Consider the following 138,677-nt stretch of genomic DNA (forward strand, 5'->3'; position numbering starts at 1 on the left):
AGTGCATAATATGCAATGCATCATAATTTTATGTCTTATTCCCACTGGACAGTTCATTCCTTCCTATAGCTCGAGTGGCCAAAAAGTGCTGCCAATATGATCTCCCTCCCACATTCATCAGGTCTGTGTTGAATTTTCCAACAAACTTTTAACAGAATGAGCCTGGTGGCACTGAGGCTTATCTCTTTCAAGCGGATGGTAGTAACACTACAAATACTACAAGTAAAACCCAACTGTCAGTCTACTACACAACTGCAGGTTATGTGTGTTAACGTCAAATAGAAATACAAAGAGTTCTGTTCTAACATACCCCACCACTGGGGTGAATTGTAACAGCAGCTGGGGATAGATGTAACAATGAGAGGTGGTTTGCTGATTTTAAGACTCGCACTATCCAAAATGATCAATTTAAAGTGTGTGTGTGGACTGTGTTCCTGAATGTGCCACATAAGGGTTCAATCACTGTCACAGTTGTGAGAAATGTAGATGGCTGCCCCTTGCAGCGAGGGGTGACTTTGTGGGCCCAGAGGTGACACTGTACACACTTGACCCACACTTATTTTTGCCTCGAGTTTGGAAAGTGTTCTGTGTGTACAATGCAGAAATGATCATCATTTTAATGACCTGTCACAACGGGCCCCACCCCAAGCATCCATTACATAGCTAACTTCTTTAGCATGTGGGCCTGAAGGCAGCATGAATTCAAAGCATCAAATTAAAGTCATCATGAAATTGAAATCAGAGTGCTATTTGTTTCTGCGCATTGTCTTCTCAGACTGTTGCTGAATGAGCTGTGCGGAATATTTTGGTGAGGAAGAACAAAGATTGTGGTGATAAACATCTTGGAAGAGACACCGACCAACCATACGGTTGTTAGCAAGTTTATTAATGAATCGGCTTTGGTGCTCTGCTGAAAGTTTAAGACCTATTGACAGGTGGGTGTCATGATATGATCTGTACAAACTGGTTAGTTCTAGCTTAAGTAAGTGCCCATCATATTTTGGTTGATTTCCATGATTTAAAATACAAATACAATATATGTAAAATATAAAATACATTTTTTTTTTTATTGTTAAACAGGTGTACAATATGACTGTGGATGTGATCCAAAATGCTTAAAATGCATTTTTTTTTTCATTTCAGCTCAACTTTAAACTAGAGAAACTACTAAATTAGATTATGTAAATCATACCATTGTATCTAAAATTTAATGAACACGAAGAAAAAAATAACCATGATTAAATTTCTTTTACTTTCTTACCTGAGAATGAACTTTTTTGGTTGTAAAAGCCACAACATTGCTCACAGAGACATGCCACTTCTTCTGTGAGCTCAAAAAGGAAATGTTCATGACACCACTATGGCATTTTTCTAACTGGTCAGACTGACAGTGCTAAAATACAACTAACATAGTGTTACAAAACTTCCCAGTCTCCCCCATTTAAGCTGAAAATGTATCATATGTAACTTGGAATAACTGACTTAAACAGCTGAGAAACATTTTATTTCTGACTGCCGTTCACTCTGCTGCCCACAAGATGGCAGTTGAAGACGACATTTTCCCTTCACTGAGGCTCAGAGGCTGCTTGGTAGGCCTACATGAACATCAGACTCTTAAAGACACTCAATTACTGTCAAAGTTGATGTTGCAAATGGACAGCAAATAAACAAACACAAACTTTCCAGCTGAGTGATATTATTATACAGCGAAACCTGTTCTAGTTCAAGGTACGAACTGTTTATATACCTCACTTTTAACTATAAGAAAAGGGTTTTCACAAATAACTATTTCTATCAGTTTTGGTCTTGATATGACGATTTCAAAGCTCAATTTAAAATCCTATTTTCTAAAATAATACCAAAAAGAAACAAAAAAGTCTTTTCAAGTAGAAATCCATAGCAATCAAGTTCTTGTTATAGAAAATTATTATTTTTTGAGTCTTCTTGTTGACTTTAAATCGAGTGATGTTCTTGAATGTTCCTCGTCTGAAAAACACTAGATTATATCCTGTTTGCATCGGTGCACATACTGCAGGCCCACATCTGCATATGAACATGGACACACGCCAACACGCAAACAAACAGACGCACACACATGCCCTCACACTCATACGCACAAACACACTGTGTACAAACCAAAAGTGAGTTCTCACAGACAGGAAATGATGTCAGTTCTTGTCTCCAAGGAGATGGAGGCAGTTGCTAAGATACTGTGACACTAGGATTTTTCTCTCTATTTTCTCTCCCTCTCTCTCTCTGTCTCTCTAACACACAAACGCACACACACACACACACACACAGGGATGTCACCATGAATAACTCGAAACTCTCCCTTGTATCTCTCTTATTCTCTTGCACAGATGGCAATGAGCACCAATCCAACTTTTTTCTGTTACATTTTCTAAAAATAACCGCCGAAAAATATCACTTTGTTCACAATCCCAATTGGACGCTTGGGGCCATTAAACGAATCACTAATGCTCCTCAACCCGAATCTAACATCAACGCTACTGCTTCAAAAAATTATCCACATTCTTAATCTTCGCTTTGAACTGCGTGCAATTACTCCACCACCCACTTTCTTCCAAAGCGGTGAGGCCTGTAGCTAGCATCCCGAAACGATGGAGGGAAGTGATGGATGTGTATCAGCACCCCCTCCAAAGCTTCTTCACAGTGTGAGCTGCACCTCTCTAGTGCTATCAGCATGCCACATATGTCTTGGCACTAGCATGTTGCTGCCAAATCCTCCTCGCCCTCCCCCTTCTCCTCCCCTGTGGCTCCTAACACAGCATTAAGAGTTTATGGGGTTTGGGTTGTATTGGAAATGCCATGCACTCGTCTTCTGGATAGTAGGATTAGCTCCCTCCGCTGTATTTTCTACTCCGAGAGCCTTCCTGTACTGATGACACAAGCAATACAGCGATGAGTGTTTGTTCATTTACTGTGCACAAATGCATGTCCCTCTCCCTCTCCCTCCCTCCACTCCATCGCTCCCACACACACACGCTCAAGGGTGCCTGCACACACACACACACACACACACACACACACAAGCGTACCATACATGCATAAGGGGGATATCAGATTCAATGTGCAATGACACAGTGAGGACATAGAGTGGAAAAAGAGGGGGAAGGAAGGAAGGAGAGGGTGGGTTTGGCATGGGCGGCGTGGAATCATTTTAAATGGCGCGGGGGTTGGAAGGCAAAAAGATGTACAGAGAGGAGAGGAGAGGAGACGACGACGACGAGAGTGGCAGCAAAAAAGGCGGCCAGGGTCGCGGCGGCGACAGACTGGATGTGGGCTAAGATTTCAGCATGAGTGATAGGGAATGAGGGAAGAGGGAGAAAGAGGGAAAGGAGGAATATCCTCTGCACCACTGTGTGACTGGAAATTTAATAGAGGGAGCGAGATAGAGGGAGAAAGAGAGGGAAGGGGAGAGAGGTAGATGGGTGGGAGGGAGAGAGGCAGAGGAGGGGGAGGGGAGAGGAAGAGAGAGGCAAAAGGCACAGAGACCTCATTGCTGTGCAGCTTTCAGCAAAAGCTAGTGGTCGTGAACAATGCTCACTACGGCATTCACGGAGAGGGGAGGAGGAGGAGGGGAGGAGGAGCGAGGGATGGAGGGAGAGTATATATCTCGGGGGTCTTTCTGAAGCATAACTGGCCTTCTCTGTCCTCTGACCTTTAGTGTGAGCTGAGACAGAGCAAAGATGCACCAAGATTTATTTTTCCCTACAAACGATCCTTTGGTTGTGGATGCAAAGCTACAAAGGGTGCTGCTCTTCCTCTTCTTCTGCACAATTTTTGACCTGGAATAAAGGCTGCCCACCTTGTGAAGAGGATGATGATGATGCGAGCTAAAGCACTTGACACATGTAGACACACATGACACAGATCAATACGGGGAGGCCACTTAGAGAGAAAGACTGACATCGCCTTACTGGCTAAAGCATCTTTATTGGCTAATAACTTGCTGACATTCTTTTCAATTTACTAATTAAAACATGCAGCAGCCCACTAGTAGCACACTAAACCCACTTAAAATGCACACGTAATGCTTCATATGCATATTTTCAGTGTTCAGAATAAGGCCGGGCAATATATCAATATTATATTGATATTGTGATATGAGACTAGATAACGTCTTAGATTTTGGAAATCATTACATCATGATAAGTGCTGTCTTTTCCTGGTTTTAAAGGTTGCATTACAATAAAGTGTAATTTTCTGAACTGTTGTAGCTGTTCTATTATTTGCCTCTATCTGCTTCACCATTATATCCACATTACTGATGATTATGTATGAAAAATTTCATTGTGTTAATAAAATAGAATAGGATTATTTAAAATGGGGCCATATGACATACTTATCAATAGTTAGTGTATTAGCGTAAGTAGATGGCAGTGGGCACGGAGGAGCAGAGAGGAGCACCAGCACAGGAACTAAAGAATGAACTGCAGTGGACCAGGCTGACAACAATCAACAATCACATCAATCTGTGATTGTGTAATACGTATACAACCAAGTTTATTTGTTGTAAACAAATATGGGAGACATGTATCAAAGTTTAAAAGATCTAACACGGACAACCCTGTTTTATGCTCAAACAGAAAGTAATACCCCCATCCCAGGTCTCCCCTATTGTTGCGATATTGATAAATGATATTAATATAAAATATTGTGATTTTGTCCACATCACTGAGCCCTACTGCTGGGTAATTTAATCAACAGAAATGCATAATATTCTATAAGATCATCATTTGTTTGCACTGTTATTTTTGAGAAAATGTGATATGTCAAGATATGTATTGTGTATCACAGTATAACCTGAAAATATGGAGATATTATGTCTATGCCATATCACCCAGTCTAGTTCAGAGGTATCTTAAAGGGAAAATTCACCACTTTTTTATGTGAATGTCCAGACAGTGTTGAGGATAAATGTAGTCAGTTGAAGCAATGAATTCCTCAGTTTGTGCTGTATTGACCAAGAAGGCTGACGTCTCCTGTCTACATGTACACATGAGCTTCTGATGCCTTAACTTATAGCTATTATTCTGTTGGCCAAAACATAGTGTTAGCTGGCAAAAATATTCATCTATCATACCCCTGGTTACCCTGAGGTTGAGACTAGAAATCCAAGCTGAAGCAGCCTGTAGTTCTTCCTTAACACCAGTGACATCACTATGACACCACTGGATGCAGGAAGCAGGAGAACTCAGCTTTCTTTGTCTGTCTGTATAGCACCCTGAGGAAATCATCGTCACATAAAAATATCTTTAAATATATCTTTCATATTCTATCACAAATAACAGTGTAAACAATGAGAACAGGATTCTCAGAAGTGACCAGTTTAGGGAACATCTGGGTTGAATCAAAGACACACACATGCATACGCACATGCACACATATACACAGATGAGACTTTATAAAAAGAGGCCACGCATCTTTGCTCTAGCTTTCTATTTGTCAGATAAACTGCTCCTCTTATGCACTAAGTTCCTGTCTGTCTCATCTCTCAACTGCCACCACATAATTTGCGTCACAAAAAAAAGGAGTTTGTATGGAAAACCAGATGTCGGCTCACTGCACCGGGACAGGACAATATTGTCACACTGGCCAAAACAAAACAAGGTAGGAGATCTTTATCGCTCTAATTTGATATCTGTGCAGTTTGCCTAGTCCTTAGTGGCCTAAGTACTGTCTAAATGTCAAAATAAACTTTGAAGTTATCTGCAGACTGATTAGGAGTCAAAAAGGCACTTGTGTGTTTGAGTAATTGCATGAGACTTAAAACTGGTTAACTTTTAGTCCGAGTCACAGAACCTCTCTGTAGTGGACTCTCAGGGGAAGAGTCCAAGGCACAGAGCCTCCAAGCATATAGGACAGGCCTAGAAGTGAGGTAAAGAGACTCCCGACCTGAGGGTTTCTTTAAATTGACCCAAAAGAAGCCTTGCAAGAATAAGCAAGGGACTGCAGAAAGAGGGCTCAAAGAGTGAGCTTAAGGGGTTTGTCAGTGCAACTTGTTCACTTAAATTAGGTCTAAAACCGGCTAGTTAGCTCTTCCATGAGCTCAGAAAGGCTACTAAAAGGTAGAAAGGCTTATCTAAAGATCTAAATGTGAAGCAATTCACTGGATAAGGAGTGACACACCAAATAATGCAGGATAAAAGTGCAGCAAAGCAGTTTCCCTGTATTAGGATACAGAATCTGAAAGTACTTGTATGAGAGATTGGGTTAAATAATTACAATACTATTAATGTCGACAAACAGGCATAATATAGAAGCAACTGATAAATCTAAACACACTACAAAATGCTAGAAAAGTGAAAAAGGCAAACTAGTCTGAACAAAACTTGCAAAAAGCAGTGTATGAACCAGGTTGAAAACACGTCTATAAGCACTCAATAAAGTCACACTAACAAAAGTAAAAGTGAGCAAAGTGAAGTAAAAGTACTCAAAGAATCACAAATAGGCTAAAATACAAAAGAAATTTGAAGCGACAAAATTTACTTAAAATTTTGTAAAACAACAGCAATAATTAGAAAATAAGAGTGAAAGCATAAGTGTGAATGATACTGGCTGAGTTACTGAGTCGTGTATCTGTGCAAAGTACTGTTTATTGCTGTACATTGATATATACTGCTGAAAGTGCTGTGTAATATTATATAATATATACCTGTATATATTTTTTCCTGGTGAGTGTGTGTGTGTGTGAAGCTGTGGTGTTGGCGAGACGCCAAAGTCTGACTGACTCTGAGTGCTGAGGAGAGAAAAGAAAGGCGTTTTTCGAAGTCCACAAGCTAAATATCTTGGTAGAAATATATCACAATACAGATACTGATGTTTGAATGTTCCTTCTAGTGTCAAAGTGAATGATTTCAGCTGTTGACGGTTGCCATACGCTGTTATGTTGATTGTGAAATTGTGACACTCTCTGAACTGAAGTACTGAGTAAACTGAAGTTGATCTTTGGTGTTACTGAAGTTTAAGTTCTAAAAGAGTCTGTATGACACTATGTGTAAGTTGAATAATGTCCATCGGAGTAGTAAATTGCTGACGAAGTACATGTTGGAGTGTGCTGATGTTTGTGTTCAACGTAACTGTATTCTGAGACAGACCAGCTGCAAGGGAATGGTTGATTTGTCTAAGACCGGTGTGTAGTGTTGTCTAAACTAGAAATGAGTAACTTGGGATTGTGCAGATGACTTTTACCACGTTCACCATCAACACAGACTGAACATCCACATGAAAAGTGCAGAATTTCCCCTTTAAGGTTTGGATTTCATAGTGCGCAAACCTCACAGGACTGCAGAGTGTTTGCTCTCTGAATCTGGATGCTGATAGCAAATAATAGTGTTGGTGGTGGCTTCCTTATGTACAGCTTTAAATCCACCTCTGAGAACTGCTTTGAGTAGAAAAAAACTCATATGCAAAGACTGCAGAAAACAGAGCTCATTAGTTTGCTAGATTTAATCTTAGCTGGCCATTACTAAAACGCATGTGCTAGCTCTGCACATTCATTATGAATATGGACATTAGTAGGCCTACGAAACTCTTTAAGACTCAACAGAGCAGAAATGTTTCTTATAGCACACCTTTTGGACTGTTGTTTCAACAGTAAACAGGTGTCTGTCTGAAAACTAACTTAAAATGCTTGAAATTTCCCAGAAATGAGAAAAATACACTGACTTAATTTATTCTGCTTTTCAGTCAGTGCTGCTGAGTCATATTAATAAATATGACTACATACTCATTACATGCATAGATCTTACGTATGCTGCACCGGGGATCTTAAACCAAACCTGCAGACTAAAATCAACCCAACAGATAAATGAATCTTGCAGCATTCAGCACTAGATGTGGAGATTAAACGTTTAAATCATCTAAAGAGCGCAGGTACATCCATAAGTAGCTCCTTCATCTATTCTTCTAATGCTGCCTTAGTGGGATTCAGGCTGAAACATACGGAATGTGCGTAAAGAGCCGCTTATGCTGGACGCAAAATGCTCTGCCCACCGGGCGCCGTCGCGTTTGCTGCCTGCGTTCCTCTCCAAGGATGATAAGGCGCATGGATGCACTCGTCCCAGACCTCGCTCCTAAATGTGATAATACTAACATCATTTTCTCCAACGACCCCTTAATCTGATCTCTGTGTTTTTTCCCCCTCTCCTCCGTGTGTATGTGTGTGGATTGTGTTCATCTTTAACCTGCCATCACTGTAGCCCCCCGCGTTGCGTTGGCGCTGCGGAATAGCCTACAAGAAGAACAAGAGCCAGCTCACAGCCGTGGAAACAAGCGAATCAATTTAGGGGGAGAAGAAGGAAAAGGAGAGATTGGAAAAACCTGACGATCGGGAGAAAAGGGGGACGAAGGGGAGAGAAAACATCGACCTCACGCCGCAGACGCCTGAAACATTAAGGTACGTGTAAATTTGGATGTACAGGTAGAAGGGACTGAAATGGCCGGCGTAATTATTGCATTTGTTACCTAATCTGCATGGATGGTGAAGCTACTCACAGGATGATGAAGATTGAATGATAAAGCGTGCAAATATTGCACAGATGCACAATAATTTAAGTGAATAATTAATATCAGCAAAAGATACAGTCGATGTCAGTTGAATTAAAGCTGTTGTGTTAAAATAACACGGTTCCTTATGTAAGCCTGTGCGTTTCACATGTCCTCACATTTTATTTAACAAGAAGAAAAAAAAATACAGAGCCTATATGGATTATTTTTGGGTGCAGTCATGTTGTCATTACCCTGAAGAGAGAATGGATGCAAGCCATTTTGTAATGCAGCATGTGCAGAATTAGGCCTATTCAGAATTTCAATTGCGTTCCCGAGAAGGTGCGCCGTAGTGAGCGCAGCTGCATAGATGAATAAGGCCATTCTGTTGAATTGTAGGAGATATTATGCTAGAGGCTATATGATGAGGGGAGATTGCAGATTAGAGGTTGCCACTGCAGGAGAAATTGTCAGATTATGCCTTTTTTTTTTTTTTTTTTTGCTTTTTTTCATGACTTTATATGAGAAAAATATAAAACTACAATTGTCATCAGTTGAAAGTTGAGAAAATATTTGGCATAAACCTACATTTTCTCTCCCTAAATCTCTGCTTGTGGTGAAATGCGTCCCATCCTACCCTGATTCCCACGTCCTGAATCAATCTAGTGTTGTCATAGTTACAGCAGATGATGTTGGCCCTGCTGCACCTGTGTCGCTTTGTGTTCATCTCTGGGCCATCTGTAAATACATGAGGTCTAATTGGGGCCTTGTGTAGGCACACACAGGAAACAATCCCACAGCCCAAAGAGCACCTCAGTGTTTATTGAAAACAACGCCACGATTTTTGCCTCTTCATAAACCTTAATGACTCTGTTGTGGAGAGAAGGGGCATTGATACAATCAGGCGCTTACGATGATGTGATTGGTTTGTAGCAATTGGTCAGCAGCTTGCAGCTAATTTGTCTTTTCACGACTGAGCGCTTTCTCAGGCCTGATCGAATAATCAATATCTACATGGTTGCAATCTGCTCTTGACATGGAAAAACGGCTGAGATCAAGACAGAAGAAATACCTGAGTGAAATTGGTTAGAAAAAATGCATTGCAGCCGGTGTTTGAACCGTTTCATAAACCCTAAAGAAAACACATTTTGCACAAGGATGAGAGCTGAAGGCCGCTGGCGAAGGAATTGGCCCTCAGATGAGTCAAGGTGTAATATTCTAGAAGAAAAAAAGAGCATCGTCGGTGTACGCTGTTGTTCTTGTGCTCTCATGTGGTGGAGAACTTGAAGATGGGAGGTCAAGGCAACAGGCGTCCTGCTCTCAGATTCAAGGTCTCTCCCTTAATACAATTTCTCCCTGTGTGGTGTTTTACATTGGTTGTCTCTCCCTAATGACTTTTGCCACCTTAGTGCAAAGATGAAATATAGCTTGATGCCATTTTGACAAGAAAAAGATATACCAAACAATTTATCTTTACAGCTGCCAGAGGACTTTGTCTGTTTGGAAATGCATCTTTCCTGTAACAATGCAATAAGGACTGTAACTAATAATTATTTTCGTTATTGATCAATTTGTGGATCATTTTCTCAGATAATCTATTAGCTGTTTGGTCCAGAACATGTCAGGAAATGGTGGAAAAAGACAAAAGTGATGTCCTCATTTGTCTTGTTTTGTCCACAACCCAAATACATTAAGTTTACTGTACAAAAAAAAAAAAAAAAAAGCTGAAATCAGACAGATTGGACATTTCTTTCTAAAATTAAAAACTCAGAACAATGAAGTGATTATCAAAATAGTTAGTGATTCATTTAATAGTTGACAATTAGTGAATTAATTGACCAATTGTTGCAGCAGAAGTACTTTAAAAGGGCATTCTGCATTTTTGCTATCTTTTTAGACCCATATTTTGTTGAATACAACTGAGCTTGAGCATGTATTACATTTGTGGAGAACAAACTTTTCCATTACCTATATTTGCATTTCAAAAATTGTGACAGTAGCAAGAGAAATCCTCCTGATTCTTCAAATCATATTCACCTACTAATAATTTCAAGTTAGCCCCCATCCATAAGAAAAAGGAACCCTAAAAGTGTTCATATATATTTATATAAGTTACAGTGTATGAAATGCTGTGTGAAATACTGGTATCTATTATTTGACCAGTTGCATATTTATGATGCTGTGTTTTGATGCTTTCATGAATCATTTTCTGTTGAGTTAAACACTGTAACTATCAAACCACCAATCTGGATCAGACACAATTCTGACGTCTGGGACCGACAATGAATTTTTCAGTCAGATTATTGAAATGCATAATTACCTGCTGGATGGGGATGAGAAAGATATAGCAATGTAAAGAACACCATAATGAGGAGTGCTGCAAAGGGCCTGCATACAATAACATTTAGCATTTGTATTCAGAAATCTACATTTTCCTATTAGAGATGCATAATGTGTTGTTGTTATTTCGCTGTGGCAGTTACAGTTGGGATGGTAGTGGATATGGATGTGTGAATATCTGTGTATATGTGTGTGTGTGTTAGGGAGAGGGAGTCTGTGGGATGTGCAGAGCATCTGAAAAAGTCTATTTTTAGCATGCACTCCCTCATGAGCTTTCTTAATAGCTGCTTTAAGAGTTCTCAGAGCTATGTTTTTAATAAAGACTGATGTTGACCTAATCCTCAGACCTTGTAGATACTAAGATTCATGGCAAATTTGTTCCCTCTGTTGTGATATCGAAGGCCAAGGTTCAACTATGGGCTTTCTCAGGTTTCCCCGCAACATATATTTTCATATACAGAACTGGATTTTCAATATTTAGTGTTTGTTCCTCTACATAAAGGTATCTACTGACTGAAAGACTGTTTTATTTTTACTGTTAGATTTTTAACGTCAACTGCTGCAATAGGAATAAACATTAAGCTTTAAGTCAAATATTTGTTAATTTAGCCCATAAAGGTGCTGCTGATCGGGTTTGAACAGCAAATGTTCATCAAGCTCAGCTAAACACAGTAATGTGGAATAGGGCACTGGACAGTAAAAACACAAGATGGTGAGTGAGCAGGTTGCCACAGCAACGGTGTTTCTAGGAGCGCATGCATCGTCGCTGCATAGGAGAGGAGATGCTAAGGACTGCCATGAAACCTTTTAAAAAATAACACATTTATTAGACAGTAAACATATGTGGAATATGTATTCAACAATGATCTTGTATAAAATATCCATAATTGCAACACAGTGCTCATACAAGTGACAAGAAACAAAGATCTTGCTTGTTTTCAACAGACAGCACAGGCTTGTGACTGCTAGAGTCATAGTGTCGAGCATAACGTGCTTGAGAAAACAATGAACACTTTCTATTTGGTCTAATCATTACAAGAGAAACAGCCCAACCTTTTCTAAATTTAGTGAGTCTGCTGATGCTTGCAGTCATTTCTGCTTCAGGAAGTGACAATCTCTTAACCAAAGGCAAACAAATACACATTTATGCATACTAAAGCGATAAAAACACCATCTTTTTTTTCTTTGCTCGTAATATTGTCGTCATTTTCATATTTGGTTCATCAACTTTAGTGGCTGGGGATCTTGTCTGAGTGTGCGTTGCTTATTGTACACAGCATGTGCAATGCAGTAAAATTTCAGGAGTCAATAATCATTCCTTCGTATCTTAATTGCTAAATTACTGCTGCTGCCTCATGATGGACTGCATGAATCTCTGCATTAACCTGAGGTCTAGATGAATCCACTAGCAGTTGCAAACCTTGCATCCTTTTAAATGTGATATTCTACTCCTGTATGTGACAAGAAGCGTACCAGTATCATAAAGTGGATGTCGAGACCGTCATCCTAATGGGTCTGCTGCAGCATTTGTGACCCAGCTTGACGTTTTAGAATTTTGTGGCCATTTCAGACCATGACCCAGATGTTAAGTTCAACCTATGAAGAAAATGGCAGCTGACTCACCAGTTAGACTACAGGCCACAATTTGAGAGCCACCTCTTTAGAAAAGAAAGCCCTGACCCAGCTTGCCACACACTCTGGTGACCATGCGCTGTAATACATTATTTTGAGATGTAAATGCAGTCCTTGGAATTTATGCATGTATGTGCTTGGGTAATATCTTAAAACTACTGCACTGTGCACTTACTTGACCTCCTTCCTCTGTCTCTTTTTCTCTTTCTTCCCCCTACAGTGAGACGCCTCTACAGAGACGACAATTTCAAGAGCAAATCCTCCCTCAAATTTGATTTCTGTTCTAATAATTGTCATGGGAACAAAAAATACAGTGTTCCCCTAAAAGGATATGTTGAAAAGAACAAGGTGTTTGATAGGCAAAGAAGCTTGAGCAAAGTATAATAAGAGCCTATTAATGATAAACAGAGCGTTTAACATATCATTACACTTTATCCGCTCATTTTTTAAAGTGACTACTTAAAGGAGAAGAAACAGAATCAGAGCAGACAACATGAACATCAAGATAAGCACTTAAATTCCCCTGTTTGGAGGTGACTTATCAACATCATAGCAATAGGGGTGGGTCATGACTCAGTTGCCATGCGTGTTGTCATGGTGACCAGCCCCTGTACCCCTTCCCCCCTCCTCTGGTTGGTCCAGCTTTTGTTGTGGTTTCACAACCATGGACCTCAGCTGACAGAGGCAGCACCCCCCTGCCCCACCCTCTGTACCTGCTCCAATCAAGCGAGCCGTGTCATCTGTACGAGGAAGAGTTTAGATCAAGTCCCAGACAGTATTTCAGAGAACACAAGATACCTCAATCTACAAGAGAACACAATTCAGGTAAATATGGTTTCAACAGAACATACATACAGACTGAATTAACATATTTCGACAGCAGTAATTCTGATGTTGCTACAACATGCCTCCATGTTTTTGTTTCCACACCAGGTGATCAAGTCTGACACATTTAAGCACCTGCGGCATTTGGAAATCCTCCAGCTCTCCAAGAACCACATCCGGCAAATCGAGGTGGGAGCTTTCAATGGCCTTCCCAACCTCAACACACTGGAGCTTTTTGACAACCGTCTCACGGTGGTGCCGTCGCAAGCCTTCGAGTACCTCAGCAAGCTAAGGGAACTATGGCTTCGAAACAACCCCATCGAGACACTGCCGGCATTTGCCTTTCATCGTGTTCCCTCTTTACGCCGTCTTGATCTAGGGGAACTCAGGAAGCTGGATTTCATCTCAGAGGCAGCCTTCGAAGGTCTGGTCAACTTGCGCTTCTTGAATCTTGGCATGTGCGGCTTGAAAGACATCCCTAACCTCACCCCGCTGGTGCGACTAGAGGAGTTGGAGCTGTCGGGGAACCAGCTGGGGATAGTCAGGCCTGGATCTTTCCAGGGCCTGGTGTCACTTCGCAAGCTGTGGCTAATGCACTCCAGAGTGTCAGTTATTGAACGCAATGCTTTCGATGACCTCAAAAACTTGGAGGAGCTCAACCTCTCCCACAATTCCCTGCATTCTCTGCCCCATGACCTCTTCACCCCTTTGCACCAGTTGGAGAGGGTACATCTCAACCACAACCCTTGGGTGTGCAACTGTGATGTACTGTGGCTGAGCTGGTGGCTGAAAGAAACAGTTCCCAGCAACACCACATGTTGTGCTCGCTGCCATGCGCCCCCAGGTCTAAAGGGAAAGTACATTGGGGAACTAGACCAGAGCCACTTTACCTGCTATGCCCCGGTGATTGTTGAGCCACCCACTGACCTCAATGTCACCGAGGGCATGGCTGCGGAGCTGAAATGTCGCACTGGAACCTCGATGACCTCTGTGAATTGGTTCACTCCAAATGGCACGCTGATGACCCACGGATCATACCGCGTTAGGATCTCAGTGCTTCATGACGGAACACTGAACTTCACGAATGTGACCGTGCAAGACACTGGACAGTACACTTGCATGGTAACCAATTCTGCTGGAAACACCACCGCAACCGCCGTGCTCAATGTGTCCGCTTCAGACAACAGCAACAGCTACAGCTATTTCACCACTGTCACTGTGGAAACAGTCGAGACAGTGAGAGGAGATGAGGAGAACTCGGCAAGACAGTATATTAACGAGACCTTCATAGATTTTCCTAATCCTACTGTTCAGAAAGGGGTGATAGAGGGCCGACCTGACATCACTATATCGCCTTCTCTCTCCTCTCTTTCCTCACTGTCTCCACGAGCCAACAGAGCAACTGAAAATGCAGTTACTGTGTCCATAATGGATGTAACTAACATTCCCGGCTTGGATGATGTAATGAAAACAACCAAGATCATCATTGGTTGCTTTGTGGCCATTACTTTTATGGCAGCTGTAATGTTGGTGGTCTTCTATAAGCTGCGGAAGCAACACCAGCTACACAAGCACCACGGCCCTGCCAGAGCCATCGAGATTGTCAATGTAGAAGATGAGATCGGAGCCGGGGCCGGGAGTGGCATCTCAGGGGGGTCGACTATGAATTCTGGCACTGGGGGAGAAGGAACCCTAAGGATACATCATCCAGAGATAGTCAACCTTCCCAATATTGGCCGTACAGACACCCTCAACCATTACTACAAGACCCATCATTTCAACAACAACGTGATGGGTCTTAGTATTGGCTCCGAAGGGATGGGGCCAGGAGGGATCCTCAACAACAAGAACCAGCAAGGCCAGGATATCCCAATCTCCTGTACTTCGGTCCCAATCTCTACATCTAATTTGCTCTCCTCATCAGGCAATGGCACCAACACCAACCCCAGCTCTATGTCCCCACCGCTGCCGATGTCGCTCCCCATGCCTACCATGGGCTTACATGGATCGATCAAGGGTTTCATGGGCCAAAACCAGAATCCCCAAATGGAGCCTCTTCTCTTCAAGGGGAGCTCGAAGGAAAACGTCCAAGAGACTCAGATCTAAAAACAAAAACGAGAGTATAGAGGGAGAGTGAGCAAGAGTCGGAGACAGAGAGGGGATTGATGTTGGGTTTATGCGCGGAATGATTAGACACTAGAGTGCATTGACATTACACCAGGAGAGAGGATAGACTGACACGGCAATACACAAACACATAGACTTATCCGTGACAGTGTACTGAGCCAAGGATTACCACAATGGGCCACTTGTGTTTGTAGTAACGATCATGGCCATGGAGATCAAGGAATGGACATTGCTACAATGTAAATCTGTGCCAAAGCAAATGTTTTTTGCAGTTTCTACAAGCTGTGTTCTCATAGAGAAAAACTAGCCTTTCAGAGTAATCAGTCCCCAAGTTGTTGTTGGCCAGCAGAGATGAAAGACATGCATAGCACTCACCACACTGAAGATCGGAGATATTACAGAACAAAATCCAAGAGACATTTTTCTTCCACACAAAACACAAGCCACACTCTCTCTCGAGTGACTCAATAGACTCCCTCAAGGTGACAATTATGTAGGCATAAATAGATGGACAAAAAGGTACAGTGCAGTACAAACTACTGTGAAAAATCCACAAATTATATAAATATATTTTCATTTAAATATGTATCATTGCAGACTCCGATGCAGAGATATTTTGGGGTGGATGTATAAGCTGGTATAGTTTGTTTCTTTGTGAATAATCAGGGGCGGTGTTAGTGGAGGTTGGTTATGATACATGTTTTAAGTTTGGCTACTTCTCAGAAACATAAGGGCTCAATTGCAACACTCATTGTGAATCTTTGAATTGGCTTTGTGACATAAAGTCCATTTAGGTTGTAGAACAGTAAACGCAGATCTCTGTTTGACAAACTTTTTTCTGTTGCTTCAGTAATAATCATTACAAACTTTTGTGTTCTGAGAGTGTATTATGTATTTTGTAAAAGCCAGCTACTTGGTATTTGAATCGACAATTCTGATACTTAAATGCCAGCATCAAATAATGGTAAAACGATGTTCCACAAACACGGAAAGGTGATCCAATGCAGAGACCTGTATGGGTAAAAATAAAGTGTTGACAATGTGTTATTTGAATCAGATCAGTAGCCAGATATTTGCTTTTAGACAGGAATTTGATATGACCTCCTTGCTCATGGTTACCATAATCATGCCATAAAATGCTGTCATAAGGATGATTAAACATCTGACTGCAACAGCATTCAAGAAGGGATTAAACATCCATCTTTGGATGATTGGAATGAATGGAAATGTACAGTATATTAATAATAATAATGTCTGGTTGTATGACAATTGTAAGATCCACATTTTTACAGTGTAACTTTCATATGTTAAATGCCATTTACGCTTCTTGCGTTTCAACTATGTATTTCTTTATTTTTGTTAGTTTGATATAATGTGTACAGTTGTCTAGCCATGTATCATTACGTGTGAAATAAATCAATCATATATTGGGTTGTGGCTGGTCAATATGGCAACCACATAAGTAAAGAGTGAGACATTATGCAGGCCTCTGTGCTAAACCTGGATTGAATGTATGGTTTGTGGTTTAGCCATTAGTCATCCTGTTAATGATAGGTGCCATCTGCTCTATTAACATGCTCAGACGGGCTTTTAGTCACTCTCCTATACAGTACATGCTGCACAGACACTGCTTGTTTTGCAAAAATGAGTGTTTTTAACAGAACGAGATAATCTTATTCTTTAACAAAGGCACTTTATTCCTCACTATGCTTCACTGTAAAAACGAAAAAGTTGAGAAAACTCAAAAATTCAAGGCAACTGACTCTTAAGTTTTGAAAAAGTTTTACCAACTAATAATGTTTTGTTGTAATAATTTCCGTCTCCTCTTTGAATAAACTTGAATCTTTGAGTTTTAGAAACCCCCAAAAATTGTATTTCAAACACTATTGAGTTAACTCATTGAGCTGAAAGTGAATAGTGGTTAATAATTTAATATTTTCGATTGTAACCATTTCATTTTCGCACAGCTCACTGTGAACGATTCTGAAATACAAATTTTTGTTTCTAGAAATTCAAAGAGTCATCAAAAACTAAAAAATCTAATGAAGGCCGGTGCCTTGAAATTATGCGTTTTCTCAGGTAAAAACTATTAGCGTTCTCCCATGATGATTCTTTTGTGCTAGTCTGAAAATGGTTTGAAATTGAAGAAAAACATACACTGAAGAAATTACCTTTTTTGGGTAAAAGACTATTTATCAAGCAAGAACCCAAAATGTTTGTTGCAATTGAGCACAAACTGGACATACAACCAGTTATTCCTGATAAATGTACCTGAGATAGTATTATGAAGGCATATCAACAAGGTTGTCAACTGTAATGCAGCTCTGTATGTGATTTTTGCTGGGTTTATTTTGTTGCATATATATATATCTATATATATATATATATATAGGAGCTGTTTTATGTGAGTGATGATGGTTTTTCTTATCAGCAACGAGCCCACACACATCAGATGAAAAGAGAACACTGAGACTGGGTTACACCAACAAAGATGAATTTAATTACAGATGAGTTCTAATCAGAGTTTAGATTATTATTATTATTACAAACCAATTTCAGTTTAGTAGATCCAAGTTTACTGATTTAAACCAAAAGTAAGTGCAGCTTAATCAACATGGAGATTCTTGCTTACCCAAATTAAAATAAATATTAAAGGGACGGGAAACATTACATTTTGGCTGCTCTGAATTCCTTCAAAAAGCATTACGTTGTTTGCTAGTGACCTAAAAAATCAACAATATGTTACATTGTTTGCTAGCAAGCTAAAAAGTTAGTTAAGCTTGTCAGAGATGCTCTAATTTGTCCTCTGATGAGAAAAACTTGTTTGCCTAATTATCAGCTGAGGTGAAATTTATTTTTTTTTCCTCAATCCTAAAGAAGGTAGCCATCTTAAAAGTTAAAACCTCCTCAAATGTAAATTTTAAATTTATACTTTTACTGGATCACATTTCGACTTGGAGTTTAAAGATAAAATTTAATCTAGGTTTAGAGGACAAAGAGGTTTAAAGAGAGGTTTACATTTAATGTTTGTTGGTGCAGATTAAACCACTTATCTAATCGTGTTTAAAAATGAATCCTTGTTGGTGCAACCCAGCCCGAGAGACAGTAATAATGGTGATGATAATATGAATGATAATATCAGACAAAACCCACCCAGATTGTACTGTCACAGAGGTTAATCCATGAAAGGAACATCTCCGACATCAATGCCCATCACGTTCGTCCCGTTAAATGCTAAACATCTAAGCCATCTTTTAAAACGTGTCTGGTTATATCTACAACGCCATATGCAAACTGATCGATCAAACTCAGGTTGTCTAAATTGCAGCCATGTTTTTTCTCAACTTGGTGTTTTCTGGTCGTGAATCTCATTCCAAAACATAGTAAATGTAAATGTGTAGACAGATCTAGTGGGCAGGGTTCAACCGTAGCCCCACAGAGACACAAATAGAATATAAATGAAGGCTAAAGAGACAACATATGGCCGCTCCCTTCATGTGCTACATTCGGTGGCTCTGCCGTTGGATTTCAAAGAGCATACTAGATACCTCCTTGTGTGCTGCGCGTGAGGGTGCGTTCCTGCATGTTAACTGTGGAACAAACCTTACCTTTACACCGCTGTAGCAGTGTTTTATTGTGATGGTGACTCACCTAATCAGTGCAGAAATGTTCCTTTCATGCTGTATCTCTGGACACCTGCAACACGCACAGTTTATCATCATTATTATTAACATTTAGAGGAAATGCAGAAGGGCTTTGTTGCATCTTAGTATAGTGGCTGCCATTGTACATACAGAACTTGATGCGGTTTAAAAGGAGCCTTAATGTTAACAAATGTGTGACCCCTTTTAATGAAGCTCACAAGCTTGAGACTGGAGTCTGAATATGTGCAACTGTACCTCACTGTATTATATTATGGTGGTGAATTGATGCAGCTTGGCTACAGATGGAGTACTGGCATATGTATATCCTCTGCACCATCCGTTTGCTTACAATGGATGCTTCAGCCCAGATGACATTTCTTGGTTTGTCGGAAGCAAAACTCCTTAATGAAATGGATTATCATATCTGAGACACCAAATTGCAAGACAAGAAAATGGACTGACCTTTTGGTCCTTTAAAGGTAAGCGGTTCTGTTTGATAAAATAATATAAAAATAAGCTGGGTCTGTTTTGAAAGCTTTTTAAAAAGAGGAAAGAGAACAGTGTTAAGCTCTAGAAAAATTTAGATCTCTTTAATACAAAATAATGATTGAAAAAATGTCATTTTGTGTTGTTTTTTTTTTTTTTTCCTTTTTTATTTTGCAGTTGTTGGTTGTACCTCGGTATGTGATATTATCAATTTGGGTCTTTATGTATTGTCATTAAATGTAATTTTTTTCACGCGTTCATCCAGGTACACAGTGTGGCAGAAGAGTATTTCTTCAATTATAGCAAGATCAACATGTGCTGTACTTGCACTTCAATGACTGTCATACAATGACTGAGAGGTATATTATTTCACTGTTTGCTACTTCTGTGACTTCGATTTTACGCCCGCTGTAAGGAGTTATTCTGCTATTAGAGACATATACCACTTTCATTCTTTGTTGTGATTTCATCCTACAGAGCACCACGACTAACTAAATGAGAAATGAGTTAACAAGTTTAACATGATGATGTTTCAAATAAGTTATTGCGTGAAATTTTATAAAACAAAATGAAAAAAGTCTGAACAATAATTGTGTTTACACTGTTTTTTGTTACTTCTTTTTTTTTTCCTTTGGCTTTACTTTTGCAAATTGCACATGGGGAAGTTAGCCTTGAAATGTTGCCAGAAAGGGATTTCTAACATGTGGTTAACCGTCTGTTTGGCCCAAACGATGATCTTTTGTAAACCTAACCAAGTGGATTTGTTGCCTAAACCTAACCAAAGTATTATAGAAAAGAGAAAGAAAAACAAACAAATAAAAAAAAAAAACCTGAACGAACAAACCAAAAAAAAACAATTGAAGATAAGAAGTCAATTAAGTCACCAATAAGCTTCACATGGGAGTTGAATATCAGTCTCCTGGGTAGAAGTCCTACACTTCAGCCTGGTCCAGATGTGGATTTGGTCATGCTTTATACTATGTGATGTGACTTCTTAAAGCCTTTCTTTCACAAAAACAATTTCTGGCCAACAACTTTCTGACAGACAGATTGTTAAATCTGGATTGTTAAAATGGCAGACAAGCCCTTTTCTGAGTTTTTGGCAGAAAGTCCAGTGCATGAAAATAAGGATGTCCTGCACCTGGGCCACAGAGATAAGGTGTTCTGGGCAATTCTGAGACAACAGAGAAACTTATCATCAAAATAATGTTGAAGAAAATTTCCAAATATGCGTTATTTGGAAAAGCCAGCCACATTTTAAGAATATTAACAGTCCTACAGTGAATGTAAATGTCTCCTAGCTCATGATCACTAATGTAGGTAACTGTTTTGACTGTACTTGTCTTAAGGAAAGGTTAATGACCAGCAGTTTCAGAGAAAATTAAATTTGGGACAATGGTTGTAAAGTCAGGGATGGTTGAAAGTAGAATTCAGGTCAGTTGTGGGGAAAAAGTGGAAAAAAGTTATTCTTCGTTGTTCCCTTCAATCGGGAGACAGGAAACAGACTTTCAAAATAAGGCTATGGTCGAAGCCCTTGTACTCCTGCTATGTGCACAATTGTAGTAGCTGGTAGCTTGTTATATACAGTAAAGGTCCACACAAATGTTACAGTATTACAGCAAATGTAGCTGCACAGAATTTTAAAAAGTGCCAGCTGATAACAAACTCAACCAGTTGAACAAGTTACAGACACTTTAAATACAGAAAACAGATTTCTTGAATTGTAAATATCTGTAATCATTAAAAATGATTATTTGACTGTATTAAAGAACACAAACTTCTACAGTAAAATTGTATTGTAATGCCAGAGGTGGGCTCCTAATTTTAATTTTAATCTGTTAGCCTTTGCTGATTGAAATCCTAATAATAAATTAGTTGACTAATTGATTAAGAGGGGTGGCTGTAAAAGAACAGTCATATTAATCTAACAAATTCAACACAGCACTATTACGTCCTGTAATCACTACGGCATGGCGACCGCCTTAATAAATCAAATGGCCCATCATATTACATTAGCATAATTGTACATTAACCCACACTGCCATTTTTTATTACTAGCATATGTTGTGAATTTAAAGAAATCAGAGAAATAGTTAAAGAGAAAAGGAAACACAAACAAATCAGGTCTTTTAGTGAATAATTAGACGTTTTCCATGCAAGGCAGGTGTAAAAGCAACCCAGTGAATATGGGTTATGTTGCTTACATCTGCGGATGAGGTGGATTAACTAATTTTTATGCTGAATAAGAATGTGCAGGATGCTGGGGCTTCATCAGGACATTATTTTGACAAGTTCTTATCTTGAAAGCATTGACAAAATTTAGTTTGATTTATGGTGTTGTACACTGAAAAAAAGAGAACTGTTAACAAATTTATTATGTTTTTTTTTCAATCAAGGTAATGAGTTTAATTAATACAACTGCTTTCAAAATGATTTGAAACAATTTATTTGTGCTACTAACTGAAGTAAATTTTTAAAGTTGGTTACCAAATATTTTTCAGGTGGCTATACACCGATAAAAGAAAATTGTTCATAAATGATTTTTTTCAGACCAATTTAACAACTTACATTAACACAACTGCTTTGAAAATTATTTGAAACAACTTAATTTGTCTGTGTCTTACAAAGCTTTCAAAGTTTTTTTCGTCCTAAGATTCTCTTTGCTCCAGTGTAATCTGCTCTTCAGCTCATCTGCATGTTCCAGATTTGATATTTTTAAACTTAATGTCGAACCCCGCGCTGAGGTGAAACTGTATGGACTATCACAGATGTCCGCCGCGCAGCACAAGTCCAACCCGCGTTACAAAACAACAACCTCAAGGGATTCATGCAATAACAAATGCATCAGCCATGAACCATGACAGTGAATTTGAATTATATGTTTAGATAAAATGTTTGGGCATGGAGAGATTGTACTTGGAAATGTCTGAGGGGCACTCTATGCAAAGTCATTTTCTTGAATGTAATTGTGCCTGGCTTGTGCTCTGGTCTCTAGAGATCTCAGTCTCCCATGAGACTTCTTGGACATAATCTTAAAGGCCTGCACACTGGAATCGCAATAGAAGAGACAACTGCAGTACATTGTGGCTACATGGTAGTATTTTCTGAAGGCTGTAACCGAAAGCAAAGCAAAGATATCAAACCAAATGTTCTGTAGCACCTGGAGGTGACTAATTTCGAAGCAGATTATTAATATCTGTGTTCTGCAGCTTCTTTGCTGTTTCTTAGCTTGTGTTAGTAGTGAGCAAACATATAATGAATGCGCAGAGAAGGCTTGAATTTGCCTTTTTTCTTGCTATGTTTGAAAAGGGTAACGCTCATATGAAGTGGGGGCTGTGAAGTGAGCAAAGAGTGTGTGTGCAGCAGAAAAGAATACATTAATATGCACTAAAGATGAAAGAGAAATGCTCAAATGCAAATACATTTAGAGCATTCTGTGATCTTGGCATGAATATAATGTGACGGAGTCGGGTCATTTTGAATTAGAAAAGGTAGGATTTCAAAATGACAGTTGCAGCTCTTGCGGCATAAAGCAAACATATACCACAGGAGGCATTTTTATCAACATAAATCCCCTCTTGTAATTCAAAACTACGTATTGTATTAAATATAACATTCTCCCTGTACGGCGCATTGACGTCTCCCTTTGCACGCTTATGCTGCAGTCATTTTCTAGAAATCCACAGTGTCTGCACTATCCTCCCCTTTTCCCTATGCTGTCTTTTCCCTTCAAATTCAATAACCTCCCAGCTGTGTGTTTCTCCAGGGATTCCCCGGCTCCCCTGGCCCACAGACAGACTGCAGAGTCTGTGGGGAACCTGACACAACATAAACTCCACTGTGAAGCAGAGGTGTCAGAGTCTGTGGGCTGCATCTCTGCTGATCGAGGCACCATGAAAATACGAGAGCCTTTCATTTCTCCACACTTTAAAGGCGACAGCGAAACAACACATGTGTTCAACACGAGCGTGGTGTGTTCGATATATGGTTATGTGGGCTGTAGTCATAGCAAAAAAAAAACTAAGTATAGATTCTGTGGCCTATTTAAGCATTGTTTATATGAGAATGGACTACACGGAACCGTTAGCAGGCTTAGCTCGAACTGAGAATCCAATGTATTATGGAAAGTATGAGGAGAAGATCACAGTGACCCAGTTGGACTTATTTTGTGTAAGATGGATAAAAAGAAAGCCAGAATCCTTTTGATTTAAAGTCTGCTCTTTGTTTAAAGATTCAGTTTTTGACTGTTATTACATGAAACGATGTTGGTGAATTATGAGCTTACTACTGCTGTTCTCAGAGGGCTTTCTCATACTGTACTGAACATACTTTGCTTTTGTTTCGGTCTATATTTAGATTCCCCTCTCTATTCTCCCAGTATCATTAAGACTGAGCCATGCAGTAGAGCCTTTGACTTGGGAATATTGTTTCTTTCCGCACCCAAAGATCTATTAATTAATAATCCACAGAGAGAAAGAGGATACACAAACATACTTCAGGGAGGCTATATTGGTAGACATGTATCATGTGTACTTTGCAAGCACTCAGGAGCTCTTGTAACACCAGACACTTCTTAACCTCTTCTGGGGATAAAACACTCAACCTGACCAACAAGGCATGTCACCCGGAAAAAGATCCGTTTGTTTCTCTTTCGGCTAAATGTAGCTGAAGTGGCGTGGAATAGAGCTGCTGCTGTATATGTGTGTATAGGCTCGGTTTGACGATGAATTGTCAGGTATTCATGCCCATTTTGTCATGCCCAAGAGCTAATATTTTTATTTATTCATGTATGCATTTATGTATAAGTCAATCTGACATAAGGAATTACATTTTCACCCCTAAAGGGATAGTTCAGATTATCTGAAATAGGGTTGCATGAGGTTCGTATCGATAGTCACTGCATTATCTACACTAGATGGTGGTCAGCACATCTCAGGTTGGAGAAGCAGAGAAAACTACCAGCACGGAAGTTAAGAAATGTACTGCAATGGACAGGGTCAGCAACAAAATGTATTTTAGGCTCTTCAAAAAGGTCCACCTAATAATACCCTATATTTAGAATATTTTCACAGCTTAACTTTGCTTTCAGACAGCCTTTTCTGACGATAAACCACTGTTATACAAGCCAAATATTGCTCCATCCAAACCAACCAAACTCCATAGATAAAATCAGTAATTTTAGTTCGCAGAGCTAAGAGGGAGTTGCTGGTCTACTGCTGGCTTGATTGGTTAGTTTGTTTGTGTTACTTTGTGACTTTGGTGTTCTAAAAGGCTAGTTTGGAGTCACAGAAGTCACAAAATAACACAAACAAACTAACAGATGGAGGCAGTGGTAGACCAGAAACTCCTGTCTTCTGCAAGGTAAAATGGTGATTCCGCCCATGGAGTTTGGTTAGTTTGGAGAAGGTGATATTTGACTGATATAATGGCTGTTTCCCATCAGAAAAGGCTGTCTGACTGCAAAGTAAAGCAGTGAAAATATTCCAAATTGTCACTAAATTTCAATCACACTGATATGGATTTGTTTTAGGTGGACCTTTTTAAAGTGGCTAAAATACGTTTTGTTGCTGACCTCGTCCAGAGCAGTTCATTGCTTAGCTTATGTGCTTGTGAGCCGCTCTGCCTCTATAAACTGGGAGTATGCCAACTGCCATCTATTGTAGGTAATACACTGACTATCGATTAGTACCTCATACAACCTATTATCCCTTTAAAGTTCATTCAAAATGTTAATTTTGCTGAAATTAGTCTGATTTTTTCACACACCCTAATTTGCTGTAGTGGGTCAGAGATGAAAATATCTCTCTTGATGTTGAATCCAAATGAAAATCTCTGAAATGCTCTTAAAAACAGAGCACAATGGACTACTTTACAATGCTCTTTAATCGTATTATATGTTACCAGAAATAACAGAAAAGAAAGGGCTTTGTTCATAAATATCTCACGAACACTCTTTGTTACATGGTAGGCCTATGCTGGAAGACGTGATTTAGAGTAATTGCTTTCCTATGAATATTTTGTTTCCAGAATACATTATGAACAGACACTTCCTGTTTAATTACTGGAGGAAGGTATACGAGCAAATTGTTCCCCAGTGCATGCACTCCCACACACAAACACACTTTCCAGGCGCTGTGTTGATGTTGTTGTTAGATTATTACACTTACTTGAGTATTGATTTACCATAACTGCAGATAGGGGTTAATGTTGCGACATGTTTAGCTTTTTATTGCTCTCTGAATTAAACAGTGACTATTACTTACCCTGCAGATGCTTCAGTAATTTCAACATATTCAGCTCTGGTGTTAATTGTTAAAGGAATAGTTCATCATTTTGAAAAAAAATATATTGATTTGCTGTCTTGCTGAGAGTAAGATGAGCAGATTTATAATACTCTCATGTCTGCACAATACATATGAAGCTACAGCCATCAGCCGGTTAGCTTAGCTTAGCACGAGGGCTTGAAACAGGGAGAAAAAGCAAACCCAGTTCTGTCTAAAGGTGACAAAATCAACCCACTAGCACCTCTAAAACTCACTGAGTAGCAACAAACTACACTGTCACATTTATGGCATACATGGTGTTGTAACGTACTTTTTTCGTAAGGTATTTCCTACTATTTCCCCCAGTTTTTAGTTTAGGGCCGCCCACACCAAGAACTATAACTGTAACAATAAAAAAAATATAGTTCTAAGGTCATTGTAACTTAAATGTATGGTGGAGTCAACCACAGACTAGAATTAGAATTAAATTATTTGTAGTTATAGTTGTAGCTCTCTGTGTAGACAGCCCTTTAGCTAACTGAACCAGCTAATGGCCGTAGCTTCATAGTTTACTATACAGGTATGAGAGTGCCAGCAAGTGAAAAAAGCACCTGGTTATAAATAAATTGCTCAAAGTACAAGTTACTCAACATTTCAGTATTTTTTTTAGGGTGCAGACTACTACAATTATTAAAGTAACATTAATATTGAAGATGGCATGAGCCTATTTTAGGTTAACTGTTCTCCGAAGCGCATCAATTTAAGCACAACAGAAGCTGTGCATGAAACATGAAAAGTGAACATAGCTAACATTACCTAGATAACAACATTTTCACCTACAGTATGTGCAGCTTACTTCAGTGAGGTTGCAGAGGTTGGAAGAGGAGAGTTAAAAGTAGATTAGTGGCTCAAAAAAAAAAAAAAAAAAAAAAAAAACTCAAGTAAAGAGTAAAAGTAGTAGATCCTTGATTTAAAAAATAATTTTTTTTACACATGTGGGTTATACCCACCCCAGGAAATATGCATATTTCCTAAAATATTAAACTAATAACTCACTCTGGATATTGGATAACAACATCTGCTAGAGTAACTTGTATGATAAATAAAGTTTTTATATGTGATATTGACCTACTGCTTAATGAAGTATTAGATGAGCGCTCAGGGCTGAATTCAGAGGAAAATCCTTGCTAATAACAAAAAGCAAAAGGGTCAATTTCCTGTTATTTTTTTTCACCCTTAATCATATTTTCCTTTACGGATGGGAAAATAAGGCTTTGTGACAATATGTCTCAAAATTATTAAACAAAACTGCCCTGACACTGTCTGTAAACATTGTTTTGATTTTGCTCTACCCAGGAAGAAATCACTGTATTTCACTGGACACAGAAGAAGAAAAAGGACCGACACGGAGATTCCCTGCATGGATAACACAACGATATATGAACAAACTCATGAGACTGTTTCTCACATCCTCTTCCTCCCATCTTGCTTATTCTCCTTTTGTCCTGAAGAAGGACATTTTTGTCCCATGGGGAATAACAATATTGACGTCAAGAGATGAGTTATTGATTGAGAGGAGAGGACAGTGAGACAGTTGACGTACAGCAGACTACATTCCTGGTACCAAGCGTCTTAAGCATTCATACATGTATGTGGCATGTATGAAGGAAATTTCATTTCAGTCCGTGCTGATACGAATCTATTGAGTTTTGTACAAGCAGACATATACGAGTAGTGAGGAGGATGTGGGCGCTCGTCTCCTCTGCAGGCCACTTGAGCTTTGCTGCTCACTACAAATCTTTACATGTTGGGAAATTGATGCAACGCTGCTTTGTTCTAACGCCTTACGATATATATGCAGAGATAATGAGATTGCGTTCTGTCTTGATTGAATGGGATGATGACATCGATATGAAATAGCGCTGGTCTTCCCATGGCTTCAGTGTGTATTCCTCATAGATGCATCTTCTTGTCTAGTGGGTCATTTGACCTGCACTGGTTTGTGCTGATTGAATCATTGGAAAATATGCTTGTTTTCCAATGATTCAATCCATCCAAAGCGCATAAGCTGCTCAGCCCCAAACTAAATAGTTCTAAATAGAGCTACACCAGGTCTGAGTCTGTGCCCAGTTACATAAACCACCTTTAGTTTCAAACTACAGATGAAACTCTATGAAAAATTTACAATTATAGTGACCAAAATGATCAGTTATCAATATTATCACAGTATTGTTAAAATGTGCTGAAAAGGTTCAGACAGTAATGATACACACACTGAAATCATTTCACCGGCTTTTATATTCAAACCTCTTGAACGGCATTTGAAACAATAATATTGATTGTCTGGAACGTCATCCCAGTTTATTGTGGAATTGATTATTGTTTCATCCCATTTAAATTTGTCCCTTAAGCTAAATATTTCCCTAAGCTCAAGGAAGCACTTAAAAGTGTTGCATAAAGCCTTTTATGTTGTTTTCTTGCCTGTTGTGTTCAGACTAGGCCTCCACTGCAGTTACTGTCATAATACAGTGCATGTGCACTTCAGTTACCATGGTTACACTTTATTCACATCACTCTTTAATGTAACTAGAAAACATTGTTGACAGTCATTAGCTAGTGTAACAAACACAATTAGTTAGCCTGTGTTAGCTAAAAATGGACAGCAAAGAACACAAGAAGAAATAGCAAGCAAAAAAAATGAGACAAACGTCAAACAGGAGTTAACAAAAACTAGTGAGTTTCAATGAAACAACATAGCTCATGTAAATATGATTCAGTTGCTGCGTCCAATATTTCATACTTACATGCTAATGAGTATGATGACAACAACAACATGTTGATAATGCTTGAATATGAATCTAAGTAAAGCTACACTTTGCTAGGCGGAATAAAGTTCTGAAAAGTAGTGAATTGTTGGCACGCCCTACCATGGTTATGACATATAAACATACTACTGCTTATTAACACAAAAATATGTTGACAATAGTACACTTTTTGGGTATGTAGTGTATAGTATGTGATTCAGATGTAGCTAGGGTTATATAATGTTTGGTTCGTGAGCTACAGAGTTTCTAGTGCGTCTCTAACAGGTTGCTACATAGCACTCAGAGGGACCAATGGATTTTCTTTCTCCCTAAAAATGCTTCTTGGTATCTGTCCTCTATTTTAATCACCATGAATTCAGCCATATGTTCCATGAATTATTTTACTTATGAGTCCCTTAAAATTTTCTGAGGAAAATGGTTACCAAGGATCTTCTATAGCAACACATAAGGGAGTATCTAAGAAGATAAGGGCAAACACCAGAGATTATTTTTCCCTAACAACATTCTGAGGAAAACCTAATGGTGATTTTATGCACGGTCTGTGTCTTTTTATTCCTAAATCGTGCTCAAGAAAGGACAGGAACTGGCTCTGCAGAGTTGGTCAATGTCACAGAGAAAAGAAAAAAAAAGAAGTCAAACGGCTGAGCGGAGACATGTCTCATGTATCATTTTGAGGAAAATATCAATGACCATAGCAACATACAGAGCAAATAGATTCCCACTGGCAATTATGCAAATGTGGATGTGACATGTGAGTGTGCGCCCAGCGTGATGCGACGAGAGGGGAATTCACCACCACCAACACTTTGGCTGCTCTGCCGCCGCCGCTGCTGCTGCTGCTACCATTAGCATTAGCATTGTTCACACATCCCCTCATCTCAGGCCGCTTCCACACCCCTCCCCCTCCCACCACCACCACGTCTCCATCCTCCCCTCCTCCTCTTCCTCCTCCTCCTCCTCCCTGCCTGCCTGCGTCCTCTCTTTCCTGTTCTCGCTGCGGTGTTGCTATAGCAACGGAGAAATGTGGGAATACCTCCGTCCTTCAGAGCGAGAGAGAGAGAGAGAGAGAGAGGCAGGCAGAGAGGAAGAGGGAGAGGATGGGAGACAGACAGAGAGTGAAGGAGTAGACAGAAGAAGAAGAGACAAGAGGAGAGGAGAGGAGAAGAGAAGAGGAGCGAAGGAAGCGTGGAAATGACTGTTAATTAAAAGACAGCAAGCGAGTGGCTGTGACTCACTGCCTGAATGGACACCATTGCCTGTCACTTAGCCCCCTGACTCCAAGCGTTTGTCCCCCTCCTCCACCCTCCACTCCCTTAAAAGCTCCCCTCCCATTGATATTCCGTCTCTGTGATGATGAAGAAGACACCTCTGACTGGGGGCGTGGGTGCCAGTGTGGGTGGGTGGGGGTGGGTTCGACTGAGATGGCACGGTGGTGTCGCACAGCCATGGCGTAGCTTCACGCTGGGGCCCTACGCACGCCATTTGTTTGACGATCCATGTGTTCTGGATGTCTCCATTTGTAGTGAGGCTGCAGTTTCCATGACAACGCCCGGACTAAAATAGCACCCCGCTTTCCTCCCTCTCTCCCCTCTCTCTCTGTATCCTCCGCTCACAATACACTCATAACTGTTCATTCCTGATCTTGGGCCTCGTTCTATCAGCCTGAGATGTCCCATACTGCTCATCTCCATTCATCATATGGATTGAAACACATGACCCCCCCCCCCCCCCCATACCCCTCCTCCACTCTTTCCTCCATCACCATCATCATCACTTTCACACACACACACACACATACACGCGCGCACACGCACTCACGTACACGCACATCACTTCTCCTCCCACCTCTTATCTCCCATTTTCAGTCTCTCGGTCGCCCTGCAACAGATTCTGTCAACATGCATCAACCTCTGCGTTGCCATGACAACGGTCTTGAAAATCACTGCAATTATTTCAACAAAGACAAAAACACTACAGCCACTTGGGAGAGAGAGGAGAGAGAGAGGGAAAAGGATGGCATGTGTGTGTGTGTGTGTGTGTCTGTGGTGTGTGTGTGTGTGTGTGTGTGTGTGTCTGTGTGGTGTGTGTGTGTGTGTGTGTGTTGAGTGACTGTAGAAGAGGCAGAGATGCAGTCGAGAGTTGTGAGTCTGTGCATGCGTGTTTAGTGACCCTTCACTGAACTGGTGTGTATCAACAGTAGAGTTTTCTGCAGCACATGTGCATATGTTGGGGTGTGTGTGGGTGTGTGTACAGTATCTGTGCGTGTGCGTGTCTGTGTGTGTGTGTGTGTGTCTTGGGCTCATGTGGTGAAACTCCTTTCTTTTCCTTCACTCAGACCCTTGAGTGTGCATATATTTTTGTGTAGATCAGTGCAGGTGGATTCACTGACCCATTTGTACAGGTGTGTGGTTGTTCAAAGCCAAAGTGTACCAGCTACAGTACCACATATATGTGTGTGTGTGTGTGTGCATGCACGTGTGTGTGTGTGTGAGAGAGACAGTGAGAGGATTACTGTACAGTGCTGTGAGATAGAGAGAGAGAATACAACAGATGGACAGAGAGAGATCTACACAGTGGTGAAGAGTAACTAAACATATTTACTGAAGTACTGAGGTCTACTTTATATTTTAATACTTTATTACACTACATTTATGGTGTGGTCAATTTGAACTTGGAAATCCTGAGTTCCCACTTCAAAATTTCATGTGGAAGGTCCCCTGAAGTCGTATTTCCTGCTCAGAAAGTTGGGAGGAGCTCCAAACCAACCCCCAACCTCAAAATCCAAGATGGCTGCACTGCACATAAAAAGTAGTGAGTCTTTTGTGTGTCATTGAGTGAATTGTACACATTGCACTGTCCATATTATGTGGTGTTTGTATGCAGAAAATATTGCTTAATATGTTGTTTTTCCAGTGTTTTACTGGAATGCGAATGTCATTCTCAGCTCCAACTTCTGACCTCTGAGGGAAAAATAATGCACCAATAATAGTGAACACCATGTAGAGGTTGTTTTTTTTTTTTAATTAGTTCCAGCTAACACTGAAAATGCATGAGTATATTTCAAATGTAGAAAGTTTGCATCATAAATATTCTGGAGTCCAATTTGCATTTAATAATACTGTATAGTAGTGTACTTCTTCTTAAAGCATAAGGCTGGTGATGCTATAGAGTTTTGTTATTGTAAACAAGTCCCATGAAGAGACCGAAACTGTGGTTCTCAGCCCCATGTCCGTTAGTTCCTAATGAAGATGTAACTCTTTAGAAACTGGTCACAAATATATAGTTTTATTTTTTTTTAAAAACTCAATTGGACTTGGGCGGTGCTGGTTTTGGCTCGTCCGTTCCCCAGCAAATAACGGTGGCCCGCCTTTTCACAGTCTTCCTCATACTACAACTCAACAGATCACCAAATTATATAAAAAAAAAACATTTTAAGCAAGAAAAAAAGGCAATCTGGCAAAAGAATCTTGGTCTGTATTTGATCAACACTGCCTAATTATACAGATTTTTATTTTTCAGACCCAGAAGCTCTGCTCACTTATTCTACTATCTGTACTCTTTACGTATTTTATTAGTATTTTTCTTTCTTCTGTCTTGTGCTGTTTGAGGTTTGTGTTGTTGGGTTTTCTATACATTTATCTGTGGTTTTGTGTCGTTAAAAAAGGCTCAATAATTCCCTAAAACGTCTGGCCTCTTAAGTTTCTACCAAACACTTCTCAAACAGGAGAAAATTGTGGGTTGTTGGGGACTATTGTACACAAGTGAGTATTTACAGCAGCAACAGACATGCGTGTGGGATTTATTCAAAATAAACTACAGTGTCCATGATTATTGTAATATGGTGGTTTAATTATGTGTTTGTGATGTCAATGATGGATATTTATGGCACAGAGGACTAAGCCATATCAGACAAAACATGGGATTTGTTGACAGTAAGAAAATTATAGCATAACACCAGACATATCCATGTTTTTACACGGTGGTATTGTCGCTTTAACTTTATTCAGTAAAACTGAATACTTCCACTGCTTGTTCCCCATATAAGCTGCCAATTCTTTCCAACCCGAATTCTGTTTGTGTGTGTGTGTGCCTGCAGGTGTGGGACCATATTGTGTGCTCGTCTTTTTCAGATCAACACCAATTAAGTCTTAACATAATGATTAGAACATTTATGTTACACTGACGAGCCACCACTGTGAATGCTGCACTGTGTTTGTACAATAGATCCTATCTCGCACTTATCAAATATGATGTCAATGCTGTATAGCTCTAAATCTTCACACCCACTAATCCCATTGTATCCCATAAAGCTGCTTTGATACTAACAGATACTTACATGTGTGTCGAGTCAGGGAAAACACTCCAGGCCCTGTAATTTTGGGGCCAAACCCACGGCGGATGACATAGCAAGTTATAATGAATGTTTGTGGCCCTGGGCCAGTGTGTAAGTGTGTATGTGTGTGTTTGTGCACGTAGGAGTACAATTTGAGAAGCCAGGTGGCTGCATCTTAACTTAGCCCATTTCTTTGTCGTATTGTTGCTCTAAAGCCAGACAGTCTTCAGGAAGATCCTGCACTGTAAAAATGAACTATTTGTTTTGATTTAAAAGGGTTAGTGTCCGGGCTGCCTTAAAATCTTAAGTAGATCAAAAGACAAGTTGAGGTTAATGATTCAAAATATTTTTTTTCTAATTGAGAAAACATGTTCGATAAGCTTAAGATATTAAGTTGAACCAAAAACTCTTCTGTCACACTGCACTGTAAAAACATCATGCAGGAATTTTGTGGAATCAACTAATCTCTTCTAATTAACTTAACCCAAATATACACATTGCATTTATCCAGAACTTATAAACATGAGTTCCTCTAACTTGAAGTCTTTTGACTTAAAATTGATGAGTTGAATGAATGTATAATGTACAGAGTTCAACTACATTATTTTACCTCAACATGTCTGTTTTAATTCAGTCGACTTAAAATTTTAAGGCAGACCACAAGCTTAAAAGTTAAAACAAAGTGTATTTTTTTATAGTCCATGATGAACATTACAAACGATCTGATTTCATTTTAATTTTTTGCAGTTTTTAATTATCGTGAAAGCAAACAACCTGACTTATCTTACAGTATTACACAAACACACGGCATGTTTTTAAGTTCTAAAATGTTTTGAAAATAAATATTAGAAATTTTAAGTTTAATAAACATGAATAAACAAAACTTGTATTAGTTGATTCCACTCAATTCTTGTATATTTTTTTTTTTACAGTGTATTTGACAGTGGCTTTAAAGTGGAGTTATCCACACTGAGGGGCCACACATGTATTCTTGAGTTCAAAGTCGACTCAAATATGTCTGACAGGAGTGGGAGAGGAGGGGGGGTCTTGTCACCGCACAGCAGGGGATTGGCAGAGACAGTGATTTGAACTCCAGTCGGCGATGAAGTAGATTGGGACCAGAAATCCCTGGGGAGAGAGAGAGAGAGAGACACGAGGTCAGGTAGGAGGGCTATAAAAGCAGTCGCTCTCTTTACTGGAACATGCTCTTAATGTCAATCTGGGTATGGCTGAAGATTTGGGATGCAGAGCAGCCTGCCTCTGTCTGTAACTTGTTTGACTGAAGCTGCAGAATGTGTGAACAAATATGCTGAGGTAAGTGCATGTGTTCCTGCTAAGTGTTTCCTGACAGGGCATTTTGTTGTACATGTACTCCACTGTATGTGACACTGCTTCCATGTATTCTTAATGAATGTTTAAATCAAGTTGACTGGACTACAGGGTTATAGTATTTTAAAAAAACATGACCAAACATAAATATTTAATGTCATATGACTGATCTAAGAGACACATTTTACATGACCTTTGCTTGACTGTATCCTGCTTCTAATGGTGTTTGATAATTCAAATTTGAACACATTTTTCCCTTATGTACACAGGCGAGCTCTGTGAAGGAAGCAGAGATCGACAAGCCAGAAAGATGTGGAAGTTGCAGAAAAGTTTTGGCTGTTTATTCCTTCTCTGTTGCATCGGTCTGACTGAGTGCCGGGTGCTCAAGTTTGTTGTAGCTGTAAGTCTACCTTTTTGTTACCTTCCTGTGTAGCTCTTTTTGTTTGCTCTTTTCACATCAAGTACAATTAAAATGAATGCCGAATCTTTGCCTAATAAGTAAGTGTCTGTTTATGAGTCGTAAGAAATCATTAATAATCTTTTAGAGGGAGTAGATATCAGTTAAATTGAGTAATATGTTAATGGAGGCTGGCAGACAGAAGTCAGGCCGTCACTGAACTCAAACTCCAGCGTGTGTACTTTCAGAGCAGTGGGTTTTCATTTTCGCTTTACATTGACGGACAACTGATAGTTACCAACAACTGATCAACTTAGTCGAGGACTTGCTGTCACTAGTTGTTGTCAAATTATGATGTTGCGTTCGTCTTGCACTCCTGCAGCCTGCCTGAGCTTCCCTGAGTCTGGAGAGGAGGGTGGAGGGAAACGACGTGCTCCAAACATAAATCATATATTAAATTGGATTTCAACGTCTTTAATATAACATTTATGGATCCAACTCACTATCTGGACTGCTGTAATCATTTTTGGACACACAGTTGCTTTAAGAAATTCAGAGCATTTATTACAATATAAATACACTTTGTGAAGGCAATGGACTCACAGTCATGCACACGTCTCATTTACACACATAGTTTCAGTTTTTAGTTAGTGTAACCATAATTACTGCACACATTTTTTTTCTTAAGTTAAGTTTTCTTATTAAGCTGTACAGTGTACTGTCTACAGTATATTTTAGTAGAAATATTTCCACAGCATTATTATGCACTTGCAGAATTAGGTTATTGGTAAATACATTATTATCTCGTTGTCCTTCACAGCACTTTAGATTTAATCTCATTTATATATTTTCATGTGCAATATTTATAGCCTCATCATGTCCCCTTGACTTTATGTTAATTAGTTCCTACCTGACATTGTCTTGTGAGGACAGGTGAGAGTGTAAGAGTAGAGTGACGTGTGCAAACAGTAGAGGGAGAAATATGCTGTGAGCCGTGACGCTGGTTGGTACTGTCCTCCCGTTGCGGTGTTGATTAAAAGAAGAATAAAAGTAGCTCATTATTCACTGCCCGGAAAAACTGGAAAACGGTACAAAACCAAGAAAAGAGGGTTAAAATAGTGTTAGTTAATCACCTTGCTTGTGCACAAGATGAATAACGATGGCATTCAAACATTGCGTTGAGATTTCGTGTTACGCTGTCCTCCGAAGGTGTAATCACATACAAGATATTTGTAAAACGTCACCGTCCCGATTTATTTGTTGAACGCTAGAGTTTTAACATCATCTGGAAGCCACTTTAGATCACATAAGAGTGACATTACTGTACATTGCTGCTGATTACACTGCACTTTTCTGCTCAGTGAGCATTATTATGTTTACACATTTGTGTCACAGAGGATTACTTTGAGCCTAAACTCCAACAGTGTCAAGCATATCTCTCCCAGACACTACTGCTTTGTTCATAAACCTCTTTGCATATCTTCTCTTTTACACCGTACTTCAGCGATAGAATAAAAGACTATTGAGGGATTTAAGTGAAAATCATAAATGTTTTCCCTGTGATATGAACATTTTTTTTTTTTTCGGTGCCTTAACTGCCCCATATATTACAATAGTGTGTTTGCCACAGCCACAGATGACCTACAATATATAATAATATGTTTGTTGTATATACTACATACTGTAGCTTGACAGTAACCATTTTTCGCCAAGTAAGGGTTAGATTTATTACTCGCTACTTAGCAATTCAACTGCATTAACTGTCATCAGTGTTTGTTATATGTATTTTTATTTTATTTTATTTTGAGTGCATATGCATGAGACTTTGATAATCGCTTTGAGTAATTTTTTTTTTAAATGTCCAAATTCTCTGATTTCAGCTTTTCAAATGTAAGTGTGACAGTATGTCTTCTATGGCAGGAAACTGAATGTTTTTGGGTTGTGGACAAAAACACATTTCTGGATGTCATCTTGGGCTTTGGGAAACACTGATCAACATTTTCACATTATTATGGACCAACCAACTGACTGAGAAAATTATCAACAGATGAATCGATAATGAAAATAGTCGTTAGTTGCAGCCCTAGTTTAGATGTATTGTGATTCAACTTTTTATTCTATTCTAGTTGATTTAATGTTGGTTTGGTTCATTTTAGCTCGTGTTCAACCGAGGAAAACAAACAGTGAGTACACTAAAAGCAAATAATGAGTAAGGGCAAACATGTTGACTTCACTTTGTGGTTTGCTTCTTGAGGTTTAACAGGAGTGAATCATATGTGTCCATAATCCAGTTTAATAAACCTGTGTGTCATGTCACGGCTCAGAAAGTGAGTTCTCGGGTTAATAATACGAATGCAGCAGCTACACTGTTTGTGTCATTAAAATGACTCCTCTGTGTCTCAAATCCAGACTGAACTGTCCAAGATCACACGTTTCTATTTCTGACTTCTGTCTCAGGGTGGATTTTTTTTTTCCCTTAAGTGCAGAGTGTAATGGCTGGCACAGCAGCATGGTGTCTGAATCTATGTGACATAATGTGTTATGACTTTTAAGGTGTTCCGACATGGTGATCGATCTCCAATCGAGTCGTATCCCAGAGATCCTCATGGGGAAGAAGTGTGGGCTCAGGGCTTCGGACAGCTGACTGAGGTACTGGCTGTTACTGTGCATGTGTGTGTGTGTGTGTGTGTGTGTGTGTGTGTATGAGTGTGTATGAGTGTGTGTCACCACTATTATTTTGTCAAGCAGGATTTGGCCAACAGGGTCGTATGGGTCTGGAGTACAGTGGCCCTGAGGTGCAAAACACAACATCATTGGACAAAACAGAATAACAAAATAATAACAAACAAAAACACAACAACAAAACAAGGACATGTTTTGTTTTTGTGTTTTGTGAAACTGTTAACAATAATAATTCTGTTGTGTCCAGTTAGACTTTCAGAATAAAGCTTGGTGAAACTTTTTCACCATGGAAACAACAACTTGCAGTTTGGTCAGGTTTCGGAAAAAGATGAAGATTTGGGTAACATGTTATGTCACGCAAATTAAGCTACATGACTTAAATGTTAAATATTTAAATTCTGCCACTAGGCGTCTTCTCTGATGAAGTCGTGTGGGATCATGGGAGTATCTTCACTTTTAAACTACCACCACAGCGTCTGACATGACTCAGGCAGAAATTTTGTTTTATTTCCATCACATTTAAAAAAACTCAATTGCATAATCTCAAGCCATACAACTATCAAATCATTAACAAAAATCAAATCAAGATAAAAATGTCACCTTCCCCAGCTTTCTTGCTCATTCTCCGACATATCAGACATATCCCGTGTTTTCCCGTGCTAGCCGGCAGCACACCATTACCTTGAACAAACTACATAGGGCTACTGATCAAGCAGACTTTTTAGTCCAATGTTGTTGTGTTTTGCACCTCAGGGCAACTGTACTGGAGCTCATCCAAGCATGAACTGGGGTGACACACTTACTTGTTTATGATCTAAAAAATGTAATTAACAAAAATAATAAAAATAAAACTTGACATTGACTTGCAAAAGGATGCACAGAGAGTATGAAGCTATAAGTCTAAGCACCATCTGTCTCTATACAGGATAGATGTAATGGCTTGAAAATCACAGTGTATTTCATGACCTGTGTAACATAAAATCACATTTTAATGAACTTAAGTCTTGATATGGAAGAAAAGCTTGTTGCAGACTTTTAATTAAATTCCTTCCCACTGTGACATTGTTCTGCTCTCAGGCAATTAGCCAGTTTACAGTGAATAAACTTATTATTTCTGGCTCGAGGAGGCCCTGTAGACGGGGTGAAATTTGTTATTTTATGTAAATGTGTTGAATTTGACCTTAAATCTGCCAAATCTCCAGCAAAAGGTCAGATTCGACAAAACTGAACAGCGCTGGCAATTTTCCTTTCAGCTGGGCATGAAACAACAGTTTGAGCTGGGCAGGTTCCTAAGGAGGCGTTATGGAAACTTTCTCAGCGAGGACTACAACAACAGAGAGGTTGGTGTATTTATGTATGCATGTTAAGTATGTGCATGCAGAGGTGGCAAAAATACACACATTGTTTACTCAAGAGGCACAGATACTTGTTTTAAATAAAAGAAGGTAAGAGTAGAAGTACTTATTCAACTTCTTTACTCAAGTAGAAGTGAAAAAAAGTACAGGATCTGAAATGTATAAGTAAATAGTGGCTCTCTGAAGGACATTTCTAACAGATGTTTCTGTGCAAATTTAGCTGAACATCAGCTTTTCTCCACGGTTGTGTCTCCTGCTCTATCTGTTTTGTCTTGTTACATGTTTTTCATTTTACGTCTTTCGCGCCATTTTCACCTTAATACAACTTATGTTATTTTTGTCCAGTTATGTTTTTTCTTTGTTTTTGTCTCGTTACATCTTAAGTCTAGTTAAGTCATTTACAGTTTTTCATCTTATGTCTTTTACGTCATTTTTGTCTTGTTACATTCTTCCCTTTTTTTTTTGTCCTATGTCTTCTACCTCATTTTTAATCTTGTGACATCTTTTACATCATTTTCTTCTTACTACATTTTGTTATGGCTTGTTATGTATTTTACGTCATTTTCCTTTTATCTTGCTATGTCATTTTGGTCTTGTTACGTCGTTGTGGTCGTGTTATTTCTGTTGTTATGCACGGATGGATACACCAGTGAAAGGTCTTTTCTATGTGTTACTGTCCCATCTATTTAAGTTTAAATCAGTCTTGATGTTTCAAAGGCAACGTCCAATGATACAAAATAAAAATAATCAATAATTCCCCTTAAATGCATTAAAACTAAAGCAACAACGATTTGAAAATATAAGGAGTAGAAAGTACAGCTATTTGCATTAAAAAGTAGGGAGTATAAGTAAAAACAATAATACTCAAGTGAAATATGAATACCTTAAGACTCTGCTTAAGTACAGTAACAAAGTATTTGTACTTAGTTACTTCCCACCTCTGTGGGTGTGAATTATCTGTTTACTATCTGATGTCCCCGTGAGCTTGTGCGTGCTTCAGTGCCACCTAATGCTAATAATGCGATGCATTTCTTCGCTCCAACATGTGAAATCAAGCTCATGTGTGGCCAGCCACCATCTGTAATGGCCGTAACAACATACACTAAGTTAATGAGCATGACTCATATTGGTGATATCACTGCCATGGCCTTGTAATATGCTGGAACATGTGGGGTAATCTCGCCCATGGGCTCCATGTACAGTACAGTTGGCAGCGTGCATGTATGTTCAGGCTGCCCCTGGGCTGCATGCTCAGCATACTGTCATAATGAAGAAAAGATTTCCTTTTCTTGCCTCTGTTTTCTTCACTGTCTTCCTTTTTTTCTCCTCTCTGTCTCTTTATCTTTCAGTCCTCTTCTCCCTCCCTTAAATAACACGCAATTACCTCAAAAATAACAACTCTTCTCAGTACCTGTCATTGGTGATTTGTCGCCCAAGTCTCAGTCAACTTGCACCGTACCTTTCCCTGCGCTGCCATGTCTGTTTTAATTTGACAAAAGGAGGAGGGGGGAAAAAAGAAGCGTTCTCGGCATCACAGGAACATCCAACCTTATCAGCGTGATTTACTGTGTGCAAAAACCTGACACGGGGTGACAGAGAGATATAGACGAGCGAAGGCTGATGTCAGAAGAGATCACAGTAAGAGGGATCTTTTTCCCCTCCTCCCCCTCTCGTCCATTTGGATCTCTTCTGACTCCCCTCCTCTTCATGTTAAGGGAATACCTCAGTTGACTTGGGATAAATACATCTCACTCATGATACACTGCTACTTTGCTGAGCTGCATTTATTTTGAATCTGTATTAAACAAAAATAGAAACAGAAGTATATGCAGTAGTTCCACTTTGCAAATGCAATTCTTTTGAGTTTCCAAGTGCATTTCCACTTTCTCTAAAAAGCAAAGGGGTGGGGGGGTAATATGTATGATAAGTGATCATAATAACAATAATGGTTTTGTTAAGTTCTCCCCTATCTCTCTATGCTCAGTGGTCTGAACTGTGTAAGTCACTTTTGTCTGGTGAAAACAAGTGCTGTAGTGCTGGGCCAGTCACTATGTGTAGCGTATGTCTCTGGCAAACACTTCATCACAGGTTAATTAATGAAGTTACCGAGTAAATGACATGTGCTGATCATGCCTTTACATCAAAGTGAATCAGAAAAGAGTCTTGGTCATGTCTAAGTGTATGTGTAACTATGACAATTTGCTGTTTTGCTTTGTCAGTTACGATCCTAAATGAAGAGTCTTTGTACTTTGGACTGTTGGTTGGACAGAAGAAGTTATTTGAAGACATCACTTTGGACTCTGGGAAATTGTAATGAGTGTTATTTTGTAGGCTAAATGATTAAAATGATCATGAAAATAATCAGCAGATTATAAGATAATGAAAATAATTGTTAGCTGCAGCCCTAACCAGCACACTGTAAGAATAGACGATTTGTTTTAACTTAAAAAAAAGTTTGTGTCCGGACTGCCTTAAATTTGGCTAAATTTGAAAAGACAAGTTGTGACAATTTTAAAATGATTCAAAACAAATAAAACTTAACGTTAAGGTAATGAGAATTTTTTTTTTGATTCCTCTAAATTCCTGTGTGATTTATTTATTTATTATTTTTTACAGTGCATTTGCTGCATTTTAACACCATGTTCCCAACAGATATATGTGCGGAGCACTGACTATGACCGCACTCTGATGAGTGCCCAGGCCTGCCTTGCTGGGATGTTCCCCCCAACCAGACGCCCGCCTCCCATCATGCCCCAGTTACTGTGGCGGCCTATTCCCGTGCACACCATCCCCAGGGCCCAGGACAAGGTGGGCTGCAGAGCCACATAAATATTTTCTCTCGCACAGCAGTAGCCATACACAGCTGAATCGAAACTTGTACAAGTTAATTTGAGTCTGTCTCTGTAGCTCCATGTTGCCGTCTGTGTTCACCTCTGCTCTGAACCTGGCGTGCTGAAATTCCCCACTGTTTTCAAGTGTGAAATGAACATATAATTGTGCCCAGAAGACTTGCAGTACCTGCAGTAAATGCGCATTATTTCCACTGATGTTTTGCTGTTGTTTTTTTTTCGATTTCTCAAGCTGTTGAAGTCTCCAGGCAAAGACTGTCCAAGGTTCAGAGCACTGATGACGGAGACCTTTGAGAGTCAGCCCTACCAGAGGTTCCTCAGGGCTCACCAGGTAAGACATACCACAGAAGAAGACAGAAGACACTGTGTTGTCAGTCATCCTCAGCATCTGTTCAATGATGTGAACATTCTATCACACTTCAGTTTGTGTTAAACATCACTTTTCCATGAGTCATGTGCCTGTTAAGCACTAAAAACTTGTTTGTAACTCTGTTGTTTGTTTGTTTTTTTTACCATCAGAATTATATAATCAAAACTGCTGTGAATAATACTCTTCCTCACCTCTGCTGCTTCTTTTCTGCTTGTCCAGGCCTCAGTTTGTAAATTAACAAACGCTGTGAAATGCACATTTCGGTGGAGGGTGAAATATATACTTCACAGTTGCTGGTGCCAATGTTATCAGCACCTCCAGTGGACGTGTTAGTTATGCTGTAGACATCATGTCCTCTCAGTGATTTTTCTCAGGCACGGTGACTCCAGTGCCTAGAAAAAGCTGCACAGTGCAATTTCTCTCACATTCTCAGAGACGCTAATTAACGGTTGGATTGAATTAGATTAAGAATTACAATGAAAATGTTTTAATTAAACTGAGTCCCATGTGCTGCCTATTAAGGTGGTGTTTCAGTTGAGGACAGGGCCTCCTGCATTGAATTTTAACACCCTCTGCTGGATGCACAGCACCTGCAAGTTGGATGGAAGAACCAAAATGGTGCCGTGTTTCACTGTGTTCTCTGACCACAGGTTGAATTTACAACAATCACTGAGTCAATAAACAAAACTAATCAATAAAATTAACCGACTAATGTCTGCAATTCTGTATACACTGAAACTAGTGAGGAGTTGTTTTAACAGTCCATCTGCAACAACAACCAAAAAAAGTTACACAGAAAAAATAGTCAATCAACTATTATTTCTCTTTGAGTGTTTTCTTTTAATGGTACTTTAAAAAAAAAAAAAAAGCAATAGTGTCTCCACAAAATTTTAACTGTTTTCAACTTTTGAGGAGAATCCAATGTGGAAGAATAACCACACAGAAATAGTCAATCTTGTTGCTGATGGTCTTGTTTGCTTATTTAAGTCATATAGAGGCCTCAGTAAGAAATTAAGAAAGTGTCATAACCAATTAAAAATTAATTGTAGAAGAACTGTAAAGCTTGTACTTGTGATGGAGTATTTTTGGATATTTGTCTTGATACTTTTACACGAGTAAAGGATCAGAACATTTCTCCCACCAGTGGTTGAATCTAATGTCTAATGTGAATCTAATTTACTCTTTCCTTCACATTGCAGCACTTTGTGGAGAGACTTTCCAACCACACCGGCTACCCCGTCTCCAAACTGGTTGGCAAAAAAATATGGAAGGTCTATGACACTCTTACCTGTCAGGTACACTTGACAATTCACAGTAAACACATACATGCAAACACGCTGTGAAGCTTGTACGCTACCTTTTTTCTGCAGTTTACAAATCCTTCGATTACTGACAGAAACAGCAGCTGCAGAGCAGTGAGGGAAATGAGAGGGGCTCTGTTTTCTCCAACACATCTGCAGAGACGTGTGGAGGGGGCTGGAGCGCGGGGAAATCATTTTTATACATACAGTAAGACATGAATAGGACAACATATTGAAATGATAATTAAAGCATTATGAGATGGGTGGATTCTAGGCCAGGTTGAATACGCTCATTCACACTTGCAAAATGAGCATCTGTTATCTTCAGCCCGGCGCTAAAAATAGCCCGGATAACAGAAACGATGAAATACAGCCATTTAAACCCCTTTTGTTGCGATTCATGTGTTGTGTAATGTGATTATTAGCGTGATGCGGGGTAATGAATACTATTTTCTTGTGCAGAGGATCCATAACTTGACTCTCCCACGCTGGGCCACCCAAGACGTTCTGGACACCCTGAAGAGAGTGGCATCGTTCGAGGTCATGTACAGCATCCTCAGTCACAAGAGAAAAGAGAAGGCCAGGCTCTCGGGAGGTGAGGCTTCACATTAGAGGCAATTAATTTAAAGCACTGTAGTGAGAGAAATGTTATTAGAGTAAAAAAGCTCAGTGTTTCTACTGTTGTGACTGCTGGCGAAGGCTTTGTTTACGCCTCAGACAGTGTAAAGTGTCGGGTCGGGCTTTCCCAAAAGCATATTAGCACATATGAGCTAATGGGACAAAGATGATTACAGCAGTGCTAAGACAAGATACTCAATAAGGTCAAACGGATTGTGTTGGTGTCTGGGAAAATTTCATTTGCACTGTTGACACTGACGTGTTAATTTACCAGGGGTCCTGCTGAATGCCATCCTGAGGAATTTCTCCAGGGCTGTAGAGCAAGGGAGCACTCTCAAATTCATTATGTACTCAGCTGTAAGTTCAACGCCCGGGCACACACACACACACACATTTGTAATCTATTGTGCAAACCGCTTGTTTCACATCTTCTCACCTCATTGTGTATTACCGCTGCGATGTTTGTTTCTCATTCCAGCATGACTCGACACTCATCACCCTCCAGGCGGCTCTGGACGTGTACAACGGCCTTCTTCCCCCATACGCTGCCTGTCAGCTCTTTGAGTTCTACCAGGAGTATGATGGGTAATGACGTCCACCCTTCTCTTTGCATTTTTAATTGCACTATCTAGGTCAGATGGCCACAACACACCCACATTTTGAATAATTGCATTCAACCATTGAAGTACATTTTCTGTTTTCAATTTGATGGAAATCTGGCAGCCGTCCAGCACTGCAATGGCCAAATTAGCACATGATACAAACCAATTTACATAACGCTTACCCACAACTGTGTGTCATCTCATTGTGTTAATCCCAATGAATCCACAGTTCCTATTCTCTGGAGCTGTATTACCGCAATGACTCCTGGCGGGACCCCCACCCCAACCCGGTGCCGGGATGCAACGGGTTGAACCCATGCCCTTTGTCCGTGTTCAGTGAGTTGGCGCACGACGTGATGGCAGAGGACTGGGAGGCCGAATGCGGGTTTAGGACAAAATGGTCAAGTACAGGTGAAGAAGTAGATGTTTATTTATATTTTCTCATCCATGCACTGACTTCTCTTTGCTGTAACACTTTTATAAAAACCATTACTAATAAATAAAGTAAAAGTTATAATAGTAGATATTTTATTTTCAACAATCATTCAAATAATATTTAATGCTTTATAATCAATTTATTAAGCAGGTGATCCTAAGTCCCACCCCTTTTTGAGCTGTGATCCAATAACAGTTGAACAAGTTTGGTACCTTGGTCAGCCTCGTCTCTTCCTGTGTATTCACATCTTATATTTGCTAATGGTAGATAAAAGCTAGCAACGTTTGATGTAGATTAGCCAGCTAGTTAGCTAGCATTTTCCTCACATTAACTGTGAAACTTATTATAATTGCTTTTAGTCCCTGAGCAACATCTTTTGACCATCTTCATAATGTAGATTTCTTTCTGAACCTGGCACATAGCATACATATGAACAGGAACAGTAAAGGAGAGAAAGAAAGAAAAAGTAAAGGAGAAACTTGACTGAGGTACCATGGTTGCTCAGCACATATATATATATATATATATATATATATATATATATATATATATATATATATATATATATATATATATATATATTTTTTTTTTTTTTTTTTTTTTTTTTTTTTTTGCCACCCCTTGAAGACTCCATACCACCCTTCTGGCACCACATTAATGTTTGTCTAGGTCCTCCGCTGTAAATATGCAGCGTCCAGGTAGACTTTTAAAATACAGGCACAAAAACTACTTGGGAAGGTTTAGCAAAAGATCATGCTTTGGGTTAAAATAAGTATGGTGGTCACCTAACTCATTGTAACATTGACTATATAATTGCCATTCAAACCATGTTTCTATATGGTTAACTAGCTAATTAACCATATGAAAGTCATTATAAAATGACATAAATTATGGGATTACTAACTAGTAAACATAATAAATTATTTATTGTTTGTTAACAGTGAAACAACTATAAATCAATGTTAAATTAACTACCAATTTACCATATTTTAATGATGGTTATTATCAAGTGTTACCCTATTAGCTTCTATTTTAGCTCATATTCTGGCATTGTTGAGGTTTCACTGCAATATGTTTATTCCTGTATTCACGTTGGGGAGCAGAGTGGGGATTTTCAGCACAGACTGTCTGATTTAAAAATATCAACTCTTTTGGAAATCTTCCAAATGCTCCACATTCACATGTACCTAAACAGGACTGTTTGTCTCCCACAGGTGTTGTAACAGCTCTTGCAGTGACTGTGGGCCTCCTGGCAGTGGCACTGTTGTTCAGCATAGGAGCGGCAATCCACAGAAGGAGAGCACATTACTCCAGGGAGGTGTAGTGCAGCAGGCGACAGTCACGCATGTGCCAAAAATACAGAAAGGTGCTTCTCAGCTGTGGAAACAGCTCTAATAATAATGCTGTGCCATGTATTTTCATATTTTAGTGTGGAGGGTCTGTGAGCTCTTATGTGGCTTAAGGAATATACAACATGTACATGAGAAGTTATTTTAACAGGGAAATAAATTATATTCAAAACACACACACAGAGTTACTAATAGCAGGCAAGACTAAACTTTATTTGATTCATTTTTGACACAGTGTGTACTCTACATTCACTGTTCATTCACTGTTTGGTTCATAAAATCATTTCACATTCGTTGCTGTTCGGTTTCTCACTTCTTTTCGGCATCTGTGGCAACTGTGGGACAACAGGACAGATGATGAGTGTTAGGTTTTGTTGAAACAAGCTCAAATGTAATGGCAAGCAGTGTGTTGTAATATATTTAGGCAAGGATCTTTTTTCATATCTCCATCCAAACAGTTTAGTTCTGTGCAGCTGTCACAGTAAACACAATGAGCGTTTAGCTAGAGTGTGTATCACATAATCAGAATAGTTGCACTTTATTTTACAGTACACCAATAAGACATAACAAGCCATACTTTGTATTGAATTAGACAAAATATGTAAATATGTGCTTTATCAGACTGCATTAGGCCCTTTTTGAGACCCTTATGAGACTTAATCAGAGTGTAATTAGCAACACATTACAATAGAACTTTTCATCTAATTTGACACAAACTACGTCTTGCTATGTCTTGTAGTCAAATGACCTCTTCCTCCTCCCCTCTGTTCGTACCTCTGACGTCCAGCTTGCACTCCACCTCGTCCTGGCCCAGTTCATTGACAGCCATGCAGGAGTATTTGCCACCGTCGAAGGTGCTTGGCTTGCGAATGTTGAGTGTCAGAACTCCCTGGTTGTTCTGCATCAAGTACTTGGGATCCTCACCAATGATCATCCTGTTCTTCATCCAGATAATCTTAGGCTACAATGTGGAAAATTCCAATTAATAAATAATAGGATGTAACTATACAAAAAAAAAAAAAAAACTCAAAGAAAAATAAAATCCATGATACAAAGCTTATTGCAATATTAAAAAACAAAATATTAGAAAAATATGAAAAAAGAAACCTGTCCTTCACTATATAGTAAATCTGATGAGTCCAACATTTTTTTCAACAAGCTAATGAATGCTTCAGTTAGAGTAAAATAAAATTAATAATATAGAATAATTAACCTAAGAATATTACAATAGCTATTGTCACAGTCTTTTATTTTTGCCATCATATTGTGATATTCAATATATTGTTACATCCCTAATATATAATGCAATAAATTAGATAAAGTAGTTTTTTCTTTTTGTGCATAGTTTTGTCCTTATCAGGTTGCTGCTACACATGACTTTTGATAAGAGAGGCTGCTGTGGGTAGGTCTGCATACAAGTCCTTGATTATGACAACTGGCGGCCTCCTCCAGTGAATCACGCTCCACAGGCTACTTTAACATGCATGTTTACCCTGGGGAAGCCTCTGACGGCGCAGCTGATGGCAGTGCTGTAACCGGCCACAACAGATCTGTCAACCAGGGGCTGAGTAAACTTGGGCACGCAGTTCACGTCCTTCTCCTTGTATGGGTTTTGTTTGCACACAAGGCCTATGGAAAAGTGTGGGAGGGCAGGCGAACTTAGTCAACCCCCATAAATCAGAGCAGAAATGTGACACATCTTACGCGAACTGCAAAACACAATTGCACGCACACATACTGTACCGCACACACACACGTGCGCACACCTGTCTTGGCGATGACGGCCGTGTTCTTGCTGGCACGCGGCTCCTCACTTAGGCCGCAGAGGTTTTCACTGTAGACGCGGAACATGTACTCGTTGCCCATGATCAGATCTGAAGCTGTGCAGTTTGTCCGTCTGTTGTGCTCGTAAACGGTGAACCATTCCTGGAAAGAGAACATGGGTGATATTACATAAAAACACAAAGATCACAGGTTGAGGATAATCCTGCATTCATTTGGTGTCTAAATAATCGGAAAAATTAGTTCCTGACTGAGAAAATTCACTTCAGTCTGAGGCACGCCTTGCCGAATTGTTGTCTATAGATACATATACGGTGAATAGTGGTGTACAGATGGGCCCCAAATCATCATAAAACATCCACATGCCACCCATCCGAGCATATTATTTTCTGTAATTTAAAGACTTGCACCTGCACAAGTGTAAACTTTCCAGGTGATTTTTTTTTTATTGTGTGTTGTATTGATGTACGAGTGTTTTCTTTAATAATGTAATTAATAGATTTGAAAAGCTGCTTTCAGTTTTGCTTCTCTGACAGCAGTAATGTCGCTGCAGAAAAACAGAGGAGACGCTGCAGAGGACACAGAATTACATAATCAAAGAAGTTATGTTGCTGTCTCGTGCGTAAATATGCACACAGCATTTCTCTCTCTCTCTCTCTCTGGGAGACGCACCCTTTTTCTCACTCGCTATTACGAAAGTGTTCATTTCTGTGACCCAACCCACCTGATCTGGGGACTAACCACAGTGTCCACAGTTGTAAATGCAGCCTGCGCATCATTAATGCAGACACACAGTGGATGGAAGTAAATATTTGGTTGATACTTTTTATTATTTCATGTATTTCATATTAATTTCTTCCTGACATGTAATTTGCAATATGTATTAGGTTGTAACTGCTGTCTGTGACCTACAGTAGATTAATGAGGGTTAGGGTTACAAAAACAACCCTTTCCTACTGTATTCTTTGTAGCAGCCATGTTGTTTCCACAATATGACTTAAAAGCTCATGAACACACTGAAGTCGGAAGAACAACTTCCCAACTCAGGACACTGGACCATCCAAGTAGCATGTGAATGCAGCATAAGCCGAGCGTCTGCATCAAACTCTGGCTGGAGGTAATCTCCGCATTATCAGACCCTAATTGGACATTTTGGCAGGTTACTGTTGGGATGATCGAGATTTGACATGTCACTCCTCCTTCCTCTCAAACCTTTGTCTTCATGTCAGCTTTCTGGATGGTGTATCCGGTAATCTCACAGTTGCCATCATCCCTGGGGGGCTCCCACTCCAGTGCTGCATTGAAGCCCCAGACGTCTGTCACCTTCACGTTCATAGGAGGTCCAGGCCGTTCTGAATGGATTAAACGTCAGATGTTCAGCACATATCAGCTGTTACACTGAGATGCATTTCAGATAATGATTCCTTAAACGGATAGTTTTCACTGACGCTGACAGATAAAGAAGTGACACTGCAGCAAAAGTAGAGGTGGATGTTTTCCTCACCAACAACCCTGATTTCAATGGTGGCTCTGTCCTCCATGTTCTCAATCTGCAGCACCAGTTCATATTTTCCTGAGTGCTCTCTCTCTGCTGCGCGGATGAAGAGGATGCTGTCCACATTTGAGTTACGGACATTGACCATTTTGGGGTCAAGGGGTTGACCATCCTTGTACCAGGTTGCGACAGGGCGTGGCTTACCCTGTAAGACACAAAAACAATCCATTGTTCGGGATAATAGAGATTTGCTCCTCATATATCTTTTTTGAAAGATGTGACCTTTATTCCAACAGAATGATTGATGGCACAAAATGTAAAGATTTATTTTCTTTCAAAGGGGTAGATGGAGACTTCTAATGTATTGGCTGACAAAATACAGTACTTAACAGGCATGATCCTAAATAGAAACATAACCATTCATCATAAACCCTTTTCTTTAGAGCTGTCAGAATGTTTTTCACTAAAGCAAAGTGGGTCATCAAAGGACAAGCTCACAATGAATAATGTTTAAAAGTAAAAAGTAAAGAGAAACTGTCAAAATCAATGCAGCAGAATCAGAGAATCATCTTTTCTATTAAATGCAAAAGGCTTTATACAACTTGTTCACACTTTCAGTCGTGCTCCCCAGCACCTGTAAGCAGACTTAGATGTGTAAAAGTGATGCAGTTCCCCCTTAAAAAATATAATGCCTATATTTTTTATACGGTCTTACAGTGCCCCAAAATCCCCAAACGTTCTTCCAGCTCACTGATTTGAGACTTAAGACAATTCACAGCAGAGTTACAAAACTATTTTAACCATAATGGTGCACTCTGGGTTTCTTGCAAGTGTTGGACATTTTGCTGCCCCCCAACTTTATTTTTCTCTGCAGTTTCCCACTGGTCTTTAATATTATATTATATCTTTTAGTACACATTAACACAGCTATTCAAAACCTTGCTGAGGTTTGTTTCTAACCTGGAAGGGGATGACCAGGTTGATCTTTTCTCCTACTTTCCTGATGTACTTTGTTCTCAGCTCGCGAGGCAGGCGAATCTTGGGATATTCTGAAGCAGGAAAAGACATCTTATTAAAATCCTGTAATACACTATGGTAGTACTGAAGGGATAGTAGATTGCAGTTGGCATGCCTGCAGTTTGGAGCAGACAGGGGCACCAGCATGGAAACTTAGCAATGTACTTATTTTAGCCACTTAAAAAATGTCTCTCTAAGTGTATGTTATATTTAGTTCATTAATCACTAATTACTTATTTAGTATTTAGTTCATTTCACCACTTTACCTTGCTGTCAGACAGCCTTTTCTGATGAGAAACTGCCGTTATACGAGCCGAAAGTCACTCTCCAATCCAACTGTCGCATCGATTGATTAGTTTACTCATGACTTCTGTGTTTTAAAAGGCTAATTTGAATTCACCAAAGTCACAAACGAACAGTTCAAGGCAGTGGTACACCAGCAACTCCCATGTTCTGCGAGGTAAAAGTATTGTTTTCACCTATGGAGTTTGGTTGGTTTGGAGAGAGCCATACTTGGCTTATATAAGGGCAGTTTCCCATTGGAGAAAGCTGTCTGACAGTAAAGTAAAGTAGTGAGAATATTCTACAAGCAGCAAGCACTTAAACTGATATTGATTTTTAAGGTGGACCTCTAGCTTAGCTTCCATGTTGATGCTCCTGTCCACAGTGGAGAAGTGGAGCATCTTCTGACTATGGATAAGTACCTCACACAACCCATCTTCAAATAATTGACTGAAGAAGCTCAGAGCCAAACCTGACTGACTCACCCATGATCTCACGGATGGTGACAGGCTGTGTCAGTGTCGCAGGAAGACTGCGTCCAGCGATGTTTACTGCCACCACCCTGAAGTTGATCTTCTCTCCCACGGGGAGGCCACGCACCGTATATCCCTGCCTCTCACAAAGGTCCTGGTTTGCCACCACCCACTCAGTGTCTGAAATAAAAGAGAATTACACGCAGTAAATCACAGTGAGCAGGATTAGAAGCTTACTTGTTATGTTTTTCCTTTCTTATTACATGCTTTCATTGTGTGACATGGATTCTCTTACTGGGTGTATGACCTGTGTCACTTAAGCTGTTGAATAAATGTCCTTAAGATTAATTGTCCATGAATGTTCAAATTATTATACTGCAAACAAAATGTTTGGTCTCATCACCTCCGTCCTTGCAGTATTCAATAACATATCCATCCAGGCCTCCAGCTCCGATCCTCTCTGGAGCGAGCCACTTCAGGGTGCATGTGTTGTCTGTCACATCATGCACTGTCAGACGTGTTGGTTCGCTGGTCGGGGCTGAGGGTGACAGAAAGAGAGATTTAAGATGGATGAAGATGGGTGAGTCACACAGGGAGGAACAGGAGGCAGCTGAGAAAAATGGCGTAAACATGGCTGTGCTACGTACCAATGGGCATGAAGGGTTTGGAGTTGAGGCTTGGCTGAGACATGCCGATGCTGTTGACAGCAAACACCCTCATCTCATACAGAACACCTTCAATCATCCTCTTAGCCTCATATGTGGTCGAGTCATAGACATCAAAGTTGAGCTTCGTCCATCTGGAGGAGCCTTTCTTCTTCCTCTCCATGAGGTAACCTGACGGTGGACAACAGAGAAAGTGTAAACGTGGGCCTTAAGACATAACACACAGAAAAACCCTAGAAATTAAATTAATATCCCATATGTCCAGTAGAGATGTACAGAGAGACTGTATCTGTGCCCTAAAAGCATCAAACTGATTTAATACTGACATATAATTAATAATGAAATTTAATTCCTCATCCTCATACTGTAATTCTTACCTCTCTCTCTTTCTTTTTTATTTTTAAACTAAGTTTTACGAACTGTCTGAACTCCACCACCACTGCTCGTTGCCTGCAACTGCAGAGTATAGCAACCTCTTTTTTAATAATGTGTGGTAAATAAAATGACTTTTGACTGGAGGTTTTTGGGTGGTTGAAAATTAAATGGTTGCCAATGAAATTTAATAAATTATTAACCATTATTCAAATTCACAATTCAGTTTAACTTTTACTTTTTTTTTTTTTTTTTAATTCTTTCTACAAAGAAAAGTAAATCATCGTAACAAAATATCATAGGTCAGCAAAACTCAAGAATTTAGTGAAGATAGTTGCCTTGAAATTATAAGTTTTCTCAAGTTTTTTTTTTAACAATGTACAGGCTAAGCTTAATTTTGATGTAAGATAGTCATGTTTGAAAGAAATCAAGCCAGTAATATGAATCATGTGAATTGTGGCATATTTCCAAAATAAAAATGAAAAACTTCAAGAAGAAAAAATATTGATTCCATCACATTATTTCTGCTTTCCCGAGTAACATATTCAGGTGCGCCTCTAATGCCCAGCTCATTAAATATGAAGTGGTGCAGAAAAAATCCATCCTTTACCTTTGAGTGGTGCACCGCCATCAAATTTGGGAGCCTCCCAAACGATGGTGGCGCAGTCCTCTCCCACTGATGTGCATTTGACATGCTCAGGGGGATCAGGCACGTCTAAAACAGATCACAGTTTTAAAAGGCTGAAATATTAAAATACAGCAGATATAATATTCTAAAACTGGTGAATTGTAAACTATGACATGGGCACCTTCTGACATTATATGAAGATCTTCACTCACCCACAATCTTGATAAATAGCACAGCCTTATCCTCTCCAGCAGGGTTGGTGACACAGATGGTGTAGTTGCCCTCATCATCCCTCTCTGCCCCCTCAATGACGAAGCAGCTCAGGTCCTTCCTGGACTCCACTCTTACACGCCCTTCAGTGTTGGAAACTGGCTAATAAACAGAATATTGCAGCACATAAGCACAACGAAGGGTAACTTTTCACTAGTACTTAAAATTACCACAGTAAATAACAAATAATAATGAGATGTAATTCACAGTTATATCAGCTGGGCCAAGCAGAACTAACTAAATTTGTCAGTGGCTGACAAAGACCAACATTTATTTAAACAATGCCATTTAATATGGCACTAAAATATTATAGTTGTACATTTTCTTCAGCCAGGGCTCTGGAAAGACTGTTTGGGGTGGAAAGGTGAAAATTACAAGAGGACACCTCTACCATGAGCAAAGTTAGCCCTCTGGCTAACCAGAGAGGCTTCGGGGAATATCATAGGGGCACTTGGGCCAATCTGAGGGGCATTTATGGCCCATCTGAGATGACCAGAGGGTGACTTTTGCAGCCCTTTGGCTTACCAGTGGTCGCTTTGCAGCTAAAGCTCCATTCTTATGTGACACTGGGGCAAAATAAAAAGTCTGGAGCTGTGCCATCAGGGCACAAATGTATCCTGTTTCCAAAAAAGAGCACTTTCTGACCAAAAACATCAGGAACTCTCTTTCCTTGCACTCCTGTGCCCCTAACTGTCTGTGAGCACAAATGCTCTCGTTGGTTGGGTCAAATCTCAACAGAACAGCATTTTTTTATGGTGAGGTAGCATTTAAATGAAGCCCAGGGAAAAGAGGGAGAGGAGATAGTGAGCCCTGAAATCAGTACAAAAAAACAGGTTAGCTAGATAGCCAGCTGACCTTCCAAGATCACAGACCCTTGACATTTGGCCTCCTGTCATATTCAAGTTGGTTGTTAAGTCAGTTTAATGATGTCCTCTGGATGACTCGCCACTGATAAATGTTAATATCTGCTATGTACACTGTCATGACAACCTATGACTGTTCTCAAAACCACTTTTAAAGGTCTCAGTCTCATCTCAGAATCCACCTCTGTCTGTTACTCTGTCTCATCTTGGTCTCAGGCCAAGAGGATTTTATTTCAAGACCAGTCAAGCCCATAATTGAAGGGACATCATTACACTGCCTGTGCATTGTCTGACTTATTTGTTAACATCATTAGTATGATTGGATGTAAAACTCCTTGGTTCAAATGCAACCTTCTAATTTGAATTTTATTGTTACTCTTACTTGCCGTCACCCCTACACATGCAATCCAAGAAAGTGAATATGGGAGAGAAGAGATGTCAGACACATCTTCTGGTAAGACGTTCTAAATTCTACAATGATCTTACAGAAATGACATCAAACTTCTATAAGCATTGAGAAAGGAAGCATAAGAAAGGCAAACTAAGTGTAAGGGTGCCTTGGTCTTGACCTGGTCACTCTGGTCTCACTCATGACTTTGGCTCGGTTTAGGTGATCTTGGCTACAACACTGTGTATTTAGCGCCCTGTGGTGTACTGTACAGTGGCCGATGTCACGTCCTTACTTGATCTCCTTTTGACCAAACAACAGTGGGTGCTGGCTCGCCTGTGATCTCCACATCCAGACGGAGTTTGTTGCCTGCCACCACAATGATGGTATTTTGGGAGACCATGTTTCCAGTGGTGTCCAGATGGATCTTTGGAGGATCTGATTAATGTACATCATACAAAGAGAGAATGTGTGGAAGTGGGTTTGAGATACACACACACAAGATGAAAAAGAATTATTTATGAACTGAGGTTATTGAAGGCTGCCTACCTTGTCTGGGCACATAGTCGATCTTAATTTCTGTTTTGAGAGAAAACAAAAGATTATGCAGGCTGCTGGCGATTGATGCATCTGTATGATAGCACCTTTGTAATCATTCTGTTTATCTCACCCAAGAAGTTGAGTTTGGCAGAAAGTGACAGAGCGTATCCATCAGGAACAAATGTGTAGTCTCCAGCATCCTCTGGCTTCACATCATCGATAATCAGCCGATGAAACCTGAAACAAGCAACAGAGAAGATGTGATACAGGAAATACATCTGCCTCATGAAGTAAAGATAATGTTTAGATCCTCAGGTATGACAAATATCTTACAACTGTTTTTGAATCTATTCTTTTAGCCCTGTACCTTCCAACGTGAGTCATTTTGATGCGGCTGCTTGGCTGGACCTCCACTCCGTCTTTGTACCACTTTCCTGTGACCTTGTCATCAGACACCTCACATTTGAACATAGCCTGATCGGTGGCCTTCACCGTCAGATCAGCAATGTCCTGCAACACCTCCAGTTGTTTTTCTGAAGAGGACATTGGAAACCACAGGAGAACAGTTCAGGCACGAGGGAGAAAGAGTGTGTGAAGGTAGGGGCGGAGAGGGGATAAGGTTCATGATCGCAATGTCTTGACACCCGCTGCCATGAGCTGTTAGTTTGTTTGTAAAGAAAGGCATTAAGCCCTTGGGCCAGTGCTTAAATTCAGCCGCATCTTCTGCACTGAACAGCTTACATTTAAATGACAGAAAACACAGACTAAATATAGAAAATCTTATAAAATAGTCTGTAGGCTGATGAAAACACATTGATTACATTCTCTCTCAAACAAACTAACCTAATGATTCATGAACCCCACAATGACTCAAAAGTGAATTGAAAACTAAACTGTAGTAAATTATTTCCCAGTGGTACCTTCCACCTCCAGCTCTCCTTTGGTGTGCCCTCCATTTGTCCAAGCATGGTACATTCCAATATCATCCAGCGTAGCCTCCTGGATGATGAGGGTGTGTTTCTTTCCATCCTTCTTGAAGCGATACTTGGAATCTTTGTCTTTATGAAGCTCTATATCCTCAAAGTACCTTGAAAAGAATATCAAATGAGCACATCCCTTTGAAACACATCACCGCTAAATGTTTAATACAAAACAGTAACAGAGAGCCTGAAGTCTGATGAAAATTTATAGCAGATACTGTAATATTTACACCATTCAGTGACTGCTGGAAAATATGAATGGACTTTTTATTCATCAATGGCAAATTGTAAAGATAAAGTCTGTGCTTGGTGTGATACAAAGATTTGACCTTGAAATCAGATATCACCCATGCAAATCTTAATGTCTCATTTGCAATGTATTGATTACTGATAATACATGCTAACCAATATCAATTTATTTGTCCTTTCAACCTTTATTTATACAAGCAAAGCTTCACAGCAAAAAAGAGGCAAAGAAATGGTTGTGTCATTGAGTGTGTCAGTTAGCTAGCTAGGTAGCAAGCATTTTGCTTATAATAGCTAATAAAAGACATGAATTTATGTTGCTTTCATGGGTGGCCCAGCAATTTCAAAACTTGTTTTTCTTTTCAACATAGATGAGCCTACCATATAGCATACTTAAGTACAAAAATATGGACAAGGAGAAAGTTGACGGACTGAAAAAGGGCAGAACTTAGGAAGGGTAAGTTGTATACGTCCCTGCTTTGCCTCTACAGTCATGGCCTAAAACTGTAAAGCCCCAAGCTTGATTGAGACTGTGTTGCTAAAATATCGATATACTGACCACATGACGTGGGCGCCCTCCTCTGACACCTCAATCTCAAACTCCACTCTCTCTCCAACAACAACGTGATAGTCATCCATCAGCTTGGTGATGGTCACAGGGGGCTCTGGGCAGAGTGGAGAAGAATGTTTTGGCATGTCATGAAGCTTACAAATTCACATTAACCATGCCAGACTTTGACCTCAGATATTCTGTCAAAAAAAAAAAAAAAAAAGATGCCACACCTTTGACAAACACCTCTGTGAAACACTTGTCATCGCCAACCACACACTCGTATGCGGCGTCATCAGCCAGGGACGTCTTATTGATGGTAAGCGTTCTGACATTCCCGTTCGCCTCCATGACATACCTTAAAAAGTGACAAACAGATTGAATGTTTAACAGAGTGCTGAAGTATTCGTTTATCAAGCTGATGACATGGTTTGCAACAAACGTCTTAAAATAATGATAAAAAACCTCCACGTTTAATTTTTCAGTTTGCAAAGACTGTTTTTTTTTGTCTGATAGACCCAGTTTATGCATTTCAATGTTCCCTTGAGCCATAGGTTTTTCTTAAATTAACTTAGGAATTTGAGGTGTTTATCCACACGCAGGGGGTATCTGCATTAGTTTACATGAGGCATAAGATGTCTTGGCAGGGCGACTTGCTTAACCCTCTGGGAGGCTCCTTATGACCAGCTAAAAATAAAATGTGTTGATGGCAGCATCATTTCCGAGTATGACTTTGTGGCACAGATAATTTTAGCTCGATATTTTTGAGACACTGCCCATCAAGTCCATCTAAGCTTGATGATTAATATGATACAGCTTAACACTACTGTCTAATTAAACAAAAGTCTTAGCAGGGTGAAAAAAGACCCTAAAACAGTCTATGTTAACTGAGGATAATTGGTGTAAGGGCGCATGTGTTTGTGCTTTTAAGCATGTACTTGGCTGAGGGTTTGATCTCCTGGCCGTTCTTCAACCATTTGACCTGGACGTCTGGATCAACCACCTCACACCTCAGGACGATCTTCTTGCCTTTTTCCACTGAGTAGCAAGATTCAAGCCTCTTCAGGAAAGCTGTGTTTGCAGGCAGAAAAGAAAAATTAAGAAATAACAACCCAACAGCTCACGAAAACCGTTCTTCTCTTATTTTCTGTGCCCTTCCTCTTGCCTATTTCTCCCCTCCTGAGGTGAAATCTCACCTCCTAAGTCATGTCTGTCATACTTCCATACTCCTCTACTTCTTTCTCTGTCGCTTGACCCGACTTACCCTCGCTGTGCTTGGGCTCGACCACCTTCATCTTTTTCAGACGTTTCAGCATACCCCTCAGGTCAGTGATGCCATACTGAAAGGCGATTTTCTCATACTCGCTGGGATGGGCATTCTTAAGCAATTCCCACACATCTATGTCTGGTTCCTCCTTTTCAGGCCTCTTCTTCCTGTGAGTCAAGGAAAATGGATATGCATGTAATTGGAGTGGAGAAGCAAAATGTGTGCTTGATAATTTTGCTAACTAAATAACGCTGAGTTTCTCACTTCTTAGTGGCTTTCAGCAGAGCACTGAAATCCAGATCTCCCTCGTCCTCTCCAGCATCCCTGTATTTATGGAAACAGACATACAGTTAAGATACGGTAAGATAAGATAAGATGAGGTAAGATAAAGTAAGGTAAAGTAAAATAAGTCAAGGTAAGGTTAAGGTAAGATGAGGTATGGTAGGTAATGTAAAGTAAGGTGGGGTAAAATAAAGTAGGGTAAGGTAAAGTTAGTCAAGGTAGGGTAAAGTAAGGTGAGGTAAGGTAGGTTAAGGTATGGTAAGGTAAGGTAAGATAAGGTGAGTAAGAAAAGGTAAGGCAAGGCAAAATGGGTCCAGTTAAGGCAAGGACAGGTAGGATTCCTGTCTGACATGCAAAAAGGTCACTGATGAAAGTCCTGTAATGTTCACATATTTTAAGCATTTTGAACAAAAGGGTGTCAGTGATGAAAAAAAAAATGCTGTATAGAGTTAGTGCCAAAGCAAAATGAACATTCGTGAACATCCCGTATTTTCACAGAAGTTATTGCATCTAGCTAGCAACAGCTAGCAGGAAACACACTGCTACCTTGAATAAATAATGGATTTCTCTTTCTTTGTTGGAAACATTTGGGATAATGTAAGTACACAACTTATACTTACCTACAATATATAACATATGTATAGAAATGACATTAATTTAAGAACACAAATCAGTGTCTGCTTCCATAAATTTTGGCCCTAGGACAAATGTAGGTATAAAGTATACAATGTAAGCAAGATCAGGCATATCGTCTGACACAGCATACGATTAAATTTACTGCACTGTCATATACCACCTGTGCTGAGAGACACATTCACACATATCCACATGCACTGGAAAACATTATATATAAATAGTCAATGTATGCGTTTTCCCTCTTGTGTTTTTGCACACACGCACATAGCCCACTGAGACAGGCTGAAACGCAAACCTCAGTGCACTTACGCTCTCTTGAAGGTGGACAAAATGTCTGCGTGCTCTTCTTGTTGTGCAGCTGTAAGAAGAGAAGTTGCAGAGAAGGCACATTAGGGCTGGATCAGATCAAAACATCAGCATGTATGGAATCTGTGGCAGTCTCAACAAGGCCAGAGTCAGTTTTCACTCACCCTCAACAGAGATCTCGAAGGTACAGCTGTCGCACTTGTCTTTTGCCGTCACCTCACACCTGTAGCCCCCAGCATCTCCAGCGACCACTTTGATGATCTTCATCTCATAGGTATAGATCTTGGGGAGAAAATATTACTTAATTATTTCTTCATTTTTGAAAGAAAAGCATCAGATCATGTGTCTCTGTCGAACACACACCTTTGTGTTTCTGTCATAAGTTTCTTTAAACTGCATGTGTTTTCCAGCCTTGCTGCCAAGGTCCAGCCACTTGCCCTTCAGCCATTTCATAGTGGGTTTTCTTGTCAGGGTGGTCGAGTCCACCTTGGCTATAAAAGTGACATCCGTTCCTGCCATCCAAAGACAACAATATAACATTATGTAATAAGGTTACACATTATGGATTGCAATGATTTCCAGTCTGTATTGAGAACCACTCTTTCATCCATTTGCATTTCTTACCTGTAACCGCGACTACACTTTCTGGTGGCTTCTCCACAAAGAGCCCAGTGAGCTCAGTTGTTCCAGCATCTGAAAAGAAGGAGAAAAGAATTAGTTCACTTACAATTCTGATTCTGAAATCAGTTTTGGATGGATTCAGTTAAGACGAGCACTGACGTAAAAATTATACATTGGCAACGTCCACAGTGTGCAACAAACCGAAGTGCAAAGGAGAAAGGAAACAGTGAAATGCTCAAAAATATTCAGAATCACATCTGCACACACAGACTGTGTACATACAGTGGCTATGAAACAAACACTAGATAAACCAGCAGCATTTGGCTTCATTGGCTAAAGAAAAGTAGACAAAGTATGACACATAAACAATTTCTGCAAACATGTGCAACACACTGACATAAAAAAAAACGCTGCATTTATTTTCTTTGCTGTAGCTGTGCTGTAAGTTATTGTTACCAAATATTCAATCATATCACAAGCCAGCATTTTATTAAAACTATATCAGAACTACATATATCAAAACCAGTTCTATCATTGCAGGGTTTGTTTCTCTCTAAGAAATGTATTCATTGTCTTGCTTGCTTATCACAAATGTGAAGGCTTTTTTTGACTAATGGCTTTAGAAGTAAAAAAGTCTTGATCCAAATGTATTTCTAAAAATTTCTGCAACATCATTTTAATATGGTAATTTATGATGATGTTCTGTCAGAGATGTTCTGATGCCACTTTTAAAGTTCAAAATGGTCCAAAAATCACATTTTGTATATTTATTTACAAAAATGTTTACAGCAAAGTCATCTCAAGTGATCTGGCCGGTACAACTCAGCTCACGACACATAGAAGGACAACAGAGCAATAGAGTGCTGCAGGAATGACATTTTTGCACCTTTGGTTCCCTCGTCTCAAAGTCAATGGATTTTTGAATTTTTGGTTGGATGCCTGAAACGAGGTCCATGAATTACCCAAACTTAAAGAGATTTTCACGTTCTGTTCTCTGACATAAAATACATAAATACCCCATTCCTGAATTTCGAGCCTTTTACGTGTCTTAAAAAAAAGCTGTTGATAACAAGTGGCTAAATGTTTGTACTATGTGTTTAAAAAGAGGTTTATGCATCAAAAATCATAAAAGTGGTGTTCAATTTTAAAGATTAATTTGCTGAACAAAAGTTTGCCACACAGCTTATCTTCTGCACTAATCTAAACTCCAGTGGATAAGTCCTACTGGCTTTTTCTGGAAGGAACCAGAGTCATGCTAACTTTTGGGCAACAAAAAGACGTCATCCCTGCCGCACTTTATGTGGATGCTTCACGTATTCAGGCAAGCAAAGGTTCCAGTGATACATAATCGCTTCGAGTATCAATAACAAATTATAAGGTCCAGAATGTGATAATGAACTCTGACTGTGCTAAGTATACAACTTCCAGCAAGTGCACCTGCTGACCTCCATACATCAGCACTTTCTAACCATATCAAATATATAACATTCAGGGTGCAAATCGGTAAACAATGCATACTTGGTAAAATTAGTAACTAAATAAAGTCATACTATATAGTGCAAATCTCTGCTTGATTTTATGTATTGAAAAACATCTCTCAGTTTATATCTGGCCCTAACAAATCCAATCATTTCATTAACACACTATATACAGCCAACTGCTCAGAAATATGACACCTTCATTTAACACATAACAACACATATGATGCATACATCTACATTTCAAAACATCACATTTGCATGCAGTACACAGTCACAGTCCTGCACTGTGCCTTCATCTCGCCCTTACCCTCCTCCTCAGGGTTTGCCCCAGCTGGGAAAAACAAATATCCCCGTTTAACATATGGAAGTATAACTATTTGCTGTTATACTGTGCCATAAGTCAGTGTAAACCCACGAGGTAAAACAAACCAACAGCAATTACAGAATGATTATTCTGTAGAATTATTACATTGACACACCACACAGTGAAAGGCAAACACAATTATACACGTGAAGGTAAGATCATGACTGTTATCGATCAAAACGGAAAGTAATCAAATGCGTTGATTACTGCACATTAGATTCCCATTGAAATTACCTTGATGACTTCATTTGGACTGATACTGCGAAGCTACTTGTCACAAAGGAAGCAATTACTTTACCCCATACAGAGCGTGTGTGCCGCAAGCCGCCTATACAAATCACTGAAGTGACTTAAAAGACATTCTGTTTATTGAGATATAATAAATTGTATAAAAATTCACACTATGACTAATACAACTTTGGGCAAACTGTACATGTATGTTTTTATAACGTTCAAAATGTTTCCATGACAGGAATTTCTTTTTTTTAAGATATTGGCAGCAGGTTCCTTCTAACATTCATTAGCAATACTGGTGCAAGTGCCCCAAAACAGCCTGCAGTTGGCCAAGTGATGATAATCCCCCCACACACTCTATACCCCCATGGGTAAGGCTTTAAACAGCCTTGGTATGATAAGCACTTCCCACACAGATATTCCACTCTAATAGACACACTGGCGGCAAACTCAGTGTGGTGCAATTCCCACTCTGGAGTCAGAACAGGGGATCAAACAAATGGTAGACATGAAAAATCAAACTAAAATCAATGGCCACTGTATATAAAGTAAAAAAGTCCTCCTACGCAGTGCTCATACAGAATGAGTCTTTGTGACTCCTGCACAGAAAATTAAATTCACAAACTCTACTGTATGTAAACACCAGGAGACACTGTTTGAACTTTTTTTTTTCATTTTGTGCGTTTGGAATCATCACAAACACTTTTAGGTTTCTGAGACATCTTTTCTTGTCTGACCCTACAGCTTCTTTCCAAAGTTCAGAAAGAACAGTTCACTGAATAAGCCATTAGGCATGAAAAATCATGTTGTCTTTTGTGCTCCTTTTCTGCCCTTATGCCTAAAATCTCTCTCCTCTCCAATAGTGTTAGTAAAGCACAGTTTCATAAAGCTATGGTAAACGGCAGATCAGTCTTTGCACAAGCCTGCTCTCACAGCTAAAATTGGATATGGATAGCCTGTCATCTAAAGTAGGTTGAGTTCTGTCCAAAGAAAAGCACATCTCCTCAGGTTTCCCTCTGAACTTTACTCAGCTGCTCCCTTTGGATTAAGCCTAGCTTGCTAGCAATGCCACTAACCAGCTAAAACGTTGAGTTGTAAATCACTTCACGATGTAAAATGATCATTTGGTAAAGGTAGCTTGTTTATGTGCACAACATGATGGATGCTCAAGCAATATGGTGCTCCCGTCATACCCTCGTCATGCTTTGTCTCTTCTTTCTGCTTTATTGTGCCACAGCTTCAGCTCTGGAACATTCCCCCACATTCAGTGATGGACATTCAATAACAGGAAACAGGAAAAAGCTTGTGTTGCATCCATTCCCCAAGGAATTTATGGAGATAACATCCAGGTCAGTAACTAAACATAACATTTAATGACCTCACCCTGGCTGCTTGACCCCTCACTTTCCTCAGCAGGCCATATTTAAGGGCAAAGTTTCAGCTCTGCCGCCAACCTCCCCAAGATAGTAACCTCGTTGTGGGGACACAAAGCAGCCATGCCACCTTTGGAGAGGTCTGATGCAACCCTCCTCTCCTCTTCATGCCCCAGAGCCCATCATAAACGTCTTGCCACACTGACCAGCTTGCCTTAAAAGGAAGCAGCCACAATGACCAAATTGTCCATCCTCCTGGCCTATCGGGTTATTGGCCTTTTTCTGCCAAATTGGCTCTTGCTCTTGAACTGGTTTTGTTCAAGATTCTTTGGACTTTGGTGCTACAGTGAACTAGCCCACATTTCCACCATTTTTGAGCAAAACCACTGTCATCAACACGAGGCGCTGCACAATACTAAGACACCAGTGGAATGTGACATGCCCACTTTGATTTCCTAGGAAAACCTGCTATTTTTTGCGTCCAGTTGGTAACCAACTTTTCAGGTTCGGAAACTGTTTCCTTTTGTGGAAATGTTCTTGGGTCAATATTAGGTGCTTGAACTGGAATGGAAAGTTCCATGTTGGTGGAAACACGTTCACCACACACTGTCAAGTCACCATAACAGAGTCGCCTAACAGAGCTGAGGAAAGCAACATGCTTCCCCTCAACATGTAACAAAATGCACTCCACAGAAGATTACAGACTTCTCAGTTGCCACTACCACCTGTGGTCGAGCCTCACCCGGGTGTCCAAGTGGGAAAAGGAGAAGATTGTTAACGTCAGTGTCTTCCTTCAGGCGCAGCAGGTACAGGACATTTCATGTATATTTGAAGGGCACCACAAGCCTTCAGTTCCCTGAAGTCTTGACACATCCATGACCCTTCTCCATCCAATCTACTCCTAATCAGTCCAGATAGAGTCCAACGCCATCGCTGTGGGAGTGGTGCCCCTGGATGACCGTGGCAGACAGGGACAGCTTTGTAATGTGAGTAACAGCTCTCGTATTTCACTTGTAAAACCTGAGTTGTGGTTCAACCCCAACATTTTTCACATTGAATCACACTGCATGGCGGTGATAGACAACCACGGCTTAGTTTGTGGACCATCGACAGGCCTTTGGCTCTCAGATAGAGGATGAGACATGGCCCAGTGTAGAGAACTGCTGTTCGGAGGAACTGAGTTTGATGTGCTGACTATGATATCTTGGATGACTTCACTGCTTGAGCTCTCCTTGCAGTTTCCTAATACAGCAGAATGTCAAGTTGATGAGTTACTATAAAAGTGTCATCACATCAGATGACACTTGGTATTTTAGCAGCAACAGCTGCCATTGTTCTACGAGGGCTATAACACATGAAACACAGCTGTGTTTCCACTCTCATTGTTTAAATTGCCAGAAGGACAGAGGCAAAAGAGAACTGGTATCATAGGTCACAGATTGGACGGGCAGCACTGTTCACGTGGAAAAAACAAATTCTGAATTGCTGAAAGAACATAACCAGTGTAAGAGGTCTCTGGCAGTATCAGTAGATACCAACGGTAGAGGATGTGTCAGGTGAATGAGACAAGGATAGTATCAAGCAGTAAACTGCAAGAGGAGACCACTTTAGTTTAGCTCTTTGTTTTCTTTAACACTGGTGACTTGTAGGCCTGAGGTGTGACTTATTCTGAGGGTAGCTACCAGATAAGTTGTAAAAAGCTCCAAGCTCTGTGGGGGATTTTTAGCAGAGATTTTCATGGGATCTGTAAGATATGACTGCTGAAGCAAGCAGAGCTACCCTGCATACTTATATTACATATTGGATCTTGCTGGCAGCTCTGTGGCATATCACAGCAGAGAAAGATTTGTTTTGTAGCTTGATGAACCAATACTATAAGACCACTGATCATCTGAATGCTACTTTAGTAACAGTGAGTCAACAATAACATAAAATGTAAAAGTGCACATGTAGGATTTTGCAAAAGAACAGTTTCTAGACTCATATATACTCATGCCTTTCTACCTGTACTTTCTTACTTTTCCATTATTTTGTTGTGTTTGACACATTTATGGGCATTGGCCTCTCTGTAGAGTCAATAATCTGAAATTTAAAGCCTGGGTCTTGACATTATCGCCTGTAACAATTTTGTAAGACCGGCTGTACACACCTGATGGTGAAACCTAACAGATGTAAACATCGGGGTCATTTTTATGTTTTTAACTAGGCTTCATCTTGAGTCTGGGTGAGGATGGTGTGCAGCACTTACTGGAAGCATTTTTGTCTTCTATGAAGTTGAAGGGAAAAGTATCCTGGACAAGAGCCACACTGTATGCAAATTGTGTCTAACTAAACTAATTATGGGTCATTAGATATGTACTATGTTTTAAAATAGCAAGTAGTCACATAATTAGAAATTAAAAATTTGGATGCATTGCCAATCGTTCTGTAAACACATCATAGCCCTCTAAACCTGAATCGGAATTGAATTGATCTTGAGGTCATGGGGCTGAACCATGCACTCACTTTCTGCTGCAAAACAATTGGAAAATCACATTTTCTTTCTCTGATTCACTGCTTTGTTCTTGCTAACTCTCTAGCTCACTCATTGAGCCACAGAAGAGGCACCAACTTTGAAAGGTGTGTTTGCAAACTGCAACTGAAATTTCCTGCATAGTATGTCTTTAAAGGTTCCCAATGGAGAAAAGTAAAAAAAAAAAAAAAAAAGTAAAAGGACATTTGAAACAGTAGCAAGTTCAGTCCAAACTGAAGTAGTCACAATAATTTCAAATAATAAAATTAACCCAGCTACACTTAACACTTCATATTATATTATGTGACATCTTGACTAGCACATAATACCAACACTCCAATCCAACTTTTTGAGGGGCAAAACTAAATTATCGACAGACACGTCAGTATAAACGTTGCTCTTTTCTTACCATCCCAATCAGCTTCTGAATCTGCTGCAGACAAGGAAGCAAACTTGACTGAAAAAAGCAGCTTGGAAGCAAATGCTCATTGTTGCACAAGAAATGGCGTACAGTTGCGACAGAGACTGTAAAACAACCGAAGCTCCATGCACCATCGCATCTGATAAATATCCACCAAAATCCAATTCACCAAACCAATTCAACTTGCTTTCACAAGCTGAAGTATTTTTTTCTACATGTTTAGCGTAACTGCATGCGGATAAATTCATACATAAATAAAAAGAACACATAAAAATACATTCAACATTTATAATACAAACATATAGAAAACAACACATAACTACAGTTTTGTACTGTTCATAGAAATACAACAGTAAACTCCAAACTGACTATGTTGTGCGAACTATAAAACCAAACCATTGTTAAATTCACACACAGTAACATATACTATGCAGTATATGTATATATCAGTCCAGTGATGAAAAGCCAGTGATGAACAACAACAAGGCATTCAACATGAAATGTATAATCCTGTTATCCGTGTCACAGCAGCATTAACCACTAGGACATTTATTATTTTCTTTTAAATCAAAGACATTCATGTATATATTAAGCATATCAATCCAAGTATTTTCGGGATGCACAAAAATACATAACCAAACGTTATACAGGACACCTACGACCAACCTGAAAGATCACTGAAAATAAAATTCATATGAGTCATGCAGATAGTGGAGGTCTCACACAGTGTGGCACATGTATGCACTCATATGTGAATACATTAGAGGGATTATATCGACCAACACGATTCAATGTACAGGATTCTGCCTTACCTCCATCTGCAGGGGGTGCATCTAAAAAATGAATGGAAATTAGCTTTAGTCCCACAATATATTATATTATATTTGACACTAAGGGGTGCCTACCATTTGCTTCTGGTTGTGGGTTAGCTGGGCAAATAAAAATCACAGTTCAAACATAATTGAAAGGAAGGAAAGATAACGAGACCTGGACAACACTGAATTTGGGATTATTGCAAATAGGGCTGAGTGATATGGACAAAATTAAAAATATCACAATATTTTTGACCAAATACCTCAATATCAATATTTAACAATATTGAAACAATATTCTAGAGATGGCTACAAAATGGGCTTTTTAAAAAAAATAATTATCAGTAACATGGCTATAATACTTAAGAAGATAAAGGCAAATGATAGAACAGCGACAACCGTCTGCTAAGTTCAGAAGCCTTTAAAATTGGGGGAAAAAACAACACTTATACCACATGACAATATCACAATATCCAAAATCTAAGACGATATCTATTCACATATCGTGATATCCATATTTATTGATATATCACCCAGCCCTTATTGTGAAAAAAAAAAATCTCCAGACAAATTAAACCAAAACACATCAACAGAGGAAAGTTGCAGATATCTGCTCACACTTCACATGCCTGTAGTGGAATATAAACCAACAGAGTTCACAGATGTGGAAAATACATCCAGTTGCAGTCAGACAGTGAACATAAACATCCACACAGACTTGTCTGTTTCATACATATGAATCATTTCAATGCAAAAAGTTCCAACATGCAAAATCAACTAATGGAAACAAGAACAGTGACTCCAACTGGACGGGTCACCAGGAGATGAAAACAAAACAGGATGAAAACATGGATCTCATGATGCTGCATGAAATCACTTCATCACACACAATACTTAGACGTAAAATCTGCTACCAGACACACAGACGAAGTTTCAGCTAAAACATGTGAGGCATGCTGTAGGCTAGCTATGAAATGCAAACACGCTGAATCAAAGTGGCATAATAAATTGCATTATCCCCCTTCAGCAGCTTCATGTTGTCTCACATTATGTGATTGACTTATGGGCCTATCTTCTTGACTCAGTAATTGCTCAACTTATTATCTATAGTGAAACCACTTGTTCTGTATTATTCAGATAATTACCCTGACTGATTAGGTTAAATGCATTTTTCAACACTCAAACCCACTCCATGTCACATATTAACACAGTGTGAATGCACAGAATCACTCAAAGTCACAGAAAAGGAGAAAAGAAAATGGAAATCATCGTCCCTCACCCTCTTCAGCTGGCTCTGCTGGGGCTAAAACGAGGAGATTTTTGTTAGACACACCAAATGAAAAGTAATGTCATGGTAACCGAATTAGAAAACACATATTTGAAACTCCACAGCAGTGGGTATGACATGACCACGCTCAAACAGTGAGATCAACCTGAAAGATCTCTGAAAATGAAATCCATAAGAGTCATGCAGATCCGGTAATTCTCACACAGTGTGGCACATGTGTGCACTCATGTGAATTCATTATATGGATTATACAGACGGACATATGATCAATGTACAGGGTTCTGCCTTACCTCCATCTGCTGGGGGGGCATCTAAGGAAAATTAATTAAAATTAGCTTGAGTCCTAATATATACTGCAATTGTTTGTTATATTTATTTAGCCATAATTGAAGAAGCTGAGGTGAAATTTAATTGAAAGAGTGTATTATTCCCTGACACTAAGAGGTGCCTACCATTTTCTTCTGGCTGTGGTTGAGCTGGGCAAATAAAAATCATGGTTAAGTTACTGAAAACAGAAATCTCATGAAATTGCAAATAGGGCTGGGCAATATGGATGAAATAAAGTATAAGAAAATTTTGTCGCAACATCGATATTTATCGATATTACAACATTGTTTAGCTATCAGTGCTTCTTGATGAATAATTATCAGGAATGTGGATGTAATGACTACGTGGCTAAAGGCAAACACTATCCACAACAGTCTGCTAAGTTCAGAATTATAAAATAACATTGTTTTACTGTAACACAGCCTTTAAAACCAGGAGGAGACAACTCTTACGCCATATTATCCATATATCCAAAATCCAAGACAATATTGAGTCATATATCATCAAATTGTTCTTTATCAATATATTGCCCAGCTCTAATCAGAAAGACAAAACATCTCTGGACAAACTCAACCAAAACAGAGAAACAGAGAAAAGTTGCAGATGTCTGCTCACACTTCACATGCCTGTGGTGAAATGAAACCCAGCAGAATTCACAGGTGCGGAAAATGCATCCAATCACACCTAGTCGGTGTATATTTAAATCCACACAGATGGCTTGTCCCGTCTCTTTCATACATATGGATCATTTCTTTACAATGCAAAAGTCCAACATGCTAAACAACTCAAAACCAACTAATGGAAACAAATACACTGATCCCCACTGGATGGGTCATCAACAGACGACAACAAAACAGGAAGAAAACATGGATCACATGATGCTGCATGAAATCACTTTGTTGATTTCTGACAGTAGATTGGTACATACAGTGTATTAAGGATATAAAATCTGCTACCACACAAGGGCTGCCCTATAATAAGCTAAGCTAAGCTCTAAATTGGTTTCTCTTGTGACACAGTCACTGGCTCACTGCTGCTAACTGTGCTGTAGCTTCCATTAGACTTCTCAAGACTGACTAGTTTGACAACAGGGAATACAGTACTGAGGTGATTTAACATTACATGGGCTTCAACCAGGACTCTGACTCCAGGTAGAATGAAGACATGGTGGATTCAGACGGGGACAGGAAGCATAAAGTGGTCGAAGAACGACTTTGAGTTAATTTGTAACTACACATCACCAATTGTGTTGATTAAGCCACAAATATTTATTTTCGGAAAGTTACAAAAAGTTTACAAAATGTTCAAGCTTCTCGCTGACTGTTCTGATAGTGCTTATGCTGTTAGCATTTAGCAGGCAGCTCGCTTCTTGCCACAAAAATATACATTAAAATAATTTAATTCATAACATAATAGAGTGATGACTTGTCTACTTATGGCTTGTTCTGATGACTGTATTTGCGGCAGGCCACTACCACATACACAGACGTAAATTCAACACTCGATTCAACTCAAACCCACTCCATGTCACACATTACCACAGTGTGAATACACTTCAACACTCAAAGTCACAAAAGAGAGAGAAAACAAAATCAAAACCATCGTCCCTCACCCTCTTCAGTTGGCTCTTCTGGGGCTAAAATTAGTGGATTTTTGTTAGACATAGTGAATGAAAAGTTACACCATGGTGCCCCATTAGGAAAAATGTATTTGAAACTCTAGAACAGCAGGTATGACATGGCCACATTCAAAACAGTCAGATCAACCTGAAAGATCTCTGAAAATGAAATCCATAAGAGTCATGCAGATCTGGTAATTCTCACACGGTGTGGCACATGTATGCACTCATGTGAATTCATTATATGGATTATACAGACGGACATATGATCAATGTACAGGATTCTGCCTTACCTCCATCTGCTGGGGGGGCATCTAAGGAAAATTAATTAAAATTAGCTAGAGATTAAATATATATATATAATATCTGTATCATCTGTATCTGCTCAACTAACAAAATTATCTCTGTACCTGTATTTGGATAGACGACTGGATCTATTGTATTTTCTAACCTAATAGTCATTGGCAGTGCAATTGTTGCTGTCAAAGCATCAAGTTGATTTATCATTGACTTATAATTAATTATGAAACATTTTTCCACATCCTCATACTGTATTTCCCCACAGATAAATTTAAAATATCTGAGGGTGGCACTTGTACGCTCATATATGAATACATGTGATATATTACATAGACAGCGTATATATATATATATTTCAGCGTACAGGATTCTGCCTTACCTTCGGTAACTGGGGGAGCATCTAAAGAAAATGAATGAAAATTAGCTTAAGTTCTCATTTATACTGCGTTTAGACACACTATTTAGTCATAATTGAGAAAGCTGAAGAGAAATTTCATAGTGTGTATTATTCCCTTATATGAAGAGGCACCTGCCACTATTTTCTGTCTGAATATTAGAATATAGAACATTAAACCTATATATTAATATTATAATATATAATAATATTTTTCTGTCAAAATGATTTACTTGTACTTAGGTAAAAGTAAAAAGTGGTCCTCGTTACTCTGTTACATTTAGGAAGTTATATTTTCCTGAATAATAACAAGCACTTTTGGATAGAAGAAATATCTGTTTTTGTATTATTTGTATTTTCCTGAATAACATATTCAGATGTGGGTACATCCCGAATAGTGAGACTAACCTGAAAGATCTTTGAATATAAAGTGCTTAAGAGTCATGCAGCTATAGTAATTTTCACACAGTGTGGGACATGTACACTCATATGTGAATATATTAGATGGATTACATAGACGGACATATTTCACTGTATAGGATTCTGCCTTACCTCCATCTGCAGGGGGTGCATCTAAGGAAAATGAATGAAAATTAGCTTAAATCCCCATATAATTAAAACCATGGAAATTATTAACAGTAAGTTAATAAAAAGTGTGAATTATTCCCTGACACTAAATGGTGCCTACCATTTACTTCCGGCTGCAGTTTGGCTGGGCAAATAAAAATCATTGTTAAAACAGAGGGATGATGAAACCTGAATAACATTATATTTGAGAATATCGCAGAGACAGATATCTGCTCAATCCACACATGCCTGCAGTGAACTGTAAACCAAAGGTCGTTGTGAGAAACAGACTTCACAGATGTGGAAAATGCATCCAGTTGCAGTCAGTCAGAGTAGATTAAAACACACACAGTCGGCCTGAATTGCCTGTTTCATACATATGGATATTATATATTATATAATGCATATTTCTCTGCAATGCAAAAGTCCAACATGCTGACGACTCAAAATCAACCGAAGGAAACAGGAACAGACTCCCATTGGACGGGTCATCAACGGACGACAAAAAAACAGGAAGAAAACATGGATCACATGATGCTGCATGAAATCACGTCAATGATTACTGACATCAGATTGTTACACACAGTACACTGAGGATATAAAATCTGATACTACACACACAAATGTAAAATCAGCTAACATATGTGACACATGCACTAACAATAAAGTGCCATGAAAATTTCCCCTTTACTAAGACAACTTGTTCTGCATCATCCAGATAGTTACCCTGATTGATTAGTGCATTTTTAAACACTCAGTTCAACTCAGACCCATTCCATGTCACATATTAAACACAGCTTGAATGCACTGAAACAGTGTCACAAGTCACAAAAAAAAAAAGAAAAGAAAAAGAAATTCATTGTCCCTCACCCTCTTCAGTTGGCTCCTCTGGGGCTAAAATTAGTGGATTTTTTGTTAGACATACCAAATGAAAATTCATAGCATGTTAGCCCCATTAGGAAGTACATATTTGACACACAACAGCTGAGCTAATAGATTTTATCAGTGTGTAACACATAAAACCCAGACCAGTGTCACATGACCACACTCAAATATGGCTTGTAAAAAACCAAAGCGTTCTTCACATTGTGCCGTCTGTGTCGTTACATAATTTAAAGACAGCTGAATTAACAGCTTCAGTAATCTAACAAAGCAAAATACAACGGGTTCTGAGTGAAAATACCTGGAGATAAAAAATATAAAACACACACAGAGCATGTTGGCATGCATGAATAAAATAAAGATGTGGTAACTCTTTATCTGAAGAGGTTTTCATAAGACTGTTATTACATTTTCATAACCATGTTAATACACCTGTCATGAACATGAAGGAATCTTTATAAATATTTATGACTGGTGTGTCATTTTGTCAATGATGTCATTTTTATTGTATGAATTTTAAAATGACATTGCTTGAGATTTCTTTGTTGTGGCAATTTGACATAACTCAAGCCAACAATGTCTCCTTTATGACAACTTAATATTAATCAAGCCAGCAATGTCTTTGTTATGACAACTTGACATTGTCAGACTTAAAGAAATGCCTGTATGTTTTAACATGACATTAAACTGTCATATGTAGTTGCTTGTGGCCATCGTGATACTATTATAAGTGTGTCATGAATATTTTCTTGTAGCAAAGATGTCATTAGATTTTATTACACTGTCATATGTTTTTATATTGGTGTCATAAATAATTCCCCGTATAATTTACTTGTTGCTAAAGTAGGCTAACGGCCGTCTGCTGTTCTGTAGCTGACGTTAGCTAGTTAGCTTGGTTAGCCGTGGAGCTAGCCACCTAATTAGCCCTAATTCAGCCCTGGGGTGCCAGGAGCCAAACCCCACAAGAAAACCACCTCGGTACTGCATTCCTTGTCATTAACCGGTTGTCATTACAAAGACGTCTCAAACAATGTCAGCTTTGCATTAAAAATGACGTATGTGATGGAACGACACTTATTGACATGGTTATGACAGTGTAATGACAGTCATATGCACACCCCGTCAAAAATAAAGTGCTACAAAAAATGCCGTCCTGATAAAAAATAAAGTTCATGAATAAGGAATTGGAGCATGCTGGTGACACACCCTCACAGGTCTGAGCCTGCGTTTGCTTGACACAGGCAGTTGACATGATACGTGAGTAAAAGTGAAAATGTGTGAGCTATAATCGAGTGACTGTGTGATAATGTAAGGCACACAAAAGGTCAGCAGGAAAATGCTGTGGAGCAGCTGACTTACCCCCCTCCTTCGCTGGTTTCGCTGAGAAACAAACAGAAGGAGGAGATGATTAGAAACATGCGTCACATACTTTATATTAATGCCATATAATTCACTGTTTATGTTCAACGTGGTGTGAAGTATCCCTTATATCTGAAATGATTTTCAGAACCATATTTTGTCTTTTAATCACTTCTAGTTTATGATATCCAACTGGATGTTTGACTGAAGCTTAATGATTTACTGGAGGAGTATTTCAGGAATGTTTAGAGAATATCAGATTTTATGGTGAAGCGAATAATCTTGGACCATAAAACCAAAAATCGTACCTACCAGGTAAGAGGATACATTTTACGAAATGGCCACCGTTTAAATTTCTATCAAGTTGCGTAATCTCTGGCGCAAATCTTTGAAAATGACACCAATTAAAATTTACTACACCATCTTTCAATACTGGCAGGCAAGATGCGTTCCTTTGGTCCAAATTCAGCTTCAGAGGATGACAGACAGTCAATTTCTTTTAAGTGGGGAGCTAGTGGGTGTTAATTGTTGAGACCTATATCTGCTAAAAGGAAATTCTCAACTGAAATAGAGACAGATAATATACCCCAACTCCTCAAATGACTGTCTGGGGTTCACTGCTGTAGTTGGTAAAGGCCAGGGACGGTGTCTTATGACCTTACTGATGTCGTGCCACGTTCTCTTAAGTTGAACACGTTTCCTTGAATAGGCGGACAAACTTGACCTTGCTCTTGAGTTGAGCGCAGTTTCTCTGAGCAGTCAAATGAACTTGACCTTGCTTGCTTTCCTGTTCACCCGGTGTTTGCTATAAACTTCCAGGTTAAAAAGGTGAAATTATGTTGTCTTCACTTGTCACGGAGAAATTATTTTGTCTCTTTGTTCTGTCAAAATGCTTCCAAATGCAGCAGTGTAGACAGACTGGGATGCAAACAGGTGGCAGTATCTTATTAGTATTGTATTTAATGCTACAACTGCATCTGTATATAACTACGTCTCTCCCATATGGCTTCTTACATAACAGTTACAATATGTCTCTGAGCTCAATGTAGCAAAAAAGGAAGTAAGCCTTGTTTTATATTGTTAGTACAAAAAGAGAACATTTGCAAGTTGTACACACAACACAAGACTTTGGTGTAAATACTTCATCCACCCTGTGAGAGCACCTGCACTGAGCGTAAATCTGCAGCAGCATCTGCTAAGTCAATCCACTTGGGGTGAGAATCTTGATCATCTTCAACAAGTTTGCGATAAAGCGGGGTAATGAACTTCAGAACAGCTGTTCCTCACAGTTTAAATGTTCCCCTCAGAGACTGTCTGTGGTTTCAGATTTTGGGCAAAGCTGTCACAGTTGTGGTAGATAAAATAATTAGAAGCTACGCTTGCTGGATATATTTTTTTTGTTTGTATTCTTAGGCAAGATATCTGTCTTTTATTTTCTTCCTTATTTTTTGTTTCTAACAGTGTAGGTAAACATGTTTTTATCCAGTGGTGGAATGTAACGAAAAACATTTATTCAATCATTAGTTAAATTAAACAGTGAAATCATGCTTTTACATGAATGATAATAGTATAAAATTCAAATATTCAATTTCTGCATTGAGCCATTTAATGTTAATGCTTTAAGTACATTTTTGATTATACTTTTACTTAAGTAACATTTTTAATTCAGCTTGTTTACGGAGTATGTTTACAGTTTGGTATTAGTACTTTTATTTGAAGCAGCTGCAACAGACTTTTTTTGCTGTGTTGTGAGGCCTCTGTGGACAAAAGTAGTAGTCTTTTGTTAAGATAAATTACCTTTCTTCTTTAAATAAACTTCAGTCTTTGAGTTTTAGAACCCCCAGTCACAGTGAGCTGTGAACCTGATGTGACATAATAGGTCGCCATTTAAAATATGAAATTATTATCCATTATTCACTTTCACTTCAATGGGTTTACCCAACAATTTTTAAAATACAAATTGTTTTGGGTTTCTATAAGTAAAAGATTCAAGTTTATCTAAAAAGCAAAAGAAATTATTTCAACAAAACATAATTAGTTTGTAAAACCATTTCAAAACTTGTTCTTGAGTTAATCTCAAAACTAAAAAATCTATTGAAGTAAAGTTGGCTTGAAATTTCTATGAGTTTTCTGATGGTTGCTAGGTGATATAAAGGCATCTGCATTAAACTGAGACGGTTTCATAACTCGGTAAAAACTCCTTGTAGTAAGGGTAGGATCTGAACGCTTCCTCCATCACTGTGTTTATCTTTGTTTTCAGGTTTATTTCTGGAAGGATTATGAGTAATCAATATGTATTGGTTTTGGTTTTCCGTGGTCACTTCAGGCACTTTGGGTCTTGACCCCACCGTTTGTTTACCTCTCCATGTTTACCGTTGTCTGACAGCCTGATTTACAATGTGTGTAGTGACCCAGACATAAATAAAGAGATTAGGTAGCCTGGCTTTGTCAAACCTCTGATGACCTCTGGGTGTCTCGACGTTTATGAAGACGCCTCTGCAACAAATGCAATTTGATACATGCTGATTTGCATCTGCATTAAATAAACATGTATATAAGTGTCAGTCATCTACGTCTATTAAGTGACAGTGATTTGCAGTTTGTTGTTTTAATCAGTGCGGAGTTTCTGCCACACAGGTTTCAGTTTCAAGAGGAAAACTTAATGTTAACCAACTATTAAAACCTGTCAATCAATGTGTGAGTCAGGTCTCTATCATAGCTTTGATCTTTGATGATGGGGGCATCGCTTTACACATTTTATGCCTTTATGAGTGATTCTGTTATTATTCCAGGCAAGATGAATCATTTCATCATTTCATGTCACAGTGTTTGTATCCCGAAGAAGATAAACAGCATGAGAGAAACTTCACAGAGCACTTTTGGTTGGGCTTGCCCTCATAGTGTTTCATCAGGCCACAATGATGAAAGAAACTCCGACCATGAATCATACCGTCGCTTTCAACCACAGAGCAGGAAACTCCTGTGATTGATTGACTACATTTGGACCTGCATCACATCGAGGAGGGAGTGTCACACCTGCTGACCATTATGGAACTTTCTAGACTAAAGTGAGGGATTACATAATGATTTATCTCAGCTGGGACGTTACAGCAAAACCTGATACACTTGGGCGTCTGAGAGTAAATGGACTTATGAGGAAGTGGAATAGGTCAGGGGTTATTGCGGAGTATTTTTAGCTGATAGCTGAGGGTGGGCTCTGACTGCTCAGTGAGGCAGCACAGAGAGCGTTTCAACCAATCCTGGTACCAGAAATAATTGGAAAATAAGTAGTGTTGCACTGTAAGTTAAGGGTGGAAACGTCGCCTCTTCTGCTTCATAGGATTGTAGCAAGAAGAGGTGTATGAAAACATGTTTTCCTTCAAATATCACATTGAGCATTTCTGAGAAACATTAGGTAGAGTTACATATTAAGTGGCAGGTTATCTGACCCTCGTCCTCAAAGATTAGCGGTTGAGTTTGGCTTGGAATGACAGACTGTAGGGTGGTGCAGACATACAGTAAGCGAAGTGGAATCGTATCAGTTTCCCAAGGATAAACTCTGTGGCTGTATATGGTGAATAAAAGTAGCTCCTGGTTATAAAAATAAAAGATTAGCTCGGATCTGTAAAAAGATTAGCCCAGGGATAGACGCAGCAAAAAACTGAATCAACTAGTAGAATTAGAAGCAATGTGCCGACAAGTCCAGCAAAGCCCATTACATTCAGTACCGCTGTAGGAATGAGATGACGAAAAGCTCAACGCTCTTCCCACAATCTTGGCCTGTAAAACTCAGGCTGCTCTGACTGACTCATCTGCTATGACAGTCTCTTCGGTTTCTGTCAGATCAGTGATTTAGAGCCACACAGGGTCTAAGTGGAGGATGGATGGTTCCACAAAGGTGAAGGACAACAGACGGCTATTTATGAGAAAGTAGCATCCACCCAAGGATGCCAAATACCCGTTTTAAGGGAAAAAAAATGTATTCTTTACTTTTTATTCTAATCTTTTTGTTAGTTATATTGCATTTCTGCTCTATGATTATGAGTTTCAGGGTCAGGGTTGATGCAACTGTTTACATTAGCCTACAGATGTTGGCTTTTAATCACCAAGAATCATAAAATGTTCTTTTTTTAACCACTGTGCCTGAAGCATGTCAGTTATGGTAGCTAACATGAAACATAAGCAGGATCTCCATACAGCACAGACATACAGTAGCACACATATAGAGGCAGCAGCGTGACCCATGAACCTATGAACTTGCTGTACTTTACCACTACTTTTGGGAAGCTTTCCCATTTAGTCAACAGGATTACACTCTCTGGGCTGATGTCAATAACATACTGACCCCAATGACATCATAGCAGCTGGTTATGTGATCAATTATGGCCTTCGAAATTTTCTTTATGGACAGTCAAAACAAGGAGGCAAAATGTGTTAATCAGCTGTAAATTAAACTGTTTTGCAGCAGTAAGCAGCTTTATCACAACTATAAATTAACAATTTTGGATATTTTACATCATACTGTAAAGTATTTGGGGTATTCTGGTTCATTAGCATTTAAATATCAATATTGTGACTTAATGTTATCTTGAGCAGTGGATTTTTTTTATAAAATCTAATTTAACATCTTGGCATTTTGTTCTGTCTATTTGTGCTTTTGTCATGCTGTTTACAAATGTTACCTCTGCTCCCACAAGAACGAGTAATTGTGTGAAACTGTGTAAAAATATAATACTCTACTTTGCAGGTTACTTGCCCATTTCAGTTACAGTGAGCAATGAGGTCATCTAATATTTTTGTTTTCCTCAGCTGGGCTGCAAAACCTTTGCAGTAAACAGCTACTGAGAGTCACACGGGGTTCAATCACCCAGACTGAACATTAAACTTATCTACATTGATCTCGACCAGATTTTGTCATGTTTGTATCTTAAATACAAATGTCATAAAAGCAGGCTTCCCCAGATGTATTCACTCTCCTCTTCAGACCAAATAATATGTTTTCATCATCCTAATTCCTTTTTTTTAATCACACACTATACATAATATAAGTGTATTATATAATGAATCAATCTTATACATTCACAAAAATACAATGATTCTTGAAAAATATCATAAAAGGGCATTGTATGCAATCATCCTATTCATTCCAACAACATCCTCAGAAATAAAGTTGTATATATCTACTGCAGAAAACCTCCAACCAAACCAGGCAACCCAAATTCAATCATCAACATTGCCACTGAAAACCCAAGTCTCCAGACTAATTACAATGAATTATGCTTTCACAAAAAAGTATCTGCATACCTGCAGGGACTGGCTCAGGCATGGTTATTCCTGTGTCTTCTCTTTGCTGCTGGAAGACTGGGGGCTTGTGGTGCTTATTCCTTTTATTTCTCCCCTCTCTGTTATTCAAAGCTCTCCTGGCACTCGAGTCACCCACACCCTCCAGTGAGCGGGGAGCGCAGGAGAGACTGACGACACCCTTAAGGAGTTCAAGAAGAGAGGCACTCAAGAGTGAGAGCGTGATAAGGTGGAGAGACAAGGGGGTGAGGTGGCGCTGAAAGGAGTCTTACACATTTATGATGAGATTAATGGACTGACTAAACCTGTTGAGCTCTTTAATGTTCGCTGGATAATTCAGAATACACTGAGATGACCAACAACTGACCTGTTTTTTGATACTTTATCTAACGCCTTGTGATGTCAGACTAATCTGTCCATCATCGCCTCTTATAAACCGCATTAAGAACTGGATCAACGCAGATTTGCAAATAATTTTTTGTACACATCACTTGATATCAGATGTACTGGACTGGCTGCAGAAGTGAAATTGTGGGCACGGCAACTGAGTATTACCAGGTTTATATAGTATACCGTCTGTTATTGATGCCTGACACAACAAATTGAACAGATTGATCTGATCAGACATTTGGCAGATGTAAATAAACACTGCATATTATTTGCATCCATTATATCATTAGGGAAATCATTAAACTGATGTGACAAGGACATTGTATGTTTTTCAGACTGCATTCAGAGTATAAATGTGTGGGACACTGGATGGCACAGGTAGAAGATTTGTTTAGATCTGCTACTCAGAGGAATAGTTTGATATTTTTTGAAATTCACTTATTTGCTTGACAGCACTCTGATGTCTGTAAGCTAAATACCAAGTTACAGCCTGCAACCATTAGCTTAGCTTAGCATAAGGACTAAAAGCAGGGGGAAACAGCTTTCTAGCCTGTTCCAAAAGCTGACAAAACCTGCCTACAGGCACCTTTATGTAGCCTTGTGGAAAATACAGTGTTCTTACTAAAGGCACTAGATGGCACTGTGCCCCAAACTGAGAAATGCACCTGAGGAAATAACATGAGAAGAAGCAGTACAGAAAGAGCTAGCAGGAAATGGAGCGCCTTTCCATGTGAGCGATTCAACTGCTTTCTTCTGGGGGATTTGCCATTTTCCAAACGCGTTAATATTAGTGAAGCCCAGATCAACTGGACGCAGATCGGCATTTATACAAAATATGTGATGGAGAGATCAAGATCAATGCTTTCTTGTCACCAGTTGTGCAAACTGATGATAACAAAAAAAAACATCAGCCAATTCTTAGCTGATTTGGTGTCATAGTTGGATGCTAATTTGCTAATCAAAAGGAGCGCTTCACTGTCAACATGATTTCTTTGTCAGTTTCTCACCCTGTGTTGCCTTGTGTTACCTCAATGTGAACGTAGAATGAATCCACAAATCCACACTTGTTGAAGTGGATGGTGCTCCAAGTCACATTATCTACGCATATGCTCAGTACTTCCAAAAAAACCTGTTAATTAAATCTTTTCTGGCAAAAAGCCCTGGAGGCAGACTAGTACTACACCTCTACACTGTCCCCTCTTGTGCATGCAAAGAGAGAACATATTGTATAGCATACAGTTATACCAGCTGCTATGACAAAATAAAAAATAATCTGTGGTTTACAGACAGCTGGCAGTTGGAATGCGCACCAAAATATGACTGGGTCATCCCTGGTAAATATCCTCAAATGTTAGTTCTGTACAAAACGATAAAAAAATATATATATATACTGCTGCAGATAGTGACTGGGTTGATGTAATTACAGTTTTTATCCACATGCACTGAGCATTGTGTGAGTAGATTGTACACATACTCTTTTGAAAAAAAAATGTACATGAATCAATATTCTCATCAAACTCTCAGAAAGAAAGAAAAACTTTTGATTCCTTTTTTCAAAATTAATTTAAGTAAAAGTAGTAGTAATAGTAGTAATACAATAGTGCAAAACCACGCTGCTCAAAATTGTAAAAGTACTGTAGTTGTAACTAAATTAGCAAAAGTAAATGTATTTCCTATGGGGACAAAAGGCCCCTGTGAGTGTTACATTCTTACAGTATTTATGTTGTCATTTGATTAATGCATTAACTCTGAAGTAGCATTTTACAGTTGGTCAAGCTGGAACTAATTTTAACTTCATTACTTAATGTTTTGTAATTTAATCTGTAAAAAAGGAAACATGAGTTTGAGTTGAGAGCATAAGTTCTGAATGTAACATAAGAAGCAACTCATAACTTTTAACTCTCAAATTGATTTATTGGAGTAAACTGTGATTAGTTGTTCTTTATTTAAATGTAAAGTACAACAAAATTGTGACAAAGTATAGAATTTGGGTAAATTAGACCACCTAGCTTTTCTCAAATGCAGCTCTAATACTTTGAAGGTACTATTTGTAGCACAAATACAGTTGAAAGCTAGACTTACTGTACATGGCCAGCTGGCCACAGCCTGTAACTGTGTACTTTTATAATGTTTCCCTACGCAGCAGTATCTGCGTCTTGGTTCCTGGCATCTCACAGTGAAGATTCAACTGTTGGGCACGTCTTCATTACCTGTCGTCATCCGCTCTGTCAAATGTGCACACGTCAGCAGGAGCTGCTGTGGAGACATGTCCCCTGCTGCTGGGGTCAAAGTGTGAATCTGTGAAAGGAGCAGGCATGTCAGTCTACAGGGACCTCCAGACGGGTGTAACTATAGCTGAAGTGGCTGGAATGTCTCTAGGAAAACTAGAATTACCACCTTATGGCTGTTTGCCTTTGCCAAGCAGTTAAGTTGCAGTTTACATCCATGTCTGTCCAGACTTAGAAGCAACTTAAAGTGTAGCTTTAAGCGTTTTTGCACAAAAGTGTGATGACCATTGGGATATAAAATTTCATTTTATCTTGTAAGACAGTGATTTTTTTTCTCATGATTAGCATATGAATTCTTGATTTATGGCCAAAAAACAAACATTTGACCACCAAAATCTAATCAGTTCCTTCGAGTCCAAGTGGACTGTTCTAACAAATCTGAAGAAATTCACTCAAGGTGATCTTGAGATAGTTTCTTGGGAAATATATGGAATTTGAAAATTTATATCATAACATGCCTGTGTGTGAAAGTGGAGCTAGAGCAAAGATTTGATTAGCTAAGCATAAAACTTTGAAAGCAGCTTGTCTGGGTATCTTCAACATTAAAAGAGAGCTAGTGAGGCGTTGTTAGGTGTATTTTTGGACTTTGGGCAGAGCCAGACTGGGTAATCCCTATGCTCGCAGGGTACTATGTTTCTCTGTTCGAGATAAGTGCTCTCCCAGGAACCTAGGAACATAGGAGCCCGAGAATACAGGGCTCTGGGAACATATAACCCTGAGAACTTAGGACCCTGAGAGCACAGGTTTCTGGGAACATAAGACCTTGGGAACAGAGGGCCCTGGAAACATAGGACACTGAGAACACAGGGCTCAGGGGACATAGGACCCTGAGGACACCAGACCCTGGGAACTTTGGACCCTGGCAGCACAGGACCCTTTGAACATAGGAATTTAGGAACTTGAAAGCTTGGAAACAACAGGCATTGAGAACATAAGAACCTGGGAATATAGGACCCTGAGAGCATAGGATGCTGAGAACACAGTACCCTGGGAACATATGACAACAAGAACATAGATACACTCCCCGGCCAGGCATGCAATCTCCCCCTGCTCCCAGTTTCTTTTTACACTAAGCTAGGCTAATGGCCTGTTGGCTCTAGCTTCATATTCAGTGTACTAACATGAGGGTGGTATTCATCTACTCATCCGTCTCTCAGAAAGAAAGTTATTAAGTGCTAATCCAAAAATGTTGACCATTTTTTTTCCAACCCGTTACTGTCCATTATAAAGTGCAAGAATAAAGACTCTTGAAATATGACCATATATAGGACATTCATGAGCCAGTATAGTTGAGTGGTTTAATTTTTACAGTGATAGTAACAGAGCAGTGAAGTGGGGAACAGTAAACCACAAGTAGTGAGAGTAATTTAAAATAGCCCTGATGCAGAAAATGGAATCACAAAGGAAGTTTAATGCATGGTAATGAGTGTGTGCATCCGCATGCACATTATGTTGTGCGCATGGGTGTGTTCGGGTAAAGAAAGAGAGACAGATGGGGGAGGGCAGTGTGTATATTAAGTTTCTCGGAGAATCCGAGAAAAAGAAAAGTTAAATAGCGATGAGATGAGGATCCACTGGCAACATGAAAATAACTCCTCCCCAGTCAGCATCCTGTGTATGTAATGTGATTAGTCAGTGATTAGTCTAGAATCTGTGAAGATACGCTTTAATGGAGTGTATGCGAGAACAAATTTAAATTGAATTTAACAGAAAATTTGCTTTGCACGGAAAGGATTCCAGCTGATGGGGTATTTTCAAAAGAAGTGCTGAAATGTCCGTTTTGGGCCTGTTACATTTAACGGCTCAAAAACTGACAAAACCCAGGAGACGGTGGCAGAGGTACAGTATTAGGAGCCTGGGGATCCTCACTTACATTGCTTCTCATTAGTCCTGTTTAGTTTTCTTCAGTATCTTATCATATGGTTTTATCATGGACATTTTAAGCGACAGATTTTGGAGCTTAGAGTTTCTCTTTTTATCTTCTGTCTCTCCCTTGGGTTGTGTATATTCCTTCACTTCTGTTACATTCATGACGGCCACAACAAATATGTAGGCAGACATTTTATTAACTTTGCAGTCGATTCTGGTGTTTCCTATCCTAGTATCCTCCGGGCAGAGACTTGACTGTGTTGTTGGTGACTTTGTGTCATTGTGCAATATATTTTAGAAGTTTACAGCCTTGCTTCCGAGCCCACTCCACAATCTGATAAGGGAATTGAATTGGAGGGCAACTATAAATATCTGGGGACTTTTACTGATAGCAAACTTCAGTGGCAGTCGCAGAGATAATTTGCAGGGAGAGTACAGCAGTTTTTGTTTTCCCTACACAGAAAATGAAATCTTTTAACATCTGCTAAAATTATGACCTTGTTTGAGCAGATTTAACTGCCTTAGCTGTGTGTACTGCAGTTGTTGTGAGTAACCCCAGTATGGGTACTGCTCTAAGCTACACACAAATAACTGAAATCCGCGAGAGTCATGTGCTGAAAGACGAACATCTTTTTTGACTTGCAGAGGAACTGATACTCCCTGGCTGCTCCTTCACACTGGATAAACTTCATAGCAGAGGGACCACGGTCTTATTTATTCCATCTGCAATTAGACAGCTTAATTTAAACATGAAATTCAGCAGCAGTGTTTGCCTGTATACTGCAACAGCCTGGTAATTTACACTAAAGACTGACCAATTATTGCACTGTCTGGTGGGCAATATAGGTATATTTGGCTGATTTGTGTATTATAGCACTTTCCAAGTAAGTGTTTTCTGTCTATTTTTATTGGCTGTATTATTTGTTTATTGTATGATTTCTCTTGTACATGCAAATGCTTTATTGCAAACCATATTTCCCTGATGGCACAACAACAATCCCTAGAATTAGTGAGCTATATTGGTGTAATGTCTAAATTAAAAGTATTTATAATGAACACCCTGTCATGACTCAAGAAAGATTCCCCCACATCCACATTTGATAAAAATTTAATTAGATTTTCTACTTGACTAATAATTTTTTTTTTTTACAGTCATCTGGAATTTAAGTGTTCATATTATTTAAAATGACACTCGATTTTCTCTTTCAGCTGAATATTATTTGAGTTTTTCCTCTTGACTAACCACCTGCTTTGGTCAGACCTGTACTTTGGTCATCTAATAAAACAATTCAGCAGTAAGACAAGTGTGCAAGGGTTCTTCTCATTGTTTTTAAGTTTCACCTTCCTCTTATAGGTGCAGAGATTTTTTTCAAAGGTCAGACTTGTGTTGCAAGTTTTTCATAATGAGAACAATTTCTGGATTTCTTAGCATGGCTGAGGGAAAAGAAACCATTTTGTTCTCATGAATAAATGAATATGATAATAAATAAATGCGCAAGATAAATCCTATAATATACGTGCCTAAAAAGTTGAAGCGATTCAATGTCAAAGCAAAAAAAGGAAACCACATTTATTGGCTGTGGTCCTCAGTACATTTAACCTTAATATATGACACCATGGCTCCATCTTGTGGACATAAGAAGAAGTTCAATTTAAATTACTGGAGACAAATTTTACTTTACTCAACAACTCTGCTCAGGTTGATGTGCTCATTGTCTCTCTAAAATAATCATAATTAATCTGAACTGCACATTATATTGGATAGTTAAAGGATTCATTCCTGTCAAACAGGTAACTTTATGCACTTTAGATAATGGTGTCCACCAAATGACACACTCGCACACACTCGCATAAAAGTGCAACATGGCAGTCTCTCTGGAAGAGGACCACGGATGTATTAAAAGAGCTTAACACTGGATCCAAAGATGGTGCTATTTAGTACATTTAGAATTGCTTATCTGATGCCTACACCCAAAAAATATTTCTAGCTTCTGGGTTCGCTTCCTGGGGTACGCGGCCCACTAAATTTGCGCAGCAGTGTTTCACCCGCAGATTTTTAAATTGCTTTTCTTGGCTTGAGGAAAGTTTTCTAAAACCTCCATGAATCAAAAACTCATAACAGAGTCATAATTGATCTTGTTTGTAGTTCGGGGTGTCCTGACAACAGTTTTAGAGACTTTCTCATCTATAATGGTGGTCTGAGATGAAAATTTTGGGCTGTAGGGTAGTTTTTCACTGTAATATCACAAGTGTCCACTTGGCAAAATTGGAAGCAAACCTAAAAGGGATGGTTTGGATTTTGTGGTTGTATGAGGTACTGATCAATAGTCAGGGTGTTACCTACAGTAGATGCAGGAGTAGAACAGTATATTTACATGTAGAGGCTGTCGGCATACCCCCAGAGAAGCAGCTGGAGTACCAGCTGTAGGAGCAATGTATTGCTGTGGACAGGGTCAGCAGTGGCCTAAAAAAAATCAATATCAATTTAAGTGTACGCTACGCTTAGAATACTTTCACTGCTTTACTGTGCTGTCAGACAGCTTTTTCTGACGGGAAACCTGCCTCAATCGATCAGTTTGTTTGTGTTGTAGTGTGACTTTGGTGTTTTAAAGGGTTAGTGCATGAACCTGTATCATCTGCTATTGCAGTGGTTCCCAAACTTTCACGAGTTATCGTAGCTAATACATAGTAAGCAGAAGGTCATTGGTGTCAGTGTTAGCAGGAGGAATAATGGATAATGGATTGTGTATATTGCATTTTAAGTTTCCACAGGGGCACCCAGTGTTTTAGTGGAACTAAAGCCAATGCAGCAAACTAGACTGACTGACACCATACTGTGAGTACCCCTTTATATTATATATACTATATGTATATATAGCATTGCAGGGTAGTTAGACAGCTGTAGGCAGAAGGATGAGGAGGCCTCTCTGTACTTGTAAATCACATATAATTTTCTGTAAACATGCCCTCTCTTTCCTCTATAAACAGACAAATTGGGGCACAATTACAGCTTACACCCATATCTACTTCTTTTGCCTCCCTAGAACAACTTCTCAGCCAATTACCCACTACAGTTGACACCTCTCTCAATAAAACCAGTGGCAAACAATACACATAAACATAAGTTTTAACACAGTATATACCCAATGTTACAATATATTTTGTCATTATGTACAGGATTGGACCAAACTGTTTTGGGGTTGTGGGTGAAAATGGTATCCAAACATCTTTATAGCTAAATTGGGTACATTTACATTTGTCTGACTGAAAAACTACACTTAGCTCACTCCCTTTTATTTTATTTTGTTTGAATAACGTTGTTAACTTTCTACCGTTTATTGTGATGTCAAAGGCTTCATAAGTGACGTCTGTGTTTCTCCTCCAAAACACTCAGTGACCACATATTTACTTCATATGATTTGTTCCTTTGGGTACACTTTGGTAAGGATGCTATGCCATCTTTGACCACTGATGTTACCATTCAAAGTAAACTACGCAACCCAGGGGGCGCTGTTTCATGCATTTGATTAATCTCCATACATACTAGGGAAGTCATGACTGCAACAACAAAATAAGAAATATATGTTGTCACATTAAGAAATACAGTTAAAAAAATTAAATAAATTAAAATTACAGTGATTTTCAATGGTGAGGGACTTGCCTGGTTATTGAGAGAAAGCAGCAACACTGTATTTCAGGGGAGTCACAGGCTTGTTGAAACAACCTGTTGTCATACTTATAAGCATCAGTGGGGGGAGACAAAGATTACATTAGATCCTCTCAACCAGAGGACAACAAACTGTCACAAAAGCTGCTCTCAAGGAATTGCAGTTTTTTTTAACAATAAGCAAGCAAGCGAACAAACAGACAAAGACAAGTTTTTGCTGTTTTGCTGACACGCTGAAAATGACCTTCGTCACTCAGTCTATGAACTGTATGTTGGCTGTTATTTTCAACATGCATGTTGATCAAATTAATGTGGTCTCCATTGGGAAAATGTTAGCAAACAACATTTCAGTGGATAGACTTTCACACTGCCCAGACGCCTTGTGAAAGTTTGCCCCAAAGTGCTGGAATGGAGGCTCCGACAGATTATGGATAGTATTATCAGGAGGAACAATGCAGATTTCATCCTGGCCGTAGAATAGTGGACCAACTCTTTACCCCAGCAGGGTCACTAGGGGGTCATCTGTTTTGTGGACTTGGAAGGCTTAAGGCTTTAGATTGTGTCCCCCGAGGGATCCTGTTAGGGGTACTGTAGGACTATGGGGTACCTGGGCAGCTGACAAAGTGTGAGCTGTCTCCATATTCAGTAGGTGAAGACAATAGAGTGGAAGTGCTGAAGTACTACTGGGTCTGATTATCACATATCACATACTTATTCTTCTTGTAAAGGGGTCATTGCACAGACATGGTCTCAGTAAAAAAGTAAATACAATGCAAGTCTTCTTCAAAAACAATCCAAGGCACACTATCTGATTTTTTTTTTATTTAACATGGCAAAGTACCATATAATGAAGATGGCCAATGTGTTGCGACCGACTCTTGTCTTCGTCAGGGTCAGTCAGCAGTCATTCACAGACTGATGCTGTGTTACAATAACTAGTTCAGGTGCCAGGCATGGTCCAATATGCAGCCTGTGAGTCTGATGCAGTTTTACAACATACAACTTTTTTTTTTTTATGCTTTGTTCCACACGTTTTGCCCTCTGCATTTTTAACTTTGAGGGGCACAGAACCCAAAGCTCCCCATAGATGGCGTCGCTTCCCTTCTGTCCTCCGCACCGTTCAGCTGAGTTCATACTGATCTGTTCACCTGTTCACTCACATGCCTCCTAGCTGTGGGTGTTTCTCTTCCCCCCTCTCTCTAGCTCTCTTTCCTTCCAGCTTTCTTTCCTTCTTTGTGCAGCCTGTCCCCTTACAGGTCTCCATGGCGGGGAGGAGGTCACATGGCTCAGGTTCCACTTGGAGACACCTAAAGTTGTTCACTGTTGTCCTGGATCAGCATTCTTCACATATATTTTATATCTATATCCTGCAGAAATTTTCTCATCAAATTTTTTATGTACTGTGATGAAAAACTAGAAATAATATGTTCTTTATTAGAGAGTAAACAAACATAGCTATGCACCAGATAGTACACCAGTAAGATGTACTTTGCATCAAATTAGACAAAAATGAAAAGAAAATTTTTATTAGATGGTATGAGACGCTTTTGGGACTGTCTTAGAGGGTAATTAAGGACACATTGTAACAGAACTGTGTTATATCCCACTGTTAAAAGCTCTACTGCTATAATTTTTGTCTTTACTTGGTAAATCTGGCTCATATTATTTTTAAATGGGGTAATAGCAGATATGGGATTTCACTTTAGTTTATAGTACAGTTCTGCTGCAATATGGCCCTAATTGCCATTTAAGAAAGTCTAATAACGGCCTAATAAAGGGTCTAATGCTGTCTAATAAAGAACATATTATTTCCAGCTTTCATCTAATTTGATACAATATATGTGCGATGAGGTTTTCTTTGTCCGAATCGAGGGTCAAAGTACAGATGGTGTCATACGCTGTACTGAATGTAAAGGCAAATTGTGATTTGTGGTTTTGGGCTAAATAAGTAAAATTTGACCTGACTTGATGCTAATATGATAAAAAAAAAAAAAAAATCAGTGAATTTAAAATTCAGTTTAGTGGTGCATCTCCTGTCTTATATTCTGTCAAGCCCTATTTGTGTGCTCACATGTGAGCTTGTTTATTGCTTCCCAGGATCTGCTTTCATGTCACCAGGCTAATCCTCAGCCCCCCTCCTCACCGTTAACAGGGGTAGGTGAAGAATGAAAGGTCCAGAGCAGCTGAAGGTATGGTACAGTATGATTGCTTCACATGACAGTGATGGATTAATGCTCCTATATGCTGTAAGCTTGTATTTATAAAACATGACTTATCACCTTGAGGATAACACAAAGCAGTGCCTTGTTTGCCCTCTCTTAAAAATGTTTCGCATGAATCGATCAATATGAAGCTCATTTACTCTCTTTTCTCAAAAATAGTAGCAGAATGAATTAATGAACATATTCCTGCTTTTTCACCTGATGTTTTCTCCTTTTACCCTTCCTCCCTGAAAGTTGACCCAAAGCAATAATGAAGCAATAATGTTACTCTGCAGTGTATATCATTACAATATCTCAGCCCTGTTGCTAAATTCAATATGAAATTGTGACCATTTCAATTTACCTCTTCAGTGAACATGCTTCTTTCTTCTCTGTTATTTCCTGAGTGGTGTTGATCATTTCTTCATGGAGCTAAGCTCTGACTCTGGGGAAACGGAAAGTGATTAGTTGTTGTGTCACAGTGTATTCTCCCTCAGACAGTGTTCTTTAGAGTGGTGGTGACAGGGGGACTTATCATAAGGCAAAAGTCAACAATTTCCTTAGGCCTCAACCAACCAAGGGCCCCATAAAATGCAAGGTCTGACATTAAGGTTTTTTCCTACTTGCCCTGTGGGGCAAGTACCTCTCAAATCTACTTGCCCATTCTAAATTCCCACTTGCCCTGCCTAAGAGGTTCTTTTTCTGACTGTGTTGTGTATACTTTTGCTCACAACATATGTCTAACTAAAATCTATTGCCTACTGACTGTATAAAACACTACACAACACTTCTTTGTTCAGAGAGCAGAATTTATTAGCTACATTATAGCCAACAAAGAAGGGATAAAACAGATAAACCTTAGCCCTATTGAACATGAACAATATTATTTATGTTCATTATTTGTCATTAATGTGCTGTTGAGGATCCTGTTTGTCTTTTTTATAGCTTGTTTTTATTTTGTTTGCATTATTTTAACATGTTCAATAAACTTCAAACTCAACTCAAGAATATATTTAACTGTGAGTTTGATCAGTGCAGTCGGATCAGTCAAATATTTAAGTGCTATTTCACAGTAATTAAACAGTACCGGTTACTAGGGTTGGGCAGTTGGACGAATATATCGTCTGTCGATGATGGGCTGAATCCATCGCCAATTGCTTTTTTTGGCCAATTTTTAGGGCGATATTTGTCATTTTATTCTGCTAATGTAAAGTCTGCAGAGTGACAGCTTGTATAATGACAGCGGCACAGTTCACACCCACTCAGTCGACCATGAGCGACGAGTGAGAGGAAAACAACCTGCAGAGTCAGACTCTTTACTGTTTTTGTGCAGTGAATTAAGGATTTATTTTGACCAAGTCACAGTTTGTGATTGTTGGATGAGTGGACTGACGGTTTTGGTGAGTTCTACATGTTCTTCTGTCGAGTTTGAATTAAGTGTGTTTTCTGAGGAGTCAACGAGCCAATTAAAGTTGTCTCAGTTTGGTAAAAGAAAGAAACTTGAATTCAGAATGTCTTGAATTTCTGGACAGTTTGTGAGTTTATTTTGCACAGATCTTACTGCACATCTGCAGAAATCATTCAAGGAGCCAGTGTTAACAAATGGCTCAGCATGTTGTACAAACTGCTGAAAAATGAAGTGATGCTTCCCCAGCGGTGCTGGAAAAAGGAGGTAGCAGGACAATACTAAAAAGACAATACCCACCAGCCACAGCCTGTTCCTCCTGCTGCCTTCTGCTTAAGGTAATTCACACTGTTTTGGGTTTTTTTTTTTAACTCAAAATGATATTCACTGAATGACAGCAAAGCTTAATGATGTATTTTATTGAAAGGAAATCACACAAAATCATATTTTTGATCTACAAAGATCAAAATATATCTGTCTATGTATGGCACCAGAATATACAGTACACAATACTACAAAATATATATACAACACAGCTAAACTATATTTAATATTCAGCTTTGACTAAATGAGTACATGATATACAAAGACTTAAACAAAGAGCAGCTTCTTGATAAATATGTTTGTATACACAGAGATAGACCTGCATTATCTCAGTTTGTTGTGTATTTTAAAAGGAATTTTAATGGAAATGTGAGAAAATGGAAATGGAAATCACACACGCTTTACTTTACTCCTCTGGTTTAACTAAGAAGCATGATGACTTTTGTCCAACCCAGAACCCTGGCAACATCCTGCCCTTAAAGGAACTCTTAATCTGCTGCAGCAGTCTGATCTCCTGCCTGCCTTCGTCCCCCTCTCCCTCCTTCACGTCTTCTACCGCGTAAAAGTTGATCACACCAGCTGGATGGTCAATGTACACTCCGATGGTGCTGTACTGGGGGATATCCCAGATTTCTGTGCTAATGCCATTGAACCACAACTGGTAGTGGGACCCACCCCACCCGAGACCCCAGGACTGTTCGTTCTCTCCCAGCCCGCAAGGTCCGTCGCTTCCTCTTCTCCCCGCCCCTTCATAAGTGACCCCGACCACCACCCACCCTGAATATTTCACTTCCCAGTATGCTCGGAAGCCCAAGACGCCTTCTTTACAAAGAACCTTAAAGGGAAAAGAAGAAGAGAAATTAGTTGAACACAGGAAAACATATTTCACATGTAGACATAAAATACTCAGGATGACTAAAAATAGACACAAAACAAGCACAAAGTGACTACAAATTAAGGCAAAATGCTAACAGACACAAAACGACCACAAAAAGAAACAAGATACCTATAAAATACACACAAAATAACTACTTAGAGACACAAGATGAATAGAAGTAGATGCAAAATGACCAAAAAGTGACACACAATGACCACATAGAGACACAAAACAACCTTAAATAAATGCAGAATAAAACGTACCTGCGGGACATGCTCATATCTCTCTGGTCTGTCCAGGACGGGACAAGTGATATCATCAGTGAAGCGCGACACCTTGGATCCACCGTCTGTGATCCACAGCATCTTATTGGCTGTCTTGTCATCCAGGGAAAGGTTGATCCAGTCTGTGTTACAGTCAGAAAGAAAAATTACATATTATATTATAAGTGGGGAGTGAGGATAAAAAAAATTTGCTTCACAGGATCTGCTTCGCCATCTGCAAATTTAAAAGACTGTTCTTACATTTTAGAAGATCAGCTCTGCATGTGGGCTCGGGGATGTTGGGCTCATAGTCTGGGATTTTTTCTGAGTGAAGAAAAAGTCACAAGATTATACAGTAACAAGCAAAACCAGAGGCACTAAAAATAAATTTAAACATTTTAAGAGATACTGTAAGCCCTCAGTGTATGCACAGTTACACTGTACACTTTCCATGGTTTACTATAAATTCTTACCTTTTGGTGTAGCCTCATCTTTAGATTTTATCCCTGTGAAAATAAAAAAAAACATGGGTACCAGTTAGTATGCACTTATCAAATACTTTGGTTTTAATTTCATACAAAAATATACAAAGAAAACTGTTCACAAAGTTAAGCACTCAACTCCAATCGCTCTAAAAAAAAGAAAATAAAGAAAATCTAGAGAGACTGATACTTATCCAGTTGTATGCATTCTGGTTCAGCAAAGAACTGATAAACTTTCCATGCCACTAATCTGTTGTCTGCTGAAGACGAGAGTGGGAGTCTACTCACCAGGTCTGCCAGCTGCAGGCAAGATTCTCTTATTGGGAGCCCTGGTTGGCATCTTGATCACTTCTTGCCGTATTGAGGTTTCCTGAATGTGGCCGTCTGTCAGCAGTGTACTGCTGCGATGATGCAAACCGCTTCTTTATATAACCCCCCAGGAAAGGGGGTATTAAAGGTTTTGGGGCCCCTTGAGGCTCCCTAAAGAGAAATTTTGGTAAGGTATGTAGAGATAATGATCTCACTAATGGGCGTGCCACGCAGCCTGCCAAACCAGGACACTGAGGTCAGTACCAACACCTGACCCGTTGACCCACATTTATCCGAGTGGATCTGGATTTGCTTTTACAAATATCCTGTCATCTCTTTGTAATCAAGCACACATCTTGGAAATAGATAGCTGCTCAGGAATGCGGCCATCCTGTACAGAACAGAGAGGTTACGAGGGGCAAGAGTGGAAGAACAGAGCTTAACAGGACATTTAGAAATGGTAATAGTGAGACGAGGAACCTGGTTCAGTGGAGCTGATCTCTGTAATTCAGTGCACTTTTAAAGAAGAGCACTCAGTCCTTTAAAAGCAGCTTCTTTAAAGTACCTGGTTGTCCATCTTATGTCCTTTAATGTTTTTGTGGGAGATTCTGAATTCTTAATGTCTATGTGACACTATAGGACTGAGATGCTTCTATCAAATCTGTTCTGTGGATATAACGTGTGCTTGTAAAAGTGAATCAATCAAACCATCAGTGTTCATTTTCTCACATTAAACATACAGTAGTACAGAAAGTTCTGCCACTTTCCTCACTGTTAAACAACAATCATAGTTAAAGAAAATCTATCTGATATGAGAGATGAAAATCATGGATGAGGTGCATTCAGTTTTATTCACATTACGTTTTGACATGGTTTGCCAACGTCTATCTTCGCTCTCCAACATACCTAACATATCCTGTATTTTTACTAGGTACTTAGTACTAAGGATATACAATGTGCTAGAGTTGCTAGTTAGCAAGTGTTTTGCTCTGTAGCAAAACTAAATAGCTAGTTAGTGCTAGTGCTAGTTAGCTAGTTGATGCAAATACAATGTAATTTTAATGTAAAAAGCTAGCTATCTACATAGCTAATCTACATCAATTGTCAACCAGCTAGTTAGCTAGTGTTTGCCAGCATTAGCTGACGTGAAGATGTGACTCTATATATACACACATTGGTTTTACAGGTTGCCCATATTTTAACCGTCCTCAAAATTTGTTTTTCTTCCTAACATAGATAAGCCGAGCAAATAGCACATCTAAGTTCAGCAGGAAAGGAGAAAAGATTGTGGTTTCACTGGCTGAGCTGTAATTGGAGCACAGACAAAAGGGGTGGGACGTAGGAGGGGTCAATGGGTACAGAACATCGGTAGCTACTTTTTGTGTGAAAAGCAAAAAGATAGGTCAAATATAATGCAAGCTATTTAGACTCTCTGAAAGGTTAAAAACTGAAGTCATGACCTTGAACATCCAGAGCAGCCGGTGAACAGGGTCACAGCTCAGTCTTTGGGCAGAGATCATTTGTCTGTCAGCAGTGTTTTGAGCTCGGTGCCTCTGGTTTCTGTTTGTCCTTTGAGCGGAGAATTACACATGCGAACCATTACTCATTTATTGAATAAATCCCACTGGGCAGTCTGGGACAGTTCTGACACTATAGTTCCTGGTATAAGCAGTAGTATTTAGCATGTTGGTTGCGCTGTAATCAGTGTCCCAGTCACTCATATGTTTGGCCCGGCAGGAACACATGGACACAAGGACAAGACAGCCTTGACTTGAGGTTTGGCCATTTGCCTAAACACTAAACACCACAGACATGTGGGCTGGCAGTGGAGAGCATATCAGGAGATAGGGTTTACGATCAGCGACATGCTTTTTGTTTTAACCTATGGCATGAGCATTAAGGCATTTGATTGTAAATGGCTGATGTGATAATGCAGGTCAAGAGCGCAGCTAAGCCTGGTACTGTATGATGAACCGAGTACCCTCCCATCAAGTGACCTGCGGTCGTTGCAGTATTTAGGTTACTGGGTTGTATTTATATATACTCTATGTGTATATGGATTTTTTTTATATACCTGTGGGGTATGATTACCAGATGAAAGGCAAACTCTGCATAAGAAATTAAAGACCTATCTTTTTAATCTGACTTTTAATTTGAGTTATGGTTTCACCTTAGTTTTAAGCTTTAGTCATTGGCTTTTACATTGTTTTTATGCCTGGTTTCTTTAACTTGATTCTGTAGACTTTTATTCGTTGATCTTTAATTTTTTATAGTTTTATTGTAGTAATGTCTACTCTTGTAAATTTTTATTTTACATTTTTTGTTTGTTTCTTGTCTGTGCTCTTTTGATTTTGCTATATGAAGCACTTAGGGCTGCATGTATGTATAAAAAGTGCTATATAAATAAAGCTGGGTTGAGAGTTATTTAACAGCATGTATGTAATTGATCTATTAATGTTTTAAGATGTCAGTTTCCTGTTTGTACAATGCTTTTTCATCATTAAGTCCAATTACTTCAATTGTGTAGATGTTTATTTTATGGCAAAAATTAATTTAGAAATTGAAATTAAGATAATATATTCTTTTTATCAAGATATATAAAAAGTATTTGAAATAATAAGTATAAAGTATTGAATGAGATCACTTAAGTTAAAAAAAAAACAATTTTAAATGTTTGTTTTGTATTGTTTATTTTAATGATCAAAGTTCACCTTATAACAGAACTTCATATGTACTTGATTTAATCTGAAGATATTTATGGAGCTTTGCCAACAAAAACTTGATATATTATTTAGATTGTTAAGGGATGATTCAGATTAAATTTTTATAGTTGTTTCTTTTGATTTTAGATTTTTGAGAACTGGGTAACAGAAATATTAATTCTTAATCATTTTGCACCCATAATTCCTCTAAAATAAATAATATGTTGACTTTTTACACCTTTGAATTCATTTTTTTTTAATATGTTATACATGTGCATCTGTTACATCCTGAGTGTGTAGCTTGTGGTGCACGATCACAATTAAAATAATATAAAATTCCTCTAAATATGAACTATACTTAAAAATGTTAAAAAAAAAAGGACACTGAAAAGAGCATATAGGCTTCAGGGTAAGGATAAGTTAGTCTCCAGGATTAATGTGAGTCAATGTAATGTCCTCTGAAGTGATGGGAACATAACTGTGTGTGTGTGTGTGTGTGTGTGTTTGCATACACCACTGACCTCAATGCATCAGTGTTGTCACTGTGCAATGTGATGAGGTCAGTGGTGGTGATGCAGAGAGTGGTGGGCGGGGTTAACTGTGTATAGGGGGTGTCCTACTCACATTGAAGCATCCATCGAACCTTTTTAAGGAAAAACATACATACACGGCTCCAGTTACCAGCCTCTTGCCTCTCCCACCCTTCCTATTGGAAAGTTTTATCGCACGCTCGTGTCCACCTCTGTCCCGTCACCTCTGTCCTGCATTAAAGGTATATAAGAGAGGTATTAAGCTGTCAAACAGTAGAGACAACTGAGACTGATTACACTCAGAGAGAACAGTGACATCAGGCTGAGACAAGCTCAAGATGCCCACCACCACCAGAATCATTTCTGACACCAGGAGGTCGGATAAAGGTGAACTTTATTTTCTGCATTTCACATAATTAATTACTCATTTTTCCTGCTAAATCTTATATTTATGGACACATCCATCTCATGTTTTTGGGAATATTTCAGGCTACATCCACTTTTCTGTTAAATTAAACCCTTATATTGCATCATTTAATGCATCTAATACAGAAATAATTATCAGCAATGCTTTAAATGCACTGATTTAATAACCCTGTCTGTGTCTGCAGCAGTTTTATTATCCTCTGAGGCAGATCTTGAGTGAATGGGTCACTAGAGTTTATGTCTGTGTGGAAAGAGCAATATTTCACTGGCTGATTTCACACTTGTCGTTATGAGGGGCTTATAATGGCTTTATTGCCCGTGAGCGAGGGTCTGCAAGTGTCAACATCATCTGCATTAAAAAAGATTTAACATGCAGCACATATTAAACACGCTGTATGTAAAGTATAATGCCAGTCTTGAAAATGGCTGACATTGAGCAGGATTGTAGCTGGGGTATAATCCAGTCTGAACTTACTGATGTCAGCCTTTATTGACTGTGTTATCATGACAACAAGCAAAACACTCATATGGACCCAGAACATCGCTTGCAGAGGACTAGATTGCACTTATTGTTGTTTAAAATAAATCTCCAGTATATCCAGCATCTTGCCTATAATGAGGAGGACATTGTAGCATTAATAACAAAATGTACCTTCTCACACACTTGAATGTAACAATAGATGCAGTGAGGAGTTTATCGCCCTTAATCAAAAACATTCATTCAAATCCTGTCACAATCTGACTAACAAGCCCCGTACAGAATGCCACAGTGCGGTTTAGGTTGCTTTAAAGCTTAAATGTTTTGTGTGGTGTTGGGTTGTAATGAGAGCAGACAAAGCGGTTATTTTCATCACCTCGTGCTAAATCCAGACAGGTGGCTTAGCATTCTCCTTCACCCTCCAGTCAACGCAGAGATAAACATCAGCTCATTTGGACGTGTCACGCATGCCGCGCGGCGTAAAAATAACCGTTAAGTTTGAAAAATGTTGATAATGATGACAAGTAGATTTAAATGCGCTGGCAGCCTCACCTTGAACTCATTGTCTCAAAGTGTACAGCAACATTCAAAACATGCAATGTTGTGCTTTAATTAATTTTCTTAAAATTCATGCATTTTTTCTTTCTTGCCAAGGTAAACCTCATTAATATTCTGAAATGATGCTAATGTAAGAATGATTAATAGTTTATTCTGAGGGTGACGCTGCTTGCTGATATAAATAAAACACATTACTTATGTTGACATCTTAATGCTGAGGAGATTAAGTGTCTCTTCTTCTTGACCTCCGGACTTAACAAAAAAAAACTGGAGACTGAATGCTTCCACATGATACCAATGTATTAGTTACGCAATTAGCATTAGTGATAATTAGTCTGTTGTGTAACTCTAATTTATCAGTTTTACTTCAAGGAAACTTATAATACAATACTGCCACTTGTAATCAAGCTCACATTATTAAGTTTAGGGATGAAAAACAAGTGTTGCAATCCATTATCATCACCTCAACTCTGTGCTCATTTTTGGTCCTAATAACTGCTATGTAAGTTGTGCATATTTGTTTTAGCGAACAGGAACGATACAGGTTTTTATGCATGTGTTCATCCAAAAGCCATGTTGTGACTGTAAAGGTAATATGTAGAATAAAGTCTAAGAAACATAAGATTTGAGTCTGCAACTTCAAATTTTAATTGCTTGGAAAGTATTTTAACTATATTTAGCAACCTAAAATGACACACTAAGGTATAAAAATTACTTTTCCTAAAACCATACTATTAGGTTGTTAATAACCAGTATTTTTACTTCAGGGTAAAGCAAGCAGTTCAGTTGGAAAACTGGAAACTTTTATGTTGGCTTAAGCTGTGTTAATATAAATTGTTGATTTAAAATCATGCAGATAATAAACTACGTTGGACTTAAAACAAGTATGAACTTGATTTGAAAACACTTAATTCATTTGTCTGTCACCAATTTAAGTAATTTCTTAAGTTGGTCCAACAACATTGCAAAAAAATTGAGAAGACTCATAACTGTCTGCTCTATATATTTTAGTTTTGAATCAAACTCAACCTTGTGTGTTTTGAAATGAACTTAAAAAAAAAATCCCAATGTATACCCTTTTGTTGAGATACTTTACTTTTTTCTAAGGGAAAAAAAGTAAATTATTATTATTAATTAACTATTATTTTTTCCAGTATGCAGTTGCATGTGATTTTAAATGCAATTTGTCTCTTATTTTGCATGACTTTGCCTACCTCTACTGGTTGTTATTTCTCTCAGTAAAATGTTGGATCTTTGGTCCTAAACCCATCTGATTTGAGGAATCATGTCACTCCTCTTATTCGATAAACTTCTCTGAGCTTCACGCCGTGCTCTAGTGTGACCGAAGCCGTCCCGGCAGCATGTGAGGTGTCTTGATCATTCCAACCACCTGGCATGAATCAACCACTGGCTCCACAAAGCATGCAGCTGCTTATGTGATGATCTGACTGGGGCAGATGGTTTTCTAAGTATACACCGATTTGTGGAGGTTCTCTTCATCACCCATTGAGACACACCTGACACATGCTGTTGACTATAGCATGTCTAACAGCTGAGTGGGTTGGTTTCTCTGGTGAAATTAAATATTTGTTTTTGTTTATTTCTTTGTAGCACAAAAAGCAAAAACTGGAAACACGCTCACAGGTAAGACGCATGGTCACAATACACCATGAACAATTCAGAACTTACAAAAATTAGTTCTTCTATGTCAAAGTCTTTTGACTTGAAATGTTTAGGTGAATGAATGTACTGTACAGAGTTCCCAGCATGCTTTGTTTAAGAATTAAAGCTCTCCTGGGACTCTTCTTTTTATATTTGAAGAAAACACACATAATGAAAAGTCTGTACACTTTAGAAAGAAATACTTAAGAAATACTATGTCCAACAGTAGCAGCTCTAACAGTGTACAGGCTGATTTAAACAGGTTTGTCTACAGTTCCCCTGGCCTTGTCTGATATTTAACTGTTGTTGTTTTGTCACTCACCCCTCAGAGAAAACTCCAGCCTACGAGCCAAATATCCCTGAACCACAATGCAGAGCTGATCTCATCAAATGTAAGATTCTTCTTCTTTTGCCTGTGTTAAATCATGAAATGACCATGATGTAATCAGAGATTGAGGAACCATGCAAAGTTGAAATACTGGATTCTCTGACATCAACATCACAGCTGTTGTGTCCTCCTTTGAATTTACATTTCGGTGCGGAGTGTCTGTTTTGCTTTGCCTGTTTCATGTTCATTAGAGTTAAAAATCAATGCAGAATGTTTGCCGACTGAGTTAGTGTCTGTTTATGAGTCCTAAGAAATCATTAATAATCTTTAAGAAGGAGCAGATGTTTATAACAGTCATACTGAACAATATGTTAATGGAGTCTAGTAGGGACTGGTAGAATATTAGGCTTTTGTTTTCAGGATAATGGGCTTAGCTTTGCATTGACAGACAACTGACAGTTATAAACAGCTGATCAGCTTATAGTGTAGGACTCATCAGCCTGCAAGCGACTTGTCTGACCTTCAAGTCCGGGGAAGAGGAGGAAACAACTCGCCTCAGTCATAGATTATATATTAAATAGGGCTTCAGCCTGTTTGAAGGTTGACATCATCTGTGGTTCCAATTTGCTGTTTGGACTGCAGTACTCATTTTTGAACACCGGGGTCTTACATATTGCGCCTTTAAATCATAATTTCTTTTGGTTCTTACAGACTGGTTCAACCTTTCCCTTGATGACAAAACAGCCAATAAGTTGCTTTGGATCACAGAGGGCGGGGCGAAGGTGGCCCGTATGACTGATAATATCACCTGTCCCGTGTTGGACAGACCAGAGCGATATGAGTATTCTCCACAGGTACAGTATGAGGATGTACTTAAAATGTGTTTTCTCAAGTGCCATAAAAATGTCATCACCATGCCACAGCCGGCGGAGTTTAATGTGATTGTAAAACACAGGCAACAGTATTATGAACCGGAGGGCTGTCCCCCATGTGTTTATTTAAAACCTGAGCCAACTGGTTCGGCTTTGCACACCGGAGAAAGCATGGCTGCTCTCAATTCCACGCACTGGCAGCTACAGTAAATCACAGGCTATGTTACTGTAAGTTAGATTACCTCTAAATTATGCTGTCATTCTCACCCACGTTCCAAAAGGTTCTTTGCAAAGAAGGCATCCTGGGCTTCCGGGGCTACTGGGAGGTGGAGTTTTCGGGATGGGTTGTGGTTGGAGTGGCATACGAAAATGCTGGGAGGAGGAACTGTGACGGACCCTGCGGCCTGGGAGAGAACGAGGAGTCCTGGGGTCTCGGCTGGAGTGGCTCCAGCTATCACGCCTGGCACAAAAGCCAGAATGTAGAGATCCTGGACATTCCCAAGTGCTCCACAATTGGTATTTACCTCGACCAGCCTGCTGGTATCCTGAATTTCTACGCTGTGGAGGAGATGAAGGTGGGAGAAGAAAGCAAAATAGGAATGGAGGTTAAACTTGTGCAGCAGGTTAGGAGCTCCTTTAAGGAGAAAATGATACCAGGTTTCTGGGTTGGGCCACAGTCACACTGTCTGATCACAAAGAAAGACGAGTAAAGACGAGTCAATATTACATTTTCACATCTAAGAGTCTGTACTGCTACTGTGGCAGCTTGAAGTGACACCAAGTCACATTTGTCCTCTGCGTCATTGGAATATTTAGCACAACATAAACACATAACATCATAATTAAAACATGAGTGCAAATAAAATATAATTCATATCTGTGGCAGATATATAGTACATAGATCAGTACATTTCAGTAGAGGGAATAAAGTGCAATCAGGTTGGTTTTGGGCTTCACTGAACACACTGGACCACACAAGGTTTATACTGATATATATATATATATATTTATATTTGTATGTATTTATATTCCTCCGTTGTTTTTGTTTGTTAAAAATGTAGGCTATAGGGTTACCTAGTTTGTTTTCAATGTATGAAGAATGTTAAAGATGCAAAAGTTTGAATAAATAATAAAACACTGAGTAAGATTTTGTCCTTGTTTGTTGATACAAATATTAACATGACAGCAAAAGTATGAAAAATAGTGGTGCACATGTGCTGAATGAACTTACTGTAATTAGTTGACTTTAAAAACACAAATAGAGTAAAGAGGTGTTTTTTGGCCTACTGTGGTCAGTAAGCTCACATTTCCTTAAGGTTGGCTCGTAGGATTACTAAAGTGGTAACACCTTATTTAAAGGCAAGTGCGTGAAACTGTTATGACATTGTCACAACCATGTCATGACACCTGTCATTAACATTAATGACTTTTGATGAATGTTTATGACTTTTCTCCTTTAATGTCATTAGGCCAGTTATGTAATTTTTAGTGCAAGGTTGACATTGTTTAGATGTCTTTGTTATGACAACTTGACATTATCATACTTAAAACTTAATGACATCTTTATGGAAGTCCAAAATGGACTGTCTTACTTGGGGTCAAGTAAAATATTCATGACACTTCATAATGGTCTCATGACAGCCAGTGTCAAAAATCAAGCCCCAATGAGAGTATAATGGCAAGTTAAAACATGAAGCTAAACAGTTTCTTAAAATTTGATAATTAAGATAACAAAGTATTTGCAATGATAGTGTTCTGGTTACCGGTAAGCTGTCATGAGAAAAACATCTCAAACAATGTCATCTTTGCATGAACATAATTGACTGAATGACTCTTAATGGCAACATAAACATTGATAAAGTCTCCTTCATATTCATGTATTTACAGTCATTACATTCTTAGGCAGTACCCCTCAAAAAAATGACCCATACAATAATACATACATTATAATATTGTAACTGACAAAAACAAGCAAACACACAAACAGATAAACCCCACTTTTGCACACACTTTGCGTTATAGAATCCAAACCAACTTATTATTTATTTCTTATTCAGTATTCCTGTGTTCTGGCACATAAGTTGTCAGAGGAATTATGTTATGAATTATGTAGTTTTTTTTTTCTGTTTTTTTAACTTGAAGGAAAATGCAACAGATGCTGCAGTAAAAGGGATCCTTTTTTTATTTATTAAAACATCAATGCTCTTGACGCAAGGCTCAGTTATCTCAGAGTCTAAGGAGGTGTTGGAATTAAAAATAGATGTATTATGTGGGACATAGATTGTCATCTGTCACCTAGTTTAATATATTTTGTCTCATTTGACTGAGATGTCTCTGTTTACGTGTTTCTGCTTCCGCCTGTAGCACTCGTGTTGACATTACTGACAAGACCCATTTCTGAGTCTTACTTTCGGTCATATCTGGAACCATCTTCTTGCTTTTCTGAACACACTCCTTAAGTTGCAGGGGTGTCAGATGCCTCCTCACTTACATCCATATGTCAAAGTCAAGTGCGTACACCCCCTCGACCTCCTGCTGAGAACCTGTTCCACTGACCTCAACACCTCTATCAGACACTCCTGAAACCCCCTGCCTCATCTTCACTGAGGGTATAAAAGTCAAGTGGGAGACGAACACTTTGTACTTTTTCTTTGGGTGAATCGAAGAATTGTGAAGCGTCTGGACGTGGATTATTAGTGCAACAGCCTCAAGATGCCAACTAGGCCGAATTCTGCAATAATCCTCACTGAGACCAACAAACCAGGTACAACAAGTTTGTTAAATCATTCTATTCATGTTATTTATTCATATTCTATTGATTTAATTGCATTGTAACAAATATTATTATTATTATGCATAAGCATCTTCTCAAATGAATCAATTGTTTATCTGCTGACACTGATGTGTTGCTAACCAGAGTGTTTAATACAAACAAGCTCCTCTGCTTGTTTAACTGCATAGACTTCAAGAAAGATGACTTTATGTTTACAGTTTGATGCTGAACTGACACATATTGCAAAAGCACCCACACATAAACTTGAGTTGTACGCCATTTAAGATCTTTAATTCCAGCATATGCTGTCCCTTTTAATGGAATTAGTTTTGACTGTTTCCATAATACAGAAATGAAAAACTGAAGTATGAAAGAGTAACCTACTAATGATTGCAAAATGATGGTACAAGCTTTTCAGAATATGACACTTTTGTCAAACTCCCCATAAATTTATAACATGGGAAATGTTTGACATGATGCAATTCTAAAAATAGACATGTCATTGTGTCACTTCTTGACATGAGGGCTTTTGGCATTACTCACAATTGGTGTCAAAAGTTTCTGAATAACTTTTAGATTCCATATTCGTTGAAAAATGCCATCAGAATGCTAAAATTTCTCATTATGTATCATGTGTCAAGTCAGGATTGTTAGAGGGTTGTGTCACGTGTTTGTGAAACTGGAAACATGATTCACATCCTTGATCTTAACGTTTGACCTCAAACTTTTTAGGGAAGAAAGTTAAATCCATCAAGAATGAGAAGACAAATGCAGGTAATGGACACAATGCATCTGACTAGTCATGCTCTTTACTTGTATATAGTGAGTATGAGTTTTTATCTAAGCCAGTTTTCTCTCCTTGCAGAAAAAGTTCCTGTTTATGTGCCGAACATCCCAGAGCCAACAAACAGGGCTGAGCTCATGAAGTGTACGGACAGATTCTTGTTATTTTGAAATACTTACATTTTCTGCAGTATTTTCAAGGGATTTGTTGCAAAACTGTCTTGTTACTACTATTTTTTGTTTGATTTTCTCATATAGATTGGATGAATTTTACTTTGGATGATAAGACTGCTAACAAGATGCTGTGGATTTCTGACGGAGGGTCGAAGGTGTGTCGTAGAACTGAGGAGATTTGTCCTGTCCTGGATAGACCAGAGAGATATGAGTACTCTCCACAGGTAAGTCAGATATAAATAACACAAATACACATGCAGGCTATCTGGGAAATAAACATTCATTCCTCTTCCTTTTTTTTTCCTTTTTCCAAAGGTGGTGTGTAAAGAGGGCATTTGGAATATGAGGGCCTACTGGGAGGTTGAGTACTCAGGCTGGGCGGTAATTGGAGCCACCTATGAAAGAGCAGGACGGAGGGCGAATTCAGGGCCGAGCGGTCTGGGAGAAAACGAAGAGTCCTGGGGTCTGTGTTGGGCAGGAACGCGTTACCAGATCTGGTACAACGGTACAAACAAAGATATAAACGATGTCCCATTTTGCTCCCAAATTGGAGTTTACATCGACCAGCCTGCAGGGATTATTAACTTTTATATTGTGAGTGGGGAGGGGCCAGAGAGGGAGGTTAAACTGCTGCATAAAATTAAGACGACTCTCGACAATAAGATTCTTCCAGGTATCTGGATGGGAATTCAGTCCTCATGTACAATACTGAAGAGATCGGAATGAACTGCTAAAGATAAAACTGATCAAATGTGTGTTGATGATGCTGCAGTCGGGTTTCAACACTTCAGGTGTTAACTGTGGCTAATGTTTTATTTATGTTTCCTGTAATTCTTATTTAATACCTAAAAATGTCTTTAATCACTGTTAATCAAAAATGCATCTGTTCTACTCTGTTTGTGAAAGTAGTTAAAAGAAAGACATTTATAGTTGTTCAACTTAACATCAATTTTTGATAAATATTTTTTCAGTTTTTGTGTACTTGTTTGATACTCCTTTATTGTATACTGTATGTGTGGCTCTATAACATGAGATTGGATAGAATGTGATATTTATGAATGTTGAGTGTCTTGTGACTTTATTGTATCTGAAATAAAAAATGTATTACTTTAAATAAATGCTCTTACACAACCAAAATATTCTTCTCCTTTGTCATGTTTATAATTTATGACTGCAACTCTGACAGAACTCTGACCGTGTTATAACGATGAAAGCAACAAAATCGCTGCGCATTTTTACCAGATGACCATTTAAAATAAAATAAGCACATGGCCTAAAATATGGCTTCTCATTTTTCTGTCTAATGGGTGCGGTACTTTGTGTGTTCCTAAGATATGGTTGCACACACAGTGTAAAGTGCCCACAGCATCGATCCTCCGCTAGACTTTGCTGAGTGAAGAAGGAGTGAGAATCGCACCCCTCTGGGTTGGAGGGGCTCACTTTGATATGTGAGAGGCTCCGGCTTGAAGATCACTTTCCTCCACTGACAGGTGGGCCTCAACTCCTGCCGCCTTCACACCTAAAGCACAAGCTTTACAGGAACTAAAAGTGGGGCACGCTGACAAACAGAATATTAACACTCCTGCAGGCCCAGTGCATCATGCAGCCTCATTTAACAAGCACGTGTGTGGCGACACGCACAAGTGATGCCAGTATTTCATACACTATAACTGCTGTACAGTACATAGTGTACAATGAAGGTCACATGTGGGTGAGACAGCTAGGGAAAAGTTATCAAACAATATAAAGACATATTAACCCTTAGGTGCACAGGCCATTACTACCTACACTCTTTCTTACAGTATGAGGGTAAAGAATTATTCATATTAGCATAAAAGTATCCATAATCTATACCATTAATTAGTGGTTTTGGTTAAAGCAGCTTCTAATCAATATGTTTACGACAGTGCATCAAATGAAGTGATCAAATGAAGTGAAAACAATGTGACAGTGTGATGAAGCTACAGAGAATTATCACCTGAATCTACAATTCCCCTCAGCTTCACAGAGCTTTATAGCAAGTTTCGGGTCACTGTTTTGCTGTGAGACCCTTCACTTTATTGTTGGTTCACTCTGATAGAGACAATATCATAACGGCAGTTTTTAAAAACTCGCTGTTCTACCTGCTCAACACCAAATGGTAGACAGACAGAGTTAGTGCCTAGTAAGTGAACGTAAGGGAGCATTTAGCAGCTAAACAGCAAAATATTTCCCTCAGGAGTTGGCGGAGACCAAAAACAGAGCTAAAACAGAGTGAATAAACTGACTCACCATGTGAAACTGCTATGATATCATCTTCACTGGGACACAAAACACAGGAACAATGGGGGATACTGAAGGGATGGTGCTCTTGATTCTCAGTGTTTGTCACAGTAAGCAGACAAACTTTGCAGCAAGATAAAAGACAAAAACAGGAAGGTTTGGGAAATCCTAGATAAGAGCACAGAAAACCACTCATTGGTCTGCAATGTTTTATTAAATGGCTAATCACACTTGAACCCTCAACCAAAATACTACCAAAGAAGGGCAAATATGTATATAGCATGCTTATGTGTGCATTCACGTGTGCTTGCATTCACACACACAATCACTTGATCTCCATGGCTTAAAGATAAGGAAAGGGACTAAGTCACACCAATGGAAGAAGGAACTCAAGTTCATGTTCTGCTGCGAGGCTCTATGACAAGCTATGAAAGAATGTGTGGCTAAATTATAGGCTAACCTCCACCAATGAAAAATGAACTCTGCTGAGTTCAGTGATGCCTCCCACAAGTGTCTATGACAAGTGGTTCATAACATAACAGATGAGTTATGAAATGGGCGAGGCTAGTGTGTGTGTCAGGGAGGGGCATACATCACTTTTGAAAAAGAAAATGTACAATGATGCCTTCCACAACTAACAGTCTAAAACAGTTTATTAGTCTGGTCAGTTACAGTAATCCATTTAAAAGTAATGTGCCTTTTTGTAAATAGGCCCCGCCCACTGCCACACCACCTTTTGTCATCTGACATTAACAGTTTATCAGCTGTCCTTTGGCTCATGACCAACCTTTCCACAAAACCTTGTGCGAGTCTGTGAATCCGTTTGGATGTGATGCACCTTTTCGCAACACATCACTCCCATTACCTCATCCTCTTTTACCTGATGGCATAAACACAACCATACACACACTTGACCTCCATACCAAGTTTCATGCCAACCAACACGCTGAACTACCGACTGATGGAGCGTCCTGCAGAGCTGCTGGTTGCAGCTAAAAAGAACCAGGTATGAGGTACTATCCACAACTGTTGCCAATGGAGAACCAAAAAAAATGAGCTGAATTGAGCGGAGTAATATTTCTTTTCTGTTTCTTTTCCAAAGTGAAAAATATAAACTAAAACTATAAACTATATAAAATGTCTTCAATAATAATTTATGCAAGTGCTGATGCAAATCACAGTTGAGATGTGGTCCAGCACTCTATATACTTGACAAAGTAGATCTGGAGAAAAGATCCCTAAATTTACACATGAAATGTGTGTGGGTCATTTGTACACCACTCTTTGAAAATTGGGGAAATAATACAACTTAACAAATAGAGCTGAATGATTTTAAAAAATATATATAATTGTGATTATTTTGACTGATATTGCAATTGCGATATGATTTGCAATATTAGAGATAATGATCTTTTTTACATCATTATTCTTAATTTAATTGAAAAGCATATTAAAATCACTATGGTGTGATTTCTTTGCAGGAATCTGTACCAGATGAAGAGTTTTTTTTTTTTTAAGTCTGTAGAATCTGATATATAGGATAGGGCATCTCCGCCATCATTCATTCATTTAAAAGTTTGTTGCCTTTAACAATTATTGCTCCTCCTGCTATTTGAAAATTGTATTAAGCCATCCTGTAATTTTGATAAAATTTTGAATAATTGCACAGCTCTAGTAACAAGCCTAATTTTCATAAAAAGTAAATGAGGTAAATAAAAATTTGAATCGGAGTAAATTAAAACATGATCTTTGGGGATTTTAAAAAAAAAAACATCTGGGATGTTAGAATATATTTGTCCTTTTTGACTCACTTATGCATGTAAGGGTTCAAAAAGCAACACGTGCCATGTGCATCATTTCCCAATGAGATACTTGTTAAATGCTTTTACACAGCAGATAGCCACTGTCACACCTCATAAACGGTTATGGAACACTTCATAAATTCAAGAATAATACATAAACAAATATGCATCACTAACAACAAACCAAAGATTTGGTTACCTAACTGCATGTATATATAACTTGTAAAGCACACGTAAGTGTGATTTATGCAGTGTTTCCACTGATGCTTATGACTGAGAATTTACAGTCAGTATAAGCTGTACAGTTAAACCTATGTGACGGGTACAAACATCCATCGCAGACCAAAGAAAACACAACTGGAGACCCTGATCCAAGAATAATCACACCCAGCGCGTCAGCGGCCTACATGTTTGTATGTGGATGTGATGTATCTGGACAAGCTTATGCGAGGCATGTGAGTGAGTGGTAACTCTAAGCTTGTGCCATGGGCAAAGTAGTATAAGCTATATAAGTGACACATATAGCATGACATACAGGCTGGAGGGGAGAGTGTCCCACATTTCATGCTGTCATGTGCATTGCTTTGCACACAGTCTGAGAACAAGTGAATAAAAACTTTAAATGTCTTACAGCAAATAAAGCAAAACAAAGTAAAAACCCCGATTCTAAAAAGCAGGGGATGCTGCGTTTAAGTGTACATAAAAACCTATCAATAAATAAATCAATGATTTGAAAATACTCTCTGACCAGTATTCAACTGAATACAATACCAAAACAAGATATTTAATGTTCAAGATAAACTTTTTTATTCTATATACACTCATTCTGAACTTCATATTTGAAATGTGGTTCAAAAAAGTCAGGACAGGAGCAACAAACGACTGGGAAAGTCTGACAAGAAAACAGATTGATTGGTAACAGCTGACAGCATCATGATTGGGTCTTAAAGGGGCGTCCTTGAAGGCCTCAGTCCTTCACAAACATGAACTGGGCAAAGTTCACCACTTTTTGAAAAACTGCAAGGAATTTATTTTACCATCTAAAATCCTTAATATGATTAAAGTATTCAGAGAATCAGGAAAAATCTCCACACGTAAGGGTCAAGGTTGAAAACAACATTGTTTGCCCAGTTATCAGAGCTGTCTTCAAAAGGCAGCATCTGTGATGGTATGGAAGTGTGGTACTGCCTGTGGCATCGTGAGTAACATCTGTGAAGGCCCCATTAATGCTGAAGGGTACATACAGTGTTTGGACATATGCTGCCATCCAGATGTCTTCTTCAGAGACGTCCCTGCTTATTTCAGCAAAACAATACCAAGATACATTTTGTATGTATTACAACAGCATGGTTTCATAGTAAAAAATTCAGGTATTAGACTGGCCTGCCTGCAGTCCAGACCTGTGGTGTTTTATGAAGCGCAACATACGAAACTGGAGACCGTGGACTGTTTATTACCTGAAGTTGTATACCAACAATACCAGCAATTGTCCCCAGTTCCCTGATATTTACTGGATTTTGTTTCACTTGCAAGGATCATGCCACAACAATATTCAGAGGGCTAAGATATTGATCATGAATGAATGAATGTAAAGGTGAGGGACGAAGGTGGGAGGAGGATGTCATCAGCTAGGCTCATCTACTTTGTGCCTTTGAATATAGGTCAGGTTTGACCTGTATTTGTTAATTATTGCATTATGTTTTTATTTACATTTTTCCCAACTTTTTAGGAGTTGGTCTTTCTGATGGACTCACATTTGACTGTGAAAGAAATGATGTGTCAGATGTTTTTTTTTATTTTTTTAAACAGCATTAAAAGATTAAGATTATTCCTCTGTCGTCCTCATGTCAGTGTCCACACGTCTTCATTTGAACACTTGCGCAGTAGCTTGATAAGTTGTGTTCAGTAGCTGGTTCTAAATTACATCCACTCAGTGTGCTTCCATGATTTTATTCCCATCTGGTCCAACACCACCCTATCGATGATACACATCACTCATTTATTCCGGCACTATTGGTCCCAGCAGATTTACTGTCATGTAGCTACTGGCCTGCACTCAAACTGTCTACAGCCTGTGGCCTGGAGGGAGCATCAGTTTCATGTTCTCTCTTTCTCTGCCTGTGTGTATATATGTACAGAAGACACGCGCACACACACACACACACACCGCACACACACGTTCTGCGGTCTGTCCTGGACATGATTACAGATAGCAATCTAGGACATGTGATGCTCTTATAGTCTGTACAGTACGTGACACTTGGATAGTGGGTCAAGGTCTGTTTGTGGTTTACTGTTTTTGCTTTTTGACACCTCCACTTATAGTTTAAAACTGGTTGTCTTGAAAGGCGAGAACCACATTTACATTAACAGCTGATTAAATCATTGCATTAGGTGACATGATTGGATTCGGCCAGCTTTATTCAAACAGTAGCCAGTACTACTCTGAAATAGTTCTTAGTTTTTGGACAAAATGTTACACAGCAAACCTTCAAATATGAAACCAAATTTAACAAAATGGGAAATTCTGCTAAACTCATCCTCTTCTCTATGCGCCACTTTATGGAGCCGGCATATGACTGAGGGTTGTACAAGAAAAACCATGAATTTCCCATATGATTTGTGATTGGTGGCATAATAGAGTACCAGATATTATCAGTCAAATCACTTTACACCACCGTACTATCAAATAAGACTTGATCCATTTTTCCTAAAACCTTGTTTTCTCCTCAACCACTATTTTTCATTGGTGTTTTTTCCATCTCACTTCCACATTAAACTGCTGACCTGTCCACTTTAATTGCTAACTTTAGCCAACAGTAAAAGCACTGGTGACAGAACGTAATTCATGCCACACTTGTGAGGTGGTACTAAAGTTACCATGAAACCTGCAGCTTTCTACAAGTTGTCATTCCTAACCTGGCAGACGCTTGTTAGTGGGTCACAGTTGAAGTGACAACTAAATGCAAAAAACAAACTGCTCACTACTAATATATATTTTTGGTGCCATTTAGTCAAATTTTATTGGAGAGAAGACAGACATCTCATCTCCAAACCTCAACAATTCACACCAAGACTATCTAGATGATTAAAAATCACACCACAGACTACAGATACAACTAATGATTATTTTCATTATCCATGAATTCAATTACTTTCTTGATTAATCAATTAGTTGTTTGGTCCATAAAATGTCATAAAATGTTTTTTAAAAAAAGATCATTGTCCTTCAATGCCAAAGATGATGTCCTCAAATTATTTATTTATTTAAATGTCTTCTTCTGTACATAACTCAAAGGTATTTAGTTCTGGTTTAAGAAACCAGAAAATATTCACATTCAAGAAGCTGAAATCAGAGAATTTTGACATTTTTTTAACTTAAAAAAGTAATTTAAAAATGTCAGATCTAGTAATTGACTGATTAATTGATTAATTGTTGCAGTTCTACAGACCAGAGAGAAAATATTTGTTTTTTATTTTAAGCAGATCTGAAGTTTTCAACCACAGCAAACTTGTCCTTTTAAGTTGTTCCTCACCTGTGAAAAACCATGTTTGTTCAATTCTTCCTTACTGAAGACAACAGCGCCACCTTCTGTGAACAGTGATGCATTACAAACCACACATGTTGGCCTCTGAACATATTCTACTCTAACATATCATGATATTTTAGATGTTGTATTGTCCTGTTCTATCATAAAGCTTTACTGGGTGTTTTAGCAAAATTCAATATGTAATAACTATTTATTTATCTTTATTTATCAATTATTTGTCAATCTATTTATTTGAATCACTTTTGTAAAACTGTCAGAAGATGCTGTATGTGATGTACAAAATTATTCAACAGCTCCACCTGCTGGATTCTTGCTGTTTGTACACAACAAAAGGCAAATTATTCCATACAGTATGGACTGTCTGTATGCTGAGCAGATTTGATTAACTCTGTATGTAATAATCTTCCATTATGTTGCATTTGGAACACAATGAAAAAAAATAATAATACAGTAAATGAAAATGTTACTACAGGATGTATGGACCTACAGATCAGAGTAATGTACTGTTTCCAGTAATGATGCATTTCCTGAATGTTAAAATTAAATATTTTAGATATTATGATTTTCTATAGTATAACATTGCATTTGCATGCATGCAAACACGTATGTTTCATGGTGCTACAAAATAACCATATCTATATCAAAATAGTTACACGACATAACTTTCAACTACTTTAATATCCTACTTGTGATTTATTGATCCCTGCTATAGACTGAAGATTAAAAGATTAAAAAATTACTATTTGGAAAATGCCTGAACACTTAGAATAAAATTAGTAGCAAGTTATCTTAATATGACTTGTTTTGGACTTGAAACTCAAAGTTTAGGACTTGGGACTTGACTTGAGACTTGTCTGTCTTCAGTTGGGATTCGAGTGCAAAGACTTGAGACTGACTTGTGACTTGCAAAACAACAACTTTGGCCCACCTCTGCCAGTTACCCCTTTTACCTAGAGCTACAACAATGTCACACAACAATGCCAAGACTGTACTAGTAACAGCATCTTGTTTTATTTAGTTTGGGCTATAAATGATACCTACCTAGCCAGCTAACTAGCTAGGAAAGCTTTGATTATTAGTCTATGTGGCATTACAGCGCTTACCTTCACAATGTTGTGACTCCCCAGAGATATTCCTCAGAAAAAAACTTAAACTCTGTGAAGACTAAAAAGACGAGTTTTTCTTCCCTTAGCTAGTCAGCACAACGCTGGCCAGCAGTTGGCAAACAAGCTAGTAGAGCATGTGATTGGCTGAATTTTGAGGGGTAAGGCGACATTTTGAAACAATAGTGAAATTTATGAATAGCATGTCATAATATATTGGTATTGTATTGGTTCATTTAAAGCTTTAACATCATATGATTAGGCCTATTTATTTTGACATCTCGTATGCCTTTATTTAGGCCTCCTATATTACAGGTAAATGTTATAGTTTATCTATATTTTTGTGTATGTGTGATCAATTTTTAATCAACATAATGAAAAAACAAAGTTGCTGATCACTAAGCATGAAGAAAACACTGAAGAAAAAGATCACAATGAAGACGAAAACAAGAAAAACAAAGGCCAAGTGTAAATGACAAACAACATAGGCACAAAGCAGCGTACAATAATGAGTCCTCAGTAAGAACAGCCACAAGGACGACAGATATATCAAACAATGCGACATAGGCTGACTATGTTGTACCCTGGCACCAGTTAACTGTCTTTTCAAGAACCACATTTCCCATGAGCCTTGAGACCACTGTTCCTGCCTCATGAATGAGAGTGAGCGCCCCACAGGTTGTTTAGTGTGTAACAGGAGATGACAAGTAGCCATGCAGCTGTCAGTCAACAGGGCTGATTGTGTGGTATGCTAAAAGGAGGGGGACATCGTAAATATCTGGAGGCAGACTGATTCGTCCCCTGTGAGAGCTGGACACCCTGAACATCTGAGGTCACGACCTTCCTGGTCAAAACCAAATGGCCTGGACATGTGAGATACTAATTATAAGATGGCATGATTACTATTCGCATGTTGAGCAATTGTTTGAGTGTTTTGAGGCAGCAGTATTTTGAACAACAGCATTTCTAGACGCATTAATTAATTTAAATACAATGCCACCGCCAGCCAGCCAGCCAGGCCTCTAGGCTGCTTTCCTGTGAGAGTAATTTTAGACTTGACTTTTCTCCTATCTCCTTGCTCTTATCATAGCTCTTAAAATGCCTTTGATATCTTTCTCTTGTACAGCAAAAATGCCAGCTCTCCTGAGGCATCTTTCGTGGCCCGCCGCTGCTGAGTATCAGCTTTCACTTTTCCTTTGAGTGCTTCTCTTTCTGTCTAGGTTTTTGATATTATTCATGGCTAGAAATGCTCCTGCTCTCCTCACCTTAAAGCACTGCACACCTGCTTTCTTACAGCTGGATTAGTGAAGCGCTATGTCTCTCGTGTGCTGCATGTGAGTCAAGTGTGTTAGAGGTACTTCAGTTTCTATCTTGAGAATATTTGAAGAAGAACTCCACAAGATGCTGACTCAGTGCAGCAGAAAACCTAAATAAGAGCCCACCATCTGGGAGAATGCTTTTGCCTATTTGTGGAAGTCTAGACTGACTAATTATAAGATAATGGGATTCTGTCTGATATTCTAATGCTTAGAGATCTTGACTACAGATTTGTGTGTCATTTAGGTCTGTTAAAGATTCTTCCGTTTAATTTAGAATTTCTAAACTCATAATACTATGGCCCCACCTGGCCACCAATGGGTTGCCAGGTGGGGCTACAGCCACCTTTATACAGTTGCTGCCCCCCTCGCAAGTTGCATGCATGCACAATATGCATAATATGCTTCTATCTGATATTTTATGGGGATACCCAGATGGATCACAAACTGCTGTCAGACGATATTTAGAAAGAATAGGCACCTGAAGTATAAATGGCCAGTGTGGCTATTTAAATCCAAACCATGATCTTTTCCTAAACCTAACCAAACTGTGACTGTTTGTCATTGTCACATGATAACTAGCCAGGAGGAGCACTTTGCCCAAGTTGCTAACTAGTTTGTGTCAATGGAAAGTTAATTAACAACCACCCTTTCATTTTAAGTTTTAAATATTACTCTACTATAACCCTGTTTCTGATAACCGTCTCTCATGCCTCTCATATTTGTATGCTATGTGAGCGCCATAGCTAGCCAGTTAGTTTGTCAGTAGTAGTGGAAGCACAAAGCCTCGTTTTGATCCGCTCCTGTTCGCCCAGTTAAAGTTACTGCATTCTGCTGCTAATACAAACTCAACACTTTCGGAAAATGGAAACTGTATCAAAATCACAATATGACCTACTGCATTTTTAAAATCATAAGAGGTTTAATATTTGTTAAAGGTAAAATGTGTGTCATTGTGTGTGTGTGTCATACCATTTTTAAATTAAATATTTTTGTGTTGTAGAAATGTCCTGGCCTACACATCCTGTCTTAAAGACTTAAGACTTTTTTTATATTCCTGCAAAATTCACACCATAATCACATTAATATGTTTTTCAAAACATGAAAATGACAATGTTAAAATCATCACTCCCTCAGATACTGCAAATCATATCGCATTTGCAATATCAGTCAAAATACTCACAACTAGACTTTTTTTTTTTTCAAAATTGATTTTCAGTGGCCCCATTTGTCCACTTTTATGAAAAGTATCTGGGTGCGCCGCTGTATCTATACGTTCTGTTTGTCAGTTTACAAGTGCAACAAAAGCTTTAAGCCTTTTGCACACAGATGTCAGAGCAAACCCCTCATACTCTGAATGTTTAGGCCTTTATTTGGGGAGACTGGCATCCAGATCTGTAATCGTCATGAAGCTGGATCCAAATAGTTGTGAACTGATATTCAAATAATGTAAAGGGCAGAGAAGAAGAAGAATGGGAGAACAGCTGTTTTTTTTTTTTTTTGTAAATTCCTAGGTCACAAACCCACACTCAGCAAAAGACAGAGAGGCTGTCAAGGGCAGGGTGAGAGGGAGGGACACTGTGAAAGAAGAAGGAGAAGAGGAGGGGAGGAAGAAAGAAGGGGCTCACAGAGAGTGCACTGTTACAGACCGAGTGTTAACAGCCAGCGTAGGTAGATCACCGGACAAACAGCGCTGCTGCAAGTCAGGACGGAGGCAAGGAGTGAGAAACAGAGAGGGAGATTCACACGTACGAGGAGAGAAGAGGAGGATAGCAGGAGTGTGTTTGGGCAACAGGAGCTGGTGGTAGCCAGGAAGAGGGCAGCCAAGCCTGAGGAGATGCTGTGAGGAAACGTGCCAAGTGATGGAGCTTGAAGCAGCCAGCAGGCGGGCACAATTAGTCAGGTACAGCAATACGGCATTTATTATGATTAATGTCTCAAGTAATTCTGACCAGTATTTAAACAGCTAAAAAAATGTTACAGATAGATATCTCAGTGCATTTCATTTTTTTTAAAGATAAATCTTTATTAATATGGCAAGTTTACAGTCATTATCAGTAAAACTGAACAAAAAGACTACTGTTGCTCAAGGTTACAGGATTGTGAGGCAGTAATGTGATGTCTTATCTGTGGCTGAACTATTACAGGCCCGATGGGGGACTTTTTCTCAGCTTTTCCAAGCTGTGACGTCCCAGCCATATTTACCCAGCAATTTTTATGCCTCGTATAGCCCGACTTTGCAGTGTAAAGCCATGTGAAATATGCTACTGTGGACAATCATGCAGTACCTTGATTAGTCTTCTCAGGCAATCAAATGAGCCTTGCCTTACTTAAATGCCTTACGTCACTACTTTAGTTACCAAGGTCAAACGTATAGTGATGATTTTGTTGACGTTCAGAGACGCGAGAATGTGGGAGACATGCAAATGTTTTTGTTGATGGAGACGGAGGATATTTTCCGGGCCTATGTATTCAACATGCTCTGTGTCCAACTTCACATGATGCCCCAGAGTTCTTGGGCACCACAAAGCGCACTCTGTGTGGTACACAAACCCACCGTTTGTCCTCCCCTCCATCCCTCTTTAGCATTTTAAGTTGTCTCCTCCCCGAGCAAGTGACCCCCGCTGATTAAGGAGGAGATTTTCCAAATATTTCACAACACCCACGTAACCCCCAGCGGCTAAGAGGCTGTTAGTTTCTGTTCTCATCTCTCACAAAGACTTGATTGTTTTTTCTCATCTACTCTGTGTCTCACTTGTGGAGGATTGTGTTTGTGACTGCAGCAGCTAAACCACGTCGAACCTCTGGGTTCACCCACGAGTGCTTGCGGTGGCTGAGAGTAAGATGTTTCTCATGAATTTTTATCTTCAAGTTCTGTTGCTGTTTCATCAAGGTCAACAGTATGTGTGCAGTTTACATGAGCTGTAAAATGAAGCTTTCCTAAGGCAGCTACAGCTGATGTAACTTATAGGGGCTGAGAAGCAGCTTCAAAAACAAAACAAGAATTGTTTTTAGTGGTCAAGTGAATTTGTAAATGAAGTGATTACATCATTAAACAAGATGGTATGTTATGTTCTGTTGAAAAAAGTTTTCATACTGGTGCATATCAGACAACATATGCTATATTTTGACATAAATACAATTTCGCATAAAGTAGAAGTTTAAGGAATAATGTATGCTGTGATTCATAATGAAAATTTTACTATATAAAGTACTATAAGCCATAATTTGAGACATAAAAATAAGGAATTTAAGAAGATAGACAAGATCAATCATCTTTTGCACAGATTTCTTTGTTAGGACCTGGCTATGCAATAAAAAATAAAAACAAATGTCACGTAAAATATACGTGGTGTGGATGTAAGAAAATATCAATACACTTGAGTATCGCAATATTATGTTTTGTTAAACTGCATCAATTCTCGAAAAAACTGTAGTAGGCAGTGCTGCAATCTGTCTTCAGACATTTGACTCTTCCACTATAACATAACTACATAAACTGAGACAGGAAGAAGTAAACACATATCTTTACTTTTTTTATACCATGACAGTTTTCCTGCAATTAGATTTTTAAAAATCACATATATCGCCTTGCTTACAGTATCACAATATATCACAATATATTGAATCGCAGCCCCCTGTATCATGTTGCGTATTGTACCGCCAAATTCTTGTCAAGACACAGTCCTACTATGTGGCATAAAATAATAAAATAATTTGTAGTAATACAATAAGTATAAAAATGTGATTTAAAATTGAATAACAGAGAAGAAATGTCCATAAATAGATAGTAGTACTTGAATTAATTATATGTCAACACCGGGTTGTCCAGTAGATGCAGGTGTGTGAAACACGCGACCATGTGACCTGATGTACAGAATCAAATATGCTGATGAAACCTTGTGGTCATGGGCCTGAAGAGACAGCATGACTACAGAAAAACACACACCTGTGACACAGTGACCCCCCCACCTCTCGACATGTCTCTTTACTTCCCCGCTCCGCACTCTTTTGTCTTGATTTTCTGTCGTCTGCCGTCCACGCTGCAGTTCTGCAGTTTGGGACACATTCCAAATCCCTCTCAGTCTCTCATACCAGCCCGTCCCTGCTGCCAGATTGGTTTTCACACTGTCCCGGGCCCCTCCCTGCTACCACGGCGACGCAGCTGTCACCTGTCAGTTGCGTGGCGGGGATGCACGCCGGCCCTGTTATGGCTCAGAATAGAATTGTGGGAGAGTTTCGCTGGAAGTGGGAGAGCACAACACCACGTCTCTGAGAAGATGAACACTTGACCAGGAAAAAATCTCAACTATATGGGAATGTGGCATATGTGTCCGAGGTTACAGGGTGCTGTTCATGGGAGTGACTGACTGACTGCTTCTTCAGAGAGACGCTCTGGTTCAGACTGTGTTGGTAAGGCCTCGTGTCAGAGCAACCAGTTGCAACCAGTTCATTCAAATGTGTATGCAGAGTTTCATATAAGGAACTGTTTGTCAGAGGCTGTGTGGATCTTTTTATGATGTGATTACTATTAAAATTTAGATATTTTGTGTACTTTTGTGTGTGGAACCAAGTAAGTGTGACCTTGAATTAAACTTTTGTATTTAGAAACACACCTGTATGAAAAACACTGGTTAATATTAGTGGTAGGTTTTAGTTTGGGTAAAAACAACTAATAATCCAGATATGACAAATCGAACGTTACATTGCTTTCTATGTCTGTGATCCTCTTCAGTTACCTGTGTCTATATATCAAGCTGTTTTTAACTCAATCTATATATAAATATTTCTATTTCCACTGCAGAATGGACGACCAGGACAGGGTAAGCCAAGCATCCAGCGTGGCCACTATTTCCTACATTCCTGTCATAAAGGTTTGTTTTAAAGGGATAGTTCAGATTATTTGAAGTGGAGTTGTATGAAGTACTTATCCATAGTCAGTGTATTACCTACAGTAGATGGAGGTCGGCACGTCCCCATTTTGGTAGCAGCAGGAATACAAATGAAGAAGTGAAGCAATGTGCTGCTGTGGACAGGGTTAGCAGCCACCAAAAAAGGCCCCAAAAAATATGTATCACTTTAAGTGCACACTATATTTAGAATATTTTCACTTATTAACTTTGTCTTCAGGCTGTCTTGACTGATGGGATATTGTTATGTAGAACAAAAAACGTTCTCCCTTTGGATTCACCAAGTCACACTATAACATAAATAAATTAACTGTAGACCGACAACACTCTTTTCAGCACCTCTGACAAAATTTAAAAAACAAGCAAAAAGATAGATACTGAGTCAGTTTGTTGAGACATACATGTATGACATATGTGCAGGGAACTGCTATGATTGGTGGAACTCATTGGAAGTTATGAAGATTGGTCAATTTTGCAGAAAAGTTGCAGTGACAAAATTTCAAGGTTGTTCAGAATTCTGGTACTGGTTGAATTTGCATAAATTGTTGCATTCCCAGTTTGATTTGGGTGGACCAGTCCTTCAGTTGCAAAAATACATTTTGCTGATCACCACAGCAGTTCATTTCTTAGCTTCCTACACTCCTGCTGCTTCTTCTAACTGGAGGCGTTCCAACCACCATCTACTGGAGGTAACACACTCACTATGGACAAGTAACCTCATATAACCCCACTTCAAATGATGTGAACTATCCCTTTAAGTTTGCATGGCTGTTTTACTGTTGCACGTGTGGACGGCTTATCGTGACCCTGTTAATGCATGCTAATCTAAAATTCCCTCTTCGGGTAACAGGAAAGTGATGGGAAGGTGCAAACATTTGGAAAGAGATGTCAGGCTGCCAAGAGGGACCCAAACTGTCCTGTGGTCATCAGAGGATGGCTCAACAAAAAAGTACTTTTCTAAACATGTTCTACTTTATAACTTCATCATTGCATGTACTGTATGAGTGTGTGTGGCTGAGCTAAGCACAGAGCAGCTTCTAATTAATCTTCCTCCTGCAGGACAGCTCTGGTTTGAAGCTATGGAAGAGAAGGTGGTTTGTCCTCTCCAACTACTGCCTGTTTTACTATAAAGGTACACAGCCTGTAGCCCTGCACTTTCATGTCTTTCATGTGCTCTAATTGTACAACAATGTATCTGTTCTTTTGTTCACTTCTGTTCTGTCCCCCACCAGACAGTAGAGAAGAATCTGTGCTGGGCAGCATCCCACTCCCGAGCTACAAAATTCTGTTCTGCACACCACGAGAATGCAAGAACAGGAAGTTCACCTTCAAGGTATCATCATTTTGCTACTTTTTCAATTCAAAGGGAATCATAGAAATTCAAGCCCTTGTCACATTATCTACATGAATGAGGCTTAATGAATAACATTCAGTGGTAAGTGTTAGTTTAAATCTGTTATGATCAATAAAATAAACCTTTATATAGGAATGTTTTAACTATTCTAACTCCACCGAACAGACCAAAGGCCCCAGTCCAGCCAAAAGAAAGCTTTTGAATTAAATAAAGAATGTTAATGGAGTTTAATGTTGTAGTCACTCGGTTTATTCCAGAGGTGGAATGTACATTTACGCAAATACTGTATTTAAGCACAATTTTTAGGTAGTTATATTTACTTAAATTGACAGCTCACCCCAAAATTAAAAATACAGGTTTTTCTAGATAGTTTTCGTGTGAGTTGCTGAGTTTTGGCGATGTAAATTGTAGACATATGTGTCTTCTCTTTAATGAAATGGAACTAAATGCTACTCTGCTCATGATGCATGAAGTCCCTAAAAAATCATTTGGATGAAACTCAGCAGCGATGCCTCTTTCCAGAAATCATGACCAGGTTAGTCAAGATAATTCAGACTTTGTGGTGAGCAGTTTCATGTAGGAACTATTTTCTTTCTATCGAACTACACCTATCAAATGTATCATTAATAAGAGGTTACAGCTCAGCAGAGAAGGACGCCATTAATGTCTACACCCTGCACACAAGCAAGCATGAGCCTCTTGTGCGTGAGTAGATACATGCTTCTGGGTAGTGATTCAGTTGGCACGTGTAGTTTGGTATAAAGAAAATAGTTCCCATATGAAACTGCTCACAACTCTGTGGATTATCTTGAGTAACTGGATCATGATTTCTGCGAAGACTGACTTTTTTTTTGTCACAAGCTTAGTGTCATCTACTTCTATTATATTCAAGAGAAGGCAGCTTGATCTGAAACTCAGACCAAGATATCTAGAAGGATAAACAGTACTAAAAAAAAAAATCTGTATTTTTAATTTTGGGATGAACTGGCCCTTTATTTTCTTCTCATGCAACTTTCTACTTCAGTGTCATTAGTTTCAGATTTATACAAAAATTCAAATAAGCTCCACCTCAAAAAGCTACAGCAAAAAGCATGCACTTCATTCATAAGCTAATGATATAATATATAATAGTATAACAGTCACAGGAGTCTTTCCTGCATTTAGTATTTTTTACTTTGAATACTTTGAGTACATTTTCTTTATATACTGTCATACTTTTACATAACATTTTCTGTGCAACAGAGTATTTTTATAGTGTGGTTTTAGTGCTTTTGTTGAAGTAAAGGATCTCAATTTGTGAATTTGTGTAAAACCAGGTGGTGCACCAGGGAATGCGCTCTTACTTCTTCAGTGCTGACACTCAGGAGGACATGTTGGGTTGGGTCCGAGCCCTCAGTCAGTCTGCTATGATGGAGCCAGACGCCACTCTGAACAGGTACAGCACTGCTCCCTATGAGCTGTTATAAACCGAAGATCAAGCATTTTTCATGATTTTCTTTGCTGCATCTGTGATCCCTCCAGGCGCTGCTCGAGTTACCAGGATTTCACACAGATAGGTGGCAGCAGTGAATCAGTGGACTTCCCTAAACCCCCCTCTGATGGCGAGGGTCCCTCCCAGAAGCACAGGCACGTCAGCAGGACTCTGAGTGAACCGAGTCAGCTCACTGGTGGGAGGATGGGGACGTCGCACTCAGAGCACAGGGGGAGGCGGAGTGTGCGTCAGAGAAACAGCAGGTTGTCAAGTCATCTCTGTGTGTGAAAGACACATTTTCAAATCCCAGTGGTTTACTTAAAGGGAAAATCGTGCGAGAAAGGTCCCGGTTTTGGCATTCTGCTCTGTTTTCTCTTCACACAGAACACCCAGCCCTCCTGATTTCAGCAGAAGAAGAGTTCACGAGGAAGATTCTTTTCCTGGACAAAACACACCACCCACACAAACAGAAATGATGGGAACAGGTTCTTTGACCTCCAGAGGTCAGCTGGGGTCACGACCTCACACACCGGTGGGAAGGGTCGACATCCGACCCCACGATGACTCCATGGTGCCACAGACGCTGTACTACGCACCTGCCTCACCCAATTTGGAGTTCAAATCCACTCCCACCACTCCAGTCACAGAGCGGTGGCAAAACCTCAGCAAGGTCAGGACCGTTTGGTTTATCTTGATCAGAAAATTTAATCTAATTGCATCACAATATAGAACAAAAAACAACTGGTCATCTTTGTCATTGTATAATTATAATAATAGATACAGTAACTAATTTATATTTTAACAATACACTTCAATCGAAAAAGTATTTTCCTTTATGTTTGCTCGTTTAATGATATACAGACATTAAAACAGAAACCTCATAGCCCAAAATTTAAGTAAATATGTTCTCTTTATTCAAATTCCAAAATGTCACTTAATCATAAAAGTGTATTTATAAACCAATTTTAGTAGATATTATAATTAATATAAAATGTACAATAAATTTATCAGAAATATTACTTTTCTATCTATTTAAAAATGGGAACTTTGCTGTTGTCTGACATCTTCTGTGTTCTGAAGGAAACTTTCCAAAGTTAAAAAAAAAAAAAACTCATAATGGTCTCTCATATTAGGAGGCAGGGATTTGTCTTATGCAAGAAATGAGTTGCATTATGGGTAATGTAGTTGGGGGCTTGATCCATACTATAGGGCTTTTTCACTTTTGGCTGTGCAAACCCATACTGCGTTGATTTGTTTTCTGATATCTGTTCTAACTTGCCATGCTGTACTGAGTCACTCCTGAGATAAGCCATCCAGCTGATCCCCCTCCAGAGAGATTACAATGATGTCTTTCTGACCATGACCCCCTTCTTCCCCTCAAACAAGCATGTGTCGTGAGACTCAACTGAACTAGGCACAGGAGACCAGAGAGAAAAAGATTCTTGAAAAATCTCTGTTCAGCTCTCAGGACTTTTGTAGCGTCTTATTGAATCTCTGTGCTTGAAGTTTAGTTTCTGGCCCCCCCTGTAGCTCAGTTGGTAGAGCATGCATCCCATGTATTGAGGCTATTGCTCCTCTGCAGCAGCTGCTGGTTTGACTCCCGCCTGTGGCCTGTTTTATTTATTTATCCACCAGTTTACAGGCATTCCACTCAAGAAAAGTGCATCATCTGTTAAAAGTAGGTAGGCCTGTTATAATGGTGTAATAATGCAAATGCCTGTCGTGCTGACCTCACAAGTCAAACTAAGTCAAGTATGGAAAAGGGGCTGTAGAGACTAAAAGTCTGGATATCATGGTTTCTACTGCTTCAGTTTTGACTGTTATTCTTAGTGTCTTTTGTGAATTCAGCCAACTTTATGGAAGTGCAATACCTAAATTACCATTTTAACACATCTTATCTTTTTTATTGTTTACAGCCCACACCTACATACAGCTCAGTCCATCATATCTCAAGTGGGAGAAGACCTTTAGGAAAGGTGATAAAAACAATACATGTACAGCAAAACATCTAGACTGCAGCACATCACACTTATTGAGTAAAATAATGATTGTTATTAAGCCAAAAAAAAGAAAAACAATTACTGAAGAGGGATTTTACAGTACTTTTACATATCTGTTACAGTAACGCAGTATGTTTTGTATAACGCCATGTGTTGTCTGTTCTTTTCATATACATGCTGTCTCTTCCTTCAGAGCTTCTCTACAGGGGCACATGCAGACTTACTGCCCCCTTTGCCTCCCTCATCGAGAGCCGCACATGCTCCCCACCCCCCACACCACCACCACCACCACCATCATCACCATCACCGCAGCAATTTGTCTGTTTGTGTGCTACCGCCAGCTATGGTACAGCACAGCCCGCTGTGCTTTGTGTTCTTATGGTGTCTTGTGTGGTTCAATGTTCAAACCATGTTGTTTGTATATTAATGTTCTCAAAATTGTATGTGTTGTGGTGTTAACCGTCTCTAACCATGCCGACTCTTGTATGAGCAACAGTGTTTTTGTAAAAATACTGTCCCGTACTGTTATGTCTCTGTAACTGACTTGTTTTTTGTCCACGTCACTGTACCTTATTCTCACTAATGATTTATCGTGTGACTAATAAATCACTTATAATTTTTCCTGTTTATTTTGGTTATATCTGTGTGTTTGTCTAATTATGATGTGATCTGCCATGATTATGCTACATGAAATGAGCGTTACATGAAGCAGCTGTTGGCCAAGTTGTAAATGTATCCTTATGAAAATACACTCTGATGAATTTTCTCTCAAATTCATGACCAAACTCATAATACATGGCTGTGGCCCCTGTGTCGCTCTCGTAAAGCTTATGCTGAAAGAAAACAGCTCAGTCTTAACATTCAAGCATTAACACTGAAAACACTCACACATTAACATACACCACATACTCAAATGTATGTTAACTATAGTGAGCACAGAGGATTACACATATATAAATATATTCAGAAATATTTCATCAAAATCACATAATGATACAAACTGGTGAAATTGGAGAAGCAATATAAAAAAAATCACTATTTTTCAAAAGTACTGTTTAACAAACTGATAACCTTGACGCATTTTAGGCCCCAAAGCCTGACCCGAGAGAAGCCCCACCAATCAGACCTCTTGAAAGTGATGCAGATGTGAGTATTCATGTGTTGCTATATGGCTCTAATTTGTCACCACAGTAATTTATTATCTTATTGGATATTTGACACTGGTTTGATTTTGATTTTCCCCCTCCAGGCTGTGTTGACAAGGTTGTGTGGGTGTGACAAGCTGCTGCAATCTCTGTCTTTAGAACTGGCCCAGCTACAAATGGATAAGGTCAGTCATTACCCCATTAGATGACAAATTTAAGGCTATTTAGTCAAGTCATGGCCAATAAATGTATTTCATGAAGGCTAATGTGCTGGATATACAGGTAAGCTGAAGTTTTGCTGCACAAACTAACCATATTACTTGAGAACTGAACTCCAGCTCAGAAGATTTCAGCACATTTGAATGGTTGTATTGACTGTTTTCTTGTACTGTATTCTGCATTCAGTTACAAACAATATATTGTGACAGTGTTAAGGATAAAACTGAAAGACTTTGTTTTTCCTTGTTCCAGGACAGCGTCCATTGTGCGTTAGAGGTGTCCAGACTGCAGCTGGAGGAGTGGAAAACCCAGGGGCCCAGAGCCCAGGAAGAAGCACTGACCCAGAAGGCTCTGCTCCAGGAGGAGCTGGTGACAATCCGGGCCAGAATGTGTGATGTATCATTGGTGTGTAATAAGATAAACACTGTCATGACATGAGAAGTTTACATATTTTTATATTCATACTGGATTTTTTTTATTGTTCAAATCCTCTAATCCTCTAATCTTTTTATTCAGGAAATGGAGAGGGTGTGGAGTCAATATGAGAGGATGGAGAGTGAACTGTCAGTTATCCGGTCACACCTTCAGCACATCTGTAACTTTGGCGCGCCACAGGTGATTGGACAATACAAACAGGATACTTTTTCCAATAATATATTATGCTTGGCTAACATCAGCAAAACCTCTCTATCTCACCTTTAATGGAAGATTAATGTTTTACAATAATTTGTTTGAGGTCCAGCTATGAGCAATTATGAGCCTTTGACCTTTAAGTCACAAATGTCTTTCTAAAAATCAAACCAAATCAAAGCTCATGTCTGAAGGTAATTTTTGTTTTTTGTCAGGAGCAGTCTCAGGCCCAGAGAGAGCTGTGGATGATGGAGGACATTCTGGCTGGACTAAAGGTCAACAGGGATCACTTCCGCTTCCTGTTGGGACTACAGAGGCACCATAGTAAGTACCAGCTCCCTGTCACTGAAAAACCTACAGCCTGAGGCTGATGTCATCCAATTTTTAAACCAACAGAAATACAGTAATGGAACTTTACTGGAACTCATTTTGTTGATTATAACAGTGGATGGGTGGCTGCACACAAAAAGGAACAAATCACAACTTATGAGTGAAGTAGAAAGTCTGATTTTTTTTTTCATCAACCTCACCTAAAATAGGAAAGTTTGGTCTAAGGTTTGGACAGTGGTGGTCCAAAAATTTGAGAAGCAAGCTTGTGAGTGGAAGGGTGTTGGTTCAATTCCCTGCACCAGCATGGTAAATGTGGTTGGAGAAAGTGAAAGCCAACCTTGGCCCTCCATCATTACCACCTCTGAGGTGCTGTTGAGTCAGAGCATTGCTCCAGAGGAGCTGCTCAGTGGCCGACAGATCAGATTTATTCAGCTTGATTCCATCAGGCATAGCTGTGTCACTTTATGGCTGCATTACGTTGCAGCTGTGTTGCATTACGGCTGTGGCAATTCTACACAATGCTTGTGATTTCACCAGTTAATATGTGCCTAGTCTATTTTTGACAGCTGCTACATCATGGTGCAAAGACCAGATCATGCAGGCAGGAAGTCAGAAAAAGGACTGGCATAGGGAATCCAAACAATTTTCAAAATAAAACAATATGCAGACTCAATCATAAAATTGCGAGTCTGCACACACATAGATCCACTTATCAATGGTAGAGGCTCAAAAAGCAGAGAAAGATGACCAAATCAACAAAATCTGAGCAAGCAAACCCAATCAGGATCAAAATGCTCCACTTCTGAAATGTTCCTGCTGGACACGCAGCCGTTTGGAGGCTGGATCAAAACCATAGCGCACTTATGCCCAGTGGAATCAACTGGTTTGGTTGTAGACAACTGGGCAGCTTCCAAGTGTGAATGTATAACTGTGTGAATATGATCAGGATGGTCCTGAAACAGAGAGCATTGATATCAATGAAGTTACCTTAAAAAGGTAGGAAAAAAAGTTGGCCGATATCACCTTAGTTCTGAAGTCTTGAAAATTCAAACTGTGACTTGTTTCCATCTGAGGGCGCCAATGTACAAAGTTGCCTCGTCCATCTTGATTATGTACATGAAACCTGACAATAGACGAACAGTGTCAACACTGTGACCTTTTCTGTCTCCCCCTCAGCGTTCCAGCCATCGGCTCCACATCCTGGATCCCCTGGCTCTCCCACAGAGAGGCTGCAGAGTGGACTGCCAATGGTATGACTCCTGTCCACTCTCCTTTTGTCAGTGACCCCTGGCATTTACTCTCTGCTCATTATGAACAAACATGGGATTGTTGTCCACTCAAGGCAAAGGTTAAACCCATCTGCTGACACATACTGACTACCAGTGGTGGACAAAGTACTCAACCCCAGTACTTGAGTCAAAGTATAGATACTCCTGGTCAAATATTACTCAACTACAAGTGAAAGTTGCTCAGTCAAAATTTTACTTGAGTTAAAGTACTAGAGTACTTGGTTTTAAAAATACTTAAGTATTCAGAAGTACACGTTTATAAAAATACTTAAGTATTCAAAAGTACAAATTACAAAGTACATTTTCTAATGTCAATACATGCTGTATTGTTTTCATGATGCATTTACAGAAGCTTGTAACTCTCTGAAACCATCTAATGATGCACTGACCTGCTTGTAGAACCACTCTGCTACACAAAGTCTATAGAAACACCTATAAAAACTTCAGCATAGAAATACAATCAAAACCAAAAAGGACAGCTGTTGTCATTTTCTGATGTAACTGTATTAAAATCACCACATAAAATTAGATTGAAGATAACTGTAAGGAGTTCTCCAAGTCTGTTAAATAACTGAGATTTCTTTCTGTCTTCAGAGGCAGTATGTACATGAATTATGTGGTATTTTTCACCCCAATAAAAACAATCCAACTTTAAAAGCTACCTGGAATAATGAATAATTATAATATCATCTTGAGATTTCATTTTGTCTTTCTCCTGCTGTCACCATTACTGCTTTTTGTTTGAATGAAAGAGGGAGAGCTTGCTTGTTCTTGTTACAGAGAGCGCATGGACGTATTTCTGCTTTTACATCAGTCCCATTTGAGAGGAGCTACTGTGATTGTTTTCTTGTGTTTTGTGAGTAACACAGCATGTGACCAATTGCATTTTAGAAAAGAAAAAACAGCAACAGCTGACTTCAACGATGCGCTCAGTCAAAAAGTAACAACAACCTTCCTAGAAATGTAGTGGAGTCAAAAGTACAATATTTGTTTTTGAAATGTAGTGGAGTGAAAGTACTAAGTTTCCACAAAAACAAATACTCAAGTAAAGTACAGATACTCAAAAAATGTACTTAAGTACAGTACTCAAGTAAATGTACTTCATTACTGTCCACCACTGCTGACTACTTACTGACTGTAAACTAGTCTTAAAAGTGTTTTCTTTATAAAGCCTGCTGTGCTCTACAACAAGTCTACAACATATAGATCTGATTGACCCTTCTTATGTCCTGTTTCATTTCACTCTGTGCTCCAGTGAGCTCCAGAACAAGCTTGATACCTCGACAACTTTTTCTCCTGTTTCCCTGTCTTAGATATGCTATATGCTTGGCTCACCCGTGTTTAAAAAAAATTCAAAAACCGTTAAAAGATGTTGTGGGGGCACCTATGAGTTAATTAAGTTCACAAAACACTATCTATCATGCTAGTTAAGCTACACAATAGCTAACTAGCTAGTCACGTCTGATAGCTAATGAGAGCACAATGCTAACCAGCTAATCTCCTGCAACTAGCTAGCTATTTTGCTAATATTAGCTAACTTAACATGTGACTTTGTTGTCTTTACAGATCCCTCAGCACTTTCTTCAAACCATCCTCAATTATTTTCAACATGTAGCACCCCAGCACTCCACAGTATTTTAGACCTAAGTGATTTAAGAGACCTTAGGCTGGAATTATGGAATTATATTAATTACCCCTATATTGGGTGAAACTCAAAATTTCCCTGATTATGAGCAAAATTGCTACAGTTATCACTATTCACCTTTATATTTAAATAACTGGACCCAGACAACTTTTTTGAAATAAAAAATATAAATTTACTTAAAGTTTAGTTTTATAAGAAATTACAAAATTACCTTTTAACTTCCGATCATGTGCAGACATTCACCCTTGTTAACAAATGTGGGTTCACACACACACACACAATATAAAAGTTGCAGTTGCAGGCCTGTCCTTGCAGCGCAGCCGGTTGAATCTTTATTCACGGAAGGAAAAGTAGTAGGAAACCTCACCCACGTTCAGGTCCAGTGCAGAACGCTGAAAATCCGAAAGATGGAAACAGGCAGCAACAGTAGGGAAATCCGCGCCAGGAGTCCAGGCGCAGTCCTTCAGAAACATGAAGCAGTCCAGTCAGCCACGTCGTCCTCCGCTCCCGCGGTCCCGGACATGGCGTCCTCCCTTAGCGGGCGTCTTCCCCGTGTTAGTTGAGACACACAAGCACAAATGGTCGCCTTACTCACAGCAGTTCAGCAGCGAATGTGCCAAACAGTCCACAGATACAGTTTTTTATGCTTCTTACTTAAACTTGACGGGTTATCTACAATTGTAAAACTCTGCAGTTCCCACCACGTTTTCTCCTTCTTCAGTTGTGCCTCTCCTCACGTTTCTGCTTCGTCCTTCGCGTTGTTTCCTTTGACCCCGCCCCCTACTACTCTCTCTTCCTTACCTACGACCAATTACCACAGGTGAATCTGACTGACAACTTCAGGAACCAATAAAACACTAAAATAACAGACGAAATTAAAGCCACGCTATGTAGGTTTTGACCTAGTTCAGTTTACACTTCTTACTTATCTATGTCATTTATGACAGTTTATTTTAACATTACCTGAACAGATTTTTTTAACCATTTACTCAACTTTTTACACAATACTATATTTATAACTAAATTAATTTAACAACTCAGTTAACCATTTATTTTCCTTTATAAACCAAATTTATTTTCAGTTTAAACACCTTATTGTATTATTTTTGTCTGACTTTATTAGGAATTAATTTGTTTTCCACCAGGCTCCAAACATAAACAGACCTAGCACATGGCTTATCTAAGTACCGGAAACAGGACAGGCGAAAGTTGATCGAGGTTCTGCTGGATACCATGGTTGCTTGACTGCTATTGGCGCACAAGTTAGAGAGTGTCACTTGCTGCTAATTTATTTGTGATGATTGTAATGGCTTAATATTATCTGCTCACCTTTTTGTCATGATTTCGGACTTGGGGATCAACAGACCAGCGGGATATACAAGTCAGAATTGTTTCTATGGCATATTAGTGACTCCAACTAAACAGTTGCTGGATTTTCTGCGTCTACAAGTGTGGGTCCATGTGACTTTAATTTTGTCATCACAGTGTTTACGCATGTCATACCATACTAAGACATGCAGTATCAATCTTTATTAATATAGTATGGAAGATTTTCTATCATGGCTTCACCATATCCCTTTTTGTAACAATAATCCCTGCAGGATGTGGAGCAAGAGCCACCAGCTCGTCCACCATTACCCCAGGAGCTGCAGGAAAGCCACCCGAGCAGGGATCAGGGCCATGGCTGGACAGAGTCTCCATATGAGGTGTGAAATCTGGACTTTATCCATGACAAACATGATCAAGTTTAACATTTATTTTCATTTTTTCTTCTGTGTTTATGTTTCAGGGAATCTACAGTCACGCTGTTGATCCGGTACAGAGACGGGGAAACAGTCAGCCTGACCTCCTTAATGTGAAAGCACAGAAAGACGCATTCGGTTGGCACAGATATACTCAATACAAATAGTGTCCATGGAAATAGCGATATTAATATAATACAATTTTCAAATGCATCTAATATTAAACAGCTTTAATAGGTTTTTCAGTCCCGAGTGGCTTTGTTGTGTCCTCCACCCTCATATTTCCTCTTTCTCCTTCTTCCTGTCTCTCTCTCTTCCCACCCATCCTCTCTCAATCCCTCCATCCTTCTCCTCCTCTTTCCTCTATTTTCTTTCATCTTTAGAATCTCAGTCAGGTTCAAAGTGGATCCCACCAGATACAACCATCCAATCAACGAAGGTTTGATTCTTCATAATTTCCTGTTTGCTGGTTAACTATATCTGGATGTATGCAATGTGATCCAAAACGCTCCAAATATAGAAGCAGTCAAAGCTGATTTTTTCCTCATTGCAATCACAGCCAAATTCCAATTCTTTGATTCTCTCATCTTCCTTGCAATTAGGGCATGTTGCAGTGCCTGTTGTAGGCAACAGGGGGAGGCAGAGGCTCATGTCTCAGTATAGCAGCTCAGCCTTCCCACTTCTGCCACCCAACCCCCCCTTTATACCCTTAACCCTCCTCTATGTACACACACACACACACACACACTATGTATATAGTGTATATGTATATACCACCTCTGCACAAACAGAAGCAACACACAGCTGTAATAATCACACATGGTTATTTAACAGTTCTAATCATCGACTCTGAGTCTTGCTTCACCTTATCCATTTGCATATTATTGCTGAGGTGCAGAGTTCACGAATGACTCATATTCCAAATGGCCTATATCTTTCCTAGAAGATGAAGATGAGTGAAGAAGAGCAGATTGAGCGGATGAAGAGGAATCAGGAGAGGCTGACTAATAGGAAGAAACCCCCCATATCTGCTCCAAGTGCCCAAACCCAGAGTCAAGGTCCAGAGGAGGTCTGTATAACTGACTGAAACATGACATTGTATTATATCATATATGAATATACACAGGGTTGGGAGGGTCTCCTTAAAAATTTATTCTGATACAATAAACTGTTAAAAATGTAGTCAGTAACCTAATACAAGTATCTCAATATTAAATAATGTAATTACTTTCCATTATTTGACAGTATTTTCACAACTGAAGGCAGAACCACACACACACACACCACCAACACCAATACTCCCCAAATGTTTTTCAATAGTAGTATTAGAAGTAGTAGTAGTAGTAGTACTGACAGGTCAGGATAATTGGATTTCTGTGTAGCTAACGTTAGCGGTTGGTCTTAGCTGTAAATGTTTCTTTAAATTAGATGTAGAATTATTTGATGATGGCAGTACGTTTTTTTTTTTTCACAGCTGAAGGCAGACCTGTCGCTGTACTGTGATGTTGTTCCTCTTTTTTATTTAAAGACAATATTTTAGCTTAAATTTCCACCCAGTGAAAGTAGTTTTTCACCAGAGGTCATGATGATGAACTTGTTTCTCTGCGACCAGAGTGGTCTTGTGAGACTTGTGAAGTGCTGTAATGCGTGCATACTGTGCATGGTAGTATATTGTTCTTAACTTTAAAATGTTTTATAAAATTGTAATCCCATTTTTTTTTTAATATCAGTAATTTTATTGCCTTTTTACTGTAACTGTAACAGAATTTACTCCCCAACCCTGATTATACATTTACTAATCTATCTTGGTATTTGCTCAGGCTCCCTTTCCTCTAAGAGTGACACGAGTTGTTACAGCCGTACTGCCGTCCTCTCTCGTGGCCAGAAGGGTTTCTGTTGAGGATCCCCCGCCCGAGCTCGACAACCCACTGCCTGAGCAGATCCAACCTGAGCTGCAGCAAAGATTGGCTGAGCAGAGTAAAAAAATGTTGAACAAGCCACCCAGGCGTCTGGTGCTGGAGAGTCCTGATCAAAACCGGTCCTCTGCAGAGATGCACCAGGATCAGCCTGTTAAAACGACCAGCAGACAGCAGCAGCAGCATCTGGGAGTACGGAGGTCCTCCAAGAGGGAGTCACAGTCAGGAGCGAGCAGTGCTGTGACTACAGAGACCTCAAGGAATCAAGTTCAAGACCAAGCAGGTTTAGGAAATGGAAGTGTGAGCTTGGATGTCAGGGTAAGAAATCACTCACATGATTAAAACACGGACTGTTATCTCATCTCATTCTGATATGGGTTTTACTTCCTCATTGTTCCCTGCTGTTGGTGTAAAAATGATGAATAACCAACCATTTTTTCTTCACATATATTTTTTGTTTTTTATTAACCTTTTTCAGACAAAATATGTAGGGAAATATTTAGGTGGTAACCTTTATCACAAACTACCAATACAGCTGAACAATGAACAAATTTATATTGCTTATATTTGTCTATTTTAATTCAAAAGGGAATGTACAGTGTAGGGGTCAGTTAGACTGCAGACAGGTCAGAGTCCTTGTCAGGCCTCTAATGAACAAACTATCACAAATCTTAAAGGAAAATCTCGGAAATTGTTTGATTCTCTTCATAAGCACCTGATAAGTGATAATTGCAGGGGGGTTTTTGGACCTCACTTCCCAGAGATCCAAGCATTGTTGTCTGTTTGACATCAGTCAGTTGGCAGTCAGCACCTGGACCTCATCATCTGTAGTCATCGATCTTTTCTGTGTTTGTTTTTGGAGCTGTAGCTAAAGCCTGGGGTCTCCACAGCCCTTCACAAGACACATGCATCAGTAATAATGTTATGTCCTTCATAACATTTCCTACACATTCACCATTACTGGATTAAAAACGATTAACTGCATTGATATAGTTATCCTGTAAGGTAAGGTCATTGTGGTGTACTCTGTATTCTAATGTGAAACTGTTTGAACAGACAGAGGAACGGCCCTCTGCCCTCCTGACCCCTGACATGGACCCTGACCCCTGTCTGACCCCTGAGCAGAGAGAGGCCAAACTGCGACGTGTGGAACGGATACGGGAGAGAGTCATAAAAAGGTGGGATCCCCCCCCTCCCCATTTTTATATATATATTTATAGGCAATATATGAAGGTTTCCACTAATTAGTTGTTCTATCTATCTATCTATCTATCTATCTATCTATCTATCTATCTATCTATCTATCTATCTATCTATCTATCAGTGCAGTCAGAGAGAGTGCTACAACACGCAATCAACAGCCAATCAGGGGGGAGGGGCAGGAAGTTCATCAGATGCCCCCTGACACGGCTAGAAAACAAAGGATGAGATCAGGTAAGTATTTACCAACACAAAATTAATGTGTTGAGTTATGTTGAGTTGTGCATAAAGGCACAAAAACTATTAGGTTTAGGCAACAACACTACGTAGTTAGGTTTAGGACAGACAGTAGATTAATTAATGGACTGAGTCACCATGACATCATCCTTTGGTTTTTGGACTCCCATTTGGCATTATGGGCATTGCCATCTTGGTTTTTTGGAAGTAGAGCGTGCATAATACTGACGAGAGTGTGGAGCTGGTGGATGACGTACTGTGACCTGGCCAGTTTATGGTTTTGGCTTCAGCAGGAAATAATGGCAGCCTGCCCCGTCACAAGCTTTTGCGTTTTACAATTAAACAGTACATTAAAAAATCTTTCTGAAAACACTTCAAGAGAGAAACAGGCAATGTAGTAACAGAATCTTGATTCGAGATTCATGATGGTGGTGTGTTGCACCGGTGGTACTCACTTGAAGTGACATCATACCCTGCTTTATAGTCTTTTTTTACCCTAAATAGGACCATAATTTACAAAATGAACACCATGCTGTATAGAAGAAGACTTGAAACTAGTGACTGAAACCATAAACTCATTAGAAAACTGTTTGCTGAGGTAATGAATCAGTTGAGAAGTAGGGCCGGCTCCATACAATCAGACTTATATTTGTAACCAGTGGAGTCTATCCCTGCTGGCCATGAGAAACAATGTTAGAGGAGTAGCTACAGCATCATTATCTGAAGCACAGGGGCTCTGGCTAATCTACCATAGTCTGTTTGTTGCATTCAGAGTGATAACTGGCTGCAATAGAAGTATCTGTAGCTGACACACTACTAATGCATTCGCTTACTCACAAATTTTGCTGTTCCCCTTTTCAGACCATGAATCTTACCGTGGCTATGGAAGCCGTGTGGATATCATCAGAGGTCCTGCAGAACTTCAGCTTTCTAGTGGACCATCTCAGGATGAAGATGAAAGAGATGGGCATGTGAAAAAATCTAAAAGTCAAGTCAGGTTTGGGAACAAAACACAACACAAAGAGAGCAGTGGAAGAACAGGGGTTGCCAAAACTAAAATCAGACGACCAGCTTCACCTTATCATATCTCATCTATGACTGTGTACCAGAAAGATGGAGGCAAGGGATTTTCAAGTTGCAAGGACGAAGAAGAGCAAAAGCTTGAAGAACCTGCCACTGATGATAATGAAAGTGATTTTTCATCCTCTGATCTGAGAGCCAAGTGGTTCCTCTCAACCAACCAGTGGCAAGGGTTCATACCTTTGCAGATCCCTGGCATAGACTCATTGTGCAGTGAGGAGATATCAGACATCGAGAACCAACCAGCATGCACTGATGACATGACTGATTCCAATGAAATGTCATCCACAGTCAGTGAAAGCCTGGAGAAAATGAAAGAGAACCATTCGCTCTTCTACAAGATTGCATGTGACATCAGTATTTCAGACACAGATATAACAAAGAATGATGGCAATTCAAATGCCCAAACATCATCCAGGCCAGAAGAAGAGGAAGAACTGCTGATCACTGAATCTTTGCCAGATGTAGCAGCCCATAATGTTGAGGGTTCCTCTAACCAAGAGAGCAAGGATTCAAGCCCATCAGATGTTAAGGAAAATAGTCTCTCAGTTGGTAACAAACTCCAAGATTCAGCACTGGAAACCCAGGACAAAGTAGCGTTAAATACCTCAGCCAGTCCGGCAAAAGAGGCTTGTGTTAATGAAGAGATCCCTCAAAAAGAATGTGAAGACACCCCAAGGCAAGAAGGCCAGTTAGCGAAAGTTAGAGAAACTATTCATGGAGCTCCTGTTCAGGACACTGATTGTGATCAGGCCCTGGATGAAAATGCAAAGAGAAGAGAAGAGCACAGTGGGGAGAAAGAATCAGAAACCAGGAAGGTGGACCAAGAGAGATTTGACAAGCTGAAAAAATGTCGTAGTTTAAGTGAGGAGGGAAAAGAGACAGTCCAAGAACGAGGCAACAACCACTCCATCACTCCATCCAGCTCTGTGTTTGAGGGTGGAAGTGTGATCCGGAGTGCCTCTTTTGGGAAGGCGCGAGTTACAGTTTTAAGGACAAGTTTGTAGAGGCGAGAACAGTGACGGCTTATGGAGCTTAAATGAACGAACTTGGGAAGGACAAGAACATAGTCATGTCATTTATGGTATAGGAAAATGGCTGAGGAGGAGGAGGACTTGAAGTGATTGAGGGATTTTGGACCTAACTTTGGATTAGAAATGGTGAAATGGGAACATAGGTAATATATGAAAAATAATCATAGTGTCTGAACATTTCCATTATTCATAATATGTGGTTTTAAATGGATGCAGATAAAACAGAAAGTCTTAAGAAAATTTCATGAAAACAAAAATTATATATGCAAATATAGTGTTGTTCTTGCAGTTGATTGTAAACACCAAATACCTTATGTATAGTTACAGTCAAATACATGCCCAGTATTTGAGGTTAAAAGGAAAGTTCACCCAAAATCAAAAATACATATTTTTTCCTCTTACCCGTAGTGCTATTTAGATTGGTTTGGTATGAGTTGCTGAGTTTTGGAGATATCGTCTGTAGAGACGTATGTGGATATAATGGAACTGGGTGAAACATGGCTCGTGGTGTTCAAAGCACCAAAAAATAAATTTGAAAAATTCAAAAGCAGTGTCTCCTTCCAGAAATCATGACCAAATTGCTGACAATAATCCACTCACCTAGAAAGAAATATTTAGCAATAGAAAGCAGTTCCTATCAGGGTTGTTCTGATACCAATACCAGTATCAGAAAATGCCTAGGATACTGCCTCAAATGCAGTACTGGTGAGTACACAGGTCTATGTACCAATCCAATATCACGTGATGCATTATCCCCAAAACAGAACCCTGCTACTTACCAGTACGGTCCAGTACAATATGGTCAGTGTAGGACATCAGTTTTACATTAGCTGTAACTCCAAATATGATCACATTGCAAAGTCTGCGTTATTATAGTCTGCTGGTAGCAAGTAGAATCTCTCTGGAGTCTTTGTCAGGAGGAGAAATAATTTGGTGGATTGTGTATTTGCCCATCAGAGTTTCTCTAGAAGTTGCCAGTGTTTTAGTGGACCTGAGGTCTACGTTACAAACCTAAGTTACCAACTGTCTCCCTAATCTCCGTTATTGAAGGGCAAATGAAGATGGTCTTATTTCAAATTTGGTTTGTTTTTGTGGGATTATGTGGTAAGACTCAGAGCAGACTTTTTGAGCTGTCTTTCATTTGTGATTGTGAACTGGATTAGACTGAACTATTTTGGGATAATGGGGAAAACAAAACAGACACCTTACAGGGTGGATTGAACTCTTGAGATTCTTTTGTACTCAGTATTGGAACCAGTACATGGAAAATAAAAAATGCTATCGGCACATATCTAGTTCCTACATGAAACTGCTCACAACAAGGTGTGTTGTGAGTTAGGCTGGGTATCGGTAATCAATACCTTTAAGGTATTAATTTGAATAAACCAGTACCAAGCGGTATTTAAAAACCTGTCTGGTCAAACACTACGTGTGTTTAATCTTTTTGGTACCTAGATCCAGATCTAGGGAAAAAAAACAATATGATTTTGCTCACACCCAATCACTGCAAATGTTTTTCTTTAAGTAGAACCATCAAAATTAAATGAAGTACTCTATTGTTATTGGTACTGGTGTCATAACTTTTGAAACCTATCCTGAGTTAGTGCATGCCATCTAGTTCCATTATGTTGTAGAGAGGGCAGACATCTCTACAACTCAGCAACTCACACCACAACAATCCAGATGAATAAACAGCACTACAGACCAGAGAAAAATATGTATTTTTTTATTCTAGGGTGAACTGTCCCTTTAACGCTTTCATTCCTCTCACAATATGCATCTACTGTAACACAGAAATTATACATGATGGCTGCTTGTGGATGGCAACATAACCCTGTTATTGTCCCTGTAACAAAATGTGTTTTGTATCTCAAATATCCTGATTAATAAACATGCTGTGTGTCTGATAT

General features: G+C 39.1%; 7 protein-coding genes across 59 annotated transcripts; 5 read left to right on the forward strand and 2 right to left on the reverse strand.

The window, feature by feature from the left end:
- Positions 1 to 5,483: 5,483 nt before the first annotated feature.
- On the forward strand, positions 5,484 to 16,865 carry lrrc4bb (leucine rich repeat containing 4Bb). 2 transcript variants are annotated; one of them, XM_084741022.1, is made up of 4 exons: positions 5,484 to 5,634; positions 8,226 to 8,422; positions 12,704 to 13,308; positions 13,417 to 16,865. In XM_084741022.1, exons 3-4 carry the CDS (start codon positions 13,066 to 13,068, stop codon positions 15,412 to 15,414), a joined length of 2,241 nt encoding a protein of 746 aa, XP_084597148.1. In that variant the 5' UTR covers positions 5,484 to 5,634; positions 8,226 to 8,422; positions 12,704 to 13,065; the 3' UTR covers positions 15,415 to 16,865. The 2 variants fall into 2 exon arrangements, with proteins under 2 accessions (XP_084597148.1, XP_084597147.1); XM_084741021.1 differs by lacking the exon at positions 5,484 to 5,634 and having other exon boundaries at positions 8,008 to 8,422.
- A 17,363-nt stretch (positions 16,866 to 34,228) lies between these two features.
- LOC146311910 (testicular acid phosphatase homolog) lies at positions 34,229 to 46,567 on the forward strand. Its single transcript, XM_084741534.1, has 11 exons — positions 34,229 to 34,300; positions 37,266 to 37,361; positions 38,648 to 38,734; positions 41,402 to 41,557; positions 41,831 to 41,929; positions 43,168 to 43,263; positions 43,732 to 43,864; positions 44,162 to 44,244; positions 44,366 to 44,472; positions 44,719 to 44,900; positions 46,140 to 46,567. The coding sequence occupies exons 1-11, from the start codon at positions 34,229 to 34,231 to the stop codon at positions 46,247 to 46,249; spliced, it is 1,221 nt and encodes a 406-aa protein (XP_084597660.1). The 3' UTR covers positions 46,250 to 46,567.
- LOC146311911 (myosin-binding protein C, fast-type-like) lies at positions 46,467 to 79,319 on the reverse strand. Of its 50 annotated transcripts, none has more exons than XM_084740539.1 (37): positions 79,174 to 79,319; positions 73,870 to 73,890; positions 71,614 to 71,634; positions 70,661 to 70,681; positions 70,362 to 70,385; positions 68,875 to 68,898; positions 68,713 to 68,733; positions 68,414 to 68,437; positions 67,135 to 67,155; positions 66,311 to 66,331; positions 61,726 to 61,749; positions 59,941 to 60,009; positions 59,680 to 59,828; positions 59,481 to 59,598; positions 59,320 to 59,368; positions 58,357 to 58,416; positions 58,090 to 58,259; positions 57,764 to 57,896; positions 57,059 to 57,183; positions 56,835 to 56,940; positions 55,970 to 56,136; positions 55,417 to 55,582; positions 55,180 to 55,286; positions 55,059 to 55,088; positions 54,805 to 54,947; positions 53,201 to 53,360; positions 52,971 to 53,075; positions 51,971 to 52,159; positions 51,727 to 51,861; positions 51,336 to 51,503; positions 50,512 to 50,600; positions 49,561 to 49,756; positions 49,269 to 49,408; positions 48,041 to 48,200; positions 47,767 to 47,903; positions 47,049 to 47,235; positions 46,467 to 46,609 (listed from the first exon to the last, which is right to left on the reverse strand). In XM_084740539.1, the coding sequence occupies exons 1-37, from the start codon at positions 79,193 to 79,195 to the stop codon at positions 46,584 to 46,586; spliced, it is 3,528 nt and encodes a 1,175-aa protein (XP_084596665.1). In that variant the 5' UTR covers positions 79,196 to 79,319; the 3' UTR covers positions 46,467 to 46,583. The 50 variants fall into 50 exon arrangements, with proteins under 50 accessions (XP_084596665.1, XP_084596663.1, XP_084596669.1 ...); XM_084740537.1 differs by having other exon boundaries at positions 66,311 to 66,334; positions 79,174 to 79,317; XM_084740543.1 differs by lacking the exon at positions 70,661 to 70,681.
- A 12,063-nt stretch (positions 79,320 to 91,382) lies between these two features.
- LOC146311912 (stonustoxin subunit beta-like) lies at positions 91,383 to 101,181 on the reverse strand. 3 transcript variants are annotated; one of them, XM_084740594.1, is made up of 7 exons: positions 101,044 to 101,181; positions 96,615 to 96,708; positions 93,225 to 93,636; positions 92,928 to 92,960; positions 92,716 to 92,778; positions 92,455 to 92,597; positions 91,383 to 92,149 (listed from the first exon to the last, which is right to left on the reverse strand). In XM_084740594.1, the coding sequence occupies exons 3-7, from the start codon at positions 93,274 to 93,276 to the stop codon at positions 91,721 to 91,723; spliced, it is 720 nt and encodes a 239-aa protein (XP_084596720.1). In that variant the 5' UTR covers positions 93,277 to 93,636; positions 96,615 to 96,708; positions 101,044 to 101,181; the 3' UTR covers positions 91,383 to 91,720. The 3 variants fall into 3 exon arrangements, with proteins under 3 accessions (XP_084596720.1, XP_084596722.1, XP_084596721.1); XM_084740596.1 differs by lacking the exon at positions 96,615 to 96,708 and having other exon boundaries at positions 101,044 to 101,166; XM_084740595.1 differs by lacking the exons at positions 96,615 to 96,708; positions 101,044 to 101,181 and having other exon boundaries at positions 93,225 to 94,032.
- Positions 96,495 to 101,942, forward strand: LOC146311913 (stonustoxin subunit beta-like). Its single transcript, XM_084740599.1, has 5 exons — positions 96,495 to 96,864; positions 99,551 to 99,583; positions 99,931 to 99,993; positions 100,641 to 100,783; positions 101,083 to 101,942. Exons 1-5 carry the CDS (start codon positions 96,816 to 96,818, stop codon positions 101,509 to 101,511), a joined length of 717 nt encoding a protein of 238 aa, XP_084596725.1. The 5' UTR covers positions 96,495 to 96,815; the 3' UTR covers positions 101,512 to 101,942.
- A 1,465-nt stretch (positions 101,943 to 103,407) lies between these two features.
- LOC146311914 (stonustoxin subunit beta-like) lies at positions 103,408 to 105,668 on the forward strand. Its single transcript, XM_084740880.1, has 5 exons — positions 103,408 to 103,565; positions 104,307 to 104,348; positions 104,440 to 104,502; positions 104,616 to 104,755; positions 104,847 to 105,668. Exons 1-5 carry the CDS (start codon positions 103,514 to 103,516, stop codon positions 105,255 to 105,257), a joined length of 708 nt encoding a protein of 235 aa, XP_084597006.1. The 5' UTR covers positions 103,408 to 103,513; the 3' UTR covers positions 105,258 to 105,668.
- Positions 105,669 to 115,950: 10,282 nt separating this feature from the next.
- On the forward strand, positions 115,951 to 137,543 carry plekha4 (pleckstrin homology domain containing A4). The gene is made up of 24 exons (XM_084741065.1): positions 115,951 to 116,468; positions 119,370 to 119,439; positions 120,326 to 120,424; positions 120,535 to 120,607; positions 120,708 to 120,808; positions 122,146 to 122,264; positions 122,351 to 122,563; positions 122,685 to 122,970; positions 124,217 to 124,276; positions 124,494 to 124,646; positions 125,387 to 125,446; positions 125,550 to 125,630; positions 125,917 to 126,069; positions 126,181 to 126,279; positions 126,510 to 126,618; positions 127,801 to 127,874; positions 131,160 to 131,264; positions 131,348 to 131,438; positions 131,684 to 131,739; positions 132,244 to 132,369; positions 133,121 to 133,534; positions 134,273 to 134,394; positions 134,541 to 134,650; positions 135,515 to 137,543. The coding sequence occupies exons 1-24, from the start codon at positions 116,428 to 116,430 to the stop codon at positions 136,738 to 136,740; spliced, it is 4,041 nt and encodes a 1,346-aa protein (XP_084597191.1). The 5' UTR covers positions 115,951 to 116,427; the 3' UTR covers positions 136,741 to 137,543.
- The last annotated feature ends 1,134 nt before the right edge of the window (positions 137,544 to 138,677 follow it).

Source organism: Lutjanus erythropterus, chromosome 17 (genome assembly GCF_056507025.1).
Source record: "Lutjanus erythropterus isolate fLutEry1 chromosome 17, fLutEry1.hap2, whole genome shotgun sequence".
NCBI classification, from domain to species: Eukaryota; Metazoa; Chordata; class Actinopteri; order Lutjaniformes; family Lutjanidae; genus Lutjanus; species Lutjanus erythropterus.

Coding starts and splice junctions, on each gene's coding strand:
- lrrc4bb (XM_084741022.1), top strand. CDS start 13,066: ATGCGTGTTGTCATGGTGACCAGCCCCTGTACCCCTTCCCCCCTCCTC. Junction 13,309..13,416: donor TACAAGAGAACACAATTCAG/GTAAATATGGTT, acceptor TTTCCACACCAG/GTGATCAAGTCTGACACATT.
- LOC146311910 (XM_084741534.1), top strand. CDS start 34,229: ATGCAGAGCAGCCTGCCTCTGTCTGTAACTTGTTTGACTGAAGCTGCA. Junction 41,558..41,830: donor TCCCCAGGGCCCAGGACAAG/GTGGGCTGCAGA, acceptor CGATTTCTCAAG/CTGTTGAAGTCTCCAGGCAA. Junction 41,930..43,167: donor GGTTCCTCAGGGCTCACCAG/GTAAGACATACC, acceptor TTCACATTGCAG/CACTTTGTGGAGAGACTTTC.
- LOC146311911 (XM_084740537.1), bottom strand. CDS start 79,195: ATGCCTGAGCCAGTCCCTGCAG. Junction 59,599..59,679: donor CTTATGACAGAAACACAAAG/GTGTGTGTTCGA, acceptor TTTCTCCCCAAG/ATCTATACCTATGAGATGAA. Junction 51,504..51,726: donor TGAATACTGCAAGGACGGAG/GTGATGAGACCA, acceptor CTTTTATTTCAG/ACACTGAGTGGGTGGTGGCA.
- LOC146311912 (XM_084740594.1), bottom strand. CDS start 93,276: ATGCCAACCAGGGCTCCCAATAAGAGAATCTTGCCTGCAGCTGGCAGA. Junction 92,961..93,224: donor GCCTGCAGCTGGCAGACCTG/GTGAGTAGACTC, acceptor TTATTTTCACAG/GGATAAAATCTAAAGATGAG. Junction 92,598..92,715: donor CAGAGCTGATCTTCTAAAAT/GTAAGAACAGTC, acceptor ACTGTAACACAG/ACTGGATCAACCTTTCCCTG.
- LOC146311913 (XM_084740599.1), top strand. CDS start 96,816: ATGCCCACCACCACCAGAATCATTTCTGACACCAGGAGGTCGGATAAA. Junction 96,865..99,550: donor CACCAGGAGGTCGGATAAAG/GTGAACTTTATT, acceptor ATTTCTTTGTAG/CACAAAAAGCAAAAACTGGA. Junction 100,784..101,082: donor GATATGAGTATTCTCCACAG/GTACAGTATGAG, acceptor ACGTTCCAAAAG/GTTCTTTGCAAAGAAGGCAT.
- LOC146311914 (XM_084740880.1), top strand. CDS start 103,514: ATGCCAACTAGGCCGAATTCTGCAATAATCCTCACTGAGACCAACAAA. Junction 103,566..104,306: donor CACTGAGACCAACAAACCAG/GTACAACAAGTT, acceptor CAAACTTTTTAG/GGAAGAAAGTTAAATCCATC. Junction 104,503..104,615: donor CAGGGCTGAGCTCATGAAGT/GTACGGACAGAT, acceptor TTTCTCATATAG/ATTGGATGAATTTTACTTTG.
- plekha4 (XM_084741065.1), top strand. CDS start 116,428: ATGGAGCTTGAAGCAGCCAGCAGGCGGGCACAATTAGTCAG. Junction 126,280..126,509: donor GTAACTTTGGCGCGCCACAG/GTGATTGGACAA, acceptor GTTTTTTGTCAG/GAGCAGTCTCAGGCCCAGAG. Junction 127,875..131,159: donor TGCAGAGTGGACTGCCAATG/GTATGACTCCTG, acceptor TAATCCCTGCAG/GATGTGGAGCAAGAGCCACC.